General features: G+C 43.0%; 6 protein-coding genes and 1 pseudogene across 18 annotated transcripts; 5 read left to right on the top strand and 2 right to left on the bottom strand.

The window, feature by feature from the left end:
* Positions 1 to 13,479: 13,479 nt before the first annotated feature.
* Positions 13,480 to 16,168, top strand: LOC139561021 (elongator complex protein 5-like; annotated as a pseudogene).
* A 514-nt stretch (positions 16,169 to 16,682) lies between these two features.
* LOC139560983 (CTD nuclear envelope phosphatase 1A-like) lies at positions 16,683 to 29,411 on the top strand. Its single transcript, XM_071377764.1, has 8 exons — positions 16,683 to 17,470; positions 20,317 to 20,383; positions 21,920 to 22,038; positions 25,339 to 25,410; positions 25,563 to 25,679; positions 25,827 to 25,938; positions 28,020 to 28,104; positions 28,215 to 29,411. The coding sequence occupies exons 1-8, from the start codon at positions 17,366 to 17,368 to the stop codon at positions 28,273 to 28,275; spliced, it is 738 nt and encodes a 245-aa protein (XP_071233865.1). The 5' UTR covers positions 16,683 to 17,365; the 3' UTR covers positions 28,276 to 29,411.
* A 1,059-nt stretch (positions 29,412 to 30,470) lies between these two features.
* Positions 30,471 to 36,934, top strand: LOC139561837 (gamma-aminobutyric acid receptor-associated protein-like). The gene is made up of 4 exons (XM_071379142.1): positions 30,471 to 31,185; positions 35,729 to 35,807; positions 35,905 to 36,023; positions 36,151 to 36,934. Exons 1-4 carry the CDS (start codon positions 31,096 to 31,098, stop codon positions 36,229 to 36,231), a joined length of 369 nt encoding a protein of 122 aa, XP_071235243.1. The 5' UTR covers positions 30,471 to 31,095; the 3' UTR covers positions 36,232 to 36,934.
* A 13,651-nt stretch (positions 36,935 to 50,585) lies between these two features.
* LOC139561862 (G protein pathway suppressor 2-like) lies at positions 50,586 to 58,571 on the top strand. 8 transcript variants are annotated; one of them, XM_071379199.1, is made up of 11 exons: positions 50,586 to 50,757; positions 51,095 to 51,212; positions 51,357 to 51,466; positions 52,022 to 52,134; positions 53,041 to 53,120; positions 53,320 to 53,399; positions 53,660 to 53,864; positions 57,298 to 57,458; positions 57,664 to 57,759; positions 57,957 to 57,998; positions 58,154 to 58,571. In XM_071379199.1, exons 2-10 carry the CDS (start codon positions 51,119 to 51,121, stop codon positions 57,963 to 57,965), a joined length of 948 nt encoding a protein of 315 aa, XP_071235300.1. In that variant the 5' UTR covers positions 50,586 to 50,757; positions 51,095 to 51,118; the 3' UTR covers positions 57,966 to 57,998; positions 58,154 to 58,571. The 8 variants fall into 8 exon arrangements, with proteins under 8 accessions (XP_071235300.1, XP_071235298.1, XP_071235295.1 ...); XM_071379200.1 differs by lacking the exon at positions 50,586 to 50,757 and adding an exon at positions 50,864 to 50,926 and having other exon boundaries at positions 53,690 to 53,864; XM_071379198.1 differs by lacking the exon at positions 50,586 to 50,757 and adding an exon at positions 50,905 to 50,926.
* A 1,413-nt stretch (positions 58,572 to 59,984) lies between these two features.
* Positions 59,985 to 68,997, bottom strand: LOC139561863 (eukaryotic translation initiation factor 5A-1). 3 transcript variants are annotated; one of them, XM_071379203.1, is made up of 6 exons: positions 68,623 to 68,997; positions 66,280 to 66,452; positions 66,016 to 66,120; positions 64,835 to 64,966; positions 63,355 to 63,427; positions 59,985 to 60,147 (listed from the first exon to the last, which is right to left on the bottom strand). In XM_071379203.1, exons 2-5 carry the CDS (start codon positions 66,445 to 66,447, stop codon positions 63,365 to 63,367), a joined length of 468 nt encoding a protein of 155 aa, XP_071235304.1. In that variant the 5' UTR covers positions 66,448 to 66,452; positions 68,623 to 68,997; the 3' UTR covers positions 59,985 to 60,147; positions 63,355 to 63,364. The 3 variants fall into 3 exon arrangements, with proteins under 3 accessions (XP_071235304.1, XP_071235303.1, XP_071235305.1); XM_071379202.1 differs by having other exon boundaries at positions 66,280 to 66,449; positions 68,623 to 68,985; XM_071379204.1 differs by lacking the exon at positions 59,985 to 60,147 and adding an exon at positions 62,953 to 63,082 and having other exon boundaries at positions 66,280 to 66,449; positions 68,623 to 68,985.
* Positions 68,998 to 70,878: 1,881 nt separating this feature from the next.
* On the top strand, positions 70,879 to 75,819 carry LOC139561079 (Y-box-binding protein 2-A-like). Of its 4 annotated transcripts, none has more exons than XM_071377918.1 (10): positions 70,879 to 71,044; positions 72,239 to 72,302; positions 72,476 to 72,509; positions 72,723 to 72,812; positions 73,098 to 73,352; positions 73,745 to 73,827; positions 74,013 to 74,220; positions 74,333 to 74,512; positions 74,684 to 74,757; positions 75,260 to 75,819. In XM_071377918.1, exons 1-9 carry the CDS (start codon positions 70,966 to 70,968, stop codon positions 74,717 to 74,719), a joined length of 1,029 nt encoding a protein of 342 aa, XP_071234019.1. In that variant the 5' UTR covers positions 70,879 to 70,965; the 3' UTR covers positions 74,720 to 74,757; positions 75,260 to 75,819. The 4 variants fall into 4 exon arrangements, with proteins under 4 accessions (XP_071234019.1, XP_071234021.1, XP_071234020.1 ...); XM_071377920.1 differs by having other exon boundaries at positions 70,880 to 71,044; positions 73,119 to 73,352; XM_071377919.1 differs by having other exon boundaries at positions 70,880 to 71,044; positions 72,723 to 72,824; positions 73,119 to 73,352.
* A 3-nt stretch (positions 75,820 to 75,822) lies between these two features.
* LOC139561078 (solute carrier family 2, facilitated glucose transporter member 4-like) lies at positions 75,823 to 118,513 on the bottom strand. Its single transcript, XM_071377916.1, has 11 exons — positions 118,210 to 118,513; positions 115,198 to 115,293; positions 101,383 to 101,543; positions 80,687 to 80,811; positions 80,367 to 80,482; positions 80,019 to 80,181; positions 79,625 to 79,812; positions 79,284 to 79,388; positions 78,046 to 78,147; positions 77,670 to 77,873; positions 75,823 to 77,449 (listed from the first exon to the last, which is right to left on the bottom strand). Exons 1-11 carry the CDS (start codon positions 118,240 to 118,242, stop codon positions 77,231 to 77,233), a joined length of 1,512 nt encoding a protein of 503 aa, XP_071234017.1. The 5' UTR covers positions 118,243 to 118,513; the 3' UTR covers positions 75,823 to 77,230.
* Positions 118,514 to 124,676: the final 6,163 nt, after the last annotated feature.

Here is a 124,676-nt window from a genome sequence, read left to right as displayed (position 1 = left end):
TCTGTGTATTGCCGTATATAAGACAACTGCTGGGTCTGCCCAGGCAGAGCTCCCAATTGACATGTGCACTATGGTGCATTGAGTTGGTTGGAACCTCTCCAGCGTGCTGACAATAAACAATGAATCTTTTAAGATTGACTTCGAGTGTCCTTGTGTAAGAATTTTCCACAACAACACCGTGACCTCTTTCACCCTAACAGGGCACTCAAGGAAGTTCATAGTACGATCCCCACCACAGTTGCAACATTTTCCCTTCATAGATTCTTCAATAGCATACTTCTCCCGTCTGCAAACATTTGACACGTGGCCACTGAGTGGTTTGGGCACAATTGCTCTCTCCGCATACCTCACATATCCAAGCTTCACATGTGAAGAGTCTCCTCAAACAACAATAATATCGATAGGCTTTTCTCCTTTTACAAAACGGGTCAGGCGATGTGCACTGACCGCTCCTGGGATTTTCTGAATAAGAGACTCCAGATATAACTCCTTTAGCAGGTGCCCTGCTCTGAAGATCAATGAAGGTCAGTTCCGACGTAGGGAATTTAGCCAGATCCAGTGCACGCTTCTTCTGTTTTTCATTTACACAATTAACCAATTGGGCTCCCGCAGTGGTCTAAGGCAATGCATCTCAGTGCAAGAGGCGTCACTGGTTCGAATCCAGGCTGTATCACATCCGGCCGAGCTTGGGAGTCCCATAGGACGGCGCACAATTGGCCCAGCATTGGCCGGGGTAGGCCGTCATTGTAAATAAGAATTTGTTCTTAACTGACTTGCCTAGTTAAATAAAGGTTAAATTAAAAAAATAAAAACAAGGCCGCTTCTAGGGACCTTGATTGAATCCACCTTTCCCATTGCTCTCTTCACAGTCCTCGATAGTAAAAAGGATCTCCCAAATTAACCTCCTTGTCCAAAAAATGTTGGGTTACAGATGTAACCTTGGTTCTCTGAGTAGAGTAACGGGTTACCAAACGACCTATGGGAACTTCTTCCCATTCACGCAATGTGATTGAGATGCTTCACATCAAAGATGTTTAAAATCATGCCACACCCTTACTGTACCCACGTGACGTGTCACTATAAAAAGGTGGTGTGTTGTGACAATATCTATTACTTCACTTGAACCCAACAGAGGGGATGGAATGACATGAATGCTTGGCGACCCGTTACTCTACTCAGAGAACCAAAGTTACATCCGTAACCCAACGTTCTCTTTCGTTTTTGTAACGGGTGGGAAAGTATGTACCAAAGATGTTGTTCGGACAACAAAGTGGGATAACTCACCATTTAACTTAGTCCAGATCAGTGCCTGGGATGTCCTTGTATCCACCACAGGATGAAACAGAATATAATTACCCAACATGGTAACACAGATTTTCAACTGTGGTATACAACCGTATACACAAGCAAGCTGAAAGCTAGAACATACAACATGAAGCTTCAATTGGGTGCAACAGCACCAGGAGTGAAAGGCCTCTGTATAGAACATCCATCTCACTGATGGTTGATAAGAAAGTATGTAGGTTCACAGTATGCTCACTTATCTGGGTTGAGAGAGCATGCCATGTCCAGAACCACAGACCCCACTGATGGAGTGGACATAACATTGAGTCTGTAGTACCTCATGAAAGTTATGGGTGTTGCCCAACTTGCAGCAACACAGAGAGTCCAGGGAGGCCCCTCTGAACAGGGGCCATGAAGTGGCCATACACCTGGTGGAGTGTGCTACCACGTGGTCTGGAGACCTTTAATTTTTTTATTTTATTTATTATTATTTTTTTTTCATCTTTATTTAACCAGGTAGGCTAGTTGAGAACAAGTTCTCATTTGCAACTGCGACCTGGCCAAGATAAAGCATAGCAGTGTGAACAGACAACACAGAGTTACACATGGAGTAAACAATAAACAAGTCAATAACATGGTAGAAAAAAAAAGAGAATCTATATACAATGTGTGCAAAAGGCATGAGGTAGGCAATAAATCGAATAATTACAATTTAGCAGATTAACACTGGAGTGATAAATCATCAGATGATCATGTGCAAGAAGAGATACTGGTGTGCAAAAGAGCAGAAAAGTAAATAAATAAAAGCAGTATGGGGGGTGAGGTAGGTAAATTGGGTGGGTAGTTTACAGATGGACTATGTACAGCTGCAGCGATCGGTTAGCTGCTCGGATAGCAGATTTTTAAAGTTGTTGAGGGAGATAAAAGTCTCCAACTTCAGAGATTTTTGCAATTCGTTCCAGTCGCAGGCAGCAGAGAACTGGAAGGAAAGGCGTCCAAATGAGGTTTTGGCTTTAGGGATGATCAGTGAGATACACCTGCTGGAGCGCGTGTTGCGGGTGGGTGTAGCCATCGTGACCAGTGAACTGAGATAAGGCGGCACTTTACCTAGCATAGCCTTGTAGATGACCTGGAGCCAGTGGGTCTGACGACGAACATGTAGCGAGGGCCAGCCGACTAGGGCATACAGGTCGCAGTGGTGGGTCGTATAAGGTGCTTTAGTAACAAAACGAATGGCACTGTGATAAACTGCATCCAGTTTGCTGAGTAGAGTATTGGAAGCTATTTTGTAGATGACATCGCCGAAGTCGAGGATCGGTAGGATAGTCAGTTTTACTAGGGTAAGTTTGGCGGCGTGAGTGAAGGAGGCTTTGTTGCGGAATAGAAAGCCGATTCTTGCTTTGATTTTGGATTGGAGATGTTTGATATGAGTCTGGAAGGAGAGTTTGCAGTCTAGCCAGACACCTAGGTACTTATAGATGTCCACATATTCTAGGTCGGAACCGTCCAGGGTGGTGATGCTAGTCGGGCGTGCGGGTGCAGGCAGCGAACGGTTGAAAAGCATGCATTTGGTTTTACTAGCGTTTAAGAGCAGTTGGAGGCCACGGAAGGAGTGTTGTATGGCATTGAAGCTCGTTTGGAGGTTAGATAGTACAGTGTCCAAGGAAGGGCCGGAAGTATATAGAATGGTGTCGTCTGCGTAGAGGTGGATCAGGGAATCGCCCGCAGCAAGAGCAACATCATTGATGTATACAGAGAAAAGAGTCGGCCCGAGAATTGAACCCTGTGGTACCCCCATAGAGACTGCCAGAGGACCGGACAACATGCCCTCCGATTTGACACACTGAACTCTGTCTGCAAAGTAGTTGGTGAACCAGGCAAGGCAGTCATTAGAAAAACCGAGGCTACTGAGTCTGCCGATAAGAATATGGTGATTGACAGAGTCGAAAGCCTTGGCCAGGTCGATGAAGACGGCTGCACAGTAATGTCTTTTATCGATGGCGGTTATGATATCGTTTAGTACCTTGAGCGTGGCTGAGGTGCACCCATGACCGGCTCGGAAACCGGATTGCACAGCGGAGAAGGTACGGTGGGATTCGAGATGGTCAGTGATCTGTTTGTTGACTTGGCTTTCGAAGACCTTAGATAGGCAGGGCAGGATGGATATAGGTCTGTAACAGTTTGGGTCCAGGGTGTCTCCCCCTTTGAAGAGGGGGATGACCGCGGCAGCTTTCCAATCCTTGGGGATCTCAGATGATACGAAGGAGAGGTTGAACAGGCTGGTGATAGGGGGTGCGACAATGGCGGCGGGCAGTTTCAGAAATAGGGGGTCCAGATTGTCAAGCCCAGCTGATTTGTATGGGTCCAGGTTTTCCAGCTCTTTCAGAACATCTGCTATCTGGATTTGGGTAAAGGAGAAGCTGGGGAGGCTTGGGCGAGTAGCAGCGGAGGGGGCGGGGCTGTTGGCCAAGGTTGGAGTCGCCAGGAGGAAGGCATGGCCAGCCATTGAGAAATGCTTGTTGAAGTCTTCGATTATCACGGATTTATCGGTGGTGACCGTGTTACCTAGCCTCAGTGCAGTGGGCAGCTGGGAGGAGGTGCTCTTGTTCTCCATGGACTTTACAGTATCCCAGAACTTTTTGGAGTTAGAGCTACAGGATGCAAATTTCTGCTTGAAAAAGCTGGCCTTTGCTTTCCTGACTGACTGCGTGTATTGGTTCCTGACTTCCCTGAACAGTTGCATATCGCGGGGGCTCTTCGATGCTATTGCAGTTCGCCACAGGATGTTTTTGTGCTGGTCGAGGGCAGTCAGGTCTGGAGTGAACCAAGGGCTATATCTGTTCTTGGTTCTGCATTTTTTGAACGGAGCATGCTTGTCTAATATGGTGAGGAAGTAACATTTAAAGAATGACCAGTCATCCTCAACTGACGGGATGAGGTCAATATCCTTCCAGGGTACCCGGGCCAGGTCGATTAGAAAGGCCTGCTCGCAGAAGTGTTTTAGGGAGCGTTTGACAGTGATGAGGGGTGGTCGTTTGACCGCGGACCCGTGGCGGATACAGGCAATGAGGCAGTGATCACTGAGATCTTGATTGAAGACAGCAGAGGTGTATTTGGAGGGCAGGTTGGTCAGGATAATGTCTATTAGGGTGCCCATGTTTACGGATTTAGGGTTGTACCTGGTGGGTTCCTTGATGATTTGTGTGAGATTGAGGGCATCAAGCTTGGATTGTAGGACTGCCGGGGTGTTAAGCATATCCCAGTTTAGGTCACCTAACAGAACAAACTCTGAAGCTAGATGGGGAGCGATCAATTCACAGATGGTGTCCAGGGCACAGCTGGGAGCTGAGGGGGGTCGGTAGCAGGCGGCAACAGTGAGAGACTTATTTCTGGAGAGATTCATTTTTAAAATTAGAAGTTCGAACTGTTTGGGCATAGACCTGGAAAGTATGACAGAACTTTGCAGGCTATCTCTGCAGTAGATTGCAACTCCTCCCCCTTTGGCAGTTCTATCTTGACGGAAAGTGTTATAGTTGGGTATGGAAATCTCAGAATTTTTGGTGGCCTTCCTAAGCCAGGATTCGGACACGGCAAGGACATCAGGGTTGGCAGAGTGTGCTAAAGCGGTGAGTAAGGCAAACTTAGGGAGGAGGCTTCTGATGTTGACATGCATGAGGCCAAGGCTTTTTCGATCACAGAAGTCAACAAATGAGGGTGACTGGGGACATGCAGGGCCTGGGTTTACCTCCACATCACCCGAGGAACAGAGGAGTAGTAGGATGAGGGTGCGGCTAAAGGCTATCAAAACTGGTCGCCTAGAGCGTTGGGGACAAAGAATAAAAGGAGCAGATTTATGGGCGTGGTAGAATAGATTCTGGGCATAATGTGCAGACAGGGGTATGGTGGGGCGTGGGTACAGCGGAGGCAAGCCCAGGCACTGGGTGATGATAAGAGAGGTTGTATCTCTGGACATGCTGGTCTCAATGGGTGAGGTCACCGCATGTGTGGGGGGTGGGACAAAGGAGGTATCGGAGGTACGGAGAGTGGAACTACGGGGTCCATTGCAAACCAAAACAATGATAACTAGCCTGAACAACAGTATGCAAGGCATATTGATATTTGAGGGAGACATACAATAAGGCATAAAGTGATTGCAGGTCTTGATTGGGAGAGCTAGCTAAAACAACAGGTGAGATAACAGCAGCTAGTCAGTTAACACAGCAGCAGCAGGTAAAAATGGCGACGGCTAGGCAGAGAGGGTCGGATTAACTACACACAGATCCTGAGTTAAAGCACAGAGCCGACAGATAAAACACAAATAAACGGAATGGAGTACCGTGAATTAATGGACAGTCAAGCAAGCATCAGCTATGTAGCCAAGTGATCATAGTGTCCAGGGGGCAGCCGTAGATGGAGCAGTGAGGCCTCCACTAAGCTAGCCCGCGGCGTAAGATTGTTCGATAGACCTGTTCAGATAGCTGTCTTGAGCATATCGGCTGCTAACGATTAGCGGGCCGCAGTTAGCATATGGGCGTTCAGGTTACGTCGCGATGGAGGGGCCAGTTGAATAACTCCCTCGGGCAGATAACGTCGGTATCCCAGTCGTGAAGGCCCGGTGGGGCTCCGCATCGGCAGTAAAACGGGTCCGGATAGGTGATTGTAGCCCAGGAGTGGCTGATGGAACTCTTCAGCTGGCTAGCTCCGGGATAATTGGTGTTTGCTCCGGAATTGATGTTAGCCAATAGTCACTCGGATAGCAGCTAGTTAGCTGCAAGATCCAGGTGTAAATGTCCAGAGCTTGCGGTAAAAATCCGGGGATATGGAGAGAAAATAGGTCTGGTATGCTCTGGTCTGAGTCGCGTTGTACAAAACTGGCAATAGTTTTCCGAGCTAAAGGATAGCTGATAAGCGCTAGCTGTGGTTAGCTGAACTACTCACGTTAGCTTGTGAGCTGGCTAACTTCTGGCTAGCTTCTGTTGTAGATTTCGGATACGAGGTGAATATTACCTTTGAGGAGAAAAAAAAAACAGATCCGCACCACATTTGGTGAGGTAGGTTGCAGGAGAGTGTTTTGAAGTTGAGTTTTTAAGAAGAAAAATATATATATAAAAAGAAATGCGAAGAAAAATATATAAAAAATATATACACGGGACAGGACGAGGACAAAGGACATCTGACTGCTACGCCATCTTGGATAATGTTTACACTCTGTTCTCCCCATAACACACAAAATGCTGTTCTGACGAACAGTTCTTGTTGCAGGGAGATAGGCACTCAATGCCCTAACCGGGCAAAGTGTATGCAACTCACGACTCTCCTGTGAGGAGGCGGGTGAAATGAAATATTAAGGGCTGGTTAGCATGTGATGATGAAAGCACCTTAGGTAGGAATGCTGGATTTGGCCGAAGCACTGCTTTAGATCAATTTTCTGCTAGAGGCATGAAGGATGGGTAGAAAGCGCATGTACTTCTTCAACACACTTGGCTTAAACAATAACCAATAGAAATTAGGTATTGACTGAGAGCTCACATACGGTAGCTCAAGTGAAGACAGTAGGACTACAGCGTTCGCAAAGAGGATGCCCTGGCTGCCTGAATTGTATCAATTACCAAGGACGGCAACCCTGAAGCTATAAGGCGGTCACGTTCAGGGGCCACACTCACAACTTCAGTATGCTGGGTTTGGGGTGCCAAAGCTTGCCGTTTGCTTGTGAGAGGAGGTCCAATCGAATAGGGATTTCCTATGGTTGAGAGGTTGTCAGCTGTACAAGGTCTTAAAACCAGTGATGCTGTGGTCAATGTGGAGCAACAAGTAGAACTGGCGCACTCTCAAGACTGATCTTCCTCAAGACCTCAGGGAGCAAGGGAATTGGTAGAAACACATACAGCAGGGCGACGACCCCGATTGGGCCTGCTTGTGCCTTTATGGAGATCCACATAGGACAATGGGTTGAGTCTTGCTATGCGAACAGATCGGCGTTCTGAATCGAGCCCAGATCCTCTCCACTACTGTGGAATGTATCCTCCAGTCTCAAGGAAGAGGGCCTCCTCTGGAGAGAAAGTTTGATTTCACAGAAGTGTGATTGACTTGTAGTTACATTGTGTTGTTTAAGTGTTCCCTTTATTTTTTTGAGCAGTGTATATACACTGCTCAAAAAAAGTAAAGGGAACACTAAAATAAAGGGAACACTAAAATGTTCCGTCTTCACTCATGTTCCCAGCATGCCTGTAAAATACCTTTTGCAGGATGAGACACCCCATGTCTCCTGTAATAATTCATTCCCAGCTGCTGTCTCCTAATCTGCAATGGCATATCCCCCATCTCCACCTGTAGTGCAGACACTGGGGACGTCCGAAACGCCCCACTACATATTCTGAGTCCTTGCTCCTGTATGACATCAAGCCTTCCAATGAGGTCTGGGCTGCCGAACCATACGCTATACTGTCATAGTCTATTACAGATCAGATCGATGCAACATACATGGTCCTCAATTAGGAACGCCCAGCCCCCCACTCCTTCCCCGTCAGACAGCGCATCACATTTAGCACCTTCTTACACTTTCCCACCACTCTCTCAATGTGTTCTGCCCAGGTCAGCCTCGTGTCAAAGTATACCCCAATGAACCTGAAGGCCCCCACCCTCTCCAAGTTTCTCCCATATAACCGCAATCATACCTCCTCTCCCACCTTCCTCCTGGTAAAGAACACTGTCTGAGTTCTCTACAGAGAACCTGAATCCTCACATTAATGCCCACCGCTCTACCTCCTCACTTGCTTCCTGTACCTTCCTGACTATGTATGGCACATTTCTTCCCCTTTTCCATAAGGCCCTATCATTTGCAAATAATGACCGCCGGCTGTACCTGAGAGTAAACATCATTGATCATGATTGAGAACAACTAATCACGCTCCCCCGTGGTGTACCGTTATCTACCAGGTAGCTGCCTGATAGTGACTTTCCCACCATCACCTGGATCGACCTTCCAAACAGGAAATCCTTTATCCAGTTGTTCGTTCTTCCTCCTACCCCCATAATATCAAACTTCATTAACAATCCCTTTTCCACATCATATCATACGCCTTCGCCACATTAAAAAAGACAGCTACAACAGTCTCCTTGTTTACCTGAGCTTTCCTGGCTTCTAAGCAGAGCACTGGGTCCATAGTTCCTCTTGCCTTCCTGAACCCACTCTGATGTGGCGATACTATCCCGGTGCTCTCCAGTAGGTAAATTAGCCTCTCCTTAATCATATGTTCCATAATCTTACACACGTGATGTTAAAGCTATTGGCCGATTGCTTGTTGGCCTCGTTGGGTCCTTCCCTGGCTTCCGGATTGGTCGCACTACTGCCTCCTTCCAATCGCCTGGTAGTTTCCCCTCCTACCACACTGTGTTGTACAACACCAAAACCTTATCCAGTGCCTCATCACTAAGATGGGACAGCATAACATAGCACACCTCATCTTTCCCAGGTGAAGTTAACCCAGCCTTACCTATTGCCCTTTTCAGCTCTGCCATAGTAAATGGTGCATTCAACGCATTATTTACAGTTGAAGTCGGAAGTTTACAAACAACACCTTAGCCAAATACATTTAAACTCAGTTTTTCACAATTCCTGACATTTAATCCTAGTAAAAAGTCCCTGTCTTAGGTCAGTTAGGATCACCACTTTATTTTACGAATGTGAAATGTCAGAATAATAGTAGAGATAATGATTTATTTAAGCTTTTATTACTTTCATCACATTCTCAGTGGGTCAGAAATGTACATACACTCAATTAGTATTTGGTAACATTGCCTTTAAATTGTTTAACTTGGGTCAAACGTTTCAGGTAGCCTTCCACAAGCTTCCCACATTAAGTTGGGTGAATTTTGACCCATTCCTCCTGACAGAGCTGGTGTAACCGAGTCAGGTTTGTAGTCCTCCTTGCTCGCAAATGCTTTTTCAGTTCTTCCCACAAATTTTATTTAGGATTGAGGTCAGGGCTTTGTGATGGCAACTCCAATACCTTGACTTTGTTGCCCTTAAGCCATTTTTCCACAACTTTGGAAGTATGCTTGGGGTCATTGTCCATTTGGAAGACCCATTTGCGACCAAGCTTTAACTTCCTTGAAGATGTTTAACTTCCTTCTTGAGATGTTGCTTCAATATATCCACATACTTTTCCTCCCTCATGATGCCATCTATTTTGTGAAGTGCACCAGTCCCTCCTGCAGCAAAGCACCCACACAACATGATGCTGCCACCTCCGTGCTTCACGGTTGGGATGGTGGTGTTCGGCTTGCAAGCCTCCCCCTTTTTCCTCCAAACATAACGATGGTCATTATGGCCAAACAGTTCTATTTTTGTTTCATCAGACCAGAGGACATTTCTCCAAAAAGTACGATCTTTGTTCCCATGTGCAGTTGCAAACCGTAGTCTGGCTTTTTTTATGGCGGTTATGGAGCAGTTGCTTTTTCCTTGCTGAGCGGCCTTTCAGATTATGTCGATATAGGACTTGTTTTACTGTGGATATAGATACTTTTGTACCCGTTTCCTCCAGCATCTTCACAAGGTCTTTTGCTGTTGTTCTGGGATTGATTTGCACTTTTCACACCAAAGTACATTCATCTCTAGGAGACAGGACAAATCTCCTTCCTGAGCGGTATGACGGCTGCGTGGTCCCATGGTGTTTATACTTGCGTACTATTGTTTGTACAGATGAACGTGGTACCTGCAGGTGTTTGAAAATTGCTTCCAAGGATGAACCAGACTTGTGGAGGTCAACAACTTGTTTTCTGAGGTCTTGGCTGATTTCTTTTGATTTTACCATGATGTCAAGCAAAGAGGCACTGAGTTTGACGGTAGGCCTTGAAATACATCCACAGGTACACCTCCAATTGACTCAAATGATGTCAATTAGCCTATCAGAAGCTTCTGCTTAAAGGAACAGTCAACTTAGAACTTACTGTATGTAAACTTCTGACCCACTGGAATTGTGATACAGTGAATTATAAGTGAAATAATCTGTCTGTAAACAATTGTTGGAAAAATTACTTGTGTCATGCACAAAGTAGATGTCCTAACCGACTTGCCAAAACTATAGTTTGATAACAAGAAATGTGTGGAGTGGTTGAAAAACGAGTTTTAATAACTCCAACATAAGTGTATGTAAATTTCCGACTTCAACTGAACATCCTCCCTCCTGTGAAGCACTCCGGGATGCTCCTCTCTCGTTCTCTCTCTCCCCCTCCTCTGACAAATTTGCCGAACTACGCACTTGGACAAATGCTTTGGCCATCATCTCTGCCTTCTCATCTATTACTGCCACATCCTTCCCACTCGTCAACACTGGATAATCCCACTCCCTTCTGACCCTACTCATCCTCTTAATCATCCCCCATACTTCTCCTACAGGTGTCGCCCTTCCAATGATGTCACAGAACCGACGCCAACATGACCTCTGTCTGACGGATAGTTCTCCTCATCAGGGTCTGGGCCTGCTTATACTGAATCAGATGTTGGAAGGTATGTGTCCTTTTCAGTACTCTAAATGCCCTGTTCCTACTCCTCACCATTGCCACACTCTTCTGTCCACCATGGGACTGCTTTCCTCCTCCTCCCTGAACTCTTAGGTATAGCCTCAGTAGCTGCCCCCACTAACGCTGTTCTCACCCAGTTATTCATATTATCCACATCCCCTCCCATATCCACCCGAGCCATCACCTGCTCACTCAGCTCCTGAAACTGATCCCACTTTTCCCTTCCAAACACCCACCTGCCTACTCCATCCACTGACAACACATCCTCCATCCGGCCTACTGTGCATACCATGGGGTAAAGACCACTCCCTACTGTCGACTCCTCCCATACCTCTCACTCACAGATTCCTGCCATCGCACTAGATACCAGAGTGAGGTCCAAGGCAGACTCTTCCCCTGTGGCTACATCAATCCTGGTCCCTCTGCCATCATTCAGGCACACCAGATCTTTCATTTCTATCATATTTTCCATCACTTGGCCATTTCCATCCATCCCGCCAGAGCGTGTTGTGGGAATTAAAATCCCCACACCCCATTACCTTACTTCTATCCTAGCCCTCCACCCTCTCCAGCACTTCCAGGTCCAATATCTGACACGGTTTACAGTAGTTCACTACCACCCCTCCTCTCAACCACACCTCCACCACCACCACCACCACATATTCCTGTTCAATACCTCTGCTTAGCATCCTGTAGGGAAGTCCTTGTTTTATGAAGGTGGCACATCCCCCCCTCCCCCTACATCTCTGTCCCTACGAACCACAACATATCCCTGTATGATAAACTCCACATTCTGTTTGAGCCATGTTTCCTGCACACAAATCACATCAGGCTTGGCTGGCATATCTAAGATGAACTGCTTGAACTCCTGACCATGAACTAACAGCCTTCCATTGTAGTACTACCACCATAACTAAGATCCAGTAATACATGACTCCACACTCAGCTGATTGGTCATCAGCTGAGGTCATCTCGAACTTCTTCCAATGTCAACCCTGTCATACTCAGATGTCTCCCAGCAGCTTTCACTATTAGCTGAATCCTCACTGTTTTAGACTCTACTTTAGCAGTGCTATTGACAACTCCTGCTATGAACATCACCAGCTTTCTCTTATCTATGTACAGTATACCATATCGTCTCCCACCTGCCCGGTAATCCCCAGTCTAGATGCTCCTACCCATCTCTCCTTTAAACCTGTATCTCCCTGGACCACCCTCACTGCCTCAGCATATGACACCCCTCTCTCCACTCTCACTTGTTGCACCTCCACTGCCTGCTTCATAGTCTCACACCCACTATATGCCACACTATGAGTACCCCGACAGCTGCAGCACTTTGGTTGTACACCATCCCCACACATACCATACTCAAGCTCCCCTCCACACCTGGCACACCTCTTTTTTTTTACAGGCTGTTGCCATATTCCCAAACCTCTGGCAGTTATAACATCTTAAAGGATTCGGTACATACGCCCTCACATAATAACTCATATATTCTACCTACCCTAACTCCACCCCTTCTTGCTTACAATCTTTGAACATCCACTAGAACGCCTCCTCTCAAATTGTCCCTTACCTCTTTAGTGCTAACACTCACAGGAACTCCTGTTATCACCCCTTTAATCCACTGCTTCCCTGCTTGATCAGTTCAGCTGCTCGACACCACCTTCACTCTGAGAGCTTTTTCCCTCTGCGCCATGTCCTTACAGAACACCAACAAGTTCCCATCTCTTAACAATTTAGCATTGACAACTTCGCCCAATCAACTATTTTATCGCAGCCGTCAAACTTATCAGACTCATCGCCCCAACTCCCCTTTTCTCCCTAAACTTCAGAATCACTTTATGCTCCCAGCGCGTCTTGCACTTTATCGGCACTTTCTACCTCCGAACTTCCTCTATTTTTTATTTTATTTTTTATTTAACTAGGCAAGTCAGTTAAGAACAAATTCTTATTTACAACGACGGCCTTCCCCGGCCAAACCTGGAAGATGCTGGGCCAATTGTGCGCCGCCCTATGGGAGTCCCAATCACGGCCGGATGTGATACAGCCTGGATAGCGCTAGAAACTATGATGCTCTCCTCAAACTTCCTTTTCTGCCTCCATAGACCTCTCGCTCCCCTTCAAACACCTACTCCCTCCTTTATTTGTACCACTATGCTCCATACTTGCTTCTCTAGTAGAAAGAGGAGGAAGGGAAGCGCTACTAAGGTACACAATAGTACATTTTGGTAGATAGAAGGTGCTCTTTGGTAAAAGGGGTACATTGGTAATCAAAAAGAAAGGAGGACCAAGGCACTCTTCATATAATTAATAAAAATGCCTTTCATTAGTATGGCATGTTCAATAGAAACAAAGTTTTTTTTTTAAACGACGCGTTTCGGCTGCATGACCTTCGTCAGGGAGTACCATCACTCCATCACTATCTCCTACCATCTCTGACCCAGTCACAGCACAGCCGTGCCGAAACACTGAGTAGTTTGTTTATGAACGATTGATCACTAGCCACAGCTTTCCAAACAGTCAACCAGGTCGACCTGCGTTCGTGCAAAAGTTCCACAAGACAGGAACGGGGTTAACGGAACTGCAACATCTCTTCATTGAACTGCTGGTAATTCTACCTGCATAACAGAATGCTCACTGCTCTCCAGATCCATGAAATCGTATTTATATAGGACACAGACCGGGAGACAAACTTGTATCAATCAATCACTTCATAAAGAATTTAATTAAATTTACTACATTGATAATGTCATGGGGTAAAAAATAATGGCGTTAGGCGTAGGCGTGATTAGGGCTAATAACCAGATGCTTTCTGGGGCATGGAGTTTTTCCCGACACGAGCTGATTGCCTTGTGTTGAAAAGTACATTTAATGCACTCGCACAACTTAATTATTCTCCTAAACGCAAACTTCCATGTTCCATCTAATGTCCAGGTAATCTCTGGTAAACGCAAGACTTTAGTTGGGTTAACCGAGATAAATATCCAGCTGACAAAAGCTAGTCATGATAATTGTCAGATTTGTAGAGGAACATCAATGTTTGAAGAAGGCAGATGAAGAGGTATCACACGTGGTAACCAACATTCTTGCTATAACGTTAACAAGCTTTAAGCCTGTAAATACAGTATGTTGTGGGAAGTGTTGCAAGGAACAGAAGCTGGAGGATTAATTTTGATACAAGGTAAATATACTTGTCTGTGGTCACCATATTGTACAGTTGGCTAACTAAAAGCAATGTTTTCAGAACCACTGGCAGTAGTTAACTAGCTAACATTTGCTTTTGACCGATTATGTGAATTACTCTGGTCGACACCTGAAAAGCTACATAAATACAGCACTTAAACGGTACATCACATTTCCATGGCACGAGTATTTTCATTGTGTTATCTTGTAACGTTATTCATATAGTTTGTGTTGTGCATTAATATCATACCAATACATTGTGTTTCAGGAAGGAGGTAGTCCATGTATTGGGGTTCGAGGCCAGTGAAGATGAACTCAAAGATGGATTGGACAGAACATCTGCACAGAGGTGACTAGAAACAAATCAGAAACTCCTTAAATTAGTCAACTGTACTAGCCCACTTCTGCATGTTTTTCCACTTTGAAAATAGGCTGTACTTTCACAATGCCTACTCAGATCCTCTTAGCTGGACTGGAAACTCACAATTTACTGTCCATCAGTTCACCCTAGAGGACATAAGCACTCTGTCACGTTCTGACCTTCGTTTTTTTGTTATTTCTTTGTTTTAGTATGGTCAGGGCGTGAGTTGGGTGGGTTATCTATGTTCGTTTATCTATGTTTGTTTTTCTGTTATTGGTGTGTGTATATTTTGGTGGATTTTATTTCCCGAACCGTTTCGTCCTGTTTGTTTTGGACTGGGTCTTTTAGCGCCCGTGTGTGTGGCGTTGACCGACACTGTTGTTTGGGAATAAATATATCCACGTATCAAACTACCCTGCTCTCTGCGCCTGACTCCTCCACCCACTACTTCTAGAAGTCCTGACACACTCTTCTCAAACAAACACCTCAGGCCAAAGCAGTGACACTCATCATTGACTCGCTCTCATGGATTTTGAGGCATCATGACCCTGCAGTCATATGCCAGAGACTTTAGGCTCTCAAAGGTTTGTCATGGTATTTATAATCGGTGTCTTTCTAGTCTCCAGCATTCACGCAAGTTTTGGTTCTGGGTTGCCACTATTTATATATTTTATGCCATGTTGTAAAATAGTCATTTGAAGTCAGTGAAGTTGTGAGAATTCAGGTAAGTGTCTTTCTTCCCTTGTCATTAGGGGGAGCTGTGAGAGGAGTAGTTGGCCTGCTGCACTCCGACCTGCATCAGCGAGGCACTGTGGGAAGGATACGACACATGGCTACTTCAGTCATCACCGGGTCTCCAGGGACCAGAGCACTGGGAGCTAAACTGTCTTAGCCATTTTATACAGATAGTGTTGTGTGTCTGTTACCAGGAAGAGATATTCAGCATCAATGAGGACCTGACAGTTACAATACAGAGCAAACTCAGTCATCCTGGATACACAGGGATGAATACAGACAAATCTGAGCTAGCACACCTGTATTATTCCTGACATGTACTATATGAGAATGAGAAGGAATAAGCCAGTTGTGTTGTATGATTCTCTCGTCTTTCCCCAGGCAGATCCAACAGCCAACCTGACCTTTAACCGCCTGTCCGATACAGAGAGAGAGAGGCCAAAGAAAAACTGGCACTTCCATTCAACTTCAGGAAAGAGAAGTGAGATTTGTTTCAACCATCCATGCCTTTTCTCCCCCAAACTGTCTTGCTAACTGTCCTTGCTTGCTGCTGTCTGAATAAGTTGCCTCAAGTGTTTATTGAACTCCGCATTTGTCTTCTTCCAGGAAGTCAGCACTTCTGCACCTGGGCCTCAGTTCAGGACGGATCCTGTATGAGCCTGATGCCAATGATTATGACCCGGAGGACCCTGATGATGATCTTGATTTCTAGAGGACAGGCTACTATCCATGAAAAGCAGTGTCCTAAGCCCTTACAGTTAATGCCACATCGGACATTTACATGCCGGAAACCAAAATAATAGCCTGAGTTCCTGCCTGAGGTATTTATTTTACTTTCTCAGAGGAGATTTAAATTAAAGTCTAACAGAATACCAGGTTTACCGAATGCCAGTTTTTGCAGTGGAGGAATGTGGTTAAGGTGGAGTCCGTGTAAGTAGACAAAAGAGATACTGCTTGTTACAGCAATCAATTCAGGAATATTTCAGCAGAAGACTGAATGACGCAGAGAACAGATGCCTACAGTAGATCTATGACCGGTATCTGTTTAAATCTAGCATCAAATAAAGGGTACTGTTTTCAGGTTGTCTTATGTGTTTTTTTGTATACTAGCACATTTGTAATGCCTCAAACTGACACCTTTTTGTACAGTATGCTTGCACTTGTGTAGTTTCTACCGCTAACCACTGGAGTGTGAGCTTGAGTCTAGTGACTACTAGTGTTTTACTCATCTCAAGTCAGACCCAACTCACCTTAATACAAGCCACATGAAATCACATAGACTTGTAAATAAACCTAAAATAGTTTCTTGTAGAGTCTTGCCAATTTTATGCCAGAAAGGAGCAACTGAATTCCCCAAAACCTTCATCATTGCCAGGGAGTAGTCAGTAATGACTATACATTATTACAATTTAAACAGCTTGATTTGACTTCTGCATCATATTTCATCACTTCAATGTTTGTTCAGGGTAATACAACAAATGTATTTGCTTTAGAAATTGGGAAAACCCACACACCTACCAAAGAGAATAGACAGGTTTGAAAATTCTGTCCATCTACTTTTAATATATCTGCTTTCCACGGGGACGTGCTGCGCGCAACCGTTAGGTTCGAATCAGGTTGATAAGACTTCTCCCCGCGGAAGTGACGGCGATGGCGGCTCGCATTTCGATTCCGGATTTGCTGTGAACTGCAAGCAGTTTTCATGGTGACTGTTTTGACTTTTGTTAGTTTTCAGACATTATTTTTCTTAAAATACCACAGATAAAATAAGAGTATTATTTACTGTTTTCAAATTTCGAAGGACGAAAGTTTAGTTAATGTTCTCCAGGGTTCAAGGTGGTCACCCTACCGAGCTAACTGCTAGCTTAGCTTGTCGGCGAGACGAGCTGCGTGGTATATTCTGACTCTAGCTAGCTAGTCGGTAGCCCACTGTCACTGACCAAATTGCTATTGGATAGCAAACGTCGTGCAAGAGTCTACTTTTGTTGTAACTCTTGTTTTTATAGTAACATTTTTCTGCTACACAATGTCAATGCATTCAAATCTATGAGAGTTGTGCAGCAAGCGTGCAGAGGAACTCACACGTTTGCTCGATCTACTCTTGTTAATTTGGACGTGTTTGGTTCGTTTTTGAGAGGTTGTTGAGGTTGTAGGGACGGATTCCGATTCGACTATTTGGACCCTAGCCTGAACCACATTGGTCAATTTAGCAGAGCGGGTTAACTTGTAGCTCCTTCGACCTCCTGTTCCTGTGTGGGTCCTTGTGTGGTCGCCGACATGCTGAAGACCCGCCAGTGTCTACTTGGCATCCGCACTTTCCTAGGTGTAACGTCCAGAATGTGGGGATTCATCTTGTACATTCTCAGGAAGCACCTACGCACGGTGAGTATATTCTTTTTAAAAATAGCATAACCAACTGCTCTTGTTTGCACATTTGTTTACATTGTCGGGGGTAAGTCGTGTGTGTGTGGGACAGACATGACATTCAAATGCATTGGTTACTGCTGTCATGGCCATGTCACAAACCTTAAACAAAACTAACCTCCAGTCAGAAACAATCATCTCACAGTTTACAAACATGCTTCCACTTCCCTATGGCCACATGGCCCTTATCAGAGCCATAGATAAGAATGGCACTTTGTGGAAAGTCTTGACAGGTAATGTGCTTCCTGGGGGGCTGTAGGATTCCGTTGAAATAAACAGACAAACCCTTTGTATTGGACTCACACAAATCCTTTTCATTCTGACATTTCATTCTGACAATCAAATGCCACTGCTCTCACATGTTTCTGGGTTACTTTTGTAGCCCTATACTGTAGCTGTGATGTGAGTGTTAGGATGACAAAGGAAGGCTCTTGTTCGACTGAGGTCTTGCATGCCCTTGATATATGGACAGGACCCACAAGACTCTGGTCACGTTTGCTGGTTCGCTGATGCCCCAAATATAAACTTGACATTTGAGGTGTCAAAGGCTCCACCTGTCCACCAATTAATGCACACAGTCCGGTTGGGTGGGGCATATGGTTTGTTTATTATATACTCTGTGTAAACTTGATGCACATTATCAAAGGATTTTGTTTCTGACTTTGTTTCACAGCAACAGAGAGAGGGAGGGGAGTGCTGGTATTACATCTAAGTATGTTGTAGTTTAGTCAAGCTCCAGTGTTTACCGCTTGTATTTTATTACCTAACAGTGATACATCATCACTCGGGGCCTAGTCAGTGGGATGCAGACAGTGTTTGGAACATTTCAAGTCGAAATGCTGTATATGAATAAAATCATAATTTGTTTCACAATGTAGCAACCTATTTCTTCCTGAACAATCGGTCATGTTGTGCGCCCAAAATATGCTGGAGAAAGACTGCCTAGGCTTGGAATTCTCAGTTTGGGAATTGTCTGGAGTATATTACAGGTTTTCCCACTCCCAGCTACCAATGTGATGATGCCTAGGTGTCTAGCTAAACCAGGTTGCCTGTATATACAATAGAGACCCTGGCATGCTGTAGCTATATAGGCTAGGCCTAGACCAGGGTTCTCAGACCATGTTCCTGGAGAACTACCCTGCTGTAGGTTTTCGCTCCAACCCCAGTTGTAACTAACCTGATTCAGCTTGTCAACAAGTTTATCAAACGCATGCGCACACAGACACTAATACGCACAGTATTGTTGTTGTATTGTTTATCATTGTATTTAGAATTTGTGACTGTCCTTATCTATCATTGTTTTGTTACTTGTAATGCTTTGTGGGCCCCAGGAAAAGAAGCTGATGCATCTGCAAAAGCTAATTGGGATCCAAATAAGCTAATTATTAGAATTTGGTATGCTAAATTAGGGTTACAATGAAAACCTAGTGGACGGTAGCTGTCATCACTACAATTTGGATTATGGAGCATAAACGCATGCATATGCTACCAGTCCTTAATCAGATGTGTGCTAGACATATAAGCCAGTTGCATCATAATCTTCAAGACAGACAACACTATGACATAAATGCATCTTCGAGAGGAGGGGAGGGCTGGAGAGGGTTTCTGGGAGGGTTATATCCAGACAACACCCAAGGGCAGTGGTATTTAAACTTTTCAGCAGGGACCCCATTTTTTACCCCCCCAGACATTCTGGCTACCCCAAATATAATGACACAATGTTAAAATCTGTATATTTGGATTTTACAATCTTCTATTCATTACATTTTCATCTTTGAGAACCAATACATACATTTACTCAAAATTCTATTCCCCCCCCCCCCAAAAATTTTTTTTTTTATTCAATATATAATTCTCAATGTTTGTATATTGTCCCATAAAATAACATGTACTCTTAATTTTTGGTTCCCCCCAAAAAGTTCAAATGCAATTCCCCTGCGACCCTGACTTTGAATACCACTGCCCTGTGGGGCTGTGGGTTCCCCCATGGCATCCACCAGCTGTTCATGAACAGGCTATCCCTAGACCGGGCCAAGCGCCACAAGGCATGGAACAGGGATCTGGCAGTGGGTGTCGTCTAAGGGTTTTGGACAAAACAACCTGGCAGCCGCAGACAGTCACCCTGCAAGTCTCCCTTTTCACTTGGCCCCCTATTCCTAGCCCTTATGGAGAATAGAGAGGCAAACTGTCTACTCTGTTTAGGGGGGAAAAACGGGGAACAATTAATGAACGGAGTGGGGAAAATCGGTGTGTCTAAATCTGATATGGCTCCCTCTCCTCAGGGATCCTTACCAATTGGTCTGTCATGTGCCCTGGCAGGTGTAAGCACAGTACTAATTAGTGCTGAGACCTAAATGAAGTAGAGGAACGCACTGTAAACTTTTGAAATGCACCCAAGGATAGCAGTAGTCGTGGAGGCCTAGGTCTAGTCTGACCCTGCGCTTTTGTTTGGTCATGGGAATTATGTTGCCAAGGATACGTAGACATAGGCCTACATTTTCCGTAACCACACTTTCCCCCAATTAGGCTTTCCCATGTAGGGAGCAGACAATGGAATAACGAGGGTTTTAATAAATCGGTTTGTAATAAATTTACCAAGCTTCGATTTATTGTTATTTTTTTCTTTCATTAAAATTGTATTTCTGTACCATGGCCAAGACAGGAGTAACTAAACTTTACCCACTGTTCTGCCTTAAAATTCATGCAATTTATGCTCACAAATGTAACAAACACTAGTGTCTGTGAGTGACTCTGTCTTTGGCTGAGTTGAACAAGTATGCTTAATCTCTCTCATTCTGTTTCAGGTAATCCAGTACCAGACGGTGCGGTATGACACTTTACCACTGTCCCCCATCTCCAGAAATAGACTTAGTGAGTACTGCTGTCGCTCTGTCATCTTTTCTGACCCCCCCCCCTGCCATTCCTTGATCCCAGGAAACCGGACCCAGCCCAGTTGAGCATTGTGTATAAACTATAGAAATAGAATGAATAAACACACTGACATGACCTCATAATGCCTCTGCCTTTTGCTATAGCTTCCTCAACTTTCATTCTGGTTTCAGCTGGTCTACTGTATCTACACATCAGTTGCCAGAGTCTAGTTGTCTTTATTTAGTAAAGTCCTTGTTCAGTAATGCCTTCAAAGAAAGAGCTTTGTGTTACTTTTTCAGTTTTGTTTTGTTTTAATGATAACTATGATTAAGACAAACAGGAAAAAACATGATCACAAAACACACTGAGAACTAAATGCAATGATACAGCAACAGATACAATCTGTACAAAGCAGCTAGTACAGCAAAGTGGTGGGCATATAGTTATATACATCTTCAGAGACAACATACTGTATGTGCATTAAACACAGGTGCTCGCTGGGACCTAGGAGTTTTGACTACTGTTTTATTGCTTGTCTCAAAGGACAACAGGGGGACCATACTTTCACAAATGTGGATCCGCGGTTCTGTAAATCCATTATTAAAGGAGCAATAAGCAGAATTCGCTTCACCATCTCCTGGTTGCGAAAATTCGAATATTTAGCCCAATTTCAATTTGTAACAAAACAAGCAATTGTAGATTATCATTGTACCATTTAAAACACTGAAATATATTTTCAATAACCACATTTTTTTATGTTTGAAGTTGGTGTACAAAACCGAAAGTAAAATATGCAAAAACTTAATTTAAGAACAGGAAGCATAGAAATAGCAGACATAGAAAAGATCTACCACTTCTTAGACTTGCTTTCAATGAGGACAGATCTATAACTGTGAATTGGTCAAGTCCCCGGAAAAGTTACATATTGCAGCTTTCATTTCAGTTCCTCTAAGGCTGAAGAGTATGAACGCAACCCCAGTCTCTTCCAAGGGATTTTCCGTAGCACAGACCTGCTCTGCTATCTCTCATCACATTAACCCTTTTATTGAAGCATGTGGGCGCTTCAAACAGCTAGCATAGTGCAAAACATGTGAATGCACTGACACAAAGAAACCTTTTTGTCACTTGTGTAAGATGGAAAAATCATCAGTATTACTGACCATCTGTCATGTTCTTTATGGTGTTATAGGTTAGATATTTAGCAAGGTGTGTATTAAGTCAGCCTTGGACAAGTAAGCCTTGTCTGAGCCAGAGCGGCCCATATTCTCGTTCCCTATCTCTTGTTTCTGTACCGTGAGCCAGCTTGATGTACAAGTACACAACCTGGTGAACAGGATGCTAGACTGTCGCAGGGCCTTACCCCCAATCCATCTCCTTATTGCTGAGTGCCAAGCAGAGAGGCTTCCGGTCTCATATTTTGAGTCTTTGTTATGACTCGACCAGGAGCGAACCCCGCACTCTAACCGCAAGGTCACTGTTGGGGGGGGGGTGTTGAACATGTAATAAGCAGGTGTATGTGTTTGTTTGATCCTTTAGATGCAGTGAAGAGGAAGATTCTGGTGCTGGATCTAGATGAGACGCTGATCCACTCTCACCACGACGGAGTCCTCAGACCCACAGTGAGACCCGGCACACCACCAGACTTCATCCTCAAGGTAAACGCGCACACAAAGTGAATTTGGGGGGGTTAGTCATATCAGGACTTGAACCTGTGACCCTCTGGTCCAGAGACAAGCATGCTGCGCATTAGGGATTTAACGAGTCACCCAATGTGCAATGCGATTTAAATGTTACGAATCGTCGGTTCACTAACCGTTTTTGCTCAACTTTTTTCTGCCTTTCAAAAATACCTAATCTTTTGTGACAACTGATGCGTCCTCTCCTTCAGTGTCGAAATGAACATGTAACTGCATTGACAGTTATTGATCTACAAATCATTTTGTATCCCGAAAAACCCCTTGGCAATATCAGTAGCCTAGTCAAACTGCGCACTATGCGTGGCTTTGTGCACTGACCAAAGAGAGGTAAGGCCTATTCCTGATATTAGGCTTGATTGAGTGACAATGTAATTTGCTAGGTTATTGTTATCAAATGTGTTGTTGAAAATTGTGTTTTAGTGGAATAAAAGTAAGCTACCGGAGACACATCTCATCTGGCTATATGCATCCTGATGATCGGGGCTTACACGGAACCCAAACCGGCTGCGCGCGTGCGCTATCGTGCATAAATGTATTTTGTCCCCCTACACCAAACGCGATCACGACACGCAGGTTAAAATATCAAAACAAACTCTGAACCAATGACATTAATTTGGGGACAGGTCGAAAAGCATTAAACATGTATGGCAATTTAGCTAGTTAGCTTGCACTTGCTAGCTAATTTGTCCTATTTAGTTAACTTGCTGTTGCTAGCTAATTTGTCCTGGGATATAAACATTGAGTTGTTATTTTACCTGAAATGCACAAGGTCCTCTACTCCGATAATTAATCCACACATAAAACGGCCAACCGAATCGTTTCTAGTCATCTCCTTCCAGGCTTTTTCATATTTGAACTTATATGGTGATTGTCATCTACACTTTCATAGTATTACCACGACAACCGGCAAAACATTTCGTCTTTCAATTAAAAACCTGCTTCTATAAACCAATGAGGAGATGGGAGAGGCAGGACTTGCAGCGCGATCTGCGTCAGAAATAGGAATGACTTCTATTTTAGCCCTTGGCAACGCAGACACTCGAGCAGTGTGGGTGCAATAATTGAATAACATAGATTCCTAAATTTATTTTGCAAAGCACGCGACGTGAGCGATGTGGTCAGCCTATTAGCCTATATTAGATTTTATTTTGATTGTTCAGGTTAATTTTGGTAGTTTTGTGGTAAACATTCGGAAAGTGTTCAGACCCTGACTTTTTCCACGTTTTGTCATTTATTCTAAAATGGATTAAATTGTATATTTTACTCATCAAATCTACACACTATAATGACAAAGCAAAAACTTTTAATTGTTTTTATTTTTTTGCCAATTTGTTAAAATACTCTATCACATTTACATAGGTGTTCAGACCCTTTACTCTGTACTTTGTTGAAGCACCTTTGGCAGCTATTACAGCCTCGATTCTTCTTGGGTATGACACTACAAGCTTGGCACACCTGTATTTGGGGAGTTTCTCCCATTCTTCTCTGCAGATCCTCTCAAGCTCTGTTAAGTTGGATGGGGAGCGTCACTGCACAGCTATTTTCAGTTCTCTCCAGCGATGTTCGATCGGGTTCAAGTCCGGGCTCTGGCTGGGCCACTCAAGGACATTCAGAGACTTGTCCGATAGACACTCCTGCGTTGTCCTGTTGGAAGGTGAACCTTCGCCCCAGTCTGAGGTCCTGAGCGCTCTGGAGCAGGTTTTCATCAAGGATCTCTGTACTTTGCTCCGTTCATCTTTTCCTCGATCCTGCCTAGTCTCTCAGTCCTTGCCGCTATAAAACATCCCCACAGCATGATGCTGCCCCCACCATGCTTTACCGTAGGGATGATGCCAGGTTTGTGACGCTTGGCATTCAGGCCAAAGAATTCAGTCTTGGTTTCATCAGATCAGAGAATGTTGTTTCTCATGGTCAGAGTCCTTTTGATGTCTTTTGGCAAACTCCAAGCGGGCTGTCATGTGCGTTTTTTTTACTGAGGAGTGGCTTCCGTCTGGTCACTACCATAAAGGCCTGATTAGTGGAGTGCTTCAGAGATGGTAGTCCTACTGGAAGGTTCCACAGAGGAACCACCTCCCCGACCAAGACCCTTCTCCCCCGATTGCTCAGTTTGGCCGGCAGCCAGCTCTAGGAAGAGTCTTGGTGGTTCCAAACTTCTTCCATTGAAGAATGATGGAGGCCACTGTGTTCTTGTGGACCTTCAATGCTGCAGACACATTTTTGGTACCCTTCCCCAGATCTGTGCCTCGACACAATCCTGTCTTGGAGCTCTACGGACAATTCCTTCGACCTCTTGGCTTGGTTTCTGCTCTGTCATGCGCTGTCAACTGTGGGACCTTCATATAGACAGGTGTGTGCCTTCCCAAGTCATGTCCAATCAATTGAATTTATCACAGGTGGACTTCAAGTTGTAGGAACATCTCAAGGATGGTCAATGGAGCAGGATGCTCCTGAGCTCAATTTTGAGTCTCATAGCAAAGGGTCTAAATACTTATGTAAATATGACAGTTCTGTTTAATTTATCATTTTGCTAAAATTTCTATTTTCGCTTTGTCATTGTGGTATTGTGTGTAGATTGATTAAATAAAAATCCTCAGTTTTAGAATTGTAATGCAACAAAATGTGGGAAAACGGAAGGGGTCTGAATACTTCCCGAATGCACTGTATATTTCTTTACATATGCTGAGTATAGTTGATAGTTTAATAACGAGGACCGCAATCACTTTTGTGAGTCGCACTGCATGGCTGTAGCAGGAGGAAAACAGAAGCTCACTTCGTTAAAAACTTCCAAACTGTCAAAACCATTTGATTTTGAGACTGGGATGAAGTCAAAAGTTCTGCTATAGCTGTTTTCCCAGCTATTGTGAGAATTGTGGTGCATTGACTGCTTGTCAGCATGCATTTTTCCCTCACTCCTTATGACACTTGTAACATGAATGTGCTTCGAGAGGAATATTATCTTGCAGAGAACCCACAACAACAAACCAACTAGGTAAATACATCAACTATTCTACTATGGGGTTGTCTGAATTTTCTATAAATTACTAATTTTGTTTGCAGAGAAAGTGTATGTGGACTGTTCTAGCATCTTTTAAAGTGCGCCTCGGCAGAAATATTTTCCCATGTTCCATATTGTGGCAACCCACACCTAAATGACTGCAGGGAAAACACTGGTATCGTTCCTGTATCATATTGGAGCCCATGCATCTAGATACGTATTGCATCCGTTTCCCCCTCTCTCTCTCTCTCTCTCTCTCGCAGGTAGTCATTGACAAGCACCCTGTCAGATTCTTTGTACATAAAAGGCCGCACGTTGACTTCTTTTTAGAAGTGGTAAGTAAAAAATGTTGTCCTTGTGAACTGTGAGTTCTATTTTGTACGTCATTGTCAACAATGCTGTGCTCTGTTTGACAAGTTCTTTGACTGTAAATGATGGCATGAGCCAAACATGTATCCTTCGCTGTGTGTGTGACCCCTCTCTCCAGGTCAGCCAGTGGTATGAGCTGGTAGTATTCACGGCCAGTATGGAGATCTATGGCTCGGCAGTGGCAGACAAGCTGGACAACAACAGGAACATCCTGAATCGCAGATACTACAGACAGGTATCACTCTCCCCTATCATATGAACACAACTGATTTATGTCCATCCACGTCTTTGTGAAAATAGTGTACAGTATTAGTGACCTCATTTCCTCCCATTTTATTTACTATCTGCTTACATCTTCTATGTTTTCTTCCTGTGTCTGCAGCATTGCACGTTGGATCTAGGTAGTTATATTAAAGACCTGTCTGTCGTACACAAAGACCTGTCTAGTATCGTCATCCTGGACAACTCGCCTGGAGCTTACCGGAGTCATCCAGGTGAGGTTATACACATATGCATGCACGCACACAGACATGCACACGCTCACACAACACAAATGTATGCATACTTTGTGATGAGATGTTTATGTACAGTTGAAGTCGGAAGTTTACATACACCTTAGCCAAATACATTTAAACTCAGTTTCACAATTCCTGACATTTAATCCTCGTAAAAATTCCCGGTCTTAGGTCAGTTAGGATCACCACTTTATTTTAAGAATGTGAAATGTCAGAATAATAGTAGAGAGAATGATTTATTTCAGCTTTTATTTCTTTCATCACATTCCCAGTGGGTCAGCAGTTTACATACACTCAATTAGTATTTGGTAGCATTGCCTTTAAATTGTTTAACTTGGGTCAAACGTTTCCAGTAGCCTTCCACAAGCTTCCCACAATAAGTTGGGTGAATTTTGGCCCATTCCTCCTGACAGAGCTGGTGTAACTGAGTCAGGTTTGTAGTCCTCCTTGCTCGCATACGCTTTTTCAGTTCTGCCCACAAATTTTCTATGGGCTTGAGGTCAGGGCTTTGTGATGGCCACTCCAATACTTTGACTTTGTTGTCCTTAAGCCATTTTGCCACAACTTTGGAAGTATGCTTGTGGTCATTGTCCATTTGGAAGACCCATTTGCGACCAAGCTTTAACTTTCTGACTGATGTCTTGATGTTGCTTCAATATATCCACATTTTGTTTCCTCATGATGCCATCTATTTTGTGAAGTGCACCAGTCCCTCCTGCAGCAAAGCACCCACACAACATGATGCTGCCACCCCCGTTCTTCACGGTTGGGATGGTGGTGTTCGGCTTGCAAGCCTCCTCCTTTTTCCTCCAAACATAAGAATGGCCATTATGGCCAAACAGTTCTATTTTTGTTTTATCAGACCAGAGGACATTTCTCCAAAAAGTACGATCTTTGTACCCATGTGCAGTTGCAAACCGTAGTCTGGCTTTTTTATGGCGGTTTTGGAGCAGTGGCTTCTTCCTTGCTGAGAGGCCTTTCAGATTATGTCGATATAGGACTCGTTTTACTGTGGATATAGATACTTTTGTACCTGTTTCCTCCAGCATCTTCACAAGGTCCTTTGCTGTTGTTCTGGGATTGATTTGCACTTTTCACACAAGTACGTTCATCTCTAGGAGACAGAACGCGTCTCCTTCCTGAGCGGTATGACGGCTGCGTGGTCCCATGGTGTTTATACTTTCGTACCATTGTTTGTACAGATGAACGTGGTACCTTAAAGTGTTTGGAAATTGCTCCCAAGGATGAACCAGACTTGTTGGAGGTCTACACATTTTTTTCTGGGGTCTTAGCTGAATTCTTTTGATTTTACCATGATGTCAAGCAAAGAGGCAGTGAGTTTGAATGTAGGCCTTGAAATACATCCACAGGTACACCTCCAATTGACTCAAATGATGTCAATTAGCCTATCAGAAGCATCTGCTTAAAGGAACAGTCAACTTAGTGTACGTAAACTTCTGACCCACTGGAATTGTGATACAGTGAATTATAAGTGAAATAATCTGTCTGTAAACAATTGTTGGAAAAATTACTTGTCATGCACAAAGTAGATGTCCTAACTGACTTGCCAAAACTATAGTTTGTTAACAAGAAATTTGGGGTGTGGTTGAAAAACAAGTTTTAATGACTCCAACCTAAAAGTGTATGTAAACTTCCGACTTCAACTGTACGTCATTCTAGGTCATATCCGCCTAGGTGGGCTTGTAATGATTGTTTTAAATGTCAGGATGTTGTCAAACCAGTTGCTGTCCGTTTGGTGGGTGTGAGTGGAAGGTTGCCAAGCAGCTCTTGCGTGTTTTTAAGCGAACAAACCACACACCAATTCAAACATTGCCATTTTCTATAGAAACTGTGATTAGCCTTGACAGACTTGTGAGAATCAAGGTAAGTCGGCAGCTACCAAGGAGCAACCACTTGTACCCTATTAATACAAGTAATGTTTTGTCGATTTTTCAACAGCAGATCATTTTTACTCGCCTGGTTTTACACACCAATTATTAGGTTTCACAACTCTCCTACTATCCTTCTTTTGGTTTTGAATCTCTGTATTTGCCTTCCAGACAATGCAATACCTATCAAGTCTTGGTTCAGCGACCCTAGTGACACAGCACTCCTTAACCTGCTGCCTATGCTAGATGCACTTAGGTGAGTATTTCAGGTATTCAGATGGATGGATGAGGATCCTGCACTGTAGCAGTGTTTTTCCAGTTACCTGGTAGCATGAGAAATGCATAACCCTTACAATTGTCTGCTAGGTTCACCGCTGACATCCGATCCGTCCTCAGTCGAAACCTCCACCAGCACCGGCTCTGGTGATTGGCTGATTCTGCGGGGAGGGTCTCGCTGATTGGCTCTTTTTTTATACCACTTCCCCCTACCTGCTCCCATCGCTCCTCCGTTACCACGCAGTGGACCTTTCACCCCTCAGAAAAGGACCGAGGAGAGAAGGGTCAAAGCAGAACATCCAACAAGGAATGAACGGAGCAAGATCTGGAGAGCCAGCAAATGACTGGGGGGGAAGCCAACTTGTTTCTTTTTCTTCTATGATTTTTGAAAAAACTAAATGGAGTCTCTCTGCCTTAGTTCCTAATACTGACTGTGTAAGTACGCATGGGGCTGAGTTTTTTTGTACATGAGTTGGGAGAATGCTCACGTTTGTTCGTCATGCTAAACTTTTGACGTTACAAAAAGAATAGGGACAGCAAGGCAATGAACTAGACAAGTTTCCATCTTTTTTTTCTTAAGTGTCATTAGTCTGGACTGCACCTCTAACGACGCCTGTTATTTTACTCTCTCTTTCTCAACTTGGTACTGGACTTTACTTCTGTTAAGATGGCCAAGAGGAACCGGGCGACAGAATTAGATGGAGGATAATAGTTTTGATTGGGGGAATATAGGCCCGTCAATCAACCAGAGTAATTCATGTGTCGGGGGTACCAATGATTGAGTTATGTCAAATAATTTTAGCAATGAAGATTTGCTACACAACACAGACCTCTCTGGATGAAGTATAAAGCAGTCTATTTTTAATTTTTTTAATCAAATGACTGTTGGTTAGACATGATCATTTATCTCAAACGTGTTCCTCCAAAACCCCTTGTAGGATGTAAAGATGGACTGAAGAAATTATTAAAGAAAATAATGGTTAAAAAAATATTTCAATTTCTCATCTTTCAGTTACCATGATGTATAGTATGACAGACATCTCCATTATTGAAAATCTTATGCCTGATACATAATTTCAATTTGAGATTTGCACTTAATTTCTGGATTTTTACTTTGTTGTTTTGTATTTGAAGCAGAATGAGCAGCCCTTTTGATTGTTTCCTGTTCCCCTGACCATATTGGTTCCATTGTCAATGCCATTTGAACAATTTCAGTCTTGTCAAGACTGCTTCTTTTTGGCTCAGTCCCCAGGTCTGTGTTACTAATAAAACACTTGTCAGTATTGACCACTTTTACCTGGCTCTCCTTTGTAACTTCAAACAGAATCACGGTGCTCTCAAAAAGCATCCCAGTTGTGGTGTTTCGTCTGCTTGTATTTTGTGGGAATGTATGACAGAATGCTCAGGAAAGGAGGACCAGTTTTAAATTGAGACAAATGTCATAAATTGACATTGCATTTTTGTTATGGGACAAGTAATAATAGTGATATTCTGTTTTTCAATTAGATCCACTGCCAAATCTTACACTTGGCTGCCCTCAAGTGGTAAGATGAGTAACTGCATCATTGTTTCCACTACCTGTTGACATACCAGGTCTATTCATATCCAGGCTGGCCACTGAAGGGCCACCACACTGGTTCCCATATTTTCATTTTAATCAGAGATTGATTTGAACCTTAGTAACCAGTCAGGGAGTTAACTCGCTGGCTGATCTATGACATAGGGTAATCAAAGAACTAGCTTTGCTAGGAGCCTGGAATTTGATGTAGGGCGTGTTAAGGTAACTTTAAAAACTGGTCATAAACAGATCATATTGTTTTATGGAACCCGTATACCCTTTATAGTTTACCTTTTCAAATGCTTTGACTACACTACTTGTAAGGATACTGTGACGATTGTGGGGCGCCAGGTAACCTAGTGGTTAGAGCGTTGGGGCCAGTAACTGAATGGTTGCTAGATCAAATCCCTGAGCTGACGAGGTAAAACTGTCGTTCTGCCCCTGAACAAGGCAGGTAAGCCACTGTTCCTAGGCCGTCATTGTAAATACGAATTTGTTCTTAACTGACTTGCCTAGTTTAAATAAAGGGGGAAACAAAAGTTAATAACAGCAGCCACCTCAGCTGACCTATGACTCCCAAGCATGTGACCACTTGTGCAACTGCCCAATCAAACTGACACCTGACACCCACCTTGAAGTGTGATTAGACACGGAGGAATTATTAGCTCCACAACTATTTCCAGCTCTGCACTATAAACACATTAATTAAATTCAGCCATCGATTTAGTAGTCTCTGTTGAATTTGCTGCTGGCTAAACTCAATAACACGCCACGGAAAGTGCAATGATGGGTCATATGACAACTGCCTCATCACAACCGGTTGGTCAAAATAAAGTAGTTCCGTTAAATCTGTTTATTTTTTTTAAATATATATTTTGCAACAAAGCTATGAAAACAAAATGACTGCCAATTTGTTGAAGAATCCTTACAGTTTGATTAATTGCTGAATATTACTAAATATTTAAATCAGAGTTCAAACTTTCACAACTCTTTTTAATGAGGCCGTGCGACGAATGCCGGGTTCACAACAACTGGGAACTTGGATATATCTGTCTTCAGTGTATTCAAGACAACTGGGAACTCAGGGGAAAAAAACAGGTCCGACTCGGAATTCCAAGTCGGGAACTCCGGCTTCTTTCTAGAGCTCCGACTTTCCGACCTAAATATCGCTGATGTAATGATTTGACATCGAGTTCCCAGTTGTGTTGAAAGCACCATGAGCGTAGCTTAACTATTTAGCTAATTCGACGTACAGACCTCTCTTTGGCGTCATATGTTATTGTATCCTTCCGCTGCAGTCGTACTAGGAAAGAATCCGAGCAAAACAGCAGTCTTGACCCGTGTGCCATCGAATTGTTACTTGAGGAACCCAGATCGGATATCTCAGATCGACACCCTGTCATTCGTTTGACAATGAAGTTCCAATACAAAGAGGAACATCCATTTGAAAAGAGACGGTCTGAGGGCGAGAAAATAAGGAAGAAGTATCCGGACAGGGTGCCTGTAAGTAGCTAATGTTAGCTAAGCTAACAGCCTAACGTTAAATGTTTTTTCTACCCAGAAGTCAATAGGGAAACATTTGGTTATTAAAACTAGTATTGATGTTAGTAATCCCAATTTAGATAACGTTAACGTGATAACCGCTCAAGCCATGTCATGTTTGGTTTTGGTATATTTTCATAGGAACGCCAAAGCAGGGCAGTTGTATTAGTTTACTAGCTAACTATCGCGTTAGCTTTTGTATGTGGGTTGGCAACAACAAATGGCTTCTTATGGGCCTACCGTGTTCGTCGCAGTTTAGAAGACTAGGCATAATTCTATTCAACATTGAATGGGATTTTATGTTTTACTAGCTAGCAATCTGTCAACATGTTTGCTGTTAATCCATGGAGTCAGACACAGTATTTCATAAGACAGGTAGCTAGTTTAACATACTTATAAAACAATAGGAGCTAACTTACTACCAAGTTTATGTCAAAATGAAACATGACATCTAATATTCAATGTTTAATTAGTTACTAGGTTTACAGTTTAAGGTAGTTTGTGTTGAAAGTATAGTACCCTAAATAGCCTACAGCTGGTGTCAATAAGCAGTCCATCGCATTTGGCCCCTCTGTAGGTAGATTGTTTACAGTTGACACCGTGTCCCCTCGCACATCGTGTGCCCCCCCACGCCGCACACCGTGTGCGCCCCCACGCACCTATGTCATTTTTTGCCGATACAGATATCCGATATTCGATTATTTTAGCGTCCTTTTAAGCATTCTAGTACAGTTAAATAGTTAACACCCATAGACACAGCGGTCTAAGGCACTGCATCTCAGTGCAAGAGGATTAACTACAGTCCCTGGTTTGAATCCAGGCTGTATCACATCCAGCCGTGATTGGGAATCCCATAGGGCAGCGCACAATTGGCCCAGCGTCGGCCGGGGTAGGCCGTCATAAATAAGAATTTGTTCTTAACTGACTTGCCTAGTTAAATAAAGGTTACACACACACACCACACTGACCAAAAAGTTATTTTGTTGGCATTTACGTATGTCCCCATTGCCAGTAAAACATAATCAAAACCTATTTCTTTCACTTACTTGCTGTGCTGTTTCGTTGTTTAGTAGTTTCATTCTCAACCAGGATTTCTATGAAATGCTGTTTTGGTCTTTGCGTGTCAAAAAAGATACATGTCAAATAACACTATTTGACCAATCGGGACCTGAATATGACTGCACGTCACATAATAATTTAACGCGTTCATAACATTTTTACGTAGTTATTACACATTGATTACACTATCACTCGTATTTCATATGTCGCAACGATTCATCGATTCGTATGCTATGATGCTGATGAAGTTGTCCCACAGTGCTGGTCATTAAAAAAAAGCTAGCTAGCTCATGGATGCAAACAATGTTTTTCCCCAAAAACATAGCAAAACAATGACATCTGTTTCAGTAGCTATAGTTAGCTAGCTAACTATATTGCTGGGTATCATCTAAAATAGCCCTACTTTATAAAACAATTCTTATTTGATTAATGTTGGTCGAACCCATCTGTGAAGCTAGCCACAAAAAGGATTAACCCCACAATAGTGGACTTTGCGGGTAGCCTTCAAAATAAAAGTATGTCATTGACAGTGATGCAAATTTATTTATTTTATTTATTTTACCGTTATTTTACCAGGTAAGTTGACTGAGAACACGTTCTCATTTGCAGCAACGACCTGGGGAATAGTTACAGGGGAGAGGAGGGGGATGAATGAGCCAATTGTAAACTGGGGATTATTAGGTGACCGTGATGGTTGAGGGCCAGATTAGGAATTTAGCCAGGACACCGGGGTTAACACCCCTACTCTTACGATAAGTGCCATGGGATCTTTAATGACCTCAGAGAGTCAGGACACCCGTTTAACGTCCCATCCGAAAGACGGCACCCTACACAGAGCAGTGTCCCCAATCACTGCCCTGGGGCATTGGGATCTTTTGTTTAGACCAGAGGAAAGAGTGCCTCCTACTGGCCCTCCAACACCACTTCCAGCAGCACCTGGTCTCCCATCCAGGGACTGACCAGGACCAACCCTGCTTAGCTTCAGAAGCAAGCCAGCAGTGGTATGCAGGGTGGTATGCAAATGAATACAAATAGTAGAATTTTGCCATAATTGAATAGATCATGCTAAACTAGGTTGTAATGTTATATAAAATCAACAAAAGATAATAATTTGTTCATTAAACAAAAATCTGTTGAAGTCACACTGGATGTATTATACTTTAGAATTGCATTGGGGGCATACTTATTTTACTGTACAGCCTTACCTATGGATTGTGGATCAATGACATGGTGGGGTATCAGTCTACTCAGTGACACCCAGAGAACAATAGCGTCATTGCTCTTATTGCGGGACTCTGAAACAACTGAATTGAGCCAAATTTATTTTCAATCTATGTGTATTGAACACTATATTCCAGAGGAAAAACAATACTGTGTGGATGTTTTGCAGTCTGAGAACTCTGAGGAGGACATTGGGGGAAAAATATATTGGGTATTGAGTAGACATATACCCAATTTCATTGATCCCCAATCATTAGGTAAAGCTGTACAGTGCAATATGAATGTCATTACACGCAATAGGCTGACTGGGGAGGTGATTTCACAGTCACAGGCCTGCAATAGGAGCTACAACACTAATATTTGCGTAAACTCTTCACAGTTGTGTTCTGTGGGTGTCACCGAGTAGACTGATACCCAATTTAATTGCTTCACATTCCAACCTTGTTTAACATTATGCAGTCTAAATATGGCATGATTCCACCAATTTTAACCTTCTGCATCACTTTCAAAGAGGTACTTTTATTTTGAAGGCAAACCGCAAATTCCACTATTGTGGCTAGCTTCACAACTCAACCCGGTCGGGTTGAGCATCACTAGCCAGATGAAGCTAGCTGGCTGCTTATAACGTTAGCTTTGGCCAACAGGGGTAAGTAGCTGGCTAGCTACTTATTTTCATGAACTGAAGTTCAATTTCAATAGGCGAACAACAAGTGGCTACCTAGCTAATATATACTCACAAGGATTCCTAAATCATTGATAAGTATAATGAAAATGTCTGCAGTTTCTACTGGTCATTGTTTTCAGGCTGGTTGTATTGCTCCTAGCTAGGTACCAAGCTAAAGCTAGCTAGCTACCCCAGAAGTTGCAGCCTAACAAATAATGCTTTATTACCAACGCGGTATTGTAAACACATCGTTCGTGGCCGGTGTTTGCTTGTTTGCAGACAGTTTTTTTTATACCGCTTTGACAGTGCTACTGATAGTGGTGGCTCTTGGCTTGCACGTGCAAATTCAGAACTCACAACATTCTAAAATAGAACTGTGTTATTTGATGTGTCAAATTTTTAAAGGCTTATTTAACGTGTAAAATGGTTTTGTTTGACTTGTATCTTTTTTGACACGCAAAGACCCAAACGGCTTTCCATAGTATGTATGTCGGTAAGCTAATAGCAGTGACGCTATTACTATGTAATTACGGTAGTGCAACATCTGAAAAATAGGGCACTTGGTAGTGTGTACCAAAAGCCAACATCACCCATGACAGAGAACGGTTGATTGTCAAGTGCAATGAATTCTACTATTTTGGCGTTATTGGATTTCACATTTGAGTTGTCTAGCTGAAATGTAATTACTTTTTCGAATGACTGCTCGTCTTGTTGACTGCTCGGTCCACACAGCAGACATTGTGGGCTAGGTTAGGAATTCTGTGTTGCACGTGTAACGCACAATTTTACGTGGCGTCAATACATTGTGTACCTACGTTATATAGGTATGTACGTCAGCTTTGACATCGGTTTTGCACATCGCCATTAAACTAGACATTGGGCCGATACCAATGTTGGCATTTTTAGCTAATATCGTCCGATTTCGATATGTTCACCGATATATCGTGCGTCCTTAGTTAGAATGCTTAGGGCAGAAATGTCAATAGATTCCTTCCTTCATTCTCAAGGATTGCTTGAGTACGATTTGTTCTGTCAACAAATTTGTCCAGAACTATGTTCTGATAATACTCCCAGAACGACATGTCTATTCCTAATTTGTAAGGCCTAACTATCCAAATTAAAGATGGTGTAAACGATCTGTAAAAAGACTTGGTGCAGGTTTTATGCACTGGCCTTAGAGCACAGGGAAGTATTCTTTCTCTGTGAGATTTGGTTTCATTTCTACTCCCCACTCAAAAATGCTGTCCTGTCAGCTTCACATAGCAGTGGAATCAAAATGGAGAAGTAATAAATGAGCCAAAGACAATGGACCATGGTTTCTGAAAATCACCTCGCACCGTGAGGTACCGCAGGTCTCCGATCCCCTTTTCCTTGAAATGTGAAACAAAGAAGCTTGAATAGTGCAAGCGTATGTGACCAAGTTAATTATGAATGTAAAAGTTATTCATGTAAGAAGTAAGGCTCCTTTTTTTGACCGTGTCAACAAACTTCACATTGTTGGATACATAGCCACACAATATTTAGGCCTATATTGAATTATTTATTTTCTTCTTATTTGAGGTAATTGTGGAAAAAGCCCCCAAAGCAAGGATAGGAGATTTGGACAAGAAGAAATACCTCGTGCCCTCCGACCTCACAGGTAACGTGAACTGTTATAACATTGCCACACATGTATCACAAATGCATACCATTCCTTTCAGAACTGTAATTGTTCAATTCCTCTACCTCTACTACAGTGGGCCAGTTCTACTTCCTCATCCGAAAACGAATCCACCTGCGGGCAGAGGACGCCTTATTCTTCTTTGTAAACAACGTCATTCCACCCACTTCCGCCACCATGGGCCTGCTGTACCAGGTATGATATTTATTTTACACTCCTCTCACTTTTCTGCTGCATGTTTCTGTGGGGATTGGGATGCAATTCCCCTACCTCTGTTTTGTCAACTCACACTAACACCTCTATCTCTCTCGCTCTCTTTCAGGAGCACCATGAAGAGGACTTTTTCCTCTACATTGCCTACAGTGATGAGAGTGTCTATGGAGACAACCAAACAGAAATCTGAACCTCCTCCCTTCCTCAACCAAGTCCCCCCCCCCCCCCCCAAACCACACCCTGTGTCTATTGAAATGCTTTATCCAGCTCAGCAGCCTGGAGTTCCCAGAGCAAAGATGTCAGATGCACTTCCACTCCCCCTCCTGTTATCCCTCCGTTTTTACCTCTTTAGTACTATTCCTACAGTGTGAATTTTATTTGCCTCCAGGTCTTCGAGATAGGGATTTCGGTTGAATGGTCCCGTAAGCCAGTTTTCATAGTGCTTTGATCATCCTGAAACGGAGAACAGATGCCATTTTGAAATGACTTGTTAGAATTAGGCAGTGTTACCAGTTATTCTAAAGATGAGGGGTAAGAAAAGAGGTAGCCTTTGGATCTACCGTGATTAAATTCTGCTCCATTTGGCAATGAATAAATGTAGTGTGTGTTATTAATGTAGTAGTGCTGGTAAGATACTTTGAAGACGTAGTGTATTTGACATCTGACTGGAGTAGAATAGAATTCGAACTGAACAATCATCCTCCCTCTGCTTTGTGGTTAAAAACTATATTATTTTGATTATTATTATGATTATTGTACTTTATTTTTAGATTTCTGAGGTATTGTAAAGCAATTTGTTTGTTTCCTTTTTTTAAAGTTGGAACTCGTTATACAGCTGCGTTACTGGCGCCTCCATTCATGATCATACATGATAAAATGTGACAAAAAGCGAACTCTGTTTCCTGTCTTCTTAACTGTCGGCCTTTTGCCTTAATTTTTCTGCATATTTTTGCTGTATGTGAACATATTGAAATGGTTTCCGCGACCATAGTCTTGAGGAGAGCCTGAATAAAGAACATACATTTCTATTCTTCCGTTCACACCTGCGCTTTCAAATTATTATTATTAGCTTTCAAAATGGAAACCTTTTGATTGCTACATTGATCACATCACAGACTGCACTCACGGTGGAGATAACCAATCCCACCATCACATAGCTCAGCGTGAGCTGTAGGGAGGAAAAAGACAGGTCACATTACCCTGCTCAGATGTTACATGCATCAACCAATGGTTGCATACCACATCATCAAATTACAAATTGCTATAACATATGTTAGCTGATACGTAAAATACCTATTAAGGGGTTGTAAGATCTGGCAGGCGTCATGAACGCCTGGGCAGAGGAATGCGCCCAGAAATTAGCATCCATATTGCTATTCAGCCAAGATGGAGCCCTGAGGTTGTTTCTTCACCTTTACAATCAGATTGGTTTAGTTTGGTGTCAGGATGCCACCCCTGTGATAACCACTGCAGTCTGCCTGGTCCTCTCCTGGAGAGCCCTGATGGAAAATAAATTATGCATTATCAAAGAAAATGGTACTATGAACAACATATACACATTATTTAAATAAAGCACTTTAAAGGGTTATTCACCATAAGTCTAAATCATCTATAAATCAAATTGTATTTGTCACATGCGCCGAATACAACAGGTGTAGACTTTACGGTGAAATGTTTACTTTATGAGCCCTTTCCCAACAATGCAGAGGTAAAAAGTAAGAAAAATGTGCAAGAAAATAACGAGACTATATAAAAGGAGTACCGGCACCAAATCAATGTGCTGGGGTATGAGGTAATATGTAATATGTAGGTAGGGGTAAAAGTTACTAGGCAGCAGGGTGTGAAAGTGTGTGTGTATGTTAATATGCATGGTATGTGAGCGTGTGTGGGTAGAGTCCAGTGAGTGTGCAAGAGAGTCATTGCAAATAAAAATGTGGTTAATGCAAATAGTCAGGGTGGCCATTTGATTAACTGTTCAGCACTCTGATGGCTTGGGGTTGGAAGCTGTTCAGGAACCTTTTGGTCCCAGAGTTGGCCCTCCGGTACTGCTTGCCATGTGGTAGCAGAGGGAACAGTCTATGACTTGGGTGGCTGGAGTCTTTGACCATTTTTATGGCCTTCCTCTAACACCGCCTGGTATAGAGGTCCTCGATGGCAGGTAGCTCAGCCCCGGTGATATACTGGGCTGTTTGCACTACCCTCTGTAGTGCCTTACGATCGGATGCCAAGCAGTTGCCATACCAAGTGGTGATGCAGCCAGTCAAGATCCTCTCAAAGGTGCAGCTGTAAAACTTTGAGGATCTATTGGCCTACTACATGACTGTCAGTGGTGTAATGTGTCTGCATAGGAAACACACAAGCACCATTTCTTATCAGTCTTTACATTTCAATACATTTGTCTAGGCTTGTCTTATCAGTGTGCTTTTGAAGCATGTTCTGTGTGCCTGCCCTGGATACTCAAGGCAGTGTGAGGGTTTCTCTGTGCAGTGGGAGGGACTGGAAGGTGTGAAAGCCCTGCTGAAGAGTATATAGTGCCTTCGGAATGTATTCAGACCCCTTGACTTTTCCAAATTTTGTTAGGTTACAGACTTATTCTAAAATGTATTCAATTGTTTTTCCCCCTCATCAATCTACACACAATACCCCATAATGACAAAGTAAAAACAGGTTTAGCAAATTTATTATAAAATCCCCCCGGAAATATCACATTTACATAAGTATTCAGACCCTTTACTCAGTACTTTGTTGAAGCAACTTTTGCAGCGATTACAGCCTCAAGTCTTCTTGGGTATGACGTTACAAGCTTGGCACCCCTGTATTTGGGGAGTTTCTTCCATTCTTCTCTGCAGATCCTCTCAAGCTCTGTCAGGTTGGATGGGGAGCGTTGCTGGACAGCTATTTTCAGGTTCTCCAGAGATGTTCAATCAGGTTCAAATCCGGGCTCTGGATGGGCCACTCAAGGACATTCAGAGACTTGTTCTGAAACCACTCCTGTGTTGTCTTGGCTGTGTGCTTAGGGTCGTTGTCCTGTTGGAAGATGACACTTTGCCCCAGTCTGGAGGTCCGGAGCACTCTGGAGCAGGTTTTCATCAAGGATCTCTCTGTACATTGCTCCGTTCATCTTTCCCTCGATCCTGACTAGTCTCCCAGTCCCTGCCGCTGAAAAACATCCCCACAGCATGATGCTGACACCACCATGCTTCACTGTAGGGATGGTGCCAGGTTTCCTCCAGACGTGATGCTTAGCATTCAGGACAAAGAGTTCAATCTTGGTTTCACCAGACCAGTGAATCTTGTTTCTCATGGTCTGAGTCTTTAGCTGCCTTTTGGCAAACTCCAAGCAGGCTGTTATGCCTTTTACTGAGGAGTGGCTTCTGTCTGGCCACGACCATAAAGGCCTGATTGGTGGAGTGCTGCAGAGATGGTTGTCCTTCTGGAAGGGTCTCCCATCTCCACAGAGGAACTCTGGAGCTCTGTCAGAGTTACCATCGGGTTCTTGGTCACCTCCCTGATCAAGGCCCTTCTCCACCGAATGCTCAGTTTGGCCGAGTGGCCAGCTGTAGGAAGAGTCTTGGTGGTTCCAAACATCTACCATTTAAGAATGATGAAGGCCACTGTGTTCTTGGGGACGATCAATACTGCATAAATGTTTTGGTACCCTTCCCCAGATATGTGCCTCGACACAATCCTGTCTCGGAGCTCTATCCTTCGACCTCATGGCTTGGTTTTTGCTCTGACATGCACTGTCAACTGTGGGACCTTATATAGACGAGTGTGACGTGTAGACGAGTGTGTGCCTTTCCAAATAATTTCCAATCAATTGAATTTACCACATGTGGACTTTAGTCAAGTTGTAGAAACATCTCAAGGACGATCAATGGAAACAGGATGCACTTGACCTCTATTTCGTGTCTCATAGCAAAGGGTCTGAATACTTATGTAAATAAGGTTTTTCCATTTTGTATTTGTCATTTTTTTATACATTTGCAAATATTTCACTGTTTTCTCTTTGTTTTTATGGGGATGTTGAAATCAGGCAAATGTTTGGTTCTGAATGAAAGTTGAAAAGACGTAATTTATAGAGGTCTATGTCTGGGTCAAATCAAGGCTGGTCCAGAATGGACAAAATCTCAACCAAACCTAGAAGACTATGATTGGTTCAGACTACACGAAAGACGTCCAAAAAGTATCAGCCTCGGTCCATGCTTACTGAGGTGTACCCTGTGTTGCCTGAAATATCATTTTAGGAATGCCCATCTATGTGGTAAGCCAACCGTTTGTACTTACTGGGGTGTAGCCTACCCCGTCGGCCGCAATGGAATTTTCTGAACGCCCATCCATGTGGTAGGCGGTTGCATTAGCTTTGTTAGTCCTGTTTCCTATGACTAATCAATTTGGCTATTTAAATTGTGAATATCAGCTACCCTACTTTATCAGGAGTTATCGCGAGGCCTATTTACAACGTGTTTACACAGTGGGAAATGCACAAGTATTTGATTTTTCTCTATGATCAGCTTGTCAATTTTTTTTTGACGGATACAAACTTGAAACCACTGATCAAGAAAATGGGGTGAAACTCCTGGACAACAGCTGTGATTATCCATTCCATATGGTCAGTTTTACTTTGACCTGCCCTGTTTTTAGGATATGTTGTTTGTTAACATGACAGCGCGTTTTTTTATTTGATTCGGCATCATTAAGGTTAGGCCATTTGATCGGAGAAACCTGCATGATGTAGAAAGTGTCCATGTCATACAATTGTTATACATTTTGTCTCCAGCCTGTAGGCTACAGAAAAGGTCACAATCTTTAAATCATATTCTTTATCTGCTACATGATTTATGTTGGATGCTTGTTTTTATGGAACGTTGGTGGAGCGCCGCAGCAATGCGTCTCTCCAACAACCGAGGTAAAGACAGTTTCAGGTAGAATATTCGCCTGTAATTTTCCTTACGTCCACCAATAGCAGTTAGGGACCGTCAACATAGTGACAAATCAAATTTTTCAAATTTCAATTGCTCTATAACCATTACTCCTAAAATTTCAGAACTGGTTGTAGCTAACCCGATGGCATAGAAACACATTGCACATACTTTTATTTTTTTCGGTCGATTTACATCTAGCACTATTTTAAATTATTTATTTACATTTTTTGAATTTCAATAGCTCTTTGGTCATATGACCTACTGACTTCTAACAAGGTTCAGAATGTACATTCAGTGGGCCTACACATTGCACGCCCTTTAGTTTGTCGTTTTTCTTCTCACACGCGTTTACATGAATTATTCAAACTTTAAAATTTCAATAGCTCCTTGGTTATGTGACCACCTGACTTCAAACAAGGTTCAGAATGTCCACTGACTACCCTTCTATATTGCACACCCTTTAGTCTGTCCATTTCCATCTCACATGATTTTACATGCATTTTTCAAACATTCTAATTTCAATAGCTCCTTGGTCTTGTGGCCTACTGACTTCAAACACGGGTGGGTGTTGCTATGGTGACCAGTGAGCTGAGATAAGGCGGGGCTTTACCTAGCAAGGACTTTTAGATGACCTGGAGTCAGTGGGTTTGGCGACAAATATGTAGTGAGGGCCAACCAACGAGAGCATACAGGTCGCAGTGGTGGGTGGTATATGGGGCTTTGGTGACAAAACGGATGGCACTGTGATAGACTACATCCAGTTTGGATGTGTTTGGGCCAATAAAGTGCCAACTCAATTCTACCACTGACTAGTCTCTCATGCCCCTATGAATGACGACACAGGGCAATAGTTTTTAATCTAAACCAGCCCTATTTTACCAGAGTACACTAACCCCTAATTGGGGCTCTTTTCTTGACACACATTAGCAGTTTACCAGATAAGAAGTCAAGAAGATCAAAAAGTAGGTTGTTGTAAGGGTGTATTACGTCCTGTGCTGGCTCCATTGTCATATCCATTCTGGATTCTGAGTGGTAAAACCATAGCTGAAAAATGCCTCTAGGTATGTGTTTACTGTGTGTGGGAATGTCTTATGTCCATCCTACATGTAGTGTTGATACATGGAATATTCCTCAACTGCATATATCATAAATTGCTATTGCAAATATAAGTATTATGTTTAACAACTGACATATTCAGATGTTATTTTGACTAACACACTTTGGTGCTTACAATTCCTTCTCTTTTGTCATAGACTTGATGGGCACTGTCATCTGTGATCTTTGTGATATGACTTTCTTTAAGCACGTACTGATGAAACTGTTACTTAATATTTTTTTCTTAGTCTACAAACGCTCTACATTTATTCACTCTGTGATAGGGTGATAGGGTTGGATCCTATCTGCTACTTTTATTATTCTCCTGTAAATGGTCCAGTGCCTATAATTTAGGCTGTGTGTAGAATGGGGCATAAAGGAAGTTACCTCTATTAGATTATAGTGATAAGGAAATCAGAAAACAGTTTTGGCCTGTGTATTAATTTGCCTATAACTAATCAGAATTCCATTATGTTTACATAAAAAAGAGAATACTTCAAAATGAGAAGATCCTGCCATGGAAAAGACCACTGGGTGGTCATAAAGTGGAAAGGAGGGGAAATAACTCACACCTTCAGCTGCGGGGTCTTTGTAATGCAGGTTTGATAGTTATATTTTCAATAATGAACAAGTAGGTCAAAAACTCATATTTTATTTTTTGGTGTAGATGGCCAAGGAAGTTGCACAGAACTTCCCCAAAAAAGAAATGGCTGAGGATATACTAAAAATGTCTGGTATGTAATGACATTTAATTCAAAGTAAATGGAAATTCTTTATTTTTATGTACAGTTGAAGTAGGAAGTTTACATACACTTTAACCAAATACATTCAAACTCTGTTTTTCACAATTCCTGACATTTAATCCTAATAAAGAATTCCCTGTCTTAGGTCAGTTAGGATCACCACTTTATTTTAAGGATGTGAAATGTCAGAATAATAGTAGAGAGAATGATTTATTTCAGCTTTTATTTCTTTCATCACATTCTCAGTGGGTCAGAAGTTTACATACACTCAATTAGTATTTGGTAGCATTGCCTTTAAATTGTTTAACTTGGGTCAAACGTTTCAGGTAGCCTTCCACAAGCTTCCCACATTAAGTTGGGTGAATTTTGGCCCATTCCTCCTGACAGAGCTGGTGTAACTGAGTCAGGTTTGTAGGCCTCCTTGTTCGCACACGCTTTTTCAGTTCTGCCCACAAATGTTCTATGGGATTGAGGTCAGGGCTTTGTGATGGCCACTCCAATACCTTGACATTTTTGTCCTTAAGCCATTTTGCCACAACTTTGGAAGTATTTTTGGGGTCATTGTGCATTTGGAAGACCCATTTGCGACCAAGCTTTAACTTCCTGACTGATGTCTTGAGATGTTGCTTCAATATATCCACATAATTTTCCATCCTCATGATGCCATCTATTTTGTGAAGTGCACCAGTCCCTCCTGCAGCAAAGCACCCCCGCAACATGATGCTGTCACCCACGTACTTCACATTTGGTATGGTGTTCTTCGGCTTGCAAGCTTCCCCCTTTTTCCTCCAAACATAACGATAGTCATTATGGCCAAACAGTTCCATTTTTGTTTCATCAGACCAGAGGACATTTCTCCAAAAAGTACGATCTTTGTCCCCATGTGCAGTTGCAAACCGTTGTCTGGCTTTTTTATGGCGGTTTTGGAGCACTGGCTTCTTCCTTGCTGAGCAGCCTTTCAGGCTATGTCGATATAAGACTCGTTTTACTGTGGATATAGATACTTTTGTACCTGTTTCTTCCTTTACTGTTGTTCTGGGATTGATTTTCACTTTTTGCACCAAAGTACGTTCATCTCAACGAGACAGAACGCTTCTCCTTCCTGAGTGGTATGACGGCTCCGTGGTCCCATGGTGTTTATACTTGCGTACTATTGTTTGTACAGATGAACGTGGTACCTTCAGGCGTTTGGAAATTGCTTCCAAGGATGAACCAGACTTGTGGTCTACAATTTATTTTCTGAGGTCTTGGCTGATTTCTTTTGATTTTCCCATGATTTCAAGCAAAGAGGCACTGAGTTTGAAGGTAGGCCTTGAAATACATCCACATGTACACCTCCAATTGACTCAAATGTTGTCAATTAGCCTATCAGAAGCTTCTAAAGCCATGACATAATTTTCTGGAATTTTCCAAGCTGTTTAAAGGCACAGTCAACTTAGTGTATGTAAACTTCTGACCCACTGGAATTGTGATACAGTGAAATAATCTGTCTGTAAACAATTGTTGTAAAAATTACTTGTGTCATGCACAAAGTAGATGTCCTAACCGACTTGCCAAAACTATGGTTTGTTAACAAGAAATGTGAGGAGTTGTTGAAAAATGAGTTTTAATGACACCAACCTAAGTGTATGTAAACTTCCGACTTCAACTGTAGTTGTGTGGGACAGCCATATGTTCAGTTCATGCCTATGATTTGAGTTCAACAAAGCCAACAACTGCTTCATGTGTGTCACTGATAAAGAACCTGGATGTGGCCCAAAGACTGACTGGGTTAGTACCTTTATTTAACATGTTTATAATCTTTTGACAACAGTGACGGCATGTAAGACAATTTATGATATAACACAATGGATGGCTAATTCGTCATACTGCATTGATATAATTTACAACGTGTTACACTTTGTTTTGTTTTATGTTTTGCATTCCAACAGTGGTTCCATGTGCTGTGCCTAGGAATGAAGACAAGAGTTCAGAGTGAAGAACACACTGGAAGTGCTGTCTTTGTTGTTGAAAATGTATGCTATTCCCCATCCACACTGAAGGGGCTCTGAAATGTACATCAACCAGGGATAAAGAGAAAGTTAACACTGTGAAATGTTTAGTACTTATTTGAAGTAAAGTGTCTGTTGACATGTTGGAAGTTATTAAAGGTCTACAATTTATGTGTAACGGCTGTCGTCGGAAGAAGGTGAAGACCAAAACGCAGCGTGGTAAGTGTTCGTCATGTTTAATAGAAACTGAACACTAAAAAGCAAAAACAACAAAGTGACAACCGAAACAGCTCCGTCAGGTGCAACACACACTAAACAGAAATTAATCACCCACAACTCAACAGGGGAAAACAGGCTACCTAAGTATGGCTCCCAATCAGAGACAACGATAGACAGCTGCCTCTGATTGGGAACCACACCAGGCCAAACACATAGAAAACCAACAACATAGAAAAAAGAACATAGACTGCCCACCCTAGTCACACCCTGGCCTAACCAAAATAGAGAATAAAAAGCCTCTCTATAGCCAGGGCGTGACAGTACCCCCCACCAAAGGTGCGGACTCCGGCCGCAAAACCTGACTCTAAAGGGGAGGGTCTGGGTGGACCTTCCTTACGGCGGCGGTTCGAGTGCGGGACGTGGACCCCGCTCCACCTCAGTCTTGGCCCACTTAGGTGGCACCTCTGGACCCTCGCAGCGGGCCCCGGACTGAAGACCCTCGTAGAGGGCACCAGTGGACTGAGGGGCGCCTCCGGACTTAAATTCTCGTAAAATCGAGTGAAATGAAAATGGACAAACTAAAGGGTGTACAATGTGTAGGCCCACTGAGTGTACATTCTGAACCTTGTTTTAAGTCAGGTGGTCACATGACCAAGGAGCAATTGAAATTAGAAGGTTTGAAAAATGTATGTAAAAATGCGTGACATGAAATTTGGCAAACTAAAGGATGTGCAATGTGTAGGCCCACTGAATGGACATTCTGAACCTTCTTTGAAGTCAGGTGGTCACATGACCAAGAAGCTATGGAAATTTAAAAGTTTGAAAAATGCATGTAAAATCGAGTGAAATGAAGATGGACAAACTAAAGGGTGTTCAATGTGTAGGCCCACTGTGTGCATATTCTGAACCTTGTTTGAAGTCAGTAGGTCACATGACCAAGGAGCTATTGAAATTATAAAGTTTGAAAAATGTATGTAAAAACGTGTGAGATGAAAATGAACAAACCAAAGGGTGTGCAATATAGAAGGGTAGTCAGTGGACATTCTGAACTTTGTTTGAGTCAAGTAGATCACATGACCAAGGAGCTAATAAAATTTGAATGTAAAAAAAAGTTTGTACTTTGTTTACGCTCCCTAACTAATTCAACTAGGAATACAAAATGCTGCTCACATTTCCACATGTTTATTAGCTTTGGAAAGCGAATTAATGTCCAAATCGTGAAAATAAAATCTGTGCATTGTTGAGTGCAATTTTTCCAAAAGCATGACACTTATTTGGAGTCTGTGGCTCAAGTGGTTTGAAAGCTATTGAGGTTTGAAAGCGCAAACATCAGTCGAATATCCAACTTGAAACTGTCTTTACCTCGGTTCTCCAACAGCATCCAGGAGAGGCCTCTGGGAATGGACAAGCAAAATACACTGCTCAAAAAAATAAAGGGAACACTTAAACAACACAATGTAACTCCAAGTCAATCACACTTCTGTGAAATCAAACTGTCCACTTAGGAAGCAACACTGATTGACAATAAATTTCACATGCTGTTGTGCAAATGGAATAGACAACAGGTGGAAATTATAGACAATTAGCAAGACACCCCCAATAAAGGAGTGGTTCTGCAGGTGGTGACCACAGACCACTTCTCAGTTCCTATGCTTCCTGGCTGATGTTTTGGTCACTTTTGAATGCTGGCGGTGCTTTCACTCTAGTGGTAGCATGAGACGGAGTCTACAACCCAGACAAGTGGCTCAGGTAGTGCAGCTCATCCAGGATGGCACATCAATGCGAGCTGTGGCAAGAAGGTTTGCTGTGTCTGTCAGCGTAGTGTCCAGAGCATGGAGGCGCTACCAGGAGACAGGCCAGTACATCAGGAGATGTGAAGGAGGCCGTAGGAGGGCAACAACCCAGCAGCAGGACCACTACCTCCGCCTTTGTGCAAGGAGGAGCAGGAGGAGCACTGCCAGAGCCCTGCAAAATGACCTCCAGCAGGCCACAAATGTGCATGTGTCTGCTCAAACGGTCAGAAACAGACTCCATGAGGGTAGTATGAAGGCCCGACGTCCACAGGTGGGGGTTGTGCTTACAGCCCAACACCGTGCAGGACGTTTGGCATTTGCCAGAGAAAACCAAGATTGGCAAATTCGCCACTGGCGCCCTGTGCTCTTCACAGATGAAAGCAGGTTCACACTGAGCACGTGACAGACGTGACAGAGTCTGGAGACGCCGTGGAGAACGTTCTGCTGCCTGCAACATCCTCCAGCATGACCGGTTTGGCGATGGGTCAGTCATGGTGTGGGGTGGCATTTCTTTGGGAGGCCGCACAGCCCTCCATGTGCTCGCCAGAGGTAGCCTGACTGCCATTAGGTACCGAGATGAGATCCTCAGACCCCTTGTGAGACCATATGCTGGTGCGGTTGGCCCTGGGTTCCTCCTAATGCAAGACAATGCTAGACCTCATGTGGCTGGAGTGTCAGCAGTTCCTGCAAGAGGAAGGCATTGATGCTATGGACTGGCCCGCCCGTTCCCCAGACCTGAATCCAATTGAGCACATCTGGGACATCATGTCTCGCTCCATCCACCAATGCCACGTTGCACCACAGACTGTCCAGGAGTTGGCGGATGCTTTAGTCCAGGTCTGGGAGGAGATCCCTCAGGAGACCATCCGCCACCTCATCAGGAGAATGCCCAGGCGTTGTAGGGAGGTCATACAGGCACGTGGAGGCCACACACACTACTGAGCCTCATTTTGACTTGTTTTAAGGACATTACATCAAAGTTGGATCAGCCTGTAGTGTGGTTTTCCACTTTAATTTTGAGTGTGACTCCAAATCCAGACCTCCATGGGTTGATAAATTTGATTTCCATTGATATTTTTTGTGTGATTTTGTTGTCAGCACATTCAACTATGTAAAGAAAAAAGTATTTAATAAGAATATTTCATTCATTCAGATCTAGGATGTGTTATTTTAGTGTTCCCTTTATTTTTTTGAGCAGTGTATTTACTGTACCTGCCTTTGACAAAGTGGGAACTGTTTATCACAGGGCGGCATCACCGCTCACCTAAAAAGCCGATATGCAAGTGGTTGAGAGAAATTGCGATTGTTTTCGGACAGAATTCTGTGAGGTTTTAGTGACTCAATAGCCCCCCCTTGGGTTGTGCCGTGGCGAAGATCTTTGTGGGCTATACTCGGCCTTGTCTCAGGATGGTAAGTTGGTGTTTGAAGATATCCCTCTAGTGGTGTGGGGGCTGTGCTTTGGAAAAGTGGGTGGGGTTATATCCTGCCTGTTTGGCCCTGTCCGGGGGTATCATCGGATGGGGCCACAGTGTCTCCTGACCCCTCCTGTCTCAGCCTCCAGTATTTATGCTGCAGTAGTTTATGTGTCGGGGAGCCCGGGTCAGTCTGTTATATCTGGAGTACTTCTCCTGTCTTATCCGGTGTCCTGTGTGAATTTAAGTATGCTCTCTCTAATTATCTTTCTCTTTCTCGGAGGACCTGAGCTCTAGGACCATGCCTCAGGACTACATGGCATGATGACTCCTTGCTGTCCCCAGTCCACCTGGCCGTGCTGCTGCTCCAGTTTCAACTGTTCTGCCTGCGGCTATGGAACCCTGACCTGATCACCGGACGTGCTACCTGTCCCAGACCTGCTGTTTTCAACTCTCTAGAGACAGCAGGAGCGGTAGAGATACTCTCAATGATCGGCTATGAAAGCCAACTGACATTTACTCCTGAGGTTCTGACTTGTTGCACCCTCGACAACTACTGTGATTATTATTATTTGACCATACTGGTCATTTATGAACATTTGAACATCTTGGCCATGTTCTGTTATGACTAGCCACCCCTCATAGCCTGGTTCCTCTCTAGGTTTCTTCCTAGGTTTTGGCATTTCTAGGGAGTTTTTCCTAGCCACCGTGCTTCTACACCTACATTGCTTGCTGTTTGGGGTTTTAGGCTGGGTTTCTGTACAGCACTTTGAGAAATCAGCTGATGTAAGAAGGGCTATATAAATAAATTTGATTTGGGTTTCTCAAATGACTGCCTCACCTGGTTCACCAAATACTTCTCAAATAGAGTTCAGTGTGTCAAATCGGAGGGCCTGTTGTCCGGACCTCTGGCAGTCTCTATGGGGGTACCACAGGGTTCAATTCTCGGGCCGACTCTTTTCTCTGTATATATCAATGATGTCGCTCTTGCTGCGGGTGAATCTCTGATCCACCTCTACGCAGATGACACCATTCTGTATACATCTGGCCCTTCTTTGGACACTGTGTTAACAAACCTCCAAACGAGCTTCAATGCCATACAACACTCCTTCTGTGGCCTCCAACTGCTCTTAAACGCTAGTAAAACTAAATGCATGAAATGCTCTTCAACCGATCGCTGCCGTCACCCGCCTGCCCAACTAGCATCACTACTCTGGACGGTTCTGACTTAGAATATGTGGACAACTACAAGTGCCTAGGTGTCTGGTTAGACTGTAAACTCTCCTTCAAGACTCATATTAAGCATCTCCAATCCAAAATTAAATCTAGAATCGGCTTACAATTTCGCAACAAAGCCTCCTTCACTCAAGCTGCCAAACATACCCTCGTAAAACTGACTATCCTACCGATCCTCGACTTCGGCGATGTCATTTACAAAATAGCCTCCAACACTCTACTCAGCAAACTGGATGTAGTCTATCACAGTGCCATCCGTTTTGTCACCAAAGCCCCATATACCACCCACCACTGCGACCTGTATGCTCTCGTCGGCTGGCCCTCGCTACATATTCGTCGCCAGACCCACTGGCTCCAGGTCATCTATAAGTCTTTGCTAGGTAAAGCTCCGCCTTATCTCAGCTCACTGGTCACCATAACAACACCCAACCGTAGCACGCGCTCCAGCAGGTATATCTCACTGGTCATCCCCAAAGCCAACACCTCTTTGGCCGCCTTTCCTCCCAGGTCTCTGCTGCCAATGACTGGAACGTATTGCAAAAATCGCTGAAGTTGGAGACTTATATCTCCCTCACTAACTTTAAGCATCAGTTATCTGAGCAGCTTACCGATCGCTGCAGCTGTACACAGCCCATCTGTCAATAGCCCATCCAACTACCTACCTCATCCCCATATTGTTTTTATTGACTTTTTTTTCTCTTTTGCACACCAGTTTTTATACTTGCACATCATCATCTGCACATCTATCACTCCAGTGTTCATTTGCTAAATTGTAATTACTTTGTTGCTATAGCATATTTATTGCCTTACCTCCTTTTTCCATTTACAAACACTGTATATAGATTTTTCTATTGTGTAATTGACTGTACTTTTGTTTATCCCATGTGTAACTGTGTTGTTGTTTTTTGTCGCACTGCTTTGCTTTATCTTGGCCAGGTCGCAGTTGTAAATGAGAACTTGTTCTCAACTGGCCTACCTGGTTAAATAAAGGTGAAATAAAAAAGTGTAGTTATTGGAGGTGCATCTTGGTCAGTTTAGCTCAGAACATGCAGCCCTAGTCAATCCGCAACCTAATCCTGTATAATGAGCGGGCCGGCCGTTAACTTCGGTCATTCCAAATAATATAATCTGTTCAAGGTCTGGGCCACGTGCTAATTAGAAACCACAACTCCCACGGTTCCCCTGAAGTCAAAACAGGAAGCTCCATTTCACACCGGAAGTATATTGGTTGGGGTTAACCATGATTTAATTTTTTAAAATTTACAATACATACTAGAAGTCAGTGTTTTTCATAGAAAAACGGTAATTTTCCGCTTTATAATTCTGCAAAACAACCAAACTCCAATCGGAGACTCATAAAGCAACGGAAGTCTGTTTACAATTTAACGCCTGCTGGCCGCTCTTCATTGAGTTAGCAATTCTAGTTACCAACTAGCATAGCCAGATTAAATGCAACGTTAGCTAGCTGATGGTGAATTCATGCAATTAACTATAGCTATGATTATGTATTTCTATTATCAACAAAGTAAATGTTTTTAGAAAACAACATTTTCAGTTCCTAGCTGGTAATTGTCACTTTTTTATTGCTGCATGTACCTAGCTACTATTCAACATATTTTCTCCATTCTGCTGCATTCAGCTGGCCCCTCCACTGCCTGTCACCATGCCTGCTCTGCTGGACAGACCGAAGCTGTCCAACGCTATGGCCAGAGCCCTCCACAAACACATAATGAGAGAAAGGGAGCGTAAAAGGCAAGGTGAGATATCACAAGGCTTGGCTTGACTACTGCATTCCTCACCAACCGTAACTGGAAGCCTGATTTGCTTCCACAAGTATCTTGTTGGAATTGGTGCACATTTCTCATTGTTCTCAAGGTGATTTATTTTCTTCCTAATCTCAGAGGAGGAAGAGGTGGACAAGATGATGGAGCAGAAGATGAAAGAGGAAGAAGAGCGAAAGAGAACAAAAGAGATAGAGGAGAGGATGTCCTTGGAGGAGACCAAAGAACAGGTCAGAGAAAGTCAGAACAACATACAAACAGATGGAGATTAATCAGAGAAAAAAATGTATCACTAGTCACTTTAAACAATGCCACTTAATATAATGTTTACATACCCTACATTACGCATCTCATATGTATATACTGTACTCTATACCACCTACTGCATCTTGCCATCTTTATGTAATACATGTATAACTAGCCACTTTAAACAATGCCACTTAATATAATGTTTACATACCCTACATTACTCATCTCATATGTATATACTGTACTCGATACCATCTACTGCATCTTGCCTATGCCGTTCTGTACCATCACTCATTCATATATCTTTATGTACATATTCTTCATCCCTTTACACTTGTGTGTATAAGGTAGCTGTTGTGAAATTGTTAGGTTAGATTACTCGTTGGTTATTACTGCATTGTCGGAACTAGAAGCACAAGCATTTCGCTACACTCGCATTAACATCTGCTAACCATGTGTATGTGACAAATACATTTGATTTGAGAAATAACTTGTTCACCTTAACCCTCTCTTCCCCTCCCTCTTCCTCCTCACAGGTGATGAAGATGGGGGAGAAGCTGCAGGGACTACAGGAGGAGAAGCATCAGCTCTTCCTCCAGCTGAAGAAGGTCCTGCACGAGGAGGAGAAGAGACGCAGGAAGGAGCAGAGGTGAGAGGAATTGAGCCTCTATGACTCCTCAGGTGCATCTCAATAGTCTTAAGTGGCTTCCTTTCCTTGTCTTCTTTTTTTTTTTATAAAATTTTATCCCCTTTTCTCCCCAATTTTTCGTGGTATCCAATCGCTAGTAATTACTATCTTGTCTCATCGCTACAACTCCCGTACGGGCTCGGGAGAGACGAAGGTCGAAAGTCATGCGTCCTCCGAAGCACAACCCAACCTAGCCGCACTGCTTCTTAACACAGCGCGCCTCCAACCCGGAAGCCAGCCGCACCAATGTGTCGGAGGAAACACCGTGCACCCGCCCCCTCGGTTAGCGCGCACTGCGCCCGGCCCGCCACAGGAGTCGCTGGAGCGCGATGAGACAAGGATATCCCTACCGGCCAAACCCTCCCTAACCCGGACGACGCTAAGCCAATTGTGCGTCGCCCCACGGACCTCCCGGTCGCGGCCGGCTGCGACAGAGCCTGGGCGCGAACCCAGACTCTGGTGGCGCAGCATAGCACTGCGATGCAGTGCTCTAGACCACTGCGCCACCCGGGAGGCCTTTCCTTGTCTTCTTTACTTAATATTTACCGACATGGAAACAGCTTAGGTGAAAACAGTTTGTATGCCTGGATGTGTCTAGAAATGTGCTTTCACCGGTCAAGCGTCCTTAACATAGTGTCCTTTTTTGTTTTTGTTTTAAAGGCTCTTTAAATCCCATGTATTACTATTGTTATTATTATAACGTTAATGTAGGTGTAGAAAAGGTCAAGGATCCACTTTAGATTATTGAAATGCAATCCTCCCAGTTTGGATTAGGAATGTGATTGTAGTAAGGCCATAGATATCAGGATTTGCTGATTGTTTGAGTTCTCCTGTCAGATATCTCACCTGTTTTTACCTCTCCTGCAGTGACATCACAACACTGACGTCAGCCAGCTATCAGCCCAGTCTAACCATGCACACAGGACAGCATCTCCTTAACATTGAATGTAAGGTTTAGCCGACATCTGTTCATAAATGCAATCTCCTATCAATTACATAATAATCATAATAATATGGTCATCTACCAGACCTTTTAACTTTCAATATATGTGGCACATTGTTTCTCTCCACAAATGTCTTCAGACACCTGTCACTTCACTATACTCCTCCCTCATCCCTTTTTTTGTTCTCTCTTCCCTCTGTCAGGCAGTCCAGTCAGTCACAACAGGGCCGGGAGTCTGATGTCGGAGCGCAGTAAGCAGTTGTTTCCAACACCGGTCAACCCGGTGAGTGGCAACTGGCAAGCCCTCAGCATGTGTAATATCCTTTCTAACCATTTGAGAGCTTTCTTGAGCTTTCTTGCTTTCACTTGTGTCTGAGGAGCAATATGGTCAATAAAAGGAATTCCAGACATCACTATTCGGCCCAAGCTGGAATCAAATCCTTAACTCTGTAGTTCCAAACACCACGCCCCTACCCACTGAGCCATAGAAAATGTCAATGACGCCAACAGACGCATAACCCGTGCTCTGTGTGATTTGCTTAGAGTGACCGTTTCACTCTCCTCGCTCCACAGGGCCGTCACTACCAGAACCAGGCTGGGTTCAGTGCGGGCCCGGCTGAACACGGACAGTTTGGGGGTAGTCAGTCGGTCCACGAGAGCTACGGCGTGGCCCAGACACAACACCCCTCCACCTACGCCCCCGGTCCCTCTGTACCCGTCAGCTTCGCCAGCAGCTCCCAGATCAGAGGTAGGATGAGTGTGGCTGGGATTTTTTGTGTGGGATTTTAATTTGAAATTCAGTTAAGTTGATTTTCATTTTCAGACCTGATTTGCTAGTTTTTAATTTAGTTTTAGTTGTATAAAATATTTTGTCTTTGTTTTAGTGTAAGGGAGAAAACACATTTGTGGGAGGCTAGGAGCCATTTGTGTTGAATAGTTTGTGCAGATATTGCCAGTGGGGGGTTGTAATACTTCCGGTGATGGGTCAGGTTATAGGTTAGGTTTGAAATATAAAGGAAATCTCAATGTGACTTGGTTTTAAAAGGAATAGCACTGAAGCTGGTGCAAAAAATATGGTGGAAGGAAACTGAACATAATTCATGGTGGTTTTTATTTGATTTCGTTTTGGAGTGAAATATAATAATTTCAGTATAGTTTTAGTTTTTCAAATGGGTTTGTTAATTGTTTTATTTCAGTTTACGAAATAGATTTTTCATGATTAGTTTTAGTTCACTATAATAACCTCGGTGTGTGCATGTGTAAGAGGGATTTATAGCATCCTAACAGGTTTACTGTTTCCTTAAACTATTCATGTCCATAACGGACATTTTTTAATAGGGGAGAGTTCGATAGGTTCGGTCACTTTTTACATTCCGCATCACTCCGTCAAGGGAAATAAAGTATTCTTTCTAACGAAGATATCTATACTGGAAGAAAATATAAATGCAACATTTAAAATGTTCTCAGATTTTTCTGAGTTACAGTTCATATGAAGAAATCAGTCAAAATGAAATAAATTCATTAGGCCCTAATTTATGGATTTCACATGACTGGGATGATCAGATATGCATCTGTTGGTCACAGATACCTTTAAAAAAAATGTGGCCTCACAATGGGCCTCAGGATCTTGTCACCGTAATTTTGTGCATTCAAATTGCCATTGATAAAATGCAATTGTGTTTGTTGTCCGTAGCTTATGCCTGCCCATACCATAACCCCACCGCCACTATGGGGCACTATGTTCACAACGTTGACATCAGAAAACCGATCGCCCACACATCGCCATACACATGGTCTGCGGTTGTGAGGCCGGTTTGATATAGTGCCAAATTCTCTAAAACGACGTTGGAGGAAGCTTATGGTAGAGAAATTAACATTAAATTCTCTGGCAACAGCTCTGGTGGACATTCCTGCAGTCAGCATGCCAATTGCCCACTCCCTCAAATCTTGAGACATATGTGGTATAATGTTGTGACAACTGCAAATTTTAGAGTAGCCTTATATTGTCCCCAGCACAAGGTGCACCTGTGTAATGATCATGCTGTTTAATCACCTTCCAAATATGCAACACCTGTCAGGTAGATGTCTAGGATATTTTATTTCAGCTCATGAAACAAGGGACCAACACTTTACATGTTGTTTTATATTTTTGTTCTGTATACATATATTTCAGAATGTTGTGTATCCCTGGAAATAATCAGAATTCATGTAAACATTACAGTTTTGAAAACATAGCTGTACAAAAAAAGTGGTCTCTTGGCACAACTTATGGGGTAAATTGAGCCGTGGGACAGGGAAAAGTTAAGCCACCTACAAATGTCTGTACTGAATTAAATATTACAACTACCTTTTTAAAACCATGTCTATCTTTTATATACAGTGTATTACAGTGCATTCAGAAAGTATTCATACCCCTTGACTTATTCCACATGTTGTTGTGTTACAGCCTGAATTCAGGCTGTATAAAAAACATGTTTAGAAATTTTGGTAATTGTATTGAAAATGTAATACAGAAATATACTATTTACATAAGTATTCACAACCCTTTGTCAATACTTTGTAGAAGCACGTTTGGCAGTGATTACAGCTGTGAGTCATTCTGGGTAAGTCTCTAAAAGCTTTCCACACCTGGATGGTGCAACATTTGTCCATTATTCTTTTCAAAATTCTTCAAATTCTGTCAAATTGGTTGTTGATCATTGCTAGACAACCATTTTCAAGTCTTACCATAGATTTTCAAGAAGATTTCATTCAAAACTCTAGCTCGGCCACTCAGGAACATTCACTCTCTTCTTGGTAAGCAATTCCGGTGTAGATTGTTCCTTGTGTTTTAGGTTTTTGTCCTGCTGAAAGATGAATTAATCTCCCCATGTCTGGTGGAAAGCAGACTGAACCAGGTTTTCCTCTAGGATTTTGCCTGTGCTTAGCTCCATTCTGTTTCTTTTTTATTCTGAAAACTCAGCAGTCCTTAATGATTACAAGCATAGCCATAACATGATGCAGCCACCACTATTCTTGAAATTATGGAGAGTGGTACTTAGTAATGTGTTATATTGCATTTGTCCCTAACGTAACACTTTCAGGACAAACTGTATTACTTTGCCCCATTTTTTTTTGTTGCAGTACTACTTTAGTGCCTTGTTGCAAACAGGATGCATGTTTTGGAATATTTTAATTCTGTGCAGGATTCCTTCTTTTCACGCTGTCAATTAGGTTAGTATTCTGGAGTAACTACAATGTTGTTGATCCGTCCTCAGTTTCCTATCACAGCCATTAACCTCTGTTTTAGTCACCATTGGCCTCATGATGAAATCCCTGAGTGGTTTCCTTCCTCTCCGGCAACTGCTTTAGGAAGGATGCATCTGTCTTTGTAGTGACTGGGTGTATTGATACACCATCCAAAGTGTAATTAATAACTTTACAGTTTTCAAAGGGATATTCAATGTCTACTTTTAAATAGATTTTTACCCAGCTAGCAATAGGTGCCCTTCTTTGCGAGGCATTGGAAAACGTCCCTGGTCTTTGTGGTTGAATCAGTGTTTGAAATTCACTGCTCGACTGAGGGACCTTAGAGGTAATTGTATGTGTGGGGTACAGAGATGAGGTTGTCATTAAAATAAGAATGTTAAACACTATTATTGCACACAGTGAGTCCATGCAGATTATTATGTGACTTGTTAAGCACAATTTTACTCCTAAACTTATTTAGGCTTTCCCTAACAAAGAGGTGGATTCCTATTATTTCTCCTTTTCATTTTTAATTAATTTGTTAAAAACAATTCTAAAAACGTAATTCCTATGACAAAAACAATCTGAATGTAATCTATAACACAGCAAAATGTGGAAAAAGTTAAGGGTTGTGAATACTTGCTGAAGGCCCTATATGTGCTTTTAAACAATTGAATTCTTAAATGTATAAAAGAAAATGGCATATGCTGATCATTGAGAAAATGTGTACAAATAATTCTAAGCACAACTTTGATTGACAGTGGAGGTATGATAGATGACGTCAATCTGGCCTGTCTAGACACTTGTACTAACTATGTTGACACAATTTCATGAGTTTACACCAAACAGAATTTGTTCTGTGGCACGTGTTGATATTGTACTAAATATAGTACAAGGATGTGAATGGGTTAATACCTTAATACCCAATCTGATTGTTTCTGTCTCCTGCCTAGGTGTGTCTGCATTCCAGGCAATGCAGTACCTCCCTCATCAGCAGCCAGGCTATGCTGTTCACAGTCACTTCACGTCCCAGCCTGGATTCATCCCTGGTGCTGGAATACCCCTTCAGAAGCAGTTGGAACATGCCAACCAACAGTCTGGCTTCACTGATGCGGTAAGACCACTGGTCAGACAGATAGGGGGGGAAGATGGACTTTCAAGACGTGCATATTATATAAGGTTGAGTTCTCTATTCAACCAATACACTTTGTTGTGAATCTGTTTTAATGTTTAAGTGCTTAGTGCACAAATGTCAATTCAAATCGGAGTCCTCACTCTTACCTCTTGTCCTTCCCTAAACTCCTCTTGTGTTCTTCCAGGGTGCTCTGAGACCCATGCACCCCCAAGCCCTCCATACGTCCGCTGCTGGCCTGCTCCCCACTCCCTCCATGGCTGTCCAGATCCCCACTCCCAAGGTACACCTCATTACCCCCTCCCTACCCCACATCTTACTGTTACTGCCCACTGTTGATCCATCACCCCCATCAGAAATATGAGTGCCTCAGAAAGAGGTTATTGTGAAAAAGTTGGTTATTGCTTTACTCGTGCTCTCTATTAAAGCATAGATTGAAAAGTGATTTGTATTTTTGTTTTCTTGCACAATTTGTCCAAGCTCTCATAGCCAAAGCCAGAGGAAAACCAGTGTGAATCTTGAGTATGAAATAATCTTAACAGTGAACGCAAACATCTTTTTAATGTGACAACTATAATATTCAATTTAAATTATTACTTGGTCATTTAAAATATGCATGGTTTAGCTTAAAGTTCTTAACTGTTGCTTGATAACATTTCATTGGCGCCCCTTTCCAGAGCTCTCCCCAAGCGGCTCCCCGCCACGCTTTCCTCCCCCTCACCCAGAGTGGACAGAGAATCTATCACCACAGCAAGTAACCATGGTTACCTCCCCAAACTACCTTTACCAGGAGTTCTTATCGTTGAGATTTCATAGGCTTCTAGAAGACTGGAATGATGGGACAATAAACTTGGATTTTGATGGTTGATTGTAAAGCCCAAACCTACAGGCTTGACTTTGTAGTAATATTTCTTGTATAGTTTATTAGTGCTGTATTACTTTAGTTTTAGAGGCCTAGGTGTTCTAGGAAACCATTTTCTCCACTGTGAAACTGTATAGTGTTATACTTTGTCAATTTTATTGTGTGTTTGGATGTATTACCTCAACTATTATGTCCGCGAAATAAATAAATAAAGCACACACCATTTCTAACAATTTGTGTCTTCTTTAATTCGTTTGGGGGCAGGGAGACATTCTGCACAGTTTGGACGTCTTTGTGGATGCAAAAACCAAATGCCATAACTTTTTCTCATTCATGAGTTTGTACAAAGTAATAATGGGTCAAAAACTTAGTGCTTCTCTCTATAGGTGACCCAGTGTGTCTACTAGCTAGCTACCTGCCCTGTTGGCAGCCCCTGTCAATAAGGTCTTTGCCCAGGCGTTGAGGGTAATGGAAGATAAGAGGCCGATTGCGCAAAGAAAGGACTTAGTCTTGTGCACGGTCTCGATCAGATATCTGAAAGACTGAACTGAAACACTGGAATTGGTTTCGAGTTTCGTTTCTCCCAAATGCTACTGTGTGACACTTGTTCAACTCCTACTCAAAGAACTGGCTCCAGATTCCCAAAACACTTACGTAAGAAGCTTCTTAAGAAAAAAATTCCTCTATCTTAAGATTTTATGATTTTCCTACAAACTTCTCATATCTTGTTAGAATCTTCTTCAATCGGTTGCCTAGCAACAAACATGTCTCTAGCAAAGGCAATCATATTTTCTACTGAGATTACTGTTCTAGTATGTTCTTGGGTTTAAAATAATCAATACTGAAACTTTCAGATGAAGTTTGAGTGAATTAAACATGTTCAATTGCTTTCATGAGCTTATTCTCTCACTGCCCTGAGTTCAAGACAAGGGTTTAGCTATCTTGGAATTAGGAACAAATCCCTAAACTTTATTTTCAAGAATCACATTTCTTCTTAACTTCTTACTTAAGGAGAAACATAAGAAATAGCGCAAGTACATTTCCAATACATTTTTGAGGAATAGCAACTGTGTTTAACTTTCATAAGTCTATAGTTAAGGAAAAAATGGCTGTTAAGACATTTCTTCTTAAGACGGTTTTGTGAATCTGGGCCCTGATCCTGGCATGTAAATCATGACACTTTTTTAACAGACAGGTTTAGGTGCTATATGTTACACAAAATATTGAACAAGACAGAAGGGGCTCATTCAGAAGGGCGGATCGCTCGAAAAGTCAGATAGAAATGTAACCTGACACAATCTCCATGTTTTAGAACTGGCACCATTTTCAATGATGTATGCTATATTTCTATTGTAACATTCCAAGCACAGTGCTCCCGCTGAATGAGCTCCTAAACAGAACAGCATCCATCACTCATACATAGAGTTGAAGAAGCCCTTGATGAATCGGAAAAATTTACAAAACAGACATTTGTGAGATTTTCACCCCTCCCTTGACTAGGTACAGTAGTTACTTACGCCCTGCCCTCATAGGCGGCAATTTGTTTGTGAGAAAACACTTCTTTCTCCATTCTACCTTCTCTCTCCGTTTCATCTGTACAGATGTTGACCTGTGTGTGTGTGTGTGTGGAGAGAATGTTTCGTCTGTTTTGCCATTTCCAATTATTTATTGAATTGCGTTCCTAATTTAACCCAGAGAAGGGCGAGAAAGTACAGTGAGAGGGAGAGATTACAAAAACAAAAGTGGGAGAATAGCATTGACGTGGCCTTATTCCCTCCCTTTTCCAGGTCCAGTGCATCTTGTTAACTCCTGAAAGAGAGTGGGGAGGACAAGGAAAGTACAGGGGTAGGATAGGTAGAAAAGGGGGGAAAAGAAAACGGAAGATGAAGTGATTGAGGAAGAGACACGTAGGGATAGGAAGGAGAGACGGGAAGAAAGAAAAAAAGTGGACAGTATAATTTAGTGTGCATCAATACAAAACAGTTCACAAGTGCATTGAGGTACATACAGTATGAACTCCGAACATTCAACAAATAAAAAGATCCTTTCACATACCATCAAAATACAGTAACCCACCACACATTTAACAACCTTGACCTCACATAGTTCACATTTCATATACAGTGAGTTCCAAAAGTATTGGGACAGTGACACATTTGTTGTTTTGGCTCTATACTCCAGCACTTTGGATTTGAGATGATACAATTACTATGTTAAAGTGTAGACTGTCAGCTTTGATTTGAGGGTATTTTCATCCATATTGGGTGAACCGTTTATAAATGACAGCTTTTTGTATTTCGTCCCCTCCCCCCCATTTTAGTATTGGGACAAATTCCTACGTGCAATGATTAATTACATCAAGTTGTGACTACAAACTTGTTTGGTGCATTTGCTGTATGTTTTGGTTGTATTTCAGATTATTTTGTGCACAATAGAAATGAATGGTAAATAATGTATTGTGTCATTTTTGGAGTCACTTTAATTGTAACTAAGAATAGAATATGATTCTAAACACTTTTACATTAATGTGGATGCTACCATGATTACGGATAATCCTGAATGAATCGTGAATAATGATGACTGAGAAAGTTAGAGACATAAAAATGCTAACCTCCCCTGTTATTGTAATGGTGTGAGGTTAGAATGTCTTGGTGGTATGATATTTGTGCACCTAGCTTTCTCCATCATGAATCATTATGCATCCAACAAGTTTGTAGAGTCACAAGCTTTATGTAATCATTGGGCACTAAGAATATATAATACTAAACTTTTGACCACTTTAATACACACAAGTGAATTTGTCCCAATACTTTTGGTCCCCTAAAATGGAGGGGGGACTATGTACAAAAAGTGTTGTAATTTCTAAACGGTCCACCTGATATCAAAGAAAATACCCTCAAAATTAAAGCGGACAGTCTGCACTTTAACCTCATAGTCATTATCATTTCAGAGCCAAAACAACCAAAAATGTGTCGCTGTCCCAATACTTTTGGAGCTCACTGTAAATACACCATTACATTCACACAAATACATCAAGCATTGGAATCTATATAAAAACAACTCTTTATATATACACATGTGCTCATACATAAATACTGTAAATAAATAACAACATATGTAAGCAAGTAATAAGTGCATAAGGGGTAGGCAAGTCCATTGCTGTAACAGTACTGTACCGTTCACAGATTTCATATAATATACAGTGCATTCGGAAAGTATTCAGACCCTTGACTTTTTCCACATTTTGTTACGTTACAGCCTTATTCTAAAATGTATTAAATAGTCCCCCCCTCATCAATCTACTCACAATACCCCATAATGACAAAGCAAAAACTTTTCTTTTTTTTTTTTAGAAATGTTAGCAAATTTCTAAAAAATTGAAAAATGAAATATTACAGAAACAAGATTTTCTGGTCTGATGAAACCAAGATTGAACTCTTTGGACTGAATGCCAAGTGTCACATCTGGAGGAAACCTGGTACCATCCCTACGGTGAAGCATGGTGGTGGCAGCATCATGCTGTGGGGATGTTTTTCAGCGGCAGGGACTGGGAGACTAGTCAGGATCGAGGGAAAGATGAACGGAGCAAAGTACAGAGAGATCCTTGATGAAAACCTGCTCCAGAGCACTCAGAAGGTTCACCTTCCAACAGGACAACGACCCTAAGCACATAGCCAAGGCAACGCAGGAGTGTCTATCGGACAAGTCTCTGAATGTCCTTGAGTGGCCCAGCCAGAGCCCGGACTTGAACCCGATCGATCTCTGGAGACCTGAAAAGAGCTGTGCAGCAATGCTCCCCATCCAACCTGACAGAGCTTGAGAGGATCTGCAGGGAAGAATTAGAGAAACTCCCCAAATACAAATGTGCCAAGTTTGTAGCGTCATACCTAAGAAGACTCGGGGCTGTAATCGCTGCCAAAGGGGCTTCAACAAAGTACTGAGTAAAGACTTATGTAAATGTGATATTTCAGTTTTCTTTTGTATTATATTTGCAAACATTTCTAAAAACCTGTTTTTGCTTTGTCATTATGGGGTTTTGTGTAAATTGATGAGGAAAAAAAACATTTAATCCATTTCAGAATAAGGCTGTAAAGGTAACAAAATGTGGAAAAAGTCAAGGGGTCTGAATACTTTCCGAATGCACTGTACATGGAAAAACAAGACATCCCCAGTATATTGTATAGTACTCTTAAACAATTCCCTTGTTTCAACATGTTTTTCAAAACAGACATATACTGTAGTGCGAATGAAGACTACAACCAGGTAAACCAACAGTAACATTTCAAACACAGGAGGCTGCTGAGGGGAGGACGGTTCATAATAATGGCACATGGTCCATGTGTTTGATGCCATTCCATTTGCTCCGTTCCAGACATTATTATGTATTTGATACCATTCCACCTATTCCACTCCAGCCTTTCCCACGAGCCAGTCCTCCACCAACTAAGATGCCACCAACCTCCTGTGATTTAAAACAAATATATAAGTAGCCTGGGGGACCAGCCAAAGTGTTCCAGTATGTCCTTAGGCAAAGTAAAACATATACCTAACCTTGGCTGATAAAAAAGACTGAATAATAAATAAATAAGATACATTCAAAAAGACCTTGATCAACATTAACCATAACTCCTGTTGTGCCAACATCTCTGTAGTTCAAGGTCTTGAATAGAGATGTTCTCCAAAAAGCAGTCTTGGAGTTGCCTTCCCCTTGGTCCATAGACATACAGTGTTATGTACGTGTAACCTGGCAATGCACGTGCATGTTAAAAAGTGTCTTGTGGCATTACACACACACACACACACACACACACACACACACACACACACACACACACACACACACACACACACACACACACACACACACACACACACACACACACACACACACACACACACACACACACACACACACCACACACACACACCACACATGTCCAGGCACTTTTGTCACAGGCAGTGTGTGAATGAGGTGACATGTAGTTCAGTTGGGATACAGAAAGCCTCTGCATTTACCTGCAGTGTCTTATTTAGCCATGGCCTTGATGGCAACTGCAGCCTCCTCATTCATCGCAGACAGAACAGTGATCTGGGAAACAAACAAAAATACATTTATTTTAATTATAAGAACAACTTTGCTGGTGTAGTAGAAGTAAACTAGTTGTGTCTATCTTAGGCTGTGACATCATCCCTTTCCCTGAGACTTGAAGCAATTGTTACCCCCAAACCAGTGGAGACTGCTGAGGGGAGGACGGCTCCTAATAATGGCTGGAACAGAGCAAATGGAATGGCATGTTTTTGATACCATTCCACCTATTTCGCTCCAATCATTACCACAAGCCTGTCCTCCCCAATTAAGGTGCCACCAACCTTCTGTGCCCCAAACCATAACACTTTGCAGAGTGCTGCTGAGAGCATGGTATCGATTCCCAGTAGGGATTGGTATGTGCTACATACTGTACAGTCTTACTCCCAAATTCCATGTATCCCTAGTCCTGCCAGTCTTCATTGATAAGTGAGGGTATTTGTGTACTCTGCTAGTTTTAACTGTTCGTGACAGGGACATTCAATTCCCAGAAGTAATGTAAGTATACAGGTTCAATATGACTATAGCAGCTATAATACGTATGGAATCAGTGGTGGAAAAAGTACTCAATTGTCATACTTCAGTATAAGTAAAGATACCTTAATGGAAAATGACTTAAGTGAAAGTCACCCAGTAAAAATACTACTTGAGTAAAAGTCTTAAAGTGTTTGGTTTTAAATATACTAAAGTATCAAAAGTAAATGTAATTTCTCAAATATAATTAAGTATCAAAAGTTTAAGTAAAAAAATATATATATTTCAAATTCTTTATAATAAGCAAACCAGGTGGCACAATTTTCGTGTTTTTAAATTTACGGATAGCCAGGGACACACTTCAACACTCATTTACAAACAAAGCATTTGTGTTTGGTGAGTCCACCAGATCAGAGGCAGTAGAGATGGCCAGGGATGTTCTCTTCATTGGTGTGCGAATTGGACCATTTTCCTGTTCTGCTAAGCATTCAAAATGTAACGAGTACTTTTGGGTGTCAAGGAAAATGTATGGAGTAAAAAGTACAATATTTTCATAAGGAATGTAGTAAAGTAAAAGTGATCAAAAATATGAATAGTAAAGTAAAGTACAGATAGCCCCCAAAAATACTTAAGTAGTACTTTAAAGTATTTTTACTTAAGTACTTTACCCCGTTGTATGGAATTTCCACCAAACACACTGGGTAAATGGATCAGAAAAGGAAAGGAAAACATGAATCAGATATGTCTACCTACACAACTGCTTATGTAGAGGAGGTACAAAGGACTGAATAAGGACAATAAAATCTCTGGACTTTAGGAAAAGTGCTACTCCCATGCAACACCGTGTCTTACAAAACTGTAACGCTTAATAGCAACGTAGGCAATTTCTTGTCGAGGGAGAATCATAGAAGAAGTAGGATGAGGAACACCACTGACCAGAATCTCCTCTCCAGCATCGTACTTGGTTTCGATTTCTTTGCCCATGTCTCCTTCTGGCATCTTCAGGTCCTCTCTCACTTCACCGCTGTCCTGGAGCAGAGACAAGTAACCATCCGTGATACCAATCAACTGCAGGGGGAAGAGAGGAGGGAGGGAAAGGAGGATGACAGAAAAGACAGAGACGCGTGAAAAATACTCTCTATTAATTGCTGCCCCTTTTGTGATTGCCCTGTCAATCAATCAATCAATTCGAGCTCCTGTGTGCCCTCCAATCAACTGACTGTCATGTCCACCCACAGTGCCAGAGTCTCCCGCCCGAAAGAGGATAAAAATGAACACAGGAGAAAAAACAGCTACCCACTTGAAGTTCCCTATCCGGCTCTAAGGACCATGAAAAAGTTTGGAACTTGTGCTGGTGTAGGTGAAAGGCATTCCATCCCAGAGTTTTACTAGACACACCACTGTGATTACATTCACCTACAAACTCCATTATGTGTTCCTCCACCCTCATCGACTTTTCCTCATGGCTTAAACAGCACTGGATTGGTACAGGAAAAATGCTAATGTCTCCACAGCCTATTAATAGACTATAGCAGGGTTCCCCAACTGGCGGCCCACGGGATGAATTTGGCCTGTGGGTGGTTTTATTTGGCCCCCCAAGTTTTCTGAGCAAAAATATAACATCTCGAATTTTCATTGTTGGACATAAAAGACTGTAAAAACACCAGTAAATCAGCTCCAAATTATTACATTTTTGGAAATCTGTTCCTAAGTATTCCCACACAGGCAATTTGCCGACTACAAACGATTGGTATTCATGTTCCGGCCCCCCGATCATCCGCTCAAGATAAAATCAGCCCGCGGCTGACTCTAGTTGATGATCTCTGGGCTATAGGGAGGTTCCACCATACTGCTGACACCTAGTCAATCCTCACAGATCTTCCAGTGTGAGTCAACAAGGGCAGAGGCAGGGGATTGAGTCAGGGAATTACAAATAGGGACTCAGAATGCACAAGGGACATCTATTACCAGTGACGTGGGCATTTAGTTTGAGAGTGAGTGTTACCTAATTGGCCATCTCACTCAAACCAGCAATACCTCTTTCTCTCTACTTCTCCTTCTCTCCCTCCGTCCTTTCTGTCCTCCTCACTGCTTTGGCCGTTCCAATGTCCTCTCACCTGGTAGTCTAGTCTCTTGATGTTGGGTACGTCCATGTTGTGGGTGGAGGGACAGATATCCTCATACTTCTTTCCGTTGAAGATGTCGATACCAACCATGTGGACCTGCCCATAAAGAAAACACAAACTGTTCAAGGGAGTTGTAGACACAATACATACAGACTCAGAAACAAGGGCAAGATAGTATGATGTCAGCCACTCTTTCATGTCTGCACACCAGCCAGGGCTATAAAAATGGTTACAGTCAAATCGGGCACAACTGACCTTAGCGTGGCCGTGTTTGCCGGTCTTGGACGTGGACATCTCCACGATTTTGCAGGGTCGTCCCTTCAGCACCACGAAGCCGTTCTTGCGCAGGGCCGAGCACTGCTGGGGGAAGGTGGCGGATGCCCCGGCATCGCCTGTCTGGAAGTCAACGTCTGCGTCTGCCATACCTGCTGCCGAGGCAATGATGTCACAGGGGGGAGGGGGAATGTGGAAAGAGAAAGATTGCCTTTCATGACATAACACTCGTACTTGACTTTTCCCTCCCCCTACTAGCACTGACTCTGCTGATAGCTACTTTATTGAGGAAAAATTAACTTACTATGACTGACATATGTGGTTGTCCAACTTAGCTATCTTAAGATGAATGCACTAACTGTAAGTCGCTCTGGCTAAGAGCGTCTGCTAAATGACTAAATGTAAATATAAAATGTTAATGAGGACTAAGAACTGGTTAATGACACCGCTGGTAATGACATCACTGGTAATGACACCACTCAGATACTGAGGAGTCCTGGGATTGGGGGAAGGGGGTCCAATTACTCCAAGTGGTCTACTTACCTCTAACTCCATTCTAATACATATTAGTTATGGCTTATGCTTGGGAAACTAGCTATTTGCTGATACATCTACAATAGATGTTGAAAAGGTTTTGCTACAGAATAAATAAAAAGGGAGTGTATTCCTGTATTCCTATTTCTAGCAATAAACACATTTTTGAGCAATAGAAAAAGTATGGCCTACTGCACTTGGTATGATGTTACACTGTTTGCAGTGTAATGAAGTGTGCAGTAGACATACACTGTCTCCTACTGTGAATTTTCAAGAATAATTTGAAATGTGTCCAAACGACCACACTCCAGTGGAGTACTTGCATATTTTACTTAATAACGTTAAGAAATGCAACATTATTAATTGAATACAAAATTAATAAAGAGCTGGTTCACTGACATTAGGAGAAATAAAAAGATCATATCGAGCTAAATAAAGTAACGAGATAGGGCACCTGTTAACTGGACCAGTCAGCCATTGCCTACTCACTATGAGCAATGGGATATAACAGTTTTCTGAAAAATGTATAGGCCTTCTCTATGCTACTTTTGTGCAATTGACACAAACATTGGAACATTTTCAAATATTGGACTATGGAAACAAGTATATTATTTGCTGAGTATGTGAGTGACTATATATCGCGGCGGAGGAATGCACGCGATTCAAGGAAAGGCCCCATGCCTGGCCAAAAGCAATGCACGCGTGCGTCAGCCTTGGTTATAATGTCAAGAATATTATAACGGTCAACTTGCTGTTCTTGGTTATCACGTCAAGAATACTATAACGGTCAACTTGCTGTTCTTGGTTATAATGTCAAGAATATTATAACGGTCAACTCGTTGTTAGAATAATGGCAAAGGTATTGGTGGAAAGTTATATCCATTCAACAGAAAGAGCTACAAAAGTATTGCATCATATAGCATATTCTAATTAATTTACTGTGATTTAATTCGGTCTGCAGCCATAGCCTTGGCCTACTGGGAAACGACACTGATTATACTGGTAGAGGCTTAACCACGGCGCTTGACACACACAAGGCCAATTTGAGACTATCGGCTGCACGTAAACACACATTCATAATAAGGATATGTTAATTTATATATTAGCAACAGACAAACTGTCGCTGCCACATTTTTATAACACGCGTGTCTTCTCCGCAGTGTTGGAGTCTAGCGCGGCCTAGTGCGCACAAAACGTGAACCGGCTGTCAGTGACGGCATCGCTGCATGCATGCGCACTGCTTGGGGGCTGAGGCCCACTAACTAATATGGGGGCTCCGCTCCAGTCGAGAGGCAAGTGTAACATTGTTGCATGAACCACACAAGGAGAAATCTTGGTCTTGATACACTGAAAAGGCTACGTCGCACGTTGCTGATAGGAATATAGGCTACTTGAGTAAAATTACTAAGCTAATGCGCATGATAAGGCTACGGCGAGCATAGCGGTAGGTTTGAGTTTCGGTCCCAAGTTATTTTGGTCAATCTCTATGTGTAAAATCGTCCCACCGAAGATATGCATGACATTATACATTTGATTGGCTGATAGGTAACGGAAACTTTATCAGTGAGCATTGAGCAAGGGCAATTTAACAGCCTATCAAACTTGATAGCCTACAATACAACAATACAATGTTGTTTTATTGGTAGGCTATCATTTCATAATGCTCACAAGTGAGCAGCTATGTAGAATGAAAATAACGTGACAGCTATGAGCAGACGAGCATAGGCAATGTTAGTCTCACGCAAAATCACGCCCGTTATATTCACGTTATGATAAGTAGGCTTAACTTACCCGGTGAACTAACGTTTCCACAATTTGTTTACTCTGTTCGCTTTACAAAACTGTCAAACCTTTCCACTTTTTATGTCTTCCTTTTTCTCTCTTCGTCCGTAGCTACCGTTGTCTGGTTGGTGTCTACCGCCGCGATGCCTCTGTCTGTCGTACCTTATCTCCTAAAATCAGCTCTCTTCTTCTCTCATTCCAGTCGCTTCCACTATCCTCCCTATTTTGTCCTGCGGCTCCGTCAAAATCGTTCTCGTTGGGGGAGGGGGGGGGGGGCATACGCTTGGGTCAGCCGCCAGCCTAAAAAGAGTGGGAACCTTAAACCCACACTGTCCGTAGCCTAGCACTCTCCACCTTTCGCTCACTCCCTCACCCAGCCTTTCCAAATACCTATGAAATGAACCTAGGCAATATTGTGCTTAGTGCGCAGGCGTGGTCACCCTCAATTCTCAGATTCTAGAACAGGGAGGGGGCGCAATCACGGGAACATCGAATGGAACCTCTCATTCACTAAGCATGGGGCCTCTCTCATTCATTCTAAGGACCGTTATTTTGAGAATAAGGATATGGGCGCTTTTACGCACCATGTAAGCACTCTCGGATAATGACCGAAGCCTCAATAGAAATTAATCCCATATCCTTCCCCATATTTCACTTTCAAGGAAATGTTAGGATTAGGATTGTTTTTAACCTTTTTTTTTTAAAGTAGATTGTGTTTTTAGGTGGTTCTGGTTTTAATGCTCAATACATGTTTCTGATGTAGGCCTAATAACAGTGTCTCATTATTGGCAAAAGTCTTTGCTCTTTGTAATAGGCTACCCATGGTGGTATTGCCCCCATGGTGGTATTGACATGGCGGCAGGCAGTCAAAGTCAGTGCGCAGTGATTGGCAGTTCGCGGAGCCGCTGGGTTAAATTTAGCCCAGTGAAACATGAATCCGATGACCTATGTGTGGAGGGCCCGAGGGCCAGATGGGAGCTGAGATAAAATGGAGGGATGGGGAGTGTTGAGAGACTGGTGGGCATGCGAGTCAGGGCATGGGTCGGAGCAAAGACGGGGACGGGGGTGCTTGTGCTGACTGATTTGGCGCAGGACCATCCATGTGTCTAATTTATCACTGACGGCTGCACGAGCTGAAATATCTGCAACAGAGAGACAGGTGCACACAGGGGAGTGGGCCTGTAGTATGGCCTGTAGCAACAGACGAGACAAGCAGGATATGGGGGCTATTTAGCTTTATTGACTGACCAATTAAGGTACGCCTAAGTAGGCATTAGGCTAGCCGACTTTGTACATTATTGTTGCATTTAATTAAATCTAAGCCATTTACTAATAGGAGAGGGTAACACCTAGTAGGCCTAGTAACCCATTATGATAGACCAGCACACATGAATTACACTTTTGACAATGGCATGCTATTGACTATTTCAGAATAATTTATCAATCATATAGGATATGCACTCTGGTCCACACAGTCACGAGAGGCTACATGCATAACACCCAGTGGTTTAAAGTACTTAAGTAAAAATACTTCAAAGTACTACTTATGTAGTTTTTTGGGGTATCTGTATTTGACTATTTTTGACAACTTTTACTTCACTACATTCCCGAAAGAAAAATAATGTTCCTTTTACTCCTGACACCCAAAATTACTTCACACACTTATCAAGAGAACATCCCTGGTCACCCCTACTGCCTCTGATCTGGCGGATTCACTAAACACATGCTGTGTTTGTAAATTATTGTCACTGTTGTAATGTACCCCTGGCTTTCCGTAAATTTAAAAATAAAAAAAACTTGAAAATTGTGCTGTCGGGTTTTCAAAATATAAAGAATTTGAAATTATTAATACTTTTACATTTGATACTTAAGTACATGTTAGCAATTCCATTTACTAGTGATACTTAAGTATATTTAAAACCAAATACTTTGAGACTTTTATTCAAGTAGTATTTTACTGGGTGACTTTCACTTTTACTTGAGTCATTTTCTATTAAAGTATGTTTACTTTTACTCAATTATGACTTGTGAGTACTGTTTCCACCACTGATAACACCTCATTCAGGTTATCACCTGTTTAGTCTCTTTACAATCTGGGGGCTCCGCTCTGCGCGCTGTCATTTGTCCTGCTCTACCTGCTTTTATTTTAAACCTGTCTTTTTTTGCGGCCTACGCCCTTCCAAATGGCTTCCTTGCTGAGCTAATGAGGCTCCTGGATTGGCTACTATGAAACCAATGAGGGCGCGGTTAACATCGTGGATCCCGGGAGGTTGTCGGGATAAAAAGTTTGCGGTGGCGGCCAGAGCAAAGTTTGGAGAGGGGACATTATTGTAAACGTTCATCCGTGAGAGTATGACCGACGCAGAAGCGCAGAGCGCCCCACCGTCGGCTCTGGTGGAAGAACAGCCACAGCCGGAGAGAAAAATTATAGGTAGGTGAAGTGGAATTACTAGTGACAAAAATATCTTCCTTGACAAAAGTTTGAATAATGTTTGAGCGTTATAAATTTGGATTTACCTATGCGTCATGGCCACGCACTAAAGCCAGAACATGGCTGTGCCTCAAATCATTACTTAAAATATGTCAGTAGGACTACAGATTGGATAGTTGGGAAGTGCGTATGTGTCAGTGACTCATGTCGGTTTTGTAACTCTTGGATGTTAATCTATGGGAGTAGCGCACATTGTACACCCAGGTCAAGTTGTGCTGATCCTAAGCAGTTTTTGGAGTTTCGTTTCAAGTTCCACGTGCCTCATGTTTTACGTAAGGACTTGGATGAATATAATTGTATTAAATGCTTACTCAAATTAAGACTGACATTAATGTTGATACAAATATTGTTCAACAAGGGCATATATTTTAATTGTGAGACTAAAAGTAGGACGTTTGCTCAACTGACCCCTCGTGGGTTTGTGTGGTTGGTAATGTGCCGGCCTGTTTAGATACACACGCGTTATCAATTTTAATTATTCAAACCGACATTTTGAGTTGTCGCGTATAGACGTGTTTGAATGTAGGCTAATGGTGTCACAATATGACCCTAATTTCACCTCATCAAATGTCACGTGTTTAAAGGGGGAGGGAGTTTTTCACAGGTGTACGTCATCTTGATCAACGATTGACGTCTGATTTCACCATGTGACAGTCCTTTAGGTCAAAATGTTAACGTGACAATCAAGCATTGACAAGTGAACTGGACTTTCATTAAATGTTCAGTGGCATTGGTGTAAATTATTTGACAAGTTTTCGTTAAACGTTCCAATTGAGGTGTCATTTGCCATTGATTTTGGTTACATCAACAAAGTTACTAGGTATGTTAAAGTTGGCACTTATTCATCAACTCTCTACAATGTTAAAATGGTAACACAACTATGCACAGTAAGCACAACGTGTCCCACTTGACATAGTCAGTAGGTTTCTAGTCAAGTATTGTTAATGATTGGCACAATCACGGCATGTCCTGCAGCCTAGCTTGAACCGTTTTGGTTGATAAAAGTTCCGATAATGGAGAAATGTACTAGGTCATATTAGACCTTCCCTTTCAAGACCTCAAATGCAGCTTCACAGTCATTGATTCTTTTGACTTTGCTGTTTGAGACATTGTTTAATCAAACTGTTGTTGCAGCCACCGCAGTCCAAGGCACCGTGAAGTGGTTCAACGTGCGCAATGGATATGGCTTTATCAACAGGTACCCTGCTATGTGGTTGTGTAATGTGGCTGTCAAATGTGAAATTGGAAAGTACACTAATGGGCATTTAACTTGACACAATGCATGTGCTCTGTAGTACTGTTATGACACGTTAACATGGATTTAGTTTGGTCATTTTGGATTTGTCATAACTGACCATTTCCCCCCCTCAGAAACGACACCAAAGAGGATGTCTTTGTTCATCAGGTAAGCCAAGCAAGATAAAGTCCGAGTCACAAAGAGCACCCGCTGCTTCATACCACTGGGTTGCATTCATTTGTGCGTATCTTAGCAAAACGTTTTACAATATGAAAACTAAGGTTTCTTATTGGACAAGTTCAGGCAGTCCATCACTGTTTTATTCTGTTTGGTGCCTAGTGAATACAACCCTGTATCACAACATCCAATCCATGTTTTTAGACTGCCATCAAGAAGAACAACCCCAGGAAGTTCCTTCGCAGTGTTGGGGATGGGGAGGTGGTAGAGTTTGACGTGGTCGAGGCCGCCAAGGTAGGCAAACCTGTAAGGACGATCTTTTTTTTTTCACCCTCCATTATTAAGTCTTGAGGATAGTTCAGCCCAAAATCAAACTTTGTTAGCTCTTTTCGTGCTTTTGACATAGTCCTATGCCAATTTCAGTTTCATTCCGTAAGTTGTGTAGCTGCTGCGTTACCCGTTTGTTACTTTTCAAATGAATGGAAAATATTAGCTTTTGGAGTTAACTATCCCTTTAATTTGAATGTCACTCAAACTGTTTGAATTGCACATCATTGTTTTAAATATCTCTCCTACAAGCTCTCTCTCTCCCCCTCTCAGGGCTCGGAGGCAGCCAACGTGACAGGGCCTGGTGGCGTTCCCGTCAAAGGCAGTCGGTACGCGCCCAACAAACGCCGCTTCCGCCGCCGTTTGTCCCCTCGCAGCCCCAGGCCCGGTGACGAGAAGGGCGACGGCACCGCAGGCCCCACCTCGGAGGGTGGAGGAGAGCACGACGGAGAGCGGCCCGCACCGCGACGGCGCAGACCCCGCCGACCTAGACAGGAAGGGCAAGAGGTGATGAGTAGATGGATAAAAAGCTGCAACCCCACATGTTTAAAGTCCGTTCTCCATTTTGACTTATTTGAAGAGGAAAAACAGACCAACTGAAAGTAAAATGGTGAATGGAATTTACTGCTACTTTTTCCAGGAAGTTGCTTCCGCCTGTCCAGTTCCTAAATGGATGTCCCCACCCTAAACCCTACTTTTAACTTAACTGTTTTTAAATTTAAACTTCAATGGGGTGAAGTCAGTTGGGACGTCCCACGGGTCCCTTTTAGACTTTTCTGTTTTTAAATGTTTGCAAATGGAGAAGTAGTTGAGGAGGATTGGATCTCCCACCTGTGCATATCAGTTGTGTAATCTGTTTTCCCTCCTGAAGTGTTGTGTGGTCTGTGCTCTCTCCCCAGGGCGAGCCAGGGGAACAGGAGGGAGGAGCAGAAGGCGACCAGCAGAGGCCTCCACCGCGCAGGTTTAGGACCCAGTACCGCAGGTGAGACTGACATGGCATTTTTGTGTGTAGGCTTTTTTATGTGTTTGGGATGTTCACATGTCAATAGATCTTAGCAGTTTGTGGATGACTTTTTAGCCCATAGGCTAGTATTCCAAGATTTGATGGAGTAGTTTTGGCCTATTTGGCTGTAAATCTGACTGTCCCATGCTATATAACCTTCTCAGGCCATTCCGTCCTCGCCCACCTCCCGGGGAGGTTCAGGCGGGTGCTTCCACCTCAGAGGGCCAGGCAGCAGAAGGGCAGGAGGTGGTGAAGGAGGCCCAGGAGGGCCAGCAGACAAACAGGGAGCAGGCCAACGAAGACAGCCAAAAGCCCCGCCGACAGTTCAGCCGCCGCAGGCAGAGGAACTCGGAGTCTAACACTGTCTCTAAAGTGAGCGGCTCAGTGCTTCCTATGTAATGTTGCGATACAAAATTTTGCCCCTGTACAAAATAATACAAGGGCAATATTACATTGCTAAGTTTCCCCTCTGTTCATATCTTAGGATGGGACAGAGAAGCCCGAAAAGCCAGATAAGCTAGCCTCGGAACCTAGCACTCCCCTTCAGACAGCCATGCCAGCCGATGTCAAGGCCTCCCCCAAGTCCTCCCCTAAAGGCTCCCCCAAAATGTCCCCCAAAACCTCCCCCAAAATGTCCCCCAAGTCCTCCCCCAAATCACCAGAGGTAAGAGGCACCCCAACGTCTATTCAATACTCCCTCTTGCTTTTACTAACTGTTGTAACTGTACTTGGCTACTGTTTTACAGTAGGCATTCCTGCATGTAGTCAATATATTAATAATGACTCTTAGTTATGTTTCAACGAAGTAAATTAAAAAAAGTTTATTTTTTTTCAGCCACCTGCCACGACAGTTCCCGCAGCCACAGAATGACGCCCATGATGGGACTGTAACGTGACCCCAGACAAGAGGTGGGACCCCACTCTAAACTGGCGCAGCCTTTGAGGGTTTGGGTGGAGGGTTGCGCTTCTTGCATTACTACTACAAAAACTGCGACGCGGCTATCTCGTTGCTGTTGTCACTAGTATGTGATATTTAGTTAGTTTTTCAACATATGGTTTTTCAGAGGAAGTGCATGAGTCTTCTGAAGGATGGTCAGCACCTGCGGTCCAATGGGTAACCGGGTGTTAAAGATGCTTTTCCTAATGACTTTATATTTTTGGGACGTTCTTGTGTTCAATGAAAGCCCACCTATATTGCAGTTGTAAATTGGTCGCCAATTGAAGGCTCAAACCCTGTGGGACCCACTGCCTTGTTAGAAGTCTTACGTCTTGGCATTAATTGTCTTCTATTGGTTTAAGTGTTAATGTCTGTCTCTCCCCCTTGTCCTCTCTGTCGGTCTTTGCCCCTACCTGCCTTTCTCCCCTTATCTTCTCTGCCCATCTGTCTCTCTCCCCCTGTCGCTCTCTTTAGGTCCTAGGGAGGGTTAGCTGGGGGACCGAGCCCATCTCACCACACCCACCACTGTGCACTACTCTCCAATCCCCCCCATCCTACCTTACCAACCCCCCCCCCCCCTGACTTGTCTAGCTAGACACTGCATATGGGGGAAGCAAGAGATGGGAGGGAGTTGCGTGTCTATTCATAAATGTTAAAATACACCTAGAAAGATCTAGAGGAAAGAAAGTATTTAAAAGCCTGCTTGGATGCCCAGTTATTCCACAAACCCCCAGCTAGTTTACTTTAATTGACTGAGAATGGGCATGAGCAGTAGAGGACCCAGCCGCTATTTAAGTTCGATGATGAGGAAAGCGAAGCGTGTGTGAGGGTAGTGGTCCAGGAGTTGCGACGAGAACCTTGCCACCCCCCTAGTTTCTAACATGCTGCAGCCCACACCCTATTTGAAAAATCAAGGCTGGGGGTTGGTTTAAAAAGTAATTTTTGTTCTACTTATTTTTGTATGTGCTTTTCTTTTGGAGGGGATTATGTGCAATGTCAGTATCTAAATGTCGATAAAATGTTTGCAAAAACCACAATGCAGTCATGTCTTTAATGTCCACAATACACACCAGGAAATGTAAAATATTTCTGACTTGAATCTCATTTTAGTGGGATAACACCAGAGTAAGTAATTGAATTTCTTAAATTCCAACTCCAGTAGAATCTGAAACTGGCCCATCAGACACACACTTGATAAAAGCTATAACATTAAATTGCAATATATTTGGATTCAATTTGACCTGTTTCTGGGCATGTTAGTAACTAAAGACTTGCTGAATTGTTGGGGCATCAACATGCTCATGTTTGAAATGAGAACAATTGTCACACAAACCATACAGAATACTTTATCAATATTCGCACTATATAAATTACAGATTCTCTATGTTCAATACAAATCTTCAAAGACAATTGTACAATCACAACCAGTACAGAATGGACAGCACACATGTGTAGTAGTTCAGAGACAGATTGCTGATGCAGTAGCAGTCAAAACCAACCAAATCAACTAATATTGTGCACTACCCCATAGAAACCAAAGACATACTCATATTGGAGTGGGTAAAGTTTGAGTATTTGTAGACCCTTGTACCATATTATTTTTCAATCAAACCAGCACGCTATGTACATGATTTGTTCTTTTTAAAACTAACTTCTCTGTAGGCTGTGCAATGAGTCCTGTTAAAGCTGTCCATCTTGTGAAATCAAGTTTAGGGATACTTCCAAAGGGGAAGTGGGTTGCTAGCGGTAGACTGGTTAGCCCTCTATGAGACACCAGAAACTTACAGTAACTCGGAAATAAATCACTCAACGCCACACCATAGCTTTGCTCACTAAAAATGTACATGAGTTTTCACACTAGCTGTTTTGCTATTGTAACTAGCTATCAATCTGAAAACTGCTGACATTTTTGTATATAAAGTGCAGAAATACCTCCAAGCCTCTCCGTAGAACATCTGTGCGCATTCTCTCTGAATCAAATCTCCACCCCATCAGCATATGTACACCCGGGCGGGGGTAATGCCTCAAAGTTCAGAAACCTTATTCTTGCTCCTGATCATCCCCTCGATCACCCATTATGGGTTGTCCTGGTAATAAAAATCACTCACCCTCCACCCTTTCTGGGGTATGTTCAGTTGGTGCAATGCTTTGTAATGTTGCACAACCTTTTCCTCGAGCAACCCGTTCATGTCAACATATCTCCCTCAAGCTCCATTTCTCAACTACGGGCCCAGTTACAAATCCATTCCACCTCCTTATCCCTTGACCCACACGCCAACCTTACTCTCCCTGCTCGATATGCCTAGACACAACTCAAAGGATGTGTTTGAATTAGGCCCCAGCCCACCCCCAGTACCCAGTTGTAGCCCTCTGAGTTTCCCTGCCTAACCAAGAGTCTGTCTGGCCTACTCAGATTGCCCTCCCCAGTTCCCCCATGGGACCCCATTAGTCAAGGCTTCCCTCCCCCCCCAGGTAGTCCAGCTCTGTACTCCGCTTGCCCAGCTCCATGTCCAGGTCCATCATGGCGGGTAGGTGCTGGCTGAAGGAGGCGGAGATCTGGTCGAACGTCTTGCCCCGTGTCTCCGGCACCCGGAAGAAGGTGAAGATGAGGAAGAAGAGAAGGAGCACTGCGAAGATGAGGAAGACATAAGGCCCACAAAGCTCCTGTGGAGCGGGAGGAAGGAGAGAGGTCGAGGGGGAGGGAAAGGGAGGCGTATATTCATTAGTGTATCATTGAGAAGACATTTACTCATCAGTCCATGTCTGTCAGACACCATCCAATCCAGAGTATGTCAGCTGCGCTTATCATTAAAACCAATACTAAAGTCCTAAATGAAGGTTCCTGGTCCCAAAAAATAATCAAACACACAAAGTGATCACTTACAGCGAGATACTGGAAGCCAAAGCCAATAATGAAGTTGGCCGTCCAGTTGGAGAATCCGGCCACGGCCATCGCAGCGGGCCTGGGGCCTTGGGAGAAGAGCTCAGCCACAAAGAACCAGGGGATGGGGCCAGGCCCCACCTCAAAGAAGGCCACGAAGCCAAAGATGGCCAGCATACTGATGTAGCTCATCCAGGGAACACTGTCCTGCCAAGGGAAAGGCGGTGATGGTTCAGCCAGAGGTACATGAATAGAAATAGCCATACCACCCATTATGGCTTCTGTCTTGAATGGGGCGCCCCTTCTAGTATTTTATTTCTATGTGTATATGATTCCGTGAATGGGCTAATGAGTTTGTTGCTATTCATTAAGGACTGACCAATAAGGCGAGCGCTATCGTCATGACAATGGCACAGCCACACATTCCGGACAGCCCCAGCATGTGTAGTGTCCGGCGGCCCGTCCTCTCCACCAGGAAGAGCTGTTGATTGGACGAGAGCAGGATGACAAACAGGTAACAACAGGCCTGGATCATTTTCACTCGTTTCTAATTGAGACAAAACTTAGCAGATGATTCTGACTGAACTTTTCCAACTGGCGTTTGTCTCAAACCTCTACTCTGGGACCCCCAGCCGTTCCATGTTTTTGATCTATTCCAGAGCTTGCACCTAATTCGACTTGTTAACTAATCATCAAGACCTTGAATAGGTTAATCAGGTGAGCTAGTTCAGGACTACAACAAAATTGTGAAATGTCTGGGGGTCCCCGAGGAGAGGTTTGCGAACCACTGGTCTAAAGCATTCTCCAGTCTGGTTTGGTCATGGATAAAGACTATTGTAAGTGGGAGCTTTCTCAACAGAATGCAAACATGAAAGTGAAGCTGATGATTTAAAGACGTGTTTCCATTTTAAAATCAAAGGTCAACCCTCAACCCAGCCAAGACAATCAATACATTAATCAACAAATCGGACCTTTTTGGATGAAGGCAGAAAGACTAAAGGCTCTATTCAATCTGAAGCGTTACAGATTGTACAATATAAATGTAAAGGTAATTTCCGATTGAGCCGACATATGCAGCGTTTATCGTGAATGCAGACTCCGTTAACGTGGGAACATTGACCTTTAAATTTCCATCACGTTGTAACGGTAACTTCCGCAATACGGATTGAATTGAGCCCTAGGTTGGGATAACCTCATCCCACAGCGCATATATACCTGGGACATCAACAATTTAAAGTTGGCCTTAGTGGGAGTGACCTATAGAATTCCTAGAGTGACCTTACTAAGTAAGGTATTTATCATAATCTCATTTTAGTGAATCACAAGACTGCGAGGCGTGGCACCGTAAACAGAGTTGCACAAGACACGTACAGAGAAGGGGCAAGGTGTTCTGGGAGATGATTAATTGGTAGATTAAGTCGGGAGTTTCTCCCGTTCTGTATTGGCTGAGGAAGGCCAAGTTTGAAGCGTTGGTCCACCAGACTCTGCGCATGTGGGCGTGTCTGGGAACGAGATTAAGGTTGGGTCGACCCACTACGCTATCTTGTTTGTTCAGTGATAAAGGTGTAGGAGTTAAACAGTAATGGAGGTGCCTGGAAACAGGGCCTGCTTGTGTACCGAGACCACAGTGAAGGCACAGTTGACCACGCCGGCTCCTATAGTGGCGTAGACGGGGCTCTGGACCCCTGCCTTCTCGAAAATACTGGTGGAGTAGTAGAAGATCTGGAGAGAAGATAAGAGGATGGTTGGTCATGGAATGGGGTCAAGCTTGAAGCAATGCAGAGATGTGACTAATGCCAACCCTTATTGTAATATGATCCCAATGTAATTGTGTTTCTTTGGCATTCTTTCATTGTTTGATGAAATCTAAGGACTCCAGATATAGAATGTATTTGAAAATACTCCTCATCAGGTGATACACACACCTACTGCACTCCCCTGCCCTCTCTAGTACTCACAGCGTTGACCCCAGAGAGCTGTTGTGAGAGCTGCAGCAGGATGGCGATGATGATGGGCTGCCGGTACATGGGGGAGCGGAAGAGCTCTGCGATGGACACCTTCCTCTCCATGTCCATCCGTCTCTTCTCCTCCTTCATCTCCGCCAGCATATCCCCCACGTCCTGCCTCCCGGTCAGCCTCCTCAAGCCTGGCGAAGAGTGGGAATGAGAATCACGCTGAGCGGAGAACTTCAGATGGGTTTCGGGGTGTGTTTGTAATTCAATCCCTGCCCCTGATCTACTTGCAGTCCTCTCCAATCAATCATGAAGAAAAATAGGCAAGGAAAGGAGATAAGGGAGGAAAGGAGGCCACTAGAAAGTGTTGGGACGTGGCCGGTCGTGACTTGATCCTCACCGCTCTTGGCGTGGTGCTCCTGGCAGCGGATGATGTAGAGAAAGCGGGGGCTCTCGGGGCAGAAGGGCAGCAGCACCATCTGTAGGACAGTGGGCAGAACGGTCACACCCACCAGCACTGGCCACAACTCCTCACTGCCCAGCAAAGACTCCAGACCTAGGACCTAGGGACGAGGGGGGAAACAGAGAGGGAAAGCGAGAGAGGAAAGAGAAGAGTGATGAAGATAGGAGAGAGAGAGTGAATGAGAGAGAGAACATTAATGCAGGTTCAGATATAAATATATTGTGTAGAACAAACAAGATTCACTGTCATGTTGTTAAATACATTGTGCAAGCTCAGCTTCTGTACCTGTGCTATGAGAATCCCTGTGACGATCGCCAACTGGTGGAGCGTGCCCAAAGCACCTCGCAGACTTGTAGGCGCTATCTCGCCCACATACATGGGCACTAGCCCTGATGCCAACCCTGGAGGAAAGATCATTAGGCTAGAAACTCAGAAACTGGTATGCCAAGGTCTGGAGACCAAACAAATGAGCAGCGATAGTGATTCCTATGAACTATTTCACCGGTTATTGGAATTTCAGTGCTATTCATAGAAAATAATATAGGCCATCTACTACTACTACACCACTGAAAAGTATCATTTAAATCTGCAGGATGAGTGCTCACCACAGTATGCACCGATGACAAAGCGTCCCAGGATCATCATCTCAAAGGACCGACTGATTTTGGCCATGCCCATCAAACCTCCTCCGATGAAGGCAAACAAGTTGTTTATGAGCATGGCTTTCCTCCTGACAGAGTACAAAGGAATAAATACGTTTCAATATTATTAGTAGTCATAGTTTACAGAAACACTTTATACTTGTGGTTATAGGCCTTTGACAGTTCCATAATGTATCCTCTAGATGGCAGACTTACACCACAAAACAGACACTGTTACAAAGTGTCATAAGGAAAATATTTTGTTTCTACAAGGAACAACTATTGTTAATCCTTAAGAGTCACCCGTGCGTCAATCTAAGTAACATAATAATTAACTCCCCATCAAAATCCGTCAATTTAAACTGGAGCTAACAGATGTTGCATTGTACTGCGTCTCAACCCACCGCATCCGCCTGTCGACCTTCCACGTCTGCGGTGGAAGGTGGCTGAGCTATAGCGGTGTTTGTCAGACCATGATGAGACAAACCGTAAATCGGTCTTCTCACGAACGGGTTGGCCTACAAAACTCATATGAGACTCGCACGAACACGATGGTGTTCTCCGTTTTACTCTTACATCCCCCACAGGTGTCACGGGACTCGTCTAAAGGGAACCCATACAACTGACTGGAAGTATGGAGGGAGTTCTTATATCTCCTAGATATAAGATCTCCTAGATATAAGACAGAAACTTCAAAACCTTATTCCTTATGATACATTTTTTGACTGTCTTTTTTTGCCATTTGTGAATGGGTTATTCAATGCGTTTCTATGGGCTATAGTAGTAAAGTCCAAATTCAATATTTTATCAAATAATATTATTATATTTCTTGTTGATACCTAAAGGGGTCATACAATTCCATATCAAATAGCTAAATGAGCCATGGTATGACCATCATAAAAACAATTCCATATGTTAGCTTAGTAGAACACCCCCAACTGCTTAAACCTTCAGACGTTAAGAATGGCATAGCGAATTTCATTAATTAATACTCCAACACACTTTATGTGTGTGAAATGCATAGAAGACAGAGCATTCCTCCAGTATTGTGTGTGTACTAAACCTGCTAAAACAGAGACAGGTTCTGTAACAGATTTCATGCTGCTGCTCAACAGTAAAGCTTCCTTCCTCATGAGCCCACACTGCTATTCAATATTGGAACCTCGGTCTCGCATACACATGTGACCGCCCATCAAACACCTTTAGCCAGCTGCGCCACAGGAAAGCTAGACATTTGATGGTGCGGGTTGTGGTATTTCAAGCTGAGGAGTGCGTTTTTTTAAAAACATTTCAACTTGGTTATATTTACACGTCAAGAGTGTTTCTTGCCACCCAGCATGAGAAACCCAAGTCTAGTGGAGCAGAGGGGACAGGGGCACCATTTGAAACAGTCTGAAACACCTCAACACTGGTTCAGTCTTCCTTACTCAGCAGCTGTGACCTCTGCCTTTTGAGGAACACCTTGTCCTAACTGTACCCATGCTGATTGTTTGACTGACTGACTGACTGACTGACATTCTCCAAAGGGAACCATGTTGGATCCAACTGACTGACACTATCTATAGGGAACCATGTTGGATCTGACTTACACTATCTATAGGGAACCATGTTGGATCTAACTGCCTGACACTATCTATAGGGAACCATGTTGGATCTGACTGACTGACACTATCTATAGGGAACCATGTTGGATCTAACTGCCTGACACTATCTATAGGGAACCATGTTGGATCTAACTGCCTGACACTATCTATAGGGAACCATGTTGGATCTGACTGACTGACACTATCTATATGAAACCATGTGGGATCTAACTGACTGACACTATCTATAGGTGTAACAGTATAACTTTAGTACCGTCCCCTCGCCCTGACACGGGCGCGAACCAGGGACCCTCTGCACACATCGACAACAGTCACCCACGAAGCGTCGTTACCCATCGCTCCACAAAAGCCGCGGCCCTTGCAGAGCAAGGTGCAACCCTACTTAAGTCTCAGAGCAAGTGACGTAACTGATTGAAATGCTAGTAGCGCGTACCTGCTAACTAGCTAGCCATTTCACATCCGTTACACTGGGAACCATGTGGGATCTAACTGACTGACACTATCTATAGGGAACCATGTGGGATCTAACTGATTGACACTATCTATAGGGAACCATGTTGGATCTAACTGATAGACACTATCTATAGGGAACCATGTGGGATCTAACTGACTGACACTATCTATAGGGAACCATGTGGGATCTAACTGACTGACACTATCTATAGGGAACCATGTTGGATCTGACTGACTGACACTATCTATAGGGAACCATGTTGGATCTAACTGACTGACACTATCTATAGGGAACCATGTTGGATCTAACTGACTGACACTATCTATAGGGAACCATGTTGGATCTAACTGACTGACACTATCTATAGGGAACCATGTGGGATCTAACTGACTGACACTATCTATAGGGAACCATGTTGGATCTGACTGACTGACACTATCTATAGGGAACCATGTTGGATCTAACTGACTGACACTATCTATAGGGAACCATGTTGGATCTAACTGACTGACACTATCTATAGGGAACCATGTGGGATCTAACTGACTGACACTATCTATAGGGAACCATGTTGGATCTAACTGACTGACACTATCTATAGGGAACCATGTTGGATCTAACTGATTGACACTATCTATAGGGAACCATGTTGGATCTGACTTACACTATCTATAGGGAACCATGTGGGATCTAGCTGACTGACACTATCTATAGGGAACCATGTTGGATCTAACTGCCTGACAGTATCTATAGGGAACCATGTTGGATCTGACTGACTGACACTATCTATAGGGAACCATGTGGGATCTAACTGACTGACACTATCTATAGGGAACCATGTTGGATCTGACTGACTGACACTATCTATAGGGAACCATGTTGGATCTAACTGATTGACACTATCTATAGGGAACCATGTTGGATCTAACTGACTGACACTATCTATAGGGAACCATGTTGGATCTAACTGACTGACACTATCTATAGGGAACCATGTGGGATCTAACTGACTGACACTATCTATAGGGAACCATGTTGGATCTGACTGACTGACACTATCTATAGGGAACCATGTTGGATCTAACTGACTGACACTATCTATAGGGAACCATGTTGAATCTAACTGACTGACACTATCTATAGGGAACCATGTGGGATCTAACTGACTGACACTATCTATAGGGAACCATGTTGGATCTAACTGACTGACACTATCTATAGGGAACCATGTTGGATCTAACTGACTGACACTGTCTATAGGGAACCATGTTGGATCCGACTGACTGACACTATCTATAGGGAACCATGTTGGATCTAACTGACTAACACTATCTATAGGGAACCATGTGGGATCTAACTGACTGACACTATCTATAGGGAACCATGTTGGATCCGACTGACTGACACTATCTATAGGGAACCATGTTGGATCTGACTGCCTGACACTATCTATAGGGAACCATGTTGGATCTGACTGACTGACACTATCTATAGGGAACCATGTTGGATCTAACTGACTGACACTATCTATAGGGAACCATGTGGGATCTAGCTGACTGACACTATCTATAGGGAACCATGTGGGATCTAGCTGACTGACACTATCTATAGGGAACCATGTTGGATCTAACTGACTGACACTATCTATAGGGAACCATGTGGGATCTAACTGACTGACACTATCTATAGGGAACCATGTTGGATCTAACTAACTGACACTATCTATAGGGAACCATGTTGGATCTAACTGACTGACACTATCTATAGGGAACCATGTTGGATCTAACTAACTGACACTATCTATAGGGAACCATGTTGGATCTAACTGACTGACACTATCTATAGGGAACCATGTGGGATCTAACTGACTGACACTATCTATAGGGGACCATGTGGGATCTAACTGATTGACACTATCTATAGGGAACCATGTTGGATCTAACTGACTGACACTATCTATAGGGAACCATGTTGGATCTAACTGACTGACACTATCTATAGGGAACCATGTGGGATCTAACTGATTGACACTATCTATAGGGAACCATGTGGGATCTAACTGACTGACACTATCTATAGGGAACCATGTGGGATCTAACTGACTGACACTATCTATAGGGAACCATGTTGGGTCTAACTGCCTGACACTATCTATAGGGAACCATGTTGGATCTGACTTACACTATCTATAGGGAACCATGTTGGGTCTAACTGCCTGACACTATCTATAGGGAACCATGTGGGATCTTACTGATTGACACTATCTATATGGAACCATGTTGGATCTAACTGACTGACACTATCTATAGGGAACCATGTTGGATCTGACTTACACTATCTATAGGGAACCATGTTGGATCTAGCTGACTGACACTATCTATAGGGAACCATGTTGGATCTAACTGCCTGACAGTATCTATAGGGAACCATGTTGGATCTGACTGACTGACACTATCTATAGGGAACCATGTTGGATCTGACTGACACTATCTATAGGGAACCATGTGGGATCTAACTGATTGACACTATCTATAGGGAACCATGTTGGATCTAACTGACTGACACTATCTATAGGGAACCATGTGGGATCTAACTGACTGACACTATCTATAGGGAACCATGTTGGGTCTAACTGCCTGACACTATCTATAGGGAACCATGTGGGATCTAACTGATTGACACTATCTATAGGGAACCATGTTGGATCCAACTGACACTATCTATAGGTAACCATGTGGGATCTTACTGATTGACACTATCTATATGGAACCATGTTGGATCTAACTGACTGACACTATCTATAGGGAACCATGTTGGATCTAACTGAATGACACTATCTATAGGGAACCATGTTGGATCTAACTGACTGACACTATCTATAGGGAACCATGTTGGATCTAACTGACTGACACTATCTATAGGGAACCATGTTGGATCTAACTGACTGACACTATCTATAGGGAACCATGTGGGATCTAACTGATTGACACTATCTATAGGGAACCATGTTGGATCTAACTAACTGACACTATCTATAGGGAACCATGTGGGATCTAACTGATTGACACTATCTATAGGGAACCGTGTTGGATCTAACTAACTGACACTATCTATAGGGAACCATGTTGGATCTAACTAACTGACACTATCTATAGGGAACCATGTTGGATCTAACTGACTGACACTATCTATAGGGAACCATGTTGGATCTGACTGACTGACACTATCTATAGGGAACCATGTTGGATCTAACTGATTGACACTATCTATAGGGAACCATGTTGGATCTGACTTACACTATCTATAGGGAACCATGTTGGATCTAGCTGACTGACACTATCTATAGGGAACCATGTTGGATCTAACTGCCTGACAGTATCTATAGGGAACCATGTTGGATCTGACTGACTGACACTATCTATAGGGAACCATGTTGGATCTGACTGACACTATCTATAGGGAACCATGTGGGATCTAACTGATTGACACTATCTATAGGGAACCATGTTGGATCTAACTGACTGACACTATCTATAGGGAACCATGTGGGATCTAACTGACTGACACTATCTATAGGGAACCATGTTGGGTCTAACTGCCTGACACTATCTATAGGGAACCATGTGGGATCTAACTGATTGACACTATCTATTGGTAACCATGTGGGATCTTACTGATTGACACTATCTATATGGAACCATGTTGGATCTAACTGACTGACACTATCTATAGGGAACCATGTTGTATCTGACTTACACTATCTATAGGGAACCATGTTGGATCTACTTGACTGACACTATCTATAATGAACCATGTTGGATCTAACTGCCTGACAGTATCTATAGGGAACCATGTTGGATCTAACTGACTGACACTATCTATAGGGAACCATGTTGGATCTAACTGACTGACACTATCTATAGGGAACCATGTGGGATCTAACTGATTGACACTATCTATAGGGAACCATGTTGGATCTAACTAACTGACACTATCTATAGGGAACCATGTTGGATCTAACTAACTGACACTATCTATAGGGAACCATGTTGGATCTAACTGACTGACACTATCTATAGGGAACCATGTTGGATCTAACTGCCTGACAGTATCTATAGGGAACCATGTTGGATCTGACTGACTGACACTATCTATAGGGAACCATGTTGGATCTGACTGACACTATCTATAGGGAACCATGTGGGATCTAACTGATTGACACTATCTATAGGGAACCATGTTGGATCTAACTGACTGACACTATCTATAGGGAACCATGTGGGATCTAACTGACTGACACTATCTATAGGGAACCATGTTGGGTCTAACTGCCTGACACTATCTATAGGGAACCATGTGGGATCTAACTGATTGACACTATCTATAGGGAACCATGTTGGATCCAACTGACACTATCTATAGGTAACCATGTGGGATCTTACTGATTGACACTATCTATATGGAACCATGTTGGATCTAACTGACTGACACTATCTATAGGGAACCATGTTGGATCTAACTGAATGACACTATCTATAGGGAACCATGTTGGATCTAACTGACTGACACTATCTATAGGGAACCATGTTGGATCTAACTGACTGACACTATCTATAGGGAACCATGTTGGATCTAACTGACTGACACTATCTATAGGGAACCATGTGGGATCTAACTGATTGACACTATCTATAGGGAACCATGTTGGATCTAACTAACTGACACTATCTATAGGGAACCATGTGGGATCTAACTGATTGACACTATCTATAGGGAACCGTGTTGGATCTAACTAACTGACACTATCTATAGGGAACCATGTTGGATCTAACTAACTGACACTATCTATAGGGAACCATGTTGGATCTAACTGACTGACACTATCTATAGGGAACCATGTTGGATCTGACTGACTGACACTATCTATAGGGAACCATGTTGGATCTAACTGATTGACACTATCTATAGGGAACCATGTTGGATCTGACTTACACTATCTATAGGGAACCATGTTGGATCTAGCTGACTGACACTATCTATAGGGAACCATGTTGGATCTAACTGCCTGACAGTATCTATAGGGAACCATGTTGGATCTGACTGACTGACACTATCTATAGGGAACCATGTTGGATCTGACTGACACTATCTATAGGGAACCATGTGGGATCTAACTGATTGACACTATCTATAGGGAACCATGTTGGATCTAACTGACTGACACTATCTATAGGGAACCATGTGGGATCTAACTGACTGACACTATCTATAGGGAACCATGTTGGGTCTAACTGCCTGACACTATCTATAGGGAACCATGTGGGATCTAACTGATTGACACTATCTATTGGTAACCATGTGGGATCTTACTGATTGACACTATCTATATGGAACCATGTTGGATCTAACTGACTGACACTATCTATAGGGAACCATGTTGTATCTGACTTACACTATCTATAGGGAACCATGTTGGATCTAGCTGACTGACACTATCTATAGGGAACCATGTTGGATCTAACTGCCTGACAGTATCTATAGGGAACCATGTTGGATCTAACTGACTGACACTATCTATAGGGAACCATGTTGGATCTAACTGACTGACACTATCTATAGGGAACCATGTGGGATCTAACTGATTGACACTATCTATAGGGAACCATGTTGGATCTAACTAACTGACACTATCTATAGGGAACCATGTTGGATCTAACTAACTGACACTATCTATAGGGAACCATGTTGGATCTAACTGACTGACACTATCTATAGGGAACCATGTTGGATCTAACTGCCTGACAGTATCTATAGGGAACCATGTTGGATCTGACTGACTGACACTATCTATAGGGAACCATGTTGGATCTGACTGACACTATCTATAGGGAACCATGTGGGATCTAACTGATTGACACTATCTATAGGGAACCATGTTGGATCTAACTGACTGACACTATCTATAGGGAACCATGTGGGATCTAACTGACTGACACTATCTATAGGGAACCATGTTGGGTCTAACTGCCTGACACTATCTATAGGGAACCATGTGGGATCTAACTGATTGACACTATCTATAGGGAACCATGTTGGATCCAACTGACACTATCTATAGGTAACCATGTGGGATCTTACTGATTGACACTATCTATATGGAACCATGTTGGATCTAACTGACTGACACTATCTATAGGGAACCATGTTGGATCTAACTGAATGACACTATCTATAGGGAACCATGTTGGATCTAACTGACTGACACTATCTATAGGGAACCATGTTGGATCTAACTGACTGACACTATCTATAGGGAACCATGTTGGATCTAACTGACTGACACTATCTATAGGGAACCATGTGGGATCTAACTGATTGACACTATCTATAGGGAACCATGTTGGATCTAACTAACTGACACTATCTATAGGGAACCATGTGGGATCTAACTGATTGACACTATCTATAGGGAACCGTGTTGGATCTAACTAACTGACACTATCTATAGGGAACCATGTTGGATCTAACTAACTGACACTATCTATAGGGAACCATGTTGGATCTAACTGACTGACACTATCTATAGGGAACCATGTTGGATCTGACTGACTGACACTATCTATAGGGAACCATGTTGGATCTAACTGATTGACACTATCTATAGGGAACCATGTTGGATCTGACTTACACTATCTATAGGGAACCATGTTGGATCTAGCTGACTGACACTATCTATAGGGAACCATGTTGGATCTAACTGCCTGACAGTATCTATAGGGAACCATGTTGGATCTGACTGACTGACACTATCTATAGGGAACCATGTTGGATCTGACTGACACTATCTATAGGGAACCATGTGGGATCTAACTGATTGACACTATCTATAGGGAACCATGTTGGATCTAACTGACTGACACTATCTATAGGGAACCATGTGGGATCTAACTGACTGACACTATCTATAGGGAACCATGTTGGGTCTAACTGCCTGACACTATCTATAGGGAACCATGTGGGATCTAACTGATTGACACTATCTATTGGTAACCATGTGGGATCTTACTGATTGACACTATCTATATGGAACCATGTTGGATCTAACTGACTGACACTATCTATAGGGAACCATGTTGTATCTGACTTACACTATCTATAGGGAACCATGTTGGATCTAGCTGACTGACACTATCTATAGGGAACCATGTTGGATCTAACTGCCTGACAGTATCTATAGGGAACCATGTTGGATCTAACTGACTGACACTATCTATAGGGAACCATGTTGGATCTAACTGACTGACACTATCTATAGGGAACCATGTGGGATCTAACTGATTGACACTATCTATAGGGAACCATGTTGGATCTAACTAACTGACACTATCTATAGGGAACCATGTTGGATCTAACTAACTGACACTATCTATAGGGAACCATGTTGGATCTAACTGACTGACACTATCTATAGGGAACCATGTTGGATCTGACTGACTGACACTATCTATAGGGAACCATGTTGGATCTAACTGATTGACACTATCTATAGGGAACCATGTTGGATCTAACTGACTGACACTATCTATAGGGAACCATGTTGGATCTAACTGACTGACACTATCTATAGGGAACCATGTTGGATCTAGCTGACTGACACTATCTATAGGTAACCATGTTGGATCCGGCAGGTAGCCTAGTGGTTAGAGCGTTGGGCCAGTAACTGAAAGGTTAATAGATCGAATCCCTGAGCTGACAAGGTAAAAATCTGTTGTTCTGCTCCTAAACAAGGCAGTTAACCCACTGTTCGTAGGCCATCATTGTAAATAAGAATTTGTTCTTAACTGACTTGCCTAGGTTCATTTTTTAGAAAGAGGAAAGGGATACCCTGATTATACAGTATATTGCTCTGGGTCTGTGAGTTAGGTATCAACCATTCAGAGTGATGTTTTATGCCCCCCCATGCTTTTAGCATTGTCTGAGATTGTCTGAGATGGAAATTCAGTTTCAAGTTTTAAAGACTTAAGGATATGAGTGTAAAGGTAAAAGGGCCAACATTGAATATTAATATGGATATGTACAGTTGAAGTTGGAAGTTTACATACACTTAGGTTGGAGTCATTCAAATTTGTTTTTCAACCACTCCACAAATTTCTTGTTAACAAACTATAGTTTTGGCAAGTCGGTTAGGACATCTACCTTGTGCATGACGCAAGTAACTTTTCCAACAATTGTTTACAAACAGATTATTTCACTTATAATTCACTGTATCACAATTCCAGTGGGTCAGAAGTTTACATACACTAAGTTGACTGTGCTTTTAAACAGCTTGGAAAATTCCAGAAAATGATGTCATGGCTTTAGAAGCTTCTGATAGGCTAATTGACATAATTTGAGTCAATTGGAGGTGTACCTGTGGATGTATTTCAAGGCCTACCTTCAAACTCAGTGCCTCTTTGCGTGACATCATGGGAAAATCAAAAGAAATCAGCCAAGACCTCAGAAAAAAAATTGTAGACCTCCACAAGTCTGGTTCATCCTTGGGAGAAATGTCCAAACGCCTGAAGGTACCACGTTCATCTGTACAAACAATAGTACGCAAGTAATAACACCATGGGATCACGCAGCAGTCATACTGCTCAGGAAGGAAACGCGTTCTGTCTCCTAGAGATGAACGTACTTTGGTGCGAAAAGTGCAAATCAATCCCAGAACAACAGCAAAGGACCTTGTGAAGATGCTGGAGGAAGCAGGTACAAAAGTATCTATATCCACAGTAAAACGAGTCTTATATCGACATAACCTGAAAGGCCTCTCAGCAAGGAAGAAGCCACAGCTCCAAAACCACCATAAAAAAAGCCAGACTACGGTTTGCAACTGCACATGGGGATAAAGATCGTACTTTTTGTATGTCCTCTGGTCTGATGAAACAAAAATATAACTATTTGGCCATAATGACCATTGTTATGTATGGAGAACAAAGGGGGAGGCTTGCAAGCCGAAGAACACCATCCCAACAATGAAGCATGAGGGTGGCAGCATCATGTTGTGGGGGTGCTTTGCTGCAGGAGGGACTGGTGCACTTCACAAAATAGATGGCATCACGAGGAAAACAATTATGTGGATATATTGAAGCAACATCTCAAGACATCAGTCAGGAAGTTAAAGCCTGGTCGCAAATGGGTCTTCCAAATAGACAATGACCCCAAGCATACTTCCAAAGTTGTGGCAAAATGTCTTAAGGACAACAAAGTCAAGGTATTGGAGAGGCCATCACAAAGCCCTGACCTCAATCCTATAGAAAATTTGTGGGCAGAACTGAAAAAGCGTGTGCGAGCAGGCCTACAAACCTGACTCAGTTACACCAGCTCTGTCAGGAGGAATGGGACAAAATTCACCCAAATTATTGTGGAAAGCTTGTGGAAGGCTACCTGAAACGTTTGACCCAAGTTAAACAATTTAAAGGCAATGTTACTAAATACTAATTGAGTTTATGTAAACTTCTGACCCACTGGGAATGTGATGAAAGAAATAAAAGCTGAAGTAAATCATTATCTCTACTATTATTCTGACATTTCACATTCTTACAATAAAGTGGTGATCCTGACTGACCTAAAATAGGGCATTTTTACTTGGATTAAATGTCAGGAATTGTGAAAAACTGAGTTTTTAAATGTATTTGGCTAAGGTGTTGTATGTAAACTTCCGACTTCAACTGTAAATATATGCAGGTGGATTTGTAATGAGTGTCTGTAAGTGAGAACATACATCTATCATGTGAACATGGGAATGTACATAACATGTGCATGTGTTGCAGTGCTGACAAGCGTGCATTTTGTGGGTATGTCAGTGTGTGTAGGTCTATGTGTGTCCAAACTAGCCCAGCATGTAAGCATGGGACATGGATTGTGTTGAACAGTCCCGCATTTATGCCCTTTGTCCCGCAACCAAACATTCGTGTCCCGCATTTTATCAACAAATACAAACACCACCCAATTTTTTTTTTAATTATCTTTGTCCCTTATTTAAATCAGATATTCCAAACCTGTCTCTTTCAGTCACGTTGCGCTTATGAAATATATGCATATATATATCATAATGACGTGGTAGCCTAAGCTTAATGGTGATGTTAAACTTCTCCAATCGTTTAGATCTGATATTTTGCGCAGTGCAAGACGAGACGTAGGCCAACGTGATATAGGCCTATAGTCAACCAATATTTTTCAAATCCTCTCGGAATAAATTCCGGCTAAATTTGGAGAGGACAGTTAGGACTCCAGGCTACTTTCAAAAAGCGTGCTTCTGATGAAGAGCTACAGAATTAAGTAAATAGCCATATTAGACTGAAAGATATAAGGTAATTTCGTCAAACGTGTGAGGCGCTCCATGCCCATTAGTTGCTCATTCAACATATTTGCAATACTTTACTCAATCGCATCCTAACTGTTTAGCATTACACGAGTTCAACCACAAATGTTTCTGTGGCCAAATATAAACAGATTTTCATAAAACATCCACACATGTTGTCTATCGGTTCTGCATCACCAAATTTTGTGCAAGGGAAAAGAATTGGCTTCGCTTCCATTGCTCGTTCGGTGCTGCGGACTGCAGGGGTGTAGCAAAAATGGGTATCTGTGGGTGTAGTGCTGCCAGAGAACACCGGAGCCACTTCTCACAATGGTGCTCGTTTAGTAAAGTTAGATAAAAGCTGAATTAATGTATTGGAAGTTCCCATAATGATTCATTAGTATTCTACATAACATAACAAAATATAATAGCACAGTATAAGGTTACTGTTACACCAAAACACCACTAATTTGTTATGAGATTTTAAGATGGTTAGCAGAATAACCCCCACAAAAAAATATCATGCGGCAAAAACTCAACAGCACGCGCCGCTAGGCCGCATGTGCATTGATTGAAACAGAATACAGAGGCTATATAGTTTAAGACCATCTGCTCCAATTTGCTCACGAAACAGTCATTCAAGAAGATCTAAATGCATATGCATTGGCGGTTCTAGTATGTATGGCTCCCTTCAGCGCCGCCGCCCCCAAAAAAAGCACCATTCTGCACTACCTATAATTTTTATTCAGACATTTGGAACAACACAAATAAATAATCCTAACATTTAAAACTATATAAATATTTAAAAAAAATATTAGAAAAGAAGACTCGTAAGTATCAAAAATAAGTAACAAAGACAAATATAAACAAATTGTATAAATAAAAATAAAAAACAGAATCAAATTATTACACAATCAATCAATCAAATGTATTTATAAAGCCCTTTTTACATCAGCCGATGTCACAAAGTGCTATACAGAAACCCAGCCTAAAACCCCAAACAGCAAGCAATGCAGATGTAGAAGCACGGTGGCTAGGAAAAACTCCCTAGAAAGGCAGGAACCTAGGAAGAAACCTAGAGAGGAACCAGGCTCTGAGGGGTGGCCAGTCCTCTTCTGGCTGTGCCGGGTGGAGATTATAACAGTACATGGCCAAGATGTTCAAACGGTCATAGATGACCAGCAGGGTCAAATAATAATAATCATAGTGGTTGTAGAGAGTGCAACAGGTCAGCACCTCTGGAGTAAATGTCAGTTGGCTTTTCATAGCCGATCATTCAGAGTTAGAGACAGCAGGTGCGGTAGAGAGAGAGAGTCGAAAACAGCAGGTCCGGGACAAGGTAGCACGTCCGGTGAACAGGTCAGGGTTCCATAGCCACAGGCAGAACAGTTGAAACTGGAGCAGCAGCACGACCAGGTGGACTGGGGACAGCAAGAAGTCATCAGGCCAGGTAGTCCTGAGGCATGGTCCTAGGGCTCAGGTTCTCAGAGAGAAGAGAGAAAGAGAAAAGAGCGAAAGAGAGAGAACTATTGCTAACAAAAAACACACAAATAAAATGAAATTGCACAAATCCTATATCACATAAATACACAAATAGAATAACACACTTGTAAAGAAGATAACCTGATTATTCCACTATTGCACTTCAAACAAGAAACACACAAACTAAATTGCACAACTGCCATCTAAACCCTGAACTTTCTTGCCTTCCTTGATGCAAAGTCATCAATTACATTGTCATAAGAAATCTGCCCAGCAATTGCATGGTTAATACTGATGACAGCAAGGCCACTAAGGCGTTCCTGTGACATGGTGGACCTCAGATAGGATTTGATGAGCTTCAGCTTTGAAAAGCTTCTCTCTGCTTCAGCTACGGTCACTGGAAGAGTAAGACAAATTCCGAGAGCAGTCCACAAATTTGGATACATTTCTGAGAGCTCCCTTTCGTGTAGAAATATCAGCAGCTCAGGCAGGGTCATGGTCTTCAATGGCAAGTCAGGCAAGTTCTTCAGTTCCTGTGCAAGCTCTCTGCCATACAAGTCTGAGTGTTCTTTATAGTGCAGTGTCATACTGCGCAACGAAAAAGCTGTTGCGCAGCAACTCACTGCCTTCCTGAAGACAAACAATGTATACGAAATGCTTCAGTCTGGTTTTAGACCCCATCATAGCACTGAGACTGCACTTGTGAAGGTGGTAAATTACCTTTTAATGGCGTCAGACCGAGGCTCTGCATCTGTCCTCGTGCTACTAGACCTTAGTGCTGCCTTTGATACCATCGATCACCACATTCTTTTGGAGAGACTGGAAACCCAAATTGGTCTACACGGACAAGTTCTGGCCTGGTTTAGATCTTATCTGTCGGAAAGATATCAGTTTGTCTCTGTGAATGGTTTGTCCTCTGACAAATCAACTGTACATTTCGGTGTTCCTCAAGGTTCCGTTTTAGGACCACTATTGTTTTCACTATATATTTTACCTCTTGGGGATGTCAATCGAAAACATAATGTTAACTTTCACTGCTATGCGGATGACACACAGCTGTACATTTCAATGAAACATGGTGAAGCCCCAAAATTGCCCTCGCTAGAAGCCTGTGTTTCAGACATAAGGAAGTGGATGGCTGAAAACGTTCTACTTTTAAACTCGGACAAAACAGAGATGCTTATTCTAGGTCCCAAGAAACAAAGAGATATTCTGTTAAATCTGACAATTAATCTTGATGGTTGTAAAGTCGTCTCAAATAAAACTGTGAAGGACCTCGGCGTTACTCTGGACCCTGATCTCTCTTTTGACGAACATATCAAGACTGTTTCAAGGACAGCTTTTTTCCAGCTACGTAACATTGCAAAAATCAGAAATCTTCTGTCCAAAAATGATGCAGAAAAATGTATCCATGCTTTTGTTACTTCTAGGTTAGACTACTGCAATGCTCTACTTTCCGGCTACCCGGATAAAGCACTAAATAAACTTCAGTTAGTGATAAATACGGCTGCTAGAATCCTGACTAAAACCAAGAAATTTGATAATATTACTCCAGTGCTAGCTTCCCTACACTGGCTTCCTGTTAAGGCAAGGGCTGATTTCAAAGTTTTACTGTTAACCTATAAAGCGTTACATGGGCTTGCTCCTACCTATCTTTCCGAGTTGGTCCTGCCGTACATACCTACACGTACGCTACGGTCACAAGACGCAGGCCTCCTAATTGTCCCTAGAATTTCTAAGCAAACAGCTGGAGGCAGGGCTTTCTCCTATAGATCTCCATTTTTATGGAATAGTCTGCCTACCCATGTGAGAGACGCAGACTCGGTCTCAACCTTTAAGTCTTTACTGAAGACTTATCTCTTCAGTAGGTCATATGATTGAGTGTAGTCTGGCCCAGGAGTGTGAAGGTGAACGGAAAGGCTCTGGAGCAACGAACCGCCCTTGCTGTCTCTGCCTGGCCGGTTCCCCTCTCTCCACTGGGATTCTCTGCCTCTAACCCTATTACAGGGGCTGAGTCACTGGCTTACTGGTGCTCTTTCATGCCGTCCCTAGGAGGGGTGCGTCACTTGAGTGGGTTGAGTTACTGACGTGATCTTCCTGTCTGGGTTGGCGCCCCCCCTTGGTTTGTGCTGTGGTGGAGATCTTTGTGGGCTATACTCGGCCTTGTCTCAGGATGGTAAGTTGGTGGTTGAAGATATCCCTCTAGTGGTGTGGGGGCTGTGCTTTGGCAAAGTGGGTGGGGTTGTATCCTTCCTGTTTGGCCCTGTCTGGGGGTATCATCGGATGGGGCCACAGTGTCTCCTGACCCCTCCTGTCTCAGCCTCCAGTATTTATGCTGCAGTAGTTTATGTGTCGGGGGGCTAGGGTCAGTTGGTTATATCTGGAGTACTTCTCCTGTTTTATCCGGTATCCTGTGTGAATTTAAGTATGCTCTCTCTAATTCTCTCCTTCTCTCTTTCTTTCTCTCTCTCGGAGGACCTGAGCCCTAGGACCATGCGTCAGGACTACCGGGCATGATGACTCCTTGCTGTCCCCAGTCCACCTGGCCTTGCTGCTGTTCCAGTTTCAACTGTTCTGCCTGCGGCTATGGAACCCTGACCTGTCCACCGGACGTGCTACCTGTCCCAGACCTGCTGTTTTCAACTCTCTAGAGACCGCAGGAGCGGTAGAGATACTCTTAATGATCGGCTATGAAAAGCCAACTGACATTTACTCCTGATTATTATTTGACCATGCTGGTCATTTATGAACATTTGAACATCTTGGCCATGTTCTGTTATAATCTCCACCCGGCACAGCCAGAAGAGGACTGGCCACCCCTCATAGCCTGGTTCCTCTCTAGGTTTCTTCTTAGGTTTTGGCCTTTCTAGGGAGTTTTTCCTAGCCGCCGTGCTTCTACACCTGCATTGCTTGCTGTTTGGGGTTTTAGGCTGGATTTCTGTACAGCACTTCGAGATATTAGCTGATGTACGAAGGGCTATATAAAATAAACTTGATTTGATTTGATTTGATACTAAGGGCCTCACATTGTTCTGTCAGCTCCTCATTTGAGAGACTTTGGAAGGTTGACAACACTCCAAACTTCTCTCCCACATTTTCCAATGTGGAAAATCTTTCCTGAAGGGCTGTTGCAGCATCAACAACAACATTGAAAAATGTCACATCCAGCTTCTTCAGGGTATCACTCAAAGGCTCATCAAATGATTTGTATGAAATGTGACGCTTTGTGGACTTCAGCCTTTTTTGCCTCTACATTCATACCATCGCAAATATCCTTGGCTGAAGTTTGTGCAGTCATAAAGCCTGATGCTCTGTAGTTGCTGAGAACTCTCTCTGTCTTTCTGAGAAGAATGACTGCAACATCCATATGCATACGGGGAGACTGTATCAGCTTGCTCACATGTTGGATCTGGCTCAAGATGTCATACCACACCACTGTACAGATGCTGAAGTGGTATGATCCCACCTCTTCTGACAAGGACTGGGCCTCAATCTTTATCACAGGGTCTTTGGTTTGATCCCTCACCTCAATCAGTGCCTCTCTCACCGCTGCTGCCTGATACCTCAGTGTCTCAACACTCTAAACCTTACTCTCCCACCTCGTCTCAGTCCACATCTTCAAAGTGAGGTCCACATGTTTTTTCAGGATGGCCCATCGCTGTGTGGAGGCTGAGAACAAGGTGTACAGTTTGTGTAAGATGCCAAAGTAACCTGTGGCATCGACAGAACTTTTAGCAGCATCAGCCACAACCAGGTTCAATGTGTGAGCCCCACATGGCACAAATAGAGCTCTTGGATGCATTTCCAGGAGTCTGGCTTGGACACCTTTGTTTTTGCCTCTCATGTTGGCCCCATTATCATCAGACTGTCCTCTGCAGTCCTCAAAAGGAATGTTTAGCTCCTCTAATCTGTTGAGAATCAGAGATACCAAACGTTGTCCCGTGGACTCCTCTGCCTCCAAAACCCCATAAAATGTTCCTTTATGTGGGGCTCCTCCTTCAGTCACACAATTCTAATCACAACTGACAACTGTTCAGTGTGGCTGACGTCTGAGGTGCAGATGATAGAGAAGAATTTTGCCAGCTTGATGTCACTCACCATTATTGAAATGACCTTGCTGCTCAACAAATCAATGAGTTCATTCTGTATTTGGTGGCCAAGGTAGCTGGTGGTGTGACTTGAAGTCCCTTTTTGGACACAGTTAAGGTGCTCTTTCATGACTGGATCAAATTGTGCCATCAGTTCAACCTCTTTGAGGATATTTCCATTTGATGGAGAGTACAGTGTTTCTGTGTGTCCCCTTAGTGCCAGATTTATAATTGCCAGAGACTGCACAATAGCAGTCAGACGTGTCAACACCTCTCTCTCCATCTTATCCTCTCAGCCTACATAAGTGCCATCTCGTGCGTATCAATTGTTTCCCCTTTTTTGATCCTTATTGCCAGTTCTTTCCATGTTTTCATGCAGTTTTGGTGTTCTGGACTGCTGCCGTGTGAAGTCAGCAAAGAACTTGCATGTTTCCAGTCTGTCAATCCTGAGTTTGCTAAATACAGTTTTTTTCCTAGAAAAGAGTTTGCAGCAGAAGCAGAAGAGGCTGTTGTTTCTTTCAGAATACACCAACCAACTCCTAGGGATGTTTTCACCACTCACCAAGGTCTTCCTGAAATACTGGTGGTGGCAACTTCTTCTATCACTCTCATTCCTTGGGAAAACAAAGTTAGGTGGTACCTCACTTGGTCCTCTGCAAACTAGCTGTGTCCAAATTCTGTCAGTCAGAACTGAAGGCCAGTCAGCAGGGTCTGTAGACAGTGGTTCATCCTCAGCAGCAGGATTTGGTGGGGATGCTGCTACAGGCATTGCTAATGGGCATTCGTTTACACACGTTATTCACAGCATTTATAGTGGTGGAACATCCCACATACATACCCAGTAATAATAAAATCATCATTGTTACCTACAATATGGAAACTTAAAACTTTGCAAAAGGGAAATTATTGATTTTGTTTATGTTATGCAGGTATGCACACATAAACACATGTACCTGTACCCACACACACACTTGAAGAATCCTGCTGGGGAGAAATGGAAGCAAATGGGTCTTCATCCTCGTCCTCAGTCTCAGACAACATTTCTGAAGAGGCCTGTGTGGCTGAGGAGGTGGATGCCTCCTCATCCTGGCCAGTGCCAGAGGGTTCTCCAAAATATTTCAGAAGTGCCCCTGAATTTGCATTGAAATACAGTATATGAGTCTGACACCCTAAATACATTTGTAGCACAATTAAATATACATGTCATTATGCACAATTGATCAAACTTTCAGAATAGGAACCAAATGAACCATACAACCTCCTTGGCTAATTCTTGGCATAAGACACCCCAAAAGACTCAATATATCACCAAAGATACAAAATATCAGCATAATATAGACATATTTGAAGTTAGCCTACAGCATTGGAAATTCCCCTGACTGAGCTCAGGACCTAGTCAATACAATCACAGAAAACCTTTATGATGTCACCTCAATGAAAGTTACCTAAATCAATAATGTGCTAGTTAGGTGGTAATCGTTTTTCTGCAGGCTACACACATTATCATGATGAAACTGTGTGAAATTATATCCAATGTTATGTAAGCTAGTTGGACAGAAAACTGAATATTGTCTCCCTATGTGTAATAGGTAGCCTAGTGGTTAGAGCGTTGGGCCAATAACCGAAAGATTGCTAGATCGAATCCCCGAGCTGACAAGGTAAAAATCTGTTGTTCTGCCCCTGAACAAGGCAGTTAACCCACTGTTCCTAGGCTGTCATTGTAAATAAGCATTTGTTCTTAACTGACTTGACAGGTTAAATAAATAAAATATAAAAAGAGCAAAGCAAGCAACATAGGCTAACAAACATAAGTGTTATACTAGCCTATTTCATTACATGCATAATATTATACTCATAAAGAGATGACTTAGCTGTACGTTTCTCCTCTTCTTCTTTCCTCTTTTTCCTAAACTGGGCACCTGATGGCTTAGACCTTTTCTTGTCCATTTGTGTTGATTTGGCACTCGAGCATCAACACATTACCCATCCCCCAACACTGTCAACCAAGAGTCAAGACTAAACCAATTCACCTTGGTGGAGTGCAGACTGGTTTGATATTATTCTTAATGATTTCGCACAAACCAGAAAAAAATGCAACAATATGTCTGTGAAACTATATATTATGAATGAATTGTGGTTCATTTGGTAGCATTTCGTAGTGTGACTGATTTTACTAATTGCATTAGTACTGTACAAAGTTAGAGGTGTGCTATTTGATAGATTCCCCCACTCCCCCTACCTCGGGCTTCCAGTGGGGAGACCTGAGGTCAGTCTACCCCCGCCCCCCTCCCCATCTCGTACTTCTGAAGGGAGACCTTCCCAGGCAGTAGCTCACAAACTAGAATCAGGGCGCCCACTCCGACAAGGTTAATTGACCCACAGTCCCACATGGTGACATGATATCATTAACGTGACGTGCAAACGAGCGCAAATGTCAAATTCACCATCTTGCCGCCCGCCCCCCCCGGGCGGCTGCACATGTTGCCCATACCTAAATCCGCTACTGTGCATATGCAAATGCTGTCAAATGTTTCATTCATGAAGGCAACACTGTCCAGTTAATATCCTGCAAAATCATCCTGTTGTCCCGCACTTTGAGGTTTTTAATGTGGTCACCCTAGCGTGTGCATGCATACACACGCGTGTCTGGGCGTCCGCTCTCTCGTATGTGAGTGTATCATCTCCCCTACCTGCCCAGCCATTCTGAGATGACGCCCACACAGAAGGAAGAGATCATGCCTCCTATAGAGAAGATGGCTACCGACAGTGACCACAGAGTGGTGAGTGTAGCGGTGGGAATGGGCTCTCCATACCGGTGCACCCATGTAGCATTGTAGTCCGCCTCAATGATCTGGAAAGGCAGGAGAAGAGAGATGAGTTGAGACCATGACAAGACAATGAGGAGACAGATGAGCCATCCAATAGAGCTAACATTTTTTCCTTAGTTATAGCAGGAAGACTGTAACCTGGTCCCAGATCTGTTTGTGCTGTCCTAGCATGACAGGGATCATAGGAGTTGGTAAGACAGCACAAACAGATCTGGGACCAGGCCAGGAAGACAACAATGTCAAGACAAAATTGCTTTATGAGCTTTGTTCAATTTGGTTCCGTTAATTGGAGTGTTGTGCATCCTTCCAACACCAGAGTTCTTGGTTTGATTCCCGCATGGCATGGGCCACATATACTGAATCTAGGTAAGTGTATACAAAAGTGTTACTTCCTTGAGATAAATGCTTTGGCAATGGAACAGAGAGAAATGTGCTTTGTGTGAATACTATGACAAACTGTTCTGTGAAGGCCGGGTATAACCACCACTCAATACTATGTGCTTCTTGCCAATATGGTCTATCAAAATGGTCTATCAAAATCAAAACTTCCCAATCATTAATCCCTTACCTAGAATTTAACGCAAATAGATTGTCTTTCAATGGATTGACTTTCAACGAGTAGCACAGTTGAGTCAAGAGGTTCTTTTGGGCCTGAAGGTTTCACCTGGTGAATAGATGGCATAGGGTACAAGGTTTTGGCTCATGTGTAAAGAGGTTCAAGGGACCAGGACTCATGACCAGAGAGTACATACCAGCGGGGGCACGTCGGTTGTAAGGCCTCTCTTGTAACACAACTCACCTGACTAACTCCGTGTGTTCCTCTGTCTGACTCACTCCCTGTCTGTATCTAAATACAGATACTATCAGATTCCTAAGAATCTGCCTCAATATACACTGAACAAAAATATAAACGCAGCATGTAAAGTGTTTGTCCCATGTGTCATGAGCTGAAATAAAAGATCCCAGAAATGTTCTATACGCACAAAAAGCATATTTCTCTCAAATGTTGTGCACAAATTTGTTTAAATCCCTGTTATTGAGCATACCTCCGTTGCCAAGATAATCCATCCACCTGAGAGGTGTGGCATATAAAGAAGCTGATTAAACAGCATGATCATTATACCGGTGCACCTTGTGCTGGGGACAATAAAAGACCACTGTAAAATGTGCAGTTTTTTCACACAACACAATGCCACAGATGTCTCAACTTTTGAGGGAGCATGCAATAGATGCTGACTGCAGGAATGTCCACCAGAGCTGTTGCCAGAGAATTTAATGTTCATTTCTCTACCATAAGCTGCCTCCAATGCTGTTTTAGAGAATTTGGCAGTACTTCCAACCGGCCTCACAACTGCAGACCACATGTATTGCATTGTGTGGGCGAGCGGTTTTCTGATATCAACGTTGTGAACAGAGTGCCCATGGTGGCGGTGGGGTTATGGTATGGGCAGACGTAAGCTATGGACAACGAACACAATTGCATTTTATCAATGGCAATTTGAATGCACATAAATACCGTGACGAGATCCTGAGGCGCATTTTGAGGACCATTTTTTGTAAGGTATCTTTGACCAACAGATGCATATCTGTATTCCCAGTCATGTGAAATCCATAGATTAGGGCCTAATTCATTTATTTCAATTGACAGATTTCCTCATATGAACTGTAACTCAGTAAAATCTTTGAAATTGTTGCATGTGGCGTTTATATTTTTGTTCAGTATATGCAGCATGAAACTGATTCTACAATTTTATATAATAAACTGTTGATATATGTACCTATATATTTTATGTATAATAACTGATACACAGTACCCAAGCTAGCACATCAAGTTCTCAGAACCATATGTTTCTTAGAGATTGGTGAGAGCGTGGTTGTTCTATGGTTATTTTGCAAACAACCTTCCCACAACTTTCTAGGAATGGTGCAGGATAATTGCTTGCCTTTGGAACATTCTCAGCACATTTATAAAACATTATTTTATTGATATTTCATTACTTTAACATAACGTTTGATTAAAAGTTCAAACATGGTTACATTTCATTTCAATTTTGGTAACGTTCTAGGAGCTTTCTCCAACTGGTTTGACATTGGGAATGTTGTCAAATTGTTTCAAGAACGTTAAGAAACAACGTTCTTCTGTGGGAATTTCAGTACTTCAGCATAACGTTTCCTACAGGTTTCCTCGTGGTTCTATTTAAAGTAATGTTCTCAAATTGTTCCGAGAATGTTAAGACATTTTTCTATAAAAACTACAAGAACACTTTAGTAATATTCAGAGAACGCTCTGAGAATGTTATTTAAAAACGTACATTCCATTCTCAGCATCAACAAAACTCTCTCTATCCTCTATCTTGTTAAGTGTGTTCTGGTGTGTTGTCCACGCTCATTAATTGGCCACTCCTGATCTTAATTAATGAGTGCTTGTCCAGGCTGTATCACATCCGGCCGTGATTGGGAGTCCCATAGGGTGGCACACAATTGGCCCAGCGTCGTCTGGGTTTGGCCGGGGTAGGCCGTCATTGTAAATAAGAATATTTTCTTAACTGACTTGCCTAGTTAAATAAAGGTTAAATAAAAAATGTTTTAAAATGGTTTCCTTTGAAATGGTCTCTGTTTTAATACATGGCATGCTAGCCCCATAGTGGTAGCATGGGTCCAAGTTTCTTCAGCTAATCCATACACTGTACTCCATGCCATGTGGCAAAGAGACTGGCCTTTCTGCTATCTTCAAATATGAACATGCTATCATTAATGAGATCACGGAGAACAGCTAAGCAACCGTTTTTTGTTTGTTGCTAGCTCAAGTCTAAATTCTCAAAGTAAATACAGTAATTCCAACCACAAAACATCTTAGATTTGATTTTATGCCTCAAAATAGAACCTGCCTAACAGCTAAATGTTTGTTTTTGACTTTATTATAAATTCTAATTCTATTTTCCAGGCACCACATGTTGTAATGGAAAATATTATTTCCAACAACCAATGAGCAAGTTCGCTGTAAATCCAGTGTATATTGAATGTTGTAGACTGCCAAAAGGCCAGTCTCTTTGGCAATGACTGTCACGTTCTGACCTTAGTTCTTTTGTTATTTCTTTGTTTTAGTATGGTCAGGGCGTGAGTTGGGTGGGTTATCTATGTTCGTTTTTCTATGTTGTTTTTTTCGTTTGGCCTGGTATGATTCTCAATCAGAGGCAGGTGTCGTTAGTTGTCTCTGATTGAGAATCATACTTAGGTAGCCTTTTTCTACCTGGGTTTTGTGGGTGGTTATTTTCCGTGTCAGTGTTTGTCCCACACGGAACTGTTTCGGTTTGTATTTCACTTATTGTTTTGTTTCTGTGTTCGTTTGTATTATTAAAATATATTATGGTCACATACCACGCTGCGCATTGGTCCGACATTTCTTACTCCTCGTCAGAGGAGGACGAAGAAAACCGTTACAATGACAAGGAGTGGCATGTTAACTACAGAGACTGGTATTCAGACTACCATCCTGGTGGCTCAGTGGACTCATTCCATGTCTAGAGAACATTAGATTACAGGTTTGAATCTCACTTATACTGTGCCACAATAAAAAAGATGTGTTTGCATGATTAATGCCTAAGGAAATACATTCCCATGTGTCCTATCTGTGCTTGGATTTCAAAACCCAAAATAAGCTAGCAGTGTTATTAAAAGTCTTGTTGAAACATTCAGTAAAAGTTAAGGAAGTTATAAAAAAAAACTCAAAATAACCTATCATTTTGTTCTCAGAGCATTAATAAAACCTACAGGAAAACTTTCAAGGAACCAGAGTAAAACATTCTTAGAACCTCCCTGCTACCTAAAACTAAATGTTCCCAGAACTGTATACATTTTCACTTCTGTTCTCAGAATGTTTTTAAAAAATTAAGTTTAACCGGTCAGGAAACAACCAATGTGAAACCAAAAACATACGTTCTCACAACTTCCAAGAAACCAAATGTGCTTAGCTGGGTATGTTTCAATATATTTGATGTAAACTCAGGAAAAAAATAAACGTCCTCTCACTGTCAACTGTGTTTATTTTCAGCAAACTTAACATGTTTAAATATTTGTAAGAACATAAGACATAAACTGAACAACTTCCACAGACATGTGACTAACAGAAATGGAATAATGTGTCCCTGAACAAAGGGGGGGTCAAAATCAAAGTAACAGGTCAAAATCAAAGTAACAGTCAGTATCTGGTGTGGCCACCAGCTGCATTAAGTACTGCAGTGCATCTCCTCCTCATGGACTGCACCAGATTTCCCAGTTCTTTCTGTGAGATGTTACCCCACTCTTCCACAAAGGCACCTGCAAGTTCCCAGACATTTCTGGGGGGAATGGCAATAGCCCTCACCCTCCGATCCAACAGGTCCCAGGCGTGCTCAATGGGATTGAGATCCGGGCTCTTCGCTGGCCATGGCAGAACACTGACATTCCTGTCTTGCAGGAAATCACGCACAAAACGAGCAGTACGGCTGGTGGCATTGTCATGCTGGAGGGTCATGTCAGGATGAACCTGCAGGAAGGGTACCACATGAGGGAGGAGGATGTCTTCCCTGTAACGCATAGCTTTGAGATTGCCTGCAATGATAACAAGCTCAGTCCGATGATGCTGTGACACATCGCCCCAGACCATGACGGACCATCCACCTCCAAATCGATCCCGCTCCAGAGTACAGGCCTCGGTGTAACGTTCATTCCTTCGATGATAAACGCGAATCCGACCATCACTCCTGGTGAGACAAAACCGCGACTCGTCAGTGAAGAGCACTTTTTGCCAGTCCTGTCTGGTCCAGCAACGGTGGGTTTGTGCCCGTAGGCGACGTTGTTGCCGGTGATGTCTGGTGACAGGCCTACAAGCCCTCAGTCCAGCCCTCAGTTACAACAGGCCTACAAGCCCTCAGTCCAGCCTCTCTCAGCCTATTGCGGACAATCTAAGCACTGATGGAGGGATTGTACGTTCCTGGTGTAACTCGGGCAGTTGTTGTTGCCATCCTGTACCTGTCCCGCAGGTGTGATGTTCGGATGTACCGATCCTGTGCAGGTGTTGTTACACGTGGTCTGCCACTGCGAGGACGATCAGCTGACCGTCCTGTCTCCCTGTAGCTCTGTTTTAGGTGTCTCACAGTGCGGACATTGCAATTTATTGCCCTGGCCACATCTGCAATCCTCATGCCTCCTTGCAGCATGCCTAAGGCACGTTCACGCAGATGAGCAGGGACCCTGGGCATCTTTCTTTTGGTGTTTTTCAGAGTCAGTAGAAAGGCCTCTTTAGTGTCCTACGTTTTCATAACTGTGACCATAATTGCCTACCGTCTGTAAGCTGTTAGTGTCTTAACGACCGTTCCACAGGTGCATGTTCATTAATTGTTTATGGTTCATTGAACAAGCATGGGAAACAGTGTTTAAACCCTTTACAATGAAGATCTGTGAAGTTATTTGGATTTTTACGAATTATCTTTGAAAGACAGGGTCCTGAAAAAGGGACATTTCTTTTTTCTGAGTTTATCATTGCTGATGTATGTTCCATTATATTTGATGCATGTTAGCTGATATATTCTAATATTTCTTATTTCTGTTACATCAAATATATTATAACATATATTAGCTATGTTAGCTGATATATGTTCTAATATATTTGGTGTATGTTAGCTGATATATGATCTGCTATATTTGATGTATTAGTAATTAGCTGATATATGTTCTGATATATGCCACTGCCACATCAGAACCCCATGACCACCAAACCACAACTAAAGCCCCCTTATGAGGGAGGGGCTTTACGACAGTTAATCTAAGAGATTGTCTAGATTGCAGCGGGAGCATCTAACTATATAATGTTCAGGGAGGCTGTACGTGCACTATGGTGTGTTTCTCTCCGAACGCGACACCGCCCGCCCTTGTCTGTGTCACAGCGTGAAGCCTCAACAAACCTTGTGAGTGTCGCCCTAAAAAAAGCCCAAAATAGCCCCTCTTTCCCATGGCACCAGAATCGTTGCCTTAAACCCCTCTGCCTCCGATTTCACCCGTGGCTGTTAAAGGATATCTGAGATGTGGGGGGGTGAAGTGCAGGAATGGGGGTAGATAGATGTGTGAACTGTGCAGGCTTGCGGATGGGTGAGGAGGGCGAGGAGGCAGGGTGAGGGGTCAGGTTTGGGGGTATTTTTTGGCAACGCTGTGTGTTTCCTCATGCGGCTCGTGTTGACATTACTCGGATGCTCCCCTGGCCACTCTCTCTTCTGCTCTTTCCCTCTCTTGTCTCCAATATATTTCTTCCTCCTGCTCTCTTTATCCATCTCCTATTCTGTAATAGTACATCCATCCTCACAGTCTCTCTATTCCCCCTATTATTCCCCCTATCTCCCTCTCTCTTCTATATCCCTACATGTCTTCTTTCCTCCATCGCGACATTTCATTTAGTTTGAATCCTTAATTGATTGCACTGACATTAATATGTTGCTTTTAAAATCTATAGACTCTACTTCATTGTGAACGGGACAAACCTGGTCCTGAGAAAAAAGACAACAATAGCCTGTTTCCGAAAAGGTCATATTAATAATTTATTCAAGCGCTATTCATTACATAAAGAATATCAAAGCGCTTTAAAGCAACACAAAAAAAGACAAGCAATTTAGAAATCAACAACGTCATTCATGAGATGGTAGATCATGAGAGGGTTGGAAAGTTCATGGCTTGAGTGACCATTGGAGGGAGGTGGTCAAATGAGATGAACAATTAATTATTTAAAAAAATAATTTCATGCAATTCTACTCATTTTACTCTTCCCTCACCCTTGACCCATCTCATTTTACTCTTCCCTCACCCTTGACCCATCCCCCTCTACTTTCTTCACAGCCTCAGCATACGACACCTTCTGCACTACTCTGACTCTGGCCACTTCAACCTGCCTCTCTCGTACCGGACACTTCCGATTCCCAGCGGCATGGTCACCCCTACAGTTAACCCACACAACCTTATCCACTGAAACTACACAATCTTCTGTCCCTTGCCTTCCTGCACACTTCCCACATCTTGGAATCTCCTTCCTACACACTGACATGACCATAAACATGGCACCTTAAACAACACAGTGGATTCAGCACAAAAGCTCTAATAGGATAACTGATATATCCTAACATAACTTTAATTAATCAGTTGGATGGGCATTTGATTTCTATAGGCGGCAAGTTTTTTTCTCACGGGACCTCCTGTTGCAGCAAACCGCTCGCCCACAAGACACCGGACACGCTGTCTGCTATCGGACACGCTGTCTGCTATCTGATCTGCCCGGTACAGTTGAAACCGGGATTCACTTTTCCAGCGTGCCACTGGCCATCGAAAGTGAGTATTTGCCCACTGAAGTCAGTTACAACGCTGAACTACAGTCAGGTCAAGACCCTGGTGAGGACGACGAGCACACAGTGCATTCGGAAAGTATTCAGACCCCTTGACTTTTTCCACATTTTGTTACGTTACAGCCTTATTCTAAAATGGATTAAATGACAAAGCAAAAACAGTTAAAAAAAAATATATATATTAAATTGAAAATAAAAACCGCAAATGTTATTTATCACATGCTCCGAATACAACAGGTGTAGACCTTTGTCTTGCTCACATTGAGGGAGAGGTTGTTGTCCTGGCACCACACTGCCAGGTCTATGACCTCCTCCCTATAGGCTGTCTCATTGTTGTCGCTGATCAGGCCTACCACTGTGTCATCAGCAAACTTAATGACGGTGTTGGAGTCGTGTTTGACCACGCAGTCGTGGATGAACAGGAAGTACAGGAGGGGACTAAGCACGCACCCCTGAGGGGCGCCAGTGTTGCGGATCAGCGTGGCAGATGTGTTGTTGCCTACCCTTACCACCTGGGGGAGGCCCGTCAGGAAGTCCAGGATCCAATTGCAGAGAGATGTGTTTAGTCCCAGGGTCCTTAGCTTAGTGATGAGCTTTGTGGGCACTATGGTGTTGAATGCTGAGCTGAAGTCAATGAACACCATTCTTACATAGGTGTTCCTTTTGTCCAGGTGGGAAAGGGCAGAGTTGAGTGCGATTGAGAATGCGTCATCTGTGGATCTGTTGGGGCGGTATGCGAATTGGAGTGGGTCTAGGGTTTCCGGGATGATGGTGTTTCTTATAAGCGTCCGGATTAGTGTTCCGCTCCTTGAAAGAGGCAGCTCTAGCCTTTAGCTCGGTGCGGTTCACTGTAATCCATGGCTTCTGGTTGGGATATGTCTGTATGGTCACTGTGAGGACAACGTCATCGATACACTTATTGATAAAGCCGGCGACTGAGGTGGTATACTCCTCAATGCCATTGGATGAATCCCGGAAAAAATTCCAGTCTGTGCTAGCAAAACAGTCCTGTAGATTAGCATGCGCGTCATCTGACCACTTCCGTATTGAGCGAGTCACTGGTACTTCCTGCTTTAGCTTTTGCTTGTACGCAGGAATCAGGAGGATAGAATTATGGTCAGATTTGCCAAATGGAGGGCGAGGGAGAGCTTTGTATGTGTCTCTGTGTGTGGAGTAAAGGTGGTCTAGAGTTTTTTTCCCCCTTTAGTTGCACATGTGACATGCTGGTCGAAATTTGGTCAAATGGATTTAAGTTTTCTTGCATTAAAGTCCCCGGCCACTAGGCGCGCCACTACTAGATGTGCATTTTCTTGTTTGCTTATGGCCTTATACAGCTCGTTGAGTGTGGTCTTAGTGCCAGCATTGGTTTGTGGTGGTAAATAGACAGTTTCGAATAATATAGATGACAACTCTCTTGGTAGATAGTGTGGTCTACAGCTTATCATGAGGTACTCTACCTCAGGCGAGCAATACCTTGAGACTTCTTTAAAATTAGAAATCGCGCACCAGCTGTTATTTACAAATAGACACACATCCCACCCCTCGTCTTACCAGACATAGCTTCTCTGTCCTGCCGATGCACGGAATACCCAGCCAGCTCTATAGCATCCGTTCAGCCACGACTCAATGAAACATAAGATATTATAGTTTTTAATGTCCCGTTGGTAGGATGGTCTTAATCGTAGATCATCCATTCTATTTTCCAGTGATTGCACGTTGGCCAATAGTACGGATGGTAGTGGCGGTTTACTCATACATAAGTATTCAGACCCTTTACTCAGTACTTTGTTGAAGCACCTTTGGTAGGGATTACAGCCTAGAGTCTTCTTGGGTATGAATTTGGGGAGTTTCACCCATTCTTCTCTGCACAGCTATTTTCAGGTCTCTCCAGAGATGTTCGATCGGGTTCAAGTCGGGCTCTGGCTGGGCCACACAAGGACATTCAGAGACTTCTCTCGAAGGCACTCCTGCATTGACTTGGCTGTGTGCTTAGGGTCACTGTCCTGTTGGAAGGTGAACCTTCGCCCTAGTCTGAGGTCCTGAGTGCTCTGGACCAGGTTTTCATCAAGGATCTCTCCGTACTTTGCTCCGTTCATCTTTCCCTCGATCCTGACTAGTCTCCCAGTCACTGCAGCTGAAAAACATCCCCACAGCACCACCATGCTTCACCTTAGTGATGGTGCCAGGTTTCCTCCAGACATGACGCTTAGCATTCAGGCCAAAAAGTTAAATCTTAGTTTCATCAGACCAAAGAATCTTGTTTCTCATGGTATGAGTCCTTTAGGTGCCTTTTGGCAAAATCCAAGCGGGCTGTCATGTGCCTTTTACTGAGGGGTGGCTTCCATCTGGCCACTCTACCATAAAGGCGTGATTGGTGGAGTGCTGCAGAGATGCTCTCCCATCTCCACAGAGGAACTCTAGAGCTCCGTCAGAGTGACCATTGCGTTCTTGGTCACTTCCCTCCAATGAAGTTGCAGAAACATGTCAAGGATGGTCAATGGAAACAGGATGCGCCTGAGCTCAATTTCGAGTCTCATAGCAAAGGATCTGAAGACTTATGTAAATAAGGTATTTCTGTTTTTTAATTATAATACATTTGCACAAATTTCTAAAAACCTGTTTTTGATTCCTCATTATGGGTTATTGTGTGTAGATTGATGAGATTATTATTATTTTTTAATCCATTTTAGAATAAGGCCGTAATTTAACAAAATGTGGAAAAAGTTAAGGGATCTGAATACTTTCCGAATGCACTGTTCGTAGCCCATGTATCTGATGATGTCTGTCCAAAAAAAAGTATGATATGCCATACTCCTTTTTGTCCAGACAGCATCAGATACATGGTCTACACATACTGAGGCAGAGGACCGCTGTTCCCCTCGCTCGGATGCTTTATCTGAGATTGATGCTTCTTTCTGTCGGCGCGAGTCTCGGTCAAATAAATGATCAATATTTCAATTTTTCGACCTCATGGTGCCATGGCAACAGTATGCATGTTTTAGTCATCCTAAAGGTATTAATTCCCAGATCAGCTCTTAAATTCCCAGATCAGCTCGTATGTGATAACTTTTTAGTTCCTTAAATGTGCTGAGAATGTTCCAAAGCCAAGCGACTATCATGCACCATTCCCAGAAAGTTGAGGGAACGTTTTATTCAAAACCACCAAATGACAACCACACTCTCACAAAGTTCTAAGAAATATATGCTTCTCAGAACATTATGTGCTAGCTGGGTTGTTCATGCAGGAGCTACAGACTCCAGTAGAAAGAGCTTAGCCAACTGTCTTCCATGATGAAAAGGCAAGATGGAGCTAACAGATATGGCAGCTCTGCTTCTAGTTCCTAAGCAACTTTGCAGTATTTAGTTATTTCTTACATTATTAGCCCAGAATAGTTTTTTTATATTACTCGCTAATGTTCAGTCTCTGGATAATAAAGTAGACGAGCTCAGGGCTAGGATCTCCTTCCAGAGAGACATCAGGGATTGTAACATACTCTGTTTCACGGAAACATTGTTCTCTCGGTATATAATGTCCCAGTTCATACTGCCAGCTGGGTTCTCAGTACATCGCACAGATATGAATAAAGAACTCTCCGGGAAGAAGAAAGGCGGGGGTGTATGTTTCATAATTAACTACTCATGGTGTGATTGTGATAACATACAGAAACTCAAGTCCTTTTGTTCACCCGACCTAGAATACCTCACAATCAAATGCCGACCATATTTTTACCTCCCAAGATAATTCTCTTATAGTCACAGCTTGTATATACCCCCTCAAGCCGATACCACAACGGCCCTCAAAGAACTACACTGGACTTTATGCAAACTGGAAACCACATATCCTGAGGACGCATTTATTGTAGCTGGGGATTTTAACAAAGCTAATTTGAGGAAAACGCTACCGAAGATCTATCAACACATTGATGGTAGTACTCGAATAACATTGACAAATACACAGACACGGTGACTGAGTTAATTAGGAAGTGTATAGGAGATGTTGTACCCACTGTGACTATTAAAACCTACCCAAACCAGAAACCGTGGATAGATGGCAACATTCACGCAAAACTGAAAGCGTGAACCACAGCATTTAACCGTGGCAAGGTGAATGGGAATATGGCAGAATACAAACAGAGTAGTTATTCCCTCCATAAGGCAATCAAACAGACAAAATGTCAGTACAGAGACAAAGTGTAGTCACAATTCAAAGGCTCAGACACAAGACGTATGTGGCAGGGTCTACAGACAATCACGGACTACAGAGAGAAAACCAGCTACTTCGCGGATACCGACGTTTTGCTTCCGGACAAGCTAAACACCTTCTTTGCCCACTTTGAGGATAACATAGTGCCACCGACGTGGCCCACTACCAAGGACTGTGTGTTCTCCTTCTCGGTAGCCGTCTTGAGTAAGACGTTAAAGCTTGTTAACCCTCCCAAAGCTGCTAGCCCAGACGGCATCCCTAGCCGCGTCCTCAGACAATGCTCAGACCAGCTGGCTGGAGTGTTTACGGACATATTCAATCTTTCCCTATCCCAATCTGCTGTCCCCACTTGCTTCAAGATGTCCACCATTGTTCCTGTACCCAAGAAAGCAAAGGTAACTGAACTAAATTACTATTGCCCCGTAACACTCACTTCTGTCATCATGAAGTGCTGTGAGAGGCTAGTTAAGGATCATATCACCTCTACCTTACCTGACATCCTAGACCCATTTCAATTTGCTTACCGCCCTAATAGATCCACAGACGATGATCGCCATCGGGCTGCACACTGCGCTATTCCATCTGGACAAGAGGAATACCTATGTAAGAATGCTGTTCATTGACTATAGCTTAGCATTCAACACCATAGTATCCTCCAAACTCATCATTAAGCTCGGGGCCCTGGGTCTGAACCTCGCCCTGTGATGGGCCGCCCCCAGGTGGTGAAGGTAGGAAAGAACACCTCCACTTCACTGATCCTCAACACAGGGGCCCCACAAGGGTGTGTGCTCAGCCCCCTCCTGTACTCCATGTTCGCCCATGACTGCGTGGCCACGCATGCCTCCACCTCAATCATCAAGTTTGCAGACGGCACAACAGTAGTAGGCCTGATTACCAACAATGACGAGACAGCCTACAAGGAGGAGATGAGGGCCCTGGGAGTGTGGTGCCAGGAAAATAACCTCTCACTCAATGTAAACAAAACAAAGCAGCTGATCGTGGACTTCAGGAAACAGCAAAGGGAGCACGCCACTATCCACATCGACGGGACCACAGTGGAGAAGGTGGAAAGCTTCAAGTTCCTCGGCGTAAACATCACTGACAATCTGAAATGGCTAACCCACACAGACAGTGTGGTGAAGGCGCAACAGCGTCTCTTCAACCTCAGGAGACTGAAGAAATTTTGCCTTGGCCCCTAAAACCCTAACAAACCTTTACAGTTGCACAATTGAGAGCATCCTTTCGGGCTGTATCACCGCCTGGTACGGCAACTGCACCGCCCACAAACACAGGGCTCTCCAGAGGGTGGTGCGGTGTGCCCAACACATCACCGGGGGCAAACTACCTGCTCTCCAGGACACCTACAGCACCCGATGTCACAGGAAGATCATCAAGGACATCAACCACCCGGGCCACGGCCTGTTCACCCCGCTATCATCTAGAAGTCGAGGTCAGTACATGTGCATCAAAGCTGGGACCGAGAGACTGAAAAACAGCTTCTATCTCAAGGCTATCAGACTGTTAAATCGACATCACTAGTCGGCTTCCTCCCGGTTACGCAACCCTTCACCTTAGAGGCTGCTGCCCTATATAAATTACATGGAATCACTGGCCACTTTTATAATGGAACACTAGTCATTTTAATAATGTTTAAATAATGTTTACATACTGCTTTACTCATCTCATATGTATATACTGTATTCTATTCTACTGTATTTTAGTCAATGCCACTCCAACATTGCTTGATCTAATATTTATATATTTCTTAATTCCATTCTTTAACTTTTAGATGTCTGTGTATTGTTGTGATTGTTAGATACTACTGCACTGTTGGAGCTAGGAACACAAGCATTTCGCATGTGTATGTCACCAATAACATTTGATTTGATACCAAACATGCCCCCTGACAACATTCTAATTGGGATTCTATTAGAATTTAACGGTCTTGAATGTACTGTAACTTTTGGTGCCAAAGTGGGCCTGATTTTGCCAGAATCTGTATATCTATGGCACTGGTTAAAGGGAAAACTAGTATGGTTCTGGAGATAATAAATATGAGGTTAAAAAGTGGTGGGATTCCCCTTTAATGAAATTGCAAGTTGGTCTTACCTTCTGAGGTGCATTGATGACGCCGATATTGTATCCAAACTGAAAGGAGCCCAATACAGCAGTGAACACTGAGAGAGCAAGGGTTCCAGTCACTGTCTGTAGTGGACACACACAAGAGGAAGACAACACCTCTGTTATTATGGTGAAATTGTGTGGTTGCTTGCAGAGCCATATATTTAGATTTAAATATGTGTCTCTGGTTGTTCATAAAGGGAAACAAGGACTGTGGGATTGTGCCCATTGGAGCGGGATATAGAGCGGATGGATAACCTAGAAAGGCATGGTTTGTTGCAAAAACAACCTAACCCCCCCAGACACACACGCAACAGCCTCTCTAATATCCACTATTTATAACTGTGATACCAATGAGAAAGGATCTTTCTAGCTGTGTCCAGGACTTAACTGTGTATCGTGTGATTGGGTGACTGAACGCTGAGTTCCATCCTAGTTCCCGTCTAGGTTGAAGATGACAATATATATACAGTATATAAAGCCCACAGGCACATGTTGCCATGGTGACTGACAGCTTGGGGCTCTGGGAGAGACTGACCAGGCTTTCCTAGGGCTTACATCTGTTTACCTTCAACACAGCAAGCTGACTGGCTCCAGCAGCCATCCCAACATACCACTGAATTCACAATAGTTAAACATGACTGGCTCCAGCAGCCATCCCAACATACCACTGAATTCACAATAGTTAAACATGGGCTGTAATGCACAGTTACTTAGTTCTTATCCGATATTAACTAGATAGGGTTAACAGTTTTCTTCTCCAAAAATGTTATCAATATGTTATGTTATTAATGAAAACATATACATGGTGTTCACTGTTATGTTTTATCTAAACTATACAAGACTGTGCAAAGCATTTCCCCTCTGAGGACATCATTCTATTCTATTCTGAAAAATTGTAGAATGGTCCATTAATAAATGTCCCAATGTGTGTGCATATTACATTAGAATCCTACACCTGGTTGAGTTTGTGTCGGAGGTGTGTCTGTCTGTGTTGCTGTGACATGATGACCTTGCAGTGTTGAGTACCCAGACAGGGTGTGTTTTGTCAACATAAAAGCAAAACAAAGGTAAAGTGTGTGCATGTGTTTGTCTAAGCAGTGGCGTAAAGCAACAAAGTAAAAATACTTTGAAGTACTTAAGTTGTTTTTTGGAGTATCTGTACTTTACTTCTTATATTTTTGACTACTTTTACTTTTACTCCACTACATTCCTAAAGAAAATATGTACTTTTTACTCCCATATAGTTTCCCTGACACCAAAAAGTACTTGTTACATTTTGAATGCTTAGCAGGACAGGAAAATGGTACAATTTACACACTTATCAAGAGAGAACATGTGGTCATCCCTACTGCCTCTGATCTGGCGGACTAACTTAACACAAATGCTTAGTTTGTAAATGATTTCTGAGTGTGGCTCTGGCTATTCGTAAATAAAAAAGTAAATTGTGCAGTCTGGTTTGCTTAATATATTGAATTGATTTATAGTATTTACTTTCACTTTTGATACTTAAGTATATTTTAACAATTCCATTTGCTTTTGATACTTAAGTACATTTAAAACCAAATAATTTTTTACTTTTACTCAAGTAGTATTTTACTGGGTGACTTTGCACTCTACTTGAGTCATTTTCTATTTAGTTTACTTTTACTCAAGTATGACAATTGGGTACTTTTTCAGCCACTGTGTGTGTGTGTGTTAGTGTTTGTGTTAAAAAGGCCCTTATAGACCATGATTGACCTGCCAATGAACCAATCCCTGCTCCCGTGTGTCCTCTAATTACCTTGCTGGGGCCCGCCTACTGTGCGTGGCTAATCTGATAAAGTGAGGGATATGGTGTTTGTACTTGTTTGTGTGCTAGGCTAATAATTTGGTAACATGACCTGCCTAGCCTGCTACATGTTTGTAGCCCACTGCGAATCATAATGATGACTACATGGGGGCTGTTCAGTCTGATGCCATTGTCTCACACTTTGGCTCTAATTGTGCAGATATAGTGCATAATTAACTGGTATAATTGTATGCTACAATGATGGTGCAATGATATACAATGATTATATTCTTGAATATATGTACTAGTTTAATAGTGTTTTTAGTATGAGCTGTGGTATGTAACACAAACCGGTGGGACTGGGTCACCTACCAACCCATATGCATCTCAGCCCTGACCTGTAAACCGGTATCTCCTGGTCAAGGTCACTATAGGACAAATAAGGGCTCACATATTTTGACAATCTTCCTGAAAGTAGAACGTTTGTTAGAGCCATATATTTAGAGGGTCTGGCCTACTTTTAGAATGTGAAAGTCTAATTTTAGACATTCAGTTACATAGCATTATTTAAATATTCCCCATGTAACGTTATTGGGGTTCTAAATGTAAATGCTCACAATGCCGATTCTGATGGATGAATAGCAATTGCTATAATTATTCTAAAAGCACGTTTCATTCGCGAAAATTAGTTTAGATTTTTAATATTCCATATCTCACTGACACTTGTCTGTATTCTGATTTCACATCTCAACATTTCACAGCTGCAAAGTGGTATTAGGCTAAAGTTAGTCACCATTTCCTCAGATTACATAAATTTTTCAAAGGCGTTCATATGAACCAGTCATTTCGTCAGGTGTGGAAGAGTCATCCCTCGCCTGAGATAAGAAAGTGAAAGGGGATGAGAACGAAGAGATAAAGAGGCAACTTTTAGCTGGGTGGAGATATCAATTAGCCTATTGTAAAAGTTCTTAATGGATCTCTAAAACATGGATTACAAAATGTAGACAATGTATGTATTTAAAGGATATTTATACTTTAATAGACTTTTTATAAACAAAATATACATTTTCATTCACACATGCAGAGACATGGGTTAGGCTGCTGAAAATCGGTCTCCATAGGCTATAACTTATGCGTAAATTCTACTTCATGCATCAGAGGCTACTCGTTGTTAGTGAGCATGAAAACATTTCATATTTTCTTATCAAAACGAGTAATGTTGACAATACCTCCACTCCAAGTTGCTGAAACCCAGGCGGCATGGCTTTGACCGCGCGAGACACCAATTACAGTCCGTGACAGTTGTCCCGCTCCCCCACGCGCACTCCCAACTGGACACGACGTGAAAAACCTCACTTGGAATATAGACAATAAGCCTGGCACTTGTATTAAATGTTGACCGGTAAAGTCAAATCCAAGACAAGGATTGAAACACAAGTGAAAAGCGACAAAGTTGCAATAGTTCAAAAGTTTTAACTCTGCGTCTCCTCGCTTTGAAGTTTGTGGCGAGTCCGGGTCTACCTTGGATAGAATGACATTGGCGCACACCTCTCTTGGTATTTTCTAAATGAGAGAGGGAGGGGTGACTGGAGGGAGTTTCAGCCGTCACAGAGGTCGTCTTTTGCGGCAAGATGAAAGCAGGAGCTGTATTGACCTTATTCACCATTGGCTGAAGTCAAGAGGAGTGTTATCTGTACACAGAACGGCCACTGTGATTCCTACTAGGTTTGCACTGTGGCCCTTTCAGATTCCATAAGTCGCCTTTTAAATATTGGACACATGTAAGTATGTGAAAAAGGACCAATCATGTGATGAATCATGCAGTTGTTAAAAGCACTATAAAAAGTGCAGTAGGCTAGTTGGTCTAATTTTTAAGTATTCCCTCACTCTTATTAAACCTTATGTGACGTTTTGCACCACCAAGAAGAGTGGTTACAATTGGATGAAATGCAATTGAAGAGGATATTTCATTTTATTGATTAGATTGATACCTGGCAGAAAAAATGTAAATCTATGAAAAAGGGACTGCCCAGATTTGTTGGCCACTGCGCTGCAGGGAATTACCTGCAAAGGTTGAACGCCTGGACTGTTGGAGATGATATGGAACTCAAGCCAATGTCCATCACCACCAATCTGGACTTATGACTCAACACTTCTTCCGGACAGCCTGGGGCTTGTCTGCATTGGACTGGCTCCCATTGTCTGTCTTTTCTGTGGTCCTAAATTCTTTTGCTGTTTTAGAACACATGCCAAAGGGGTCATGCTCCCCACCAGTACACTGCAGCGAGCTCACCCCATCCACTACAACCCCACCCCCCAAAATATGAATTCCCAAGGCAACAGGTGGGCCCTAAATTGGGAACATACCACTTGGGGACATACCACTTGGGGACAGCAAGCAGGTGTGGATTAGGAGGTGTGCCTCAGAAGGGGTGGTGAGGGGCAAGGTAAGACCTGCCAAAAACACAATGGAAAAATGTCTGGTCTAGACACAATCCAACTTGCGCTCTCCCTCACCCCCTGTGAACACACCCCCAACTCACACCACTCTCTCTTCCTCCTCACCCCTCCCCTCCCACCATTCATCCCTCCCTCTCTCCCTTTATCTACTCTGATCTAAGGCACAGATTGAGAAAGAGGGGCTGAACCTGACACCACCTTCCAAAGCCAGGGCCCCAGGCCAGTGAGTCATGTGTATGGCCCACACTAAATGAGGAAGAAACTCTATACCAGGAGAACAGTGGCCCAAGGACTCCAAACCACTAGACCACATAGCATGAGGGTATTAGCCATCCATGGACAGACACGCTGATGTATAATACCTGTTAAAACCAACTGAACTAGCCCAAACAAAGAGAAACTCTAGTTGTGAGTGTCAAAAATATATAGGGGGATGATGCACACACATATACACATCAGTGCTTAATTTGTAAATCAGGTGGTGCCGGAACAAAAAGTGTGCAGGAGAGGAGGGTGACCTGGGGCTCTCTGAGGTACTGGAAAATCACCTTCATAATAAAGCATTGCATGCATTGCATATCATCACATTTGTGTAGTGGTCTAGACTAGTGTCGTGACTTTAGTTTCATTAATCTCATGACTGTTATTTATCTAATCAACTAACTATGTTTAATTGTTACCCGATTAAATTAATCATGTAACAATTAACTCATTAGGATCTGGGGCACCACGAGAGCGGTTCTTTAAAGAGTTATCATCTCCCAAATTAAACTCTAAAAGGTCTTTACCAATTATATCCATAAACACTTATTAATCATAACCTCGTATCATATCATCATTCTGAACAGTCATAACCTCCTGCATCTGAAAAAAACCCAGTCTTGTATTTGATTCAGTTTCACACACATTGGTTTCATTATTTATTTACTATCTAACTAAATGGTAACACAGGAATAATTAATACATTAGAAACAGGTCCCTAGCGGACTGACACAATATGGCGGCTTGTTACAAAAGACATGGATATGGCGAGAGACAGAGACACTTAATGTTGGTACTTTAGAAACCTCTCATAGTAATCATATACTTGCACATGAACCGCCACCCGTGTGGAGTAAGAAATCATGAATTTATGTCTTGGTTCTTCGTGTATTTCTGTCGGAACCAGTCCTTCTTGGAAAGGGTGTTGGGCCTTTTCGCGGCACGCTTGTAAGGCTCCGATTGTCCAAAAGGGGTCCCCAACCATCTCATACTGTTGCTCTCCTCTGCAGTCGCCCGGCATCCGGTGACCCGCTATGTAGTCCCGAAAAGAACTACAGAGCTCACTCTGCTTCCACTCGCTCTGGAAGATGCTTCTTTGAAGATAGGCTAGCCAGCAGTGTTGATGGTTCTCAGTGGGGTGATGAGAGTAGCGCATTACGGTGATTTGAGAAGAGTAGTAGAATGGTCCCACTTAAATTCCCTTTCTCTAGATAAATCAGCCATACCAGTGATTGTCTGGGATGTGACTCGTTTCTACCTCGTGTTGAGATTTTGGACTTCAAACCACTTTGGACGTGAGCTGCAGCTCGACACCTCTCTGGTCTGATATGTTAATTCTTAACCCATCGTTTTATACAGTTTGTTCAAAAGGAGCGGTTTGTGAGGCTGACACGCTCTCTGACCTCACTCAAGGGGGCGGTGACTACTTACTTGTACAAAGTTATAGAAACAATTTCGCATCGGATGGACACTTCACACATACAGTGTGTATACTTTTCAAGTAACAGTATTTCCATTTATAACACTTTTTATGACATCACAAAATAACAACCAAACAACATTAGTGGTCTTTGGGTCTCCTCTGACCATTCCCCACATTGTCTGTTAGAAATATCTTTCCAGTATTTGCTTTAGAACGTGTTAAGAGTTTCGGCGGGAAAATGTCTGTGAAACAAAGGCACATTCCTGTGTGAATTTGGATAGGGAGATGGCTGAATGTTCATGTCCTTGATTTGCAACAGGGTTTGAGCTGTCAACCCCCCGCCAGTTCCCTCCTCCCCCCTCTGTGGGTGGGAGAGGGTCTGGTTGAAGTAATTTATTGCCAAGCTGTTCTGACCTATTTGGATCCTTACAGGACAGTCATGACAGTAGAGTAGACTCGCTTGCAGAATTTTTTTTGTAGCCTAGGGCCCGGAAAAATTTGGCCTTTTTATAAATGCATTTCATGCAATTCTATGTAATTTTACATGACTGGAGACTTTAGCAGAATCTTATTTTAATAGCGCACAAATTATTTAAATGTGAGGCTATTTTGACACGGACAAACTGAGAATGTGAGATCATTAAAAAATGACCTCGTCTTGAATCCATCAATAGCCTAGGTGTGTGAAGGAAACATTACATATTGTACAATATGAGGAGGAATTTATAGTCCTAAAAAGCTTTCCAGTTTCAATGACTCACCCAATTGCACACAGCTCACTCATCAGCGATGGTCGATGCGCTCGTGCCAAAAGCCTCTCTCTCGGTTTAGTTTACAAAAACAATGCTGTTCACTCAATAGGCCTATTTGGAAGTAGCCTCCAGAGAGAGAAGTATTTTTGTTTCAGCAGGAGCCATTTGCTTTCCAAACTGTGCTATACCATGATTGTATTTGAAATATTGCAAAAGGCCTGTTTTGGCTGCATGCAGTTCACTGACAGATTTGCCACACGTTCCCAACTGTAGGCAATGCCTTGTGATTGGGCTACACACAATCCAAGCTAGGCTATTAAAAAAAATATATATAAAAAAAGTCTATTGATCCTCGGTGGCTACTCCTGGTGTAGTCTTCTGAATGAGTTCATTTCTTTCTGAACAGACAGCAGTAATTCTAGAACTTTGGCAAATGTATTTCAATTTATCAGGGGTGCTGTGGCACCACCAGCATCCTTCCCATGGCTATGATTCTATAAGGAAATAAATGATGAAGTTTGACTCTGGAGAGATGGTAGTTGCAGGCTCATGTCTAGCAGAGCAGAGAGGGAGAGAGATCATAGAAAGGGATTCTGGTTCTGAGAGAGATAGGCACGCTTTTCTCACACACCACAGCACCTGACACGAGTTGCTCTCTAGGCTATAATGTTGCGCAAATCATAAACCCGGACTGGCCCAAGCCGAATCAATTCTTAGAATATCAGGCACGGGCTGAAAATCTACATTTTCACATTAGGCCACATTTTTTTAGGGGGAAGGAGAATTACAGAGGCAAATCGAATGAACTCTGAACACTTTCATTCAAATTTTTACATTGCAAACAGTAAAAAATTATGTTTCATGCCACGAGAGGTACCGGATCCTGGCAAATAGGTTCCAGAACGAAACAGTCCAGAACTGAGGTGACGGATCCTGTTACGGCAGGATCCGTAACAAATTAAGCACTGACACATGTACAATGTTTGGGTTGCCACTGCACATATCAGTTGTGTTGTCCCAAAATTGGAAGTGCCACCAATCAGAGAGCGTTATCTGAGGTTAAGTCACACTGCCACACCGACGCTCACAAACCATGTGACTGACCCACCATCAGTCAAACAGGTGATCTGCTGTGAGTCAGGCGACGTAAATACCATTCCTCTAATGACTCTCTCCCACTGTGTGTGTGTGTGTGTGTGTGTGTGTGTGTGTGTGTGTGTGTGTGTGTGTGTGTGTGTGTGTGTGTGTATTAGCAAAGGGGGGCTGCCAAAGTGCTAGTTCATAATCACGGTACAGTAATGTGAGTGACAGAAAACAGGTGTTGCATTATAGCCTCTCATGCATTTAACAAGTCTCAAGACTTAGAAAGCAATGGTGTCTAAATAGAAGACTCTGGTTGTAGCTAGTTAGACTTGCGTAGGCAACTATCTTCAGACCTGTAGACGTTAGAGAAGGCATTGAGCAAACACACCTTTTCCTCTATTGTGCCATAAAGGCCTAGACCCCTTTGCAGAGACATGGTAGGTTATAGCTGACAATTGGGGAGAGAATACTAGTGTGAAGACCAACCTGAATCGCTAAATCAGTTACAGCAATGGAATATTTGGTAGCACTTTATAATAACTCCATTATATGTTCTACTAAGCTAAAATATGGAATTGTTTTAAGATCATAAAAACTCAGCAAAAAAAGAAACGTCCTCTCACTGTCAACTGTGTTTCTTTTCAGCAAACTTAACATGTGTAAATATTTGTATGAACATAACAAGATTCAACAACATGTAACGATTCTCGTGGGCTGAAGGAAGAGTGGACCAAGGTGCAGCGTTTAAAGTGTTCATAATTTAATCCAAAAACCAAATTGAACAAAAACAACAAACAGGAGAACGAAAGCGAAACAGTTCTGTCTGGTGCAGACACAAAAACAGAAAACAACTACCCACAAAACACAGGTGGGAAAAGGCTACCTAAGTATGGTTCTCAATCAGAGACAACGATAGACAGCTGCCTCTGATTGAGAACCACACCCGGCCAAACACACAGAAATAGAAAACATAGAACACACAACATAGAATGCCCCCCCCCCCCCCAAAGGTGCGGACTCCGGCCGCAAAACCTAAACCTATAGGGGAGGGTCTGGGTGGGCATCTATCCGCGGGGGCGGCTCTGATGCGGGACGTGGACCCCGCTCCACCTTAAGCTTGGCACACTTATGTGGCGGGACCCTCGCCGCCAACCCCGGACTGGGGACCCTCGCAGCGGGCCCCGGACAGGAGGGAGACTCCGGCAGCTCCGGACAGGAGGGAGACTCCGGCAGCTCCGGACAGGAGGGAGACTCCGGCAGCTCCGGACAGGAGGGAGACTCCGGCTGCTCCGAACTGAAGCCCGTCGCTGGTGGCTCCGGACTAGAGGGCATCGCTGGAGGCTCCGGACTAGAGGGCATCGCTGGAGGCTCCGGACTAGAGGGCTTTGCTGGAGGCTCCGGACTAGAGGGCTTTGCTGGAGGCTCCGTACTGACGGGATGCCCTCTAGTCCGGAGCCACCGCTGGAGGCCTCGAGGCCTCGTGCCATAACTCCTCACTGGAGGCTTCGTGCCATGTCTCACCACTGGAGGCTTCTTGCCAGGGATCATCACTGGAGGCTTCTTGCCATGGATCATCACTGGAGGCTTCGTGCCATGGATCATCACTGGAGGCTTCTTGCCATGGATCATCACTGGAGGCTTCGTGCCATGGATCATCACTGGAGGCTTCTTACCATGGATCATCACTGGAGGCTTCGTGCCATGGATCATCACTGGA

The sequence above is a fragment of the Salvelinus alpinus genome, chromosome 31 (assembly GCF_045679555.1).
Source record: "Salvelinus alpinus chromosome 31, SLU_Salpinus.1, whole genome shotgun sequence".
In the NCBI taxonomy this organism is placed as follows: Eukaryota; Metazoa; Chordata; class Actinopteri; order Salmoniformes; family Salmonidae; genus Salvelinus; species Salvelinus alpinus.
The sequence above is the reverse complement of the archived record's forward strand: the minus strand, read 5'-3'. Positions and strand labels throughout refer to the sequence as shown.

Bases quoted from the DNA above. Each gene is read 5' to 3' on its own strand.
- LOC139561079 (XM_071377917.1), top strand. From the start codon at position 70,966: ATGACCGACGCAGAAGCGCAGAGCGCCCCACCGTCGGCTCTGGTGGAA. The intron at 72,510-72,722 runs GTAAGCCAAGCA...CCATGTTTTTAG, and splicing joins AGGATGTCTTTGTTCATCAG to ACTGCCATCAAGAAGAACAA. The intron at 72,825-73,097 runs GTAAGGACGATC...CTCTCCTACAAG, and splicing joins CCGCCAAGGTAGGCAAACCT to CTCTCTCTCTCCCCCTCTCA.
- LOC139561837 (XM_071379142.1), top strand. From the start codon at position 31,096: ATGAAGTTCCAATACAAAGAGGAACATCCATTTGAAAAGAGACGGTCT. The intron at 35,808-35,904 runs GTAACGTGAACT...CCTCTACTACAG, and splicing joins CGTGCCCTCCGACCTCACAG to TGGGCCAGTTCTACTTCCTC. The intron at 36,024-36,150 runs GTATGATATTTA...GCTCTCTTTCAG, and splicing joins CCATGGGCCTGCTGTACCAG to GAGCACCATGAAGAGGACTT.
- LOC139560983 (XM_071377764.1), top strand. From the start codon at position 17,366: ATGCTGAAGACCCGCCAGTGTCTACTTGGCATCCGCACTTTCCTAGGT. The intron at 25,939-28,019 runs GTGAGGTTATAC...TTTGCCTTCCAG, and splicing joins AGCTTACCGGAGTCATCCAG to ACAATGCAATACCTATCAAG. The intron at 28,105-28,214 runs GTGAGTATTTCA...ATTGTCTGCTAG, and splicing joins CCTATGCTAGATGCACTTAG to GTTCACCGCTGACATCCGAT.
- LOC139561078 (XM_071377916.1), bottom strand. From the start codon at position 118,242: ATGCCGCCTGGGTTTCAGCAACTTGGAGTGGAG. The intron at 80,483-80,686 runs GTGAGCACTCAT...TCTTTCCTCCAG, and splicing joins TGTCATCGGTGCATACTGTG to GGTTGGCATCAGGGCTAGTG. The intron at 78,148-79,283 runs GTACACAAGCAG...TCCAATCAACAG, and splicing joins GTGCCTTCACTGTGGTCTCG to CTCTTCCTGGTGGAGAGGAC.
- LOC139561863 (XM_071379203.1), bottom strand. From the start codon at position 66,447: ATGGCAGACGCAGACGTTGACTTCCAGACAGGCGATGCCGGGGCATCC. The intron at 66,121-66,279 runs GTCAGTTGTGCC...CTTTATGGGCAG, and splicing joins GCAAACACGGCCACGCTAAG to GTCCACATGGTTGGTATCGA. The intron at 63,428-64,834 runs GTCAGTGGTGTT...TTTGTTTCCCAG, and splicing joins ATGCTGGAGAGGAGATTCTG to ATCACTGTTCTGTCTGCGAT.
- LOC139561862 (XM_071379193.1), top strand. The intron at 51,213-51,356 runs GTGAGATATCAC...TCCTAATCTCAG, and splicing joins AAGGGAGCGTAAAAGGCAAG to AGGAGGAAGAGGTGGACAAG. The intron at 52,135-53,040 runs GTGAGAGGAATT...CCTCTCCTGCAG, and splicing joins AGACGCAGGAAGGAGCAGAG to TGACATCACAACACTGACGT.